At 40.6% G+C, this 105398-nt stretch overlaps 2 protein-coding genes across 2 annotated transcripts; both read right to left on the bottom strand.

Annotated features, from left to right (window-relative positions):
- Positions 1-36850: 36850 nt before the first annotated feature.
- On the bottom strand, positions 36851-56121 carry LOC147905616 (uncharacterized). The gene is made up of 4 exons (XM_087373623.1): positions 56088-56121; positions 55655-56045; positions 55474-55532; positions 36851-37494 (listed from the first exon to the last, which is right to left on the bottom strand). Exons 2-4 carry the CDS (start codon positions 55980-55982, stop codon positions 37330-37332), a joined length of 552 nt encoding a protein of 183 aa, XP_087229749.1. The 5' UTR covers positions 55983-56045; positions 56088-56121; the 3' UTR covers positions 36851-37329.
- A 17159-nt stretch (positions 56122-73280) lies between these two features.
- LOC147905615 (uncharacterized) lies at positions 73281-76781 on the bottom strand. Its single transcript, XM_087373594.1, has 7 exons — positions 76649-76781; positions 75386-75511; positions 74759-74798; positions 74478-74573; positions 74010-74197; positions 73824-73919; positions 73281-73750 (listed from the first exon to the last, which is right to left on the bottom strand). The coding sequence occupies exons 2-7, from the start codon at positions 75490-75492 to the stop codon at positions 73486-73488; spliced, it is 792 nt and encodes a 263-aa protein (XP_087229720.1). The 5' UTR covers positions 75493-75511; positions 76649-76781; the 3' UTR covers positions 73281-73485.
- Between the last annotated feature and the right edge of the window lie 28617 nt (positions 76782-105398).

The following is a 105398-nucleotide window of genomic DNA, read 5'->3' as shown; positions in this document are numbered from 1 at the left end:
GAATTACTGAGGTCCTCTGAGATAGCAGAGAGAAGAATCTCACTGCCTCCTCATCGGTCATCTACGCTACAAACTCATCGGAACTCCCGACAAAGCCATGGCCTGCTAGCAAAGGAGTTCCCCAAGGGGTAGTCGTAGTGCTACGTCCGAGAGGAGTCGGACCAGGGGTAGTCACAATGCTAGGTCCGAGAGGAGTTGGACCAGGGATAGTCTCCTCAGGTGTCGCCTGAGAGGAATCAAAGTCCTCTGGAGCATAGAGATCGTGATGTCTTCTCCTACGAGGATGTCCATACTCATCCGACGTGCAACGTGATCCCATGTCTAACATAGACACAAACAGGGAAACAAAAAACAAAAAACAAACATAAGCATAGGCATAGGCAAAGGAAAAGAGGAAGAAGAGGGAAAGGAAAAGAGATTGGAAGAGGGGAAAGAGAGGGGAAAGAGAGAGGGAAAGAAGAGGGAAAGAAGAGGAAGAAGAGGGAAAAGAGGAAGAAGAGAGAAGAGGGGAAAGAAGAGGAAGAAGAGGAAAAGAGGAAGAAGAGGGAAAGGAAAAGAGATTAGAAGAGGGGAAAGAGAGAAGAAGAGGGAAAGGGAAGAGGGAAAGAAGAGGGAAAGAAGAGGAAGAAGAGGGAAAAGAGGAAGAAGAGGGAAAGGAAAAGAGGAAGAAGAGGGAAAGGAAAAGAGATTGGAAGAGGGGAAAGAGAGAAGAAGAGGGAAAGGGAAGAGGGAAAGAAGAGGAAGAAGAGGGAAAAGAGAAAGAAGAGGAAAAGAGGAAGAAGAGGGAAAGGAAAAGAGATTGGAAGAGCGGAAAGAGAGAAGAAGAGGGAAAGTAGAGAGAAGAAGAGGGAAAGAAGAGGAAGAAGAGGGAAAGGAAAAGAGATTGGAAGAGGGAAAGGAAAGAGGGAAAGAAGAGGGAAAGAAGAGGAAGAAGAGAGAAGAAGAGGAAAAGAGGAAGAAGAGGGAAAGGAAAAGAGATTGGAAGAAGGGAAAGAGAGAAAAAGAGGGAAAGTAAAGAGGGAAAGAAGAGAGAAGAAGAGGGAAAGAAGAGGAAGAAGAGAGAAAAGAGGAAGAAGAGGAAAAGAGGAGGGAAAGGAAAGAGAGAAAAGAGACATATGCTCATGCATAAGCATAAGCATAAGCATGAGAGAAGGAGACATAAGCATAAGCATGAGCATATGTCTCCTTCTCTTATGCTTATGCTTATGCATAAGAGGAGACATATGCATGAGCTCATGCATAAGCATAAGCATAAGAGAAGGAGACATATGCTCATGCTTATGCTTATACATGAGCATAAGAGAAAGAGACATATGCTCATGCTTATGCTTATGAATGAGCATAAAAGCATGAGCATGAAAGAGGGGAAAGAGGGGGGAAAAGATGGAGGAAAAGACGAAGAAGAGGGAAAGGAAAAGAGATTGGAAGAGGGGAAAGAGAGAAGAAGAGGGAAAGGAAAGAGGGAAAGAAGAGAGAAGAAGAGGGAAAGAAGAGGAAGAAGAGAGAAGAAGAGGAAAAGAGGAAGAAGAGGGAAAGGAAAAGAGATTGGAAGAGGGGAAAGAGAGAAGAAGAGGGAAAGAAAAGAGGGAAAGAAGAGAGAAGAAGAGGGAAAGAAGAGGAAGAAGAGAGAAGAAGAGGAAAAGAGGAAGAAGAGGGAAAGGAAAAGAGATTGAAAGAGTAGAAAGAGAGAAGAAGAGGGAAAGGAAAGAGGGAAAGAAGAGAGAAGAAGAGGGAAAGAAGAGGAAGAAGAGAGAAAAGAGGAAGAAGAGGAAAAGAGGAGGGAAAGGAAAGAGAGAAAAAGAGACATATGCTCATGCATAAGCATAAGCATGAGCATATGTCTCCTTTTCTTATGCTTATACTTATGCATGAGCTCATGCATATGTCTCCTCTTATGCATAAGCATAAGCATAAGCATAAGAGAAGGAGACATATGCTCATGCTTATGCTTATGAGTGAGCATAAGAGAAAGAGACATATGCTCATGCTTATGCTTATGCTTATGCATGAGCATAAGAGCATGAGCATGAAAGAGGGGAAAGAGGGGGGAAAAGATAGAGGAAAAGAGGAAGAAGAGGGAAAGGAAAAGAGATTGGTAGAGGGGAAAGAGAGAAGAAGAGGGAAAGGAAAGAGGGAAAGAAGAGAGAAGAAGAGGGAAAGAAGAGGAAGAAGAGACAAAAGAGGAAGAAGAGGAAAAGAGGAAGAAGAGGAAAAGGGGAGGGAAAGGAAAGAGAGAAAAAGAGACAAATGCTCATGCATAAGCATAAGCATAAGCATGAGCATATGTCGCCTTCTCTTATGCTTATGCTTATGCATGAGCTCATGCATATGTCTCCTCTTATGCATAAGCATAAGCATAAGAGAAGGAGACATATGCTCATGCTTATGCTTATACATGAACATAAGAGAAAGAGACATATGCTCATGCTTATGCTTATGCTTATGCATGAGCATAAGAGCATGAGCATGAAAGAGGGGAAAGAGGGGGGAAAAGAGGGAGGAAAAGAGGAAGAAGAGGGAAAGGAAAAGAGATTGGAAGAGGGGAAAGAGAGAAGAAGAAGGAAAGGAAAGAGAGAAAAAGAGACATATGCTCATGCATAAGCGTAAGCATAAGCATGAGCATATGTCTCCTTCTCTTATGCTTAAGCATAAGCATAAGCATAAGAGAAGGAGACATATTCTCATGCTTATGCTTATGCATGAGCATAAGAGAAGGAGACATAAGCGAGGGGAAAGACGGGGGAAAAGAGATTGAAAGATGAAAAAAAGAAGAGAAGAGAAGGAGGGAAAAAGAGATTGAAAGAGGGGAAAAAAGAAGAGGGGAAAAGAGATTGAAAGAGGGGAAAAAGAAGAGACGGAAGAGGAGAGAAGAGGGAAAGAAGAGGGGAAGAGAGGATTCCTATGCCCATCACGGCAGCTAGCGCTACCTACAAGCCAATGCAAATAACAAAAATAACAAATGGAAAAAAGAGAAAGCACTTACTTGGAATAGTACGTCCGGCTCAGTGTTTTGTGGACTGGCCCTACAAAAGAGAGGAAACATATTATTTTTCAAATAACTAGTTAGAGGAAGGAGGAGATTACAGAAGCAACTTCTCAAAGAGATTAGATTGAGGAGACAAAGAGAAAGAGAAGGAAGAGAAATACAAAAAAGACTAGAAGAGGTGAGTCTTCTTTCTTTCTTTCTTGAAATCTCATTTTTTGTCTTCAATCCTTTGAAATCAAGCATGAAAACTAGTACACAGCTTTAGCAATACAAGGATTTTAGCAATACAAGGAGAAACATGCTTCAACACTCACAAAACAAAATCTCACAAAAAATGAATCTACATTGTTCAAAGAGACTCACCTTCTTGAAAAACTTCATTTCAAGAAACCAAAGAGAGAGAAGGGTGGAGAGGGAGCATAAGTGTTAGGAGAGGGGTGAGTAGTGGTGAGGAGTGGAGAATAGAGTGGGAGGTCATCGGAAATAAGTGGGATGAGAGATTGCTTTGCTTACAATAGAAATTAGAGAGATTGCTAAAGAAAGTGCCGCATGTCACGAGGTTCGGGTTTTAACCCACAGCGTCGCTATATAGTGACGCTGATAGCGATGCTTTTAATTAAAAGTGTCACTATATAGCGACGGAATAGAGCAAATAGTCGCTACATAGTGACGAAACAGGTCAAAACGTCACTATATAGTGACGCTTTGGGACACTTTATGTTTAAAGTTAAAAAAGAAGCTCGTAGATGCTATTTTATAACTGTTGATATATTTCCTTGCAACTTATGTTGTGATTTTATAAGTGTAGATGGAAGGGACGAGTGGAAGCTCGCGTCCGATGATGCGCCAATGCCCGGGAGGACAAAGTGGCTTACGGCGAGGTTATATTGTCATTGCACTCATTGCAAGCGAGAAGTACGACATCAACGTCATATTATCATGCGCCACTTGCGGATGTATGGGGAGGAGCCCGAACCAGTACCCACCATTGGTGTTGCACGTGTTGATGGACTATCGGTAAGTCAAAGCTATTTAAGTTCACGGTTAATATTGGATACTATTATGGTATGAAACCTTGAGACAAGATCTTATATTTACACAAAATCTTAAAACAGGATGAGGAGGCTGATGAGGGTACGCATATACCTTCACACTTTGAGCAAGACTATAGTCTCCCGAATGATGACGAGGGTATGGTCGACATGATGGATTCTATTTTTAGGGGCACTACATCCCATGTACACATGATGTTAGAGTATAAGGTCAAAATGCGAGAGTTGCAATCAACACAATTGTACAAGGGTGCTAGGATGTCTAAACTACCGTAACGTGCTTGTCTCTCAATCTGGAATTAGCAAGTAAAGTATGGGTGGTCGGATACAAGTGTCTCGGTCTTAATGAGGTTAGCTCTTGCATTAATTTGACTCATTATTTGGATATTGTTTGTTTTGAGAATCATCATGTATGGATTAGTATACCGAATCATCATTGTTCGAAGCCTATGTATGTTTGAATTGTGATAGGTTGCTCCAGAAGATGTTGCTTGCTCCAAATACCATGCCACTACCAATGCCGAATCCAATTGATCCCGATGAATCTAGCAAAGAAGATGAAGATCACAATATGAGCCAAGAGGAAGATGTGCATAATGATATTGCACGGGAGGAAGATGGAGATCACGATATTGAGGAAGAAGACAATGATCATCAAGAATCACCACACTTTATTGAAGAAGATGATGACGAACTTTTAGGTGAACGTATGATGCTAGAGTACGATGATGATATAGGAGATCAACTTGGTATAGAGTTAGAGATATACTTGTTTGGCACCTTAGACTTGGCTTAAGATGAAACAGTTGATGTAAATGCTCTTCATTGAATTTTTTTCATCTCAAACTTCGACATGAATATATGAGCTTCAAAGGCTTGATGTACATGCTCTCATACTTTAATTCTCTCAAAAGATCAAACATGTATGAAAATTTTAAAAATTTTGTCATTGGAAAAAACTAACTTTTAAGGCCTATATGAGTAAAAAAACCTCTCTGAAAAACGTCGCTATAAAATAGTATCTCAATGGCGCTATATAGTGACACTTAAAAGTCACCATATAGCGACTTTTGTAATCATCACTATATGGCGACGTTTGCCTAAAGTCGCTATATAGCGACGCTTTACGAGATGCGCTTTCCATACCAATAATTAGCACCCCATGCACGCTAAATGTCGGTGCTTAAACATCGCAATAGGATTCGTGTGTAGTAGTGCAAGTTAAGGTTTAAAGTGTTTGAACTTGTCAAGGGAAAGCATCTCGATGAAGATATCTACAATCGATTCTTGTAGGATTCTTCTGTCAAAAAATTCATGAAGTTGATCTTTCATAAACTAAGTGATAATGCAATTAAATGTGTGCTATTATGGTGTGGAACACACGATTCGTTGCTAGTTGCTATTGATATTATTCGAATAAGGCACTATAGGTTCCACATAAAGTATCTCTACTATAAAGAAGTTGTCTAAACTAAGCAACATTTGGTGGATCCTCTATACTTTGCTCTAGTCAAAGGCAAGGACAATGTTGGTTACTTCTTGCTTTTTTGTGACAAAGCTGTAGAGCCAAGATTGAAGCTATATCAACTAATGGATCTTCTCTCATTTACAATTTCTCCCCATTGGGATCTATATATCCATGGAAGTGAAAATCAGATGAATTGGCATAATGTAAAACATAATTCTATGTATTGTGGATACATGTATATACTCTCTTTGTTGCAAGGAGGTGAGCTTGCTTGGGATTTTGCATGAAATCATTGAGCACACCAATTGAACAAGAAACATTGAGCCTGATGATAGTCAAATAGATCAATTGACCAATGAGTTATTTATACTAGAGAGGATCCAAAGCTTGGAGAATTATCAAGTGCTGAAAAATTGATGTTACATTCCATAGGACTAGGGAGTGGCTTCCAGTGGTATAGATGAAACTGTTGGATTATTCTTTGAGTTTACTTGCTTAGAGAGAGTATGATTCTAGTTTCATCTCTCCATATTACTATTCCAAGTAAATCATCGAGCTCCCCCATATCCTTCATGTCAAACTCCAAGGTGAGTTGAATTCATGTCAGAATCTAAGGTGAGTTGACTCTTAGATTTTGAGATGAGATGTTGAATGATGATCAAGTTATCAACATAAATAACTACCACAATAATGTGTTTTTTGTATTTTTTAATGTATGGATTGGAATCAAATGGTTGAAACAAGATGCCACAATGTATTGATGAGTCATTGAATTTCATGCAAGAGCTTAGACCTATAGAGTGACCTCTAGCATACCCTTTTTTCCATCCCATTGACATCATATTGTAGAGGCTATGTCATGTAGGCTTCCTCACCATTGAGGAAGGCATCACATCCTAGAGGTTGTGTCACGTAGACTTGACTTTGATTTGCCCATCTGAAGGATGGGTGATTCAAAGCGAGTGACAAGATCTATGGCCATCCAAAATGCACTCATCTTTATAGCTTATGCAAAGATCTACTTAATATAATCTATACCATACTAATGGGAATATGCCTTGGCTACTAACCTAGGATCATATTTGTGAACCCCTCATCATTTCCATCCTATGGGCTTCTTCTTTAAAGCAAGATCTATTAAACTCCACTCCTGGTTCTTGCCAAGAAGAGAACTATACTCTACCCATTGCATGTTTCCACTCGAAGACTTGGAATACTTTTTTGAAAAGAGATTAGCTCATTAAAGTCCATTACTTTGGCCCATGGATGTGTAGTTTCTCTTGTAAGTTCACTTTTCAAGTGCCTTTTGTTTGTGAGTAGATCTTTTGAGGTTGGAGGTGAAGCTTTTAGGTATGTCGGTGATATGGCTATATTCACTATGTCAAAGATCTTCTCTTTGCCTATGAGTGCTCAATGTGGAATGTACACTATGAGATGTTGTAAGAAAAGAAATTCAATGTATCATTGACACTACTGGCTGAGATAAATTGATAGTGTAGTTGGACTATCAAAGTACAATGAAGTCTTATTAATGATAACATGCCTTCGATTTTGCAAGATACCTTAGAAAGATGCACTTGATTGACTTGACATCAAGTTTATTCTTAAGTCATCAAGAACATGAGCATGAGAGAGAGGTCCAAATACTCTTAAGTGGTTGACAAAGGGCTTAGTTATTGTGACTTCCTTTGCGGGCATCATGTTTTTAATAGCATGGTGTAGCTTATGTTCATTAAGTACATATCTATGTCATATGTTTTGGCCTAATACTATCTTGGAATATTATTCTCATAAAGCATTTACATGCTTGAATCAAGTATGATCATATGCTTAGACACCTAGGGTGTGCACTATTAAGAAACGACATGCATTCAAGGGGTATTTTAAAAACTCCTTGTGAATTTTGCTTTGATAAAAATACCTGTTTTTCTATACAAACTTACAAAATTTTCTCAAAGTTCAATTAAATTATATGTAAATAAATTGTTGTAAATTTACCTAATTAAAAAACCCTCCATTTGAACCCACATTGTTTACTTGCACATTTCTTGGTGAACCCCCTGGCCTCAGATAATCCATTCTACTCTTGGATTTTATCTACATGTGAATTGATGTTTCATATCATAATGCCTAGAAATCTTTAAAGATGTTGAGTAAATCAAACTTCTCTTTTAAAAATTAGATCGAACTCTTTGGATTTGGTCATCTATGAGGGTGATAAATTACAATGTCTTGCCAAGAGACTATGTGGATGTCGAACTGAACCCTATAGGTCAAAATGCACAATTTTAAGGATATCTTTGATTAAGGATAAAGATTTAAAAAGGGTTTTTTGTGTCTCATACAAAAAGGATCATATACATCTTTTTGAAAGTACATTCGTACAGGATTTGTACAATCCACTATACCATGTTTAACTTCTTGAGGGATACAAGACTTTTAAAATTTTTATGACCATACCTCTTGTGCCATAATGTACTCAAATAAGCATCTTAACTATGATGGTGAGCCAATTACTACTCTTTGGGTTAGAAAAATGGAAGAAATCTTGTGAATTATTTCAATCTTGATACTCTAAGCAAGAATGGATTCCGATTTCTTGAGCTCCCTCACAATCTTAATACCCTAAAAATAAGGATTTAAAAAGTATATTTTTTAAAATACAATACGTAATTTTTTATTAAAACATGTATCTTGATGCCCTACATGTAAAAAAATGTATTTTTTTCCATCAGTCAAGGCTAACATGTCGATCGGGAATATACCATGCAATTTGATCGGTTACCGTACAGTATATCCCTTCTTATACTGTATGGTGTAGCATCACACTGTGTGGTATGGAGCACACTGCATAGTACCTCACCCATACCATGCACTGATTTTTAGGGTGCCACACATGGCATTAAGGACCGTCCAAATTTTTAGGGTTTCCAATCATGGTCATTGAGACATTGTGCAATGCTGTACCCATACATACGCATATGCATTCCTCTCTTTTCCCCTGTCTCTTTTTCCCTCTCTTCCTCTCTTTCAATCGTGCCCTTCTCTTCTTTTCCCCTCTCTTTCATCTATTTTTCACTCTTTTCATGCGCATATGCATTACCTCTCTTTTCCCCTCTCTCTTTTTCCCTCTCTTTTCTTATTTCCCCCTCTCATTTCTCTCTTTTCTCCTTAGCCCTATTCGGTTCTTTTTTCTTTTGCTCCTTAGCTGTATTTCATTCTTTTATTTTTCAAACAAATTCTAAATGGAACAACCACGCCCTCACCCACGACTGTCCTCCCAAAACCCCAACCTGGTTCCCCATGTTGCATGGATTATAAACATAGTAGCTCATGTAAAAGAGAATATTGCGCAAGATATCGACTGGGTGAAGTACAACATCCAAGTGCATGCATGCGGGTGGGGTTCAAGCTGAAGGGTAGTGGAGAAAAGGTGACTGAGGAATGCACTACATAACCTACGGGATCTCCGTAGGTTTTGGAGAGACTGCACGACCACTAGAGCACCAAAGATGATTGTATAAAGGACATAATGGGTTGTGTGGAGGCCTTCGTGGATTGCCTATACATAATCCCTAAAGAGCATGACTGCATATTAGAAGAAGTGGAGGATGAGGTCCCCAGTGACTCGCCTAGCGGCTCGGAGGAGGAAAGTACCTCGAACAGTAATGCAGAGCAGTAGACCTCCTCCACTATTTTGGCATTTTTGGAGAATGTCTCTTTGGAGACAAATTTTGCTTAAGCATACTTTTGGAGACATATTTTGCGCTCTCTTTTTGTACATGAGAACTCTTGTTTAACAATAGTATTTTTGGCGATATTTTTTATATATGAAAACCTTCTTGGATTCCACTTGTCTTTCATAAATATTTTAAAACTGGCTTTTCATAATTGTCTTAAGTAAATAATTGTCCTTTCATAATTGATGTCATTTCATAATTGATGTCATTTCATAATTTTCACAAGTGATTAATTATCTTTTCATAATTTCTTGAGTTTGAATTTCATAATTGTCTTAAGTAATTAATTGTCTTTTCGCTTCTTACACACTCTTGTATTTGTTTTTGTTTTTGTGTTTGTGTCTACGTTTGTCCAATCCCCCCAAATTAGACATTGGATCACGTCGCACGTCCGATGAGTACAAAAACCCTCTACTCTCCAGAGGACTTTAATTCCACTCAGATGACTCCTCAAGGGCCTACCCCTGCAATTGGCCTGACTCCTCAGGGGCCTAGCACTACGACTACCCCTCAGGGAACTCCTTTGCTAGTAGCCCATGGCTTCACCAGGGGTCCTGACGAGTTTGTCGCATAGATGACAGATGCGGAGGCAGCAAGATTCTTCTCTCTACTACCCCAAAGGACCTCAACTCTTCCCTCTCCTACACCAACGGCTAGACTGCCATCCCCTCTAGCCCCTTCGACCAAGGGGTCATCACCTAGGCATACCCATCGAAAGGGAAGGAAGAGTAGGAAGGGTCGAGGCTGTTGTGCTGACTCGGGAGATGTAGATGAGTCAGCACACTCACATCCCTACACATCTCCACTTGGTCATGAGACCCACAAGTCCCTTGCCCTCTCCCACTCCCTCTGCTACTCCTCGCTCCATAAGTGCTCAGTAACACCCCTCACTCTAGCTCTACCACTCCCATGACTCCTCCTTTCTTGCCGAGGACCTGTACTATGAAATCACTTGGGCTGGAGAGATAATAGAAAATAAAAAGGGCTCAGATGATGCGGTTGATGAGCCACCACTTCAAGAGCAACATAGCTGACTGGCGGTACTAGGATGATAAAAAGAAGAAGGCAGTCATCGATGAATTGAAAATACAATACCCTAATCCCCCAAATTGGGAGTTCAATGAGGATTACATGCGAGAACGCATGTGTTCTGTCTTGAAGCATCATAGGTCAACCTTGCATACTTCCATCGCAAAGGGGAAGGCGGCTGGGCAAACAAAGCTGACTAGAAGTTTTTAAAGGAGTACAGGGACCATCCCAAAAAGTTTGAGAGTCAGAGGAGGGTTGCAAACAAATGGCTGGACTCCATAGGTACTTCGCACTTTGGTGCAGGCAGACGATTGGTGTTCGTGGCATGGGTGGTAAGTCCACTTCTTCTCATTTAATTTATTGTTCTATTTGTTTTATTACATATTTCATGGACTTCATTTAACTCTCGTAAATTGGGCCCACAACAAGCTACAATGGGTCGCCTTCCCATAGACAAAGAGGTGAGACGCACGTTTTACATAGGAGCAAAGCCATGGTTTATTGAGATGGAGGCCATGGGAGCGACATTCGATTGGGCCCAGGTGGCTGCTTGCACGATATAAGTCTACTCCTACTTGTAATCTCACTTTTTAAATTGTTTTATTCTTTAAGTCCCAATCGAATTTCCAATTAATATGGTTTCACTCTTAGGGTACAAGCTCGAACGTCCCATCAGCGAAGGTGAGCGGTGATGACGAGGGATTTGGCTTACACAACTTTGACGAGGGCTAGGGATCAGGCATAGCACACGAGGGCTAGGGATCACGCCAACGCAACCACGATGATGACAAGGACCGCGATGATGATTCAGATGAGCAGTAGTAGTAGTAGCATTAGTAGTAGTTTGTATATATTTTGACATGTATATGCTTTTGTATGTCAGCTCGTTTGAGCGATTTTGTATCATCCTTTTTGAAAGGGAAATTTTGTAATAAAAAATGTTGTATATCTTCGGCATGTATCTGCTTCTGTCTCTCGGCTCGTTTGAGTGATTTTGTATCACTCCTTTCACAAGGGAAATTTTGTAACAAACAAGGTTTGAGAGTTTGATCTCGCTCGTGTGCTTGTAAACATTTATTTGTAATTACTATAAAAAAAACATTAGTGGCCCAAAAATAGGACTTGCTATGGCCCTATTTAGCCCCACTAATGTTTTTTTTAAGTTTCTATTAAGCGTCGCTATATAGCGATGCTTTACCAGTGTCACTATATAGTGACATTTACTAGAGTCTCTATATAGCGACGCTTATATAGCGACATTTCTTTTTCGATGCTAATAGCAACATAAATACCGACCTTTGTACCTGTCAAAAAAAACTTTTGTGTAAAAAAGGTCGCTATTTTCGTTGGAAAATGGCCTATGCCTTGTAGTGTTTGAAGAAAGACAAGAAGCTTTTCATACCTCTATCCAAGGTAATTCTCTTGTCAGTTGGTCTTCTCTCTCAATCTATGATGCTTCTTGTACACTTTGAAAGTTGTTGTCTTCAGATTCGTCCTTGTCGCATGCAAAAAGAATGTTTTTGGGTACTTTTGTTCTTTTTGTGGTCGGGTGTCTATCACTGTCAGCTTTTTGTTTAGATTTGTCTGTCGAAGTGCATCTAACAGTGCGTCAAAAGTTTTGATAAACTATGTAGCCACGTCTACAAGTCACATGCTCCGACAGTATAGTTCTGCATGCAGCACCAACCTTTGCTTCTACTTCTACTTCTGCTTCTCCTTCTCCTTCCCCTTCTCCTTCTCCTTCCCCTTCCCCTTCCCCTTCCCATCTCCCTTCTCCTTAATCCATTCTTCCTTCTCCTTATCCCCCTTCTCCTTCCATTCTTCCTTCTCTTTCTCTTCTCTTTATTAATCTCTCCTTTCTCCTTTCCCTTGCATGCATGTTTAAGTCGTATTTTCGATGCCTTAAGCATTCATGAGGAAATAAGGGATTGCATGAATGATGGAAATAAGGGATTGCATGATGGAAATTGGACTGCAGCATGAGGGAGGGATAAAGAAAGAGGGCATGCATGATGGAAATCATGGGATTGCATGAGGGAAATTGGGAAATTGGCATAACTCTTTTATATATGCATATGGAAAGAGGGCATGCATGATAAAAATTGGAAAATTGGCATAATTCTTTTAATATATGCATATGGAAAGAGGGCATGTATGATGGAAATCTTCTTCTCTTCTTTTTTGCAGTTCATCATGTGGCCAAGAAGTTCTTCAGGAGCCTTGCTTGATCCTCGGGATGCCTTACCACAGTAATTACATAACATTTTGGGGACCCTCCCAGTCCACAGGATCCATACACATACATGACAAGCACTCCCCATGAGTTGGCAATACAAACTCCAAAAACCACCCCACACCCACACCAGTTGAGATTACTCCTGTGGAGTCGAGACAGCCCAACAAGTGGCAGAGCCACCATCCTTCTCCCTGATCATCAAGAGTCCCTTCTCCCCTATGGTTTAGAGTCCCTTCTCCCCTATGGTCAGGAGGCCCTTCTACCTCACAGAGCCACCAATGTACTCTCGTGCAATAAGAAGTCCCTTCTCCAGAGGTGAGTGCCCATCCTACTAGCTTGTCATGATAGGGCAGTAGTCGTAGTGGCAGGGAGAGCTTTGTGGGATGCATGGCACAGTGCTTTGGGGGTGTGGGGGTGAGGAGGATTCAGATGATGCAGACGTGAGAGGGTGATGGTAATCTTTTATGACATCACTGTGACGGGCGGCATCTTGATGGATGCATGGGGGAAGGACATCATGGCCTTCATGCGCTCTGTAGTTGCTAACAACTACAAAGATTGCTTTATTCCATTCAAACAGTAGAAAAAAAGTTTAGCTAATGATACCATCAATTCTATACACTCTAGGTATCCCAATCCCTCCAATGTTGAGTTCATAGAGAAATGGGCAAAGTCAAAGATTATCATTATCCTTGCCCCAATAAGAGATCTTTGCTTAAGAGGCAGGCACTAGCTGAGATTTCCAGGAGAGAGGGAGTTCAACCACCAAGGGACTAGCCCCACACCGCTCATAAGCATGAGTGGAAGAAAGTGATGAAGGCAATAAAGGTGGACCCCAATCTGCAGCATGTGGAGGCACGAAGGATCCAGATGGAGCAATATGGGAACATGCATTTTCGAGTAGGGAGTATTACATCATGGGAGGCCCAATTTATAAGTATTGATCTCAAATTATATTATCTTTATGTGGTTTATTAGGAGGTTGTCTCTTTGTGCCGACCCCTCCACATATTGTGCCATCTTGTAGCTTGATATCATGGGCAGATACCCTACTCCTGTCGAGACAGCCTACTATCGTGGACATTGCAGACGACATACATGGAGGCACTTCTATGATGAGGGGTTGATTACTAAGGAGTAGTATATCCGAGCTACTGGAGCACCCCCCCCAGGTATTTAAAAGTACTTAAATAATGTCAATATAATTGTAAATAAAAATTTGGTCCCTCATTTACAGGCCCCTGGGGATATTTAGGAGGAAGAAGGTGAGGATAATGAGGAGGAAGAAGGTGATGAAGAAGGGAGTGAGGATGCAGATGACTTAGATTAGTCATAGAAGTAGTGCTAGAATTAGTACTAGCTACTCTTTTTTGTACTTGAAGCCATTGGCTTGGCTTCGTGCCTCTCTGGTATATACACTCCTCTTATTTTTTATACTTGAAGCCATAGGTGGCTTGGCTTCGTGCTATATGTATATATACAAGCACTTTTTGGACTATGAATTAATATACACTCCTCTCACTTTTTTGGCATTTAATTTCTTGTGCAATGTTCTATCAATGAATGCCTTGTGAACTTAATGTTTTGGAGTTGTAATGTTTTATTCAGAATTGTAATCATCGGCTATAGACAAGCATGGAATCGTGCAAATTAAAATGCGGCTGCATGTAAGAATTGAATTGCACACTATAGAAATGGGATTCCTGCAACCACATAGCATACACATCATTTTGTTCAACCACACAAAATTTTTTTTTTTTTAAAGTCTGCAGCGTGTTTGTCTTTTTTTTTTTCCTACAAAGCGTCAAATAGCGTATCTATAGGCTCATCTATCTATTATATAGATGCACCTATAGACACGGGTCTGTAGATGTATCAATAGATGCGCCCATTACCTTTTTTTTTAATTCAAGAAACACGTTTGTATGCACGTCTATTGATGGATTGTGTTGTTTGTGATAGAGAGAGAAAGGCTTGTGATATATATCATCTAAGACAATTAAGATAAACCTCACTCTTACACTCCAAGTCACAATCCTCGGGATCAAATCAGGGTGTACAATTAAAAAGGTTTAAATATAGACTTTACCTTACTTTATAGCCTAATTAGATCCTTGGGATCAATTGGAAGTATAGTTTTGAGGTGGCCTAACCCAAATCATGAAAAAGTAGCACCTTTATAATCTTATGCCAGCTCTAGTTTTGAGGTACCATGAGGTGCCTTTGTAGGTCTTGGATAAGCTGTAGAGTCACCAATAAACCTACATTGGGTAGCAAGATAAACTCCATAAGAGAAGAGCTTAAATTTTCAAGTACATCTCAATTTGGCACTCCAATTTGATCCCAAGATTGGATTATCTCCCATCCTAATCTAATCTTTGAGATAGGATTGGAAAGATTGAGGTTTTCACCTCCAAAAGGAAATGAGCAGTGATATACTTTGCCAAGGAACCTTCAATTGGAATAAGTTAACAATATGTCAAACCATATTTTACCAAGATTTTAGGCATTTTTACAATGTTGACAAACTACTCAACCTTTCAATTTATGTAAATAGCTTTTGGAGTGTCTTGTTAATGATTTTTCTAAATATTTTCACCATGGCATGTTAGACAACACAAATTAATGATACATCAAGACTCAAAATCGATGAAAGAAGGGCTCAATTTACAAAATCAAAAAGGGTTTGGAAAATGATAATTGTAGGTATGGCATTTAGATCATAAGAGAGAAGGATGGCCATGCTTTCGCTACCAAATATTGTAAGAACTATTGCATTGTGCTGAAGGTTTGTTTATCATATCTTGGTAGAGTATATCACATTTTTCTCTTATCCTTGGACCAAAGTCTCCTTGGGAGTTATATCATCATAGGACAAATACACCTTTAGCAAAGTATATTCTGGCTCACATTAGAGCTAGCCTATTGTTGTAGGATGTATTGTGGATGGGCCTGCCATCATGTAAGCTATTTTATTGTCATTCAAAATGGCCTCATCTTTTGTCACCTTCAAGAAATCATTTTTTGTAGGATAAAGACATTAGACTTTCTTGCTTTAACTAGTGGTGGCATGAAATTCTAACATACAACTTGTCTCCCTTTGATTCTTGGCTTAAGATTGATTCCTAGAGGATTCATGAGCCTTATTTAGTTCTTTAATCAGCACCACTCAAACTTTTTAAAGGTGAAGTGCATGATGCTTTTGAAAATGTTAGAATCTACAAGGTTTCTTTGGCTCTAATTAGTCATTTGGGACAATTTTTTAAGGTGAGGGGATTACACATGGTGGGACATTGAGGTACTTCAGTTGCAAACTTCCCTTCAACAAATTTTTTGAAGACCCAAGTGATGACAAAGCTCTCATGGTGACCATAAGATTTTGACACTTGCTAATTATTATGCTTTGAATCTCAAAGAGTTGGAGTTGTAGTAGGTTAGGGTGAGAGGGCTATATACGGCCTAAGTAAATGTTGAGATGATAGGAGGCAGATTCTAGGTCTGAATGGAGAAAGTAATATATGTAGAATGGTGAGTAGAGACGATGTAGTTCTTAAATTAAATTCATATTTGTCACACACAAGCAATAAACTAAGATAACTCAAAAGCTATGATAGTTTAGCAAAGAACTAGCTTTTCATCTTTAAGTGTCCAAGTTGAAATAATATTTAAAAGATCAAGCAAGTAGGTATACATCAATATGGAAAGCCGAGAGATGAGATTCGTTTTGTGTTCGTATTATATTTTTGGCTTGGATGCTATGAGAGTTCTTCTTAGCATCCACCTTCAAGTTCCGTGAGTACCATTTTCTAGCTAGGTGGAAAGGAGAAGAATGATAAAAGTCATTGAAAATAATTTTAATTTAAAAAATGACATTTTTTATACTATATATTTTAGCTTTCCAAGAGTAGATATTCAAATTCATTTAAAAACTTTCTTTTATATATATATTTAAACAATGGTCATCCTCTATGACCATCTTTTTGAAATCAACACAAAAAGTTCCAATTTTTTATATTTAAAAATTAATATTCTAATTTGTAGCAATGTTATTCACATTACATGCAATAGTAATTGGGTTTCTTTTGCTAATTTTTGAAAGATCACAGAAGTACTTTGTTTTGAAAGTTAAAGCTCTAGCTAAAAGCTCTGGCTAGCAAGATGTCCATTTTAATCTATCATCAAGAGAACTAGGTTTCAAGAGTGCACCTCATATGTCAATGGGTGTAAACAAAAGAGAATTGTCAATAATATATTAACATCAAAGAAAAATGCTTCAACCTAAGGTTAGTGTGAAGGATGCCACACCTTCTTTTTTACCCCTCTTCTTTTCCCCACAACCAATTGATAGAAATTTTCATTTTTTCAACATCGTGCCAGTGTGCCATGGTGTCAATATGTATACTTCAAATTTCTAGGAATAAGAGATAATGCAAATGAGGGAAATAATGCACCACTCATGGAGCTGGCTCGAATTTCGACGCAAGGATGGAGTGCCAATAATGCTCGAATTGGCACCGAGGTAGCAAATTGGAACAATTGTGCTCCATTTCGTATCCAACCAATAGGAGATTGCCATTTGGCTCTGACCATTGTCTTCAATGCTTCTCCAACAACCAAAGCCTGTGCCAAGCCAACAAAATTTGCTTTGCAATAATGCAGGTCATCAACTGGTCCACAGGATGCATTAATGACTCTCCCCGGTTCTAGTGGGTTGGTTCAACCAAACCCGCATTTCTGGCATCGTAGGCAGGTTTTGGCCATTAAACTAGTTCTAGAACAATGGGTTGTAATTTAGGAATGAGTTCTAATTTTAGACTTTTTAGTTGTCACAATAAAGCTTGGTAGCCAAAGTGGAGCGACGATTCAAGAATCATGAACAAGGTGCAGAGACGTCTTTGTAATCCCGTGGTTGCGTACTGCAGCTAGGACGCTGAAAGTTGAAACCAATCAAGAAGTACTTCAGACAGACAAGAGTATAACCATGCACAGACGTGACATCCAGCAAGCTTTCCCAGTGAAATTCCCCAAACCAAAGTGAAATTTTAGTCTGGATTGTGGACGCTAGACGTACGCAGCTCGGCGGAGGTGGCGCACTTTTTGTGAAATCTGTCTCTCACAGCCGGAGACTTCAAAGCCATTCGGTCGTGATGCAAACCTCAGCCCTGTCCATCGGGTTGCATAAATAATTGCTCACCTGCACGTTAACTAAAAAGCCACTTCTACTACGATACCCATGCTCGCCAGCAACGCAATATCAGCTACTCGAATTTTGGTTGCATGCCTTTCAACCACTCCCAGACGCATAGTCGCATACGGGTCTCGTCGGAATGTCACATTCCGTTCCTATCAGTGCCACGCCACGAAAAGCCGTGGAACGAGCGACCTCTTGATCTTCTACTCACACAGGTGACAGACTTTGCAAGCTTGCGGCCACCGACTCTCGACATACAAAAAAAGTGAACGGAACCGCAATTCGCGAACATGGTGGCTGGAGTACGACAAAAAGAGACGCAAGGGGGGCATGTGCATATCTTGATCACACAGCTTGATTGTCACGTCCCCCGGTCCCTTGTATCTAGCACCCTTGTATCTCTTCGTCATCATCCTACTTTTGGTCCTTTTCTAGGAAAGTGAGTCTTAGAAAATTCACCTTTCACTTCAATTAGCTGTTTTGGCCTTAAAGACATGCCATGCATGGCTTCAAATAGTTAACTCTAAAGATATGAGTGTTTTATCTTACAAATACATAAGCGAGAGAAGTTATGCTATCAACTCTTGGAATTAGGTTAAATTCTCATTGGAAGTATTCATTGTCTACGTCATACATGCAAACCATCATTTTACGTGATTTTTTTTAGAAGGCTAAAGTGGGAATAGGGAGTCTTTAAGGCCCCTTACATAGACATGATATGCCTCCCCTCTTATCCACCAAAGCTATGACAACCATGAGGTAGGATGACATGATCTCATACAAAAGTTATGGTACGACGAATATAGTCACATATATAAGAAAGGAACATGTCACTTATGAGGAAAGTGGAAGTAATGATATAATCCACAACAATCATTACGTAAGCACTCCAGTGGCTATGCTATGACGACAAGAACTAACCATACATATAAAAGAAAAAGTGAAAACAATTATCTAATCCAAACAATAATCATTATGTAAGCACTTGAATTGCAATGCTACAATGATAACGAGAACTAAATTTTACATACAGTGCTTTTTAGGGCACCATGCATGGCATCAAGGATCGTCCAATTTGCTAGGATTTGCCATCATGGCTGATGAGACACTGCACGGTTGGTCGAGGTACCGTTTGGTGTCGCTAGTGATAGGTTATAAAAGGGTCTTGCCCTCACTCCCACCGCCCTGTTTAGCTATCGATTCCATCTATCCACTTATTGGTGAGTTTCCTTCATTTGGTATCACTCATTCGGACTAGATGATTGCCTTGCCCCCCTTGGCTGGTCAAAATCTCCTCGCCCTAGCTGACTATAGGATGTTAGAGAGGGAAAGAGAGAGAGAGAGAAAGGAAATAGAGAGAGGGAAAGAGAGATAAAGAGAGGAAAAGAGGCACTACAAGACACCCGTCACTTTTCGACGTCAATATCAACGCAAAATACAAAGATTTTTTTTAAAAAACAAGTGAAAAGTGTCAGAATATCGGTCGGTGTGTGCATCACAAAGAAAGCATCGGTATCATCGTCAAGATGGGCATCAACAAGTATATACCGACACTGCAGTGTTGGTATAGGCATTGGTATATACCGACGCTTTGATAGATTTTAAAAGAAAATTTGTGGGGATGGATGAGGGTTGTCTCAACCCCATCCTGCCCCACAATTTTTTTTTGGATTAGAATCATGATAGAATGTTACAAAAGAGGCCTACAAAATCATGTTACAATGTAACAAAAAAGGTCTACAAAATGATATGCACTACAAAATGGCAAAAGTACTAAAGTTCAAAATGGCAAATCTGCCAAAGTATTGCACTCATTAGCTTGTATGTTGGGTCTTGACAGTGGATGGTTGGCCCCGACTTTGGAATTATTAGGTGGCCCCTAAGGAGTCGCCCGAGTGGTAGTCCCGTGAGGAGTCGACTGAGTGGAATCGAAGTCCTCTAGAGATTACAGTCCATGAGCTCTCCTCCTACAAGGAGTCTCACGGAAGTATGCTCTTCGGGAGTCGTGGCAACATGTCTAATGTAATGGGATTGGAGAAACACAAACAAAAAATAATAAAACAAACACAAACACAAAATCGAATAAGAAGTGAACAAAACATTAAATACTTACATGTGGAAGAAAAATAAAATGAATAAATAAATACTTTAGAGAGGATGGCATAATTTTGGAATGAGAGGAACAAGGAATAGAAAGTGAGGATGGGTCTAATGAGAGAAAAGATGGAAACAAAAAAAGATGAAAAAATGAAAATACGGAAAAGCAGAAAGATAGATGCGCAAAAAATACGAAAAAAGGAAAGATGAAAATATAGAAAGGCAAAAAAAATGCAATGAGAGGAATGAAATAAAGTAGAAGGGAATAAGTAGAAGAAGAAGACAGAAAGAAAGAAAAGGAAGAAGGAAGAAAGAAGGAGAAAGCAAGAGAGAAGAGAAAAAGAAGAGGAAAGTGAGAAAGAGAGAGAGAGAGAGAGGAGTGAATGAGAGGAAAGATAGGAGTGAAAGAGAAGAAAGAGAGAGCTAAAAGAAAGAAGAAAAGTGATAGAAGGGTAGGAAAGAAAGAGTAATAAGAAGATAATTAGAAGGAAATAAGAGTAGGAAGAGAGGAGAGAAAGAAGAAGAGAATAAGAAGGGAATAAGTAGAAGTAGAAGGGAGAAAGAAAGAAAAGGAAGAAGGAAGAAGGAAGGAGAAGAGAATAAGAAGAGGAGAGAAAGAGAGAAAGAAAGAGAGGAAAAGACTGTTTAGAATGAGAGAAAGAGAGGAAAGAGAGAACAAGGGAAAGAAAGAGAGAAAAGAGAAGAGGAAGGAAAAGAGAGTAAAAGAGAAGAGGGAGGAGAAGAGAAAGAAAAGGAAGGAGGAGCAAAAGAGAAGAGGGCAGAAAGAGAGCAAAATAAATAAGGAGAGTAGGAGAGAATTGAATGAGAGAAAGAGAGAAAGAGAGGAAAGAAGAAAGGAGGGAAAGAAAGATGGAGAGAAAAAGGGAAAGAAAGAGAGAAAGCGAGAAAGAAAGAGAGGAAAAGAGTAGAGAGAAAGAGATAAAGAGAGCAAAGAAGAGAGAAGGAAAAGAAAGAAAGAGAGAAAGACATAAATAATGAGAGAGAATGAAAGAAGAGAGCCGAAAAAAAAGGAGGTAAAGAAAGAAGGAGAAGAGCCAAAAAAATGGGGTACGGGTTCCTATGTCCATCATTGCAGCTAGTGCTTAAGGCACTAGCTACATGCCAATGTATGCATGAAATGAAAAACAAGAGGGAGAGAAAGCACATTCTTACCTAGAGAGTATGTATCTTAGGCATGACCACCACGGATGATTCCACATAGATTTAGAGTATTTTACCCTATAAAAGAGAGGAAACATGTGATTCCATGCCGGATTTGCATGTTAGTGAAAGGAAGAGTTTGGTGAAGCACCATAGCAAAGGAATGGAGAGGAGACAAAGGAAAGCCTACAAACAAAAGCAAAATACAAAAACAAGAGGTAAGCTTTCCTACTCCTCTCTTTCATGATTTTTTTTTCATACATTGTTCTTTCCGTTCATAGTTTTGAGGGAAAGAAAGGAAAGGAGGAGAGAAACATAAGAGAAAGGGAGGGAAACTATATGAGATGGAGAAGGAAACATAAAGGAAAGACGAAGAAACAAAAAGAACTTGAAATAGAAGTAGATGAGAGAAATAGAAGTAGATGAGAGAAAGTCTTACCTTGAGGTGGAGAGGGAACTCTTGCAAGTCTTGGAGATGGAGAGGGAGAATGTAGAAGAGGTGGGAGGGGGAGGAAGGAGGGTCGAGTGAGGAGGCAAGGATGGAGGGCAATCGCGAGCTAAAAGGAAGGAGGGAGGATGCAAGAAAGCAAAACATGAATGACATTGTGGGAAGGGTGGGTGCGGGATTTGTCTCTGCTACATCAGTATGATTGACAGTATCATCATTGGTATATATAGCAAAGGTGTTGGTATGGGCGTCGGTATATACCAACACCCATATTGGCAAAACAGGGGTTTGGGGGTTTAATAGGGTTTAGAGGGCTTGGGGGATTTTGATGAGGCTTAAGGGTATTTGAGGGGATTTAGGGGGGATTTAAGAGGGCTTTCGGGGGTGTTCGAGGTTTAAGGGGATTTAGGGTTTAGGGGGTTTGGGGGGAGTTTAGGAAATTTGGATGGGTTTAAGGGGTTTGCAAGGTTTGATTAGATTGAGGGGGTTTAGGGGGTGCTAGGGGTTTAAGGGGGTTTAGGGTTTTAGAGGGATTGGGTTTCTAGGGGATTTGGGTGTTTGACTTGACTTGGGGGGGATAGTTTTGGATGTGTTCAAGTGGAGAGGATGAGTAATGACCTCGTAGTGACAACTCATCAGATGGGAGACCACCTCTCAGGAGGAGTGTGGAGTGGCTTCGTGAGAGATTGCCTTCTCCTTGCACACATTGCATGCAAGAGGTTTGTCATCAGCGCCATATTGTCATGTGCAACTTACAAATGTATGGAGAGGCATGACGAGAAGAGGATATCGGTTGTCTTTCTAGTGCATCATCGGTAAACTAATGATATTTGAGTAATTCATGAATATTTATATTACGAGTGTATTGCACACACTAACCTTGCATCATGTAGCAAGGGAGCACCACACTTCGAGCTAGATGATTCTCTAGAGGAGGACGAGAGTATGTGAGACATGATGGATTCTATTTTTAGAGGCACAACGAGAGATGGGAACAAGATGTTTGAGTATGAGATCATGATGCAAGATTTGGCATCAATACGCTTGTATGATGATGCAAGGATAACAAAACTACAAGCTTGCCTCTGGATCTTGAATTTGCATGCAAAGTATGGCTGGTCACACACAAGTGTCTCAGCCTTGATGAGGTTCTAAGTGAAATCATGTTTGGATCCTTATTCCTAATTGTTTTGATTAGTATCTCATTCTTAAGTTTTCTTGGATATGAAAATTGCAATAGGTTGCTCCAGAGGATGTGTCCTACCCCAAATACCATGTCCAATTCTAGAGATGAAGCAAAGAATATGTTGACAATGGTTGAGATGGATTATGACACCATGCACGCTTGCTCTAATGAATTTGTTTTGTTTTGTCATTAGTATGGAGATTCAGTTAATTATTTGGAGTGTGAGACATAGTACTATAGACAAAACTTGCTGGGTGAGACGATCTTGTGAAGGTCTTGAGACATTTAACCATCATCCCTAGAATACAACACATGTTCAGATGCAAGTCCATTATGCAACTAATGATGTGGCATGCTACACATCGGTCCACCAATGACACTTTGAGGATCCCAGCAAATTGTGTTGCTTGGAAGCACATAGACAACATGTGGCCAAACTTGGTGAGGGAGCCACACAATTTATATCTCGGTCTTGCAATGGATGGCGTGAACCCTTTTGAGTTACACTCGACATCTTGGTCAACATGGCCCATAGTCTTGGTGAGCTACAATATCCCACCATGGCTCTAACAATAACAAAGGGACACCTAATCCTTGCCCTACTTGTGCCCAGGGAGGTAGAAGACAAAAAATATGGACGTGTACATGGTGCCCTTGATTGAGTAGCTACAGACCCTATGGAGGCGTATACATGTCTTTGATGTTTCTAGAGCTCTAAGGCAGGCCACATACATTTTCATCATGGGAATTTTGATGTGGACCATGCATGACTATCTAGGATATGGGGAGTGCAAGTACGTGCTTGTGCATGCATATTGATGCCTTTATTCTTTAATATGGTGTGATCTATGCATGTCTAATGACCTATTTGTGCATTCATATATGTAGGACTTAAAACACAAGGTTATCATGCTTGTTCTATTCGTGGTCCTAGTTTGAATGCATGACACTCCAAACATATGAGAAATATGGTTTATGAAGGCCATGCTCAATACCTTTCCCTTGATCATCCTGCACGTGAAGGTCAACTTGATCCACCATCGATCCATAGGAAGGCAAGTGACTGGATTTGAGATCGGAGAGCTAATAATGAGGAGCCTCCTCCTGGTATGGAACAGCTGTTGATCTTTCACGAGCTTCCATATTGGGGTGAGTTACAAATCAATCATCTCTTGGATCCCATGCATATCTTCAAGAATTTGGGGGCTTGTATTTGGGTAAACTTGGTTAGTGACAAAGACACAAGGGGAGTGTAAAAAGACTTGCATGAGATGGGTAGGATGCCTCACTTGTGGCCCCAAGTGCATGCGTGTAAAACCCAAGAGCATGGTTCTACAACGAAGGAAGGTGGTTTAGGAACCCAAGAGCGTCCTCTAGAATTGTTCTCCCAAAGGCACCATGGAACGTTTCCAAGGTAGAGGAGGCAAGGGTCAAGGTGGACATTGCACTCAGGGGGGTCACTATGTATAAACCCTCTATATCACGTGCGTCCAAGGCCTATTTGTAAAGTCCCTTATCTATAACAAATTTGTTAATTAAAAGTACCCTTTTTCTATACAAATCTGTAATTTTTTTCCAAATTTACTTAAAAAATTCCCTTATGTAGATTAATTTTTATAAATTTTAGTAATTAAAAATAACCTTCTATTGAACTCACGTGATAGGGTTACATATGATGAGTTACCCCCCTGAGACATTGCATCTTTTTGGACACCCATGAGATAGATGCATTGCTTGAGGGGAGTATTTACAAAGGACAATAAGCTTAGTGGCCTCAAGTCCCATGATTAGCACAAGGTCTTATAGGTATTCTACATGTTAGCTTGAATGCTTAGTAGTGCTAAGATTGTGATGCTTTCGTGTAACTTATATGATTGAGATACATTGCTATAACTCCTTTGTTGCTTTGGTAGTTTATCCTCCCAGTTATGGTGAGAGGATGCTTATCAAAAGATGTTAGAAAAGCTATAGACCTACAAGATCAGTGGCATTTCCAGGTATGCTTACTATCACATCACCTTGATTATATTTCATACAATTTTGAATAATAAGTAGAGAATATTGAATCTTACATGTGCATGTGGAATAGGTGGATCTCACAAAAAGAGATATTTGTATTGAGCATCGAGAGGGATAAGGTGGACTCTGTCAATTCTATGTTCTTGCTTGAGAAGAACTTTCCCTCAAACATTATGGCAACTCAGTTGCAGTTGCTTGTATACATAGTTAATGAGGTTGCCATTAGAGGAACCGTTCATAGTCATTGGATGTTTTTCCTTGAATGGTTTATGAAAACTTTAAAGGGATTTATAAGGCAAAGAGCTAGACTCGAAGCAAGCCTGGCAGAGGGATGGCTTGTGTAAGATTCATTAGTATACATCACAAAGTTTCTTGCATCCACAGATCCTGATATGCCACATGCTTGGAACATCAAGGATGATCATGTCATTGCTGGGGTTTCCTAAGGTAAAGGGATTGAAAGAATGATGAGAGAAGAGCAAAGAGAGAAATTCAATAAGTTTTGTGCATGGGTTGAGAGATATGAAGAGGCCAAAGCAAAAAGAATAAATGGGAGGATAAGATTTATAGTTATGCACAGGCAAAGGGTACCATATCCACTGGGACCTTGCTCTTCTCCCCAGACACATGTCATGTGATTGGCTACTGAGAAGCTCTTCATGACATTGAAGATGATGGAGAGGACGTAGCTGATCGAGAGTGAGAGATTGCAATTGGATGTATGCCACATGTAGGTTCCTTAACTTTTCTACTTAATTTGGGTATTTATGGTCACAATCACTACAAAATGCATCCTCAATGTTTTAATCATGTTCTTCTATAGTACAAAAAGTACAGTGCATTATGGTCACATGGACGACACTTTCCTATGGAATGTGTCGATTCAAGGAGAGTCAGCTATGATTGTGGAGGACTTCATGGCTAACTTTGTACAAGATAGCTGAGCAAGTGCTTTTGATACCAATCTTCTCTCCTCATAGTTATATTATCGTGGGATCATATGTGACATCTATGAAGGTGATTTTAGACAATTTAGTATTTTCATTCTTAATGTCAAATGGTTTAGAACTATCTACAATGGTTTAGACAATGGTTTTTTTGCCATTGACTCCACCAGACTCTAGACTGATGAAAGTGATACTTTTTTTCCTCGAAATCATTGTGAATAGGTACATACTAATGAATTGATTAAAAGATAATATCTTCATTTTCAAACAATTATTGGTAAATGTTCATATATATATATATATATATACATACATATACATATACATATATTTATATACTTAACCATAAATTAATATAATTATTGGCATTTAATTTGCAACTTCAATGTAGGTCCAAGATGTACGTGGTCCAAGTTGCTCCTTAAAGCAAACATATTTTTGAAGATAGGAATGTGGATACGAAGATGTCATCAATAGATCCAAATAATGATGATATGGGCCACAAAGAAGGTGACAAGAATGACATTGTAATGGAGCAAGGTGGAGATCAAGACATTGGGAAAGAAGAGGGCAAATTAGAGGATGATCTAGAGGATCAACTCTTAGGTAGACACACAATAGAGGATGATGATATAGGTGATCAATTGTATGTAGACCTTGAGATAGACTTATTTGGCCTGCAAGACTTGGCTCAAGAAGCCATTAATGTAAATTCTATTGATTGATTGTTTTGACATCAATGAGGCTTCCTATCTTTGGCCCTCTCATTTTTATAGTGGCATTTTGTACATTTGTATGTTAAGTTCACCATCAATATATGAGTGTTTTGATCTCAATTTTGGTATACACACTTTATATTTTTTATATTTCAAATGACCAAACTTGTGGTCAAAAGTTATTTTGAGTCCCCTTGAAAAAAATGTTCTATAAAAATGTCAGTATGGAAAATTTAGCCCAAAGTCGGTATTAGCGAACGATGCTAGAGTCGATGCAAGCATCAACAGTCTCGTCAGTATGCCTGTCGATATAAGCATCGGTATATATTGATGCCTATACTGATGAGGATATCGACTAGCATTTTGTCATCTATACAAACATGTTCCTTGAGGGGGCCACTCATCATATGTAACCCTATCATGTGAGGTCAACAGAAGGATACTTTTAAATTTTAAATTTTACAGAAGTTAATTTACATAAGGGAGCAACCATCCCCACAAAAGAGAGAGAGAGAGAGAGAACCTAAAACTCGAGATGCAAAATCTTGTTCATAATGTGTGCATCTGATATGTTGTTGGATTAAGTAAGTAGAAAATTAGAAACCAAAAGGAGAGAGTGGCTGTAGACCAAGCATCTAATATTGCCTTGCAACATTATAGCCAAACTGCTAGTGGGTCTTTGGAAAAGATTAACCTGAAAAGCCTCGACAACAAGGCACAAATAAATCTATGCACTAAGTTTGCCAACATGTGCTTTACCACGATACACTTTTGACTAGTTGCATTGACACATCTTGAAGAATTGAATTGGGCAAAGGAGCGGAAGGAATAGTGTATCGGATCAAGATACAGAATGTGCCAAGTTTCAAGCCAACCTTATTTTATGCTGGCAAGAAATTGACACAATACTGCACATGTTGATGCATCATTAAAGATAGAGCTTCCTATGACTATCATGCATAGAGTCGTTTTTCAAGCCATTGGTTATATGCACAACAGCGACCTCTAGTTGATCAACCCTTTCTTCAATGGTGAAGGTAGTAGTCATGATATGTTCATGATCCTACCTTTCAAGTTTCATGTATCACAATTATCCAATTGGGCATGTCGAGGCAACCCTGTGAAAAAACTTGCCATGATTGGAAAATAGATGCGAGCACACACGTTTTGTGAGAATGCTTTGGTGATTTGTGCCACTATTGCTATTGCAATGAAAGCGGTGCACGAGCGGGGGTCCAAACACACCAATTTAAATGTCTACAAGTACATGTTGGATTTCATACTAGATGAAAATTTTATAGGGGTGATCATTATTGATTGGAGAAGGTGTCTACATGGGACTAAGAGCAAGCACGAGTAGGTTGAGGTGCTTGCTCCCCGCGGCAAGATTATCATAGTTTGCACCAGAGCTATATGCAAGAAACGATGCGTACCCACAAACAAATAACGCATGGTCAGACAGTTCAGATTGATATGTTGTCCATTGGTTGTTTGACGAAATAACAAACTTTCTTATGGGCTGATGACGGATGGTCCATTGTCATCCTTTTCTTAGCTTTGTTCTTGCATAGAGGCATGTTGCAATTCCACAATAGCTTGATTACATAAGCTAAATACATTTGGTTATCCAACAAAGCAAATCCACAGCCCACAAGAAAGTTTGCTTTTTTGCCAAACAACCAAATGATAGCATAGTAATCCAAATTGTCCAAACATGCATTATTTCATTTAAGGAGCACGTCGTTCCTTGCATATAGCTCTGGTGAAACCAAAGAAATTTTTCCTGAAAAGCAAGCGCCTTAACTTGCTCATGCTTACTCTCAATTATGTGCAAACGTCTTCCGCAGTCAATAATGCCCACTCATGTAGATTTTTCATTTGATGTGAAATCCAACATGTAGTTACAAGCATTCAAATCTGTAATCTCCACTCGTGCACTTCTTTTATTACACTAGCAATAGCAACACAAATTGCTAATGCATTCTCACATAACAAGCACGCTCATATTTGGCTCCACCCATCATGCTAGTCTTGACGGGATTACCTCGTTGCACCCAATTGGGATAATTATGATACATGAAAGATAGACTCGTGAACATGTCATGAGTACTACCTCCATTAAAGAAATGGTTGATCAACTAGAGGTCATCGTTATGTATATAATCAAGCAAAAAACTTACCAAAAAGGAGGTGAAGGCGTCGAGATAGCAAAACTTGCCCTGTACGTACACCATGTGATAATTTTCAATTACATCACATAGTGTTCTTTTTTACCGCACAGTATATGTAAAGTTTATAAACGATTAGGTGCAAAAACTATGTAAAATAAGAGTATGCCTATCGGCTTTGAATGCATATCTAATCTAAGATGTTTACATATTAAATTGTTTTCAACCATAAATATCAATTAATTTAACATCATAATTGGAGACAAAAACATTTATACAAACAATACACAAGGATGAAGCTGTTAGCTTATAAAAGTAAGTTCATTCATATGTAAAAGATGTAGAACTTAAAACTTATTTTGGGCTCAAGCACATGAGATTTTGTGGGTCCCCAAGAGGTACTAAGGATATATATCTCCCGTCAATAATGACAAGGTTTTAGCTATTGATAGCTATACACATGGCACCCACCAAGGTGGCCATTGCAATAGAAGTTGCTTTGAGAAGTGCTTGACATCTCTCTATCTAATTAAAAAATGAATTTATTTGCATTGTATAGGATATCAGCATCATGTATTGTCCTTGAATTTAAACAATGTTCTGTGCTTAAAAACTGTTACCTTTACATAAGAGCACTTTTATCACACCAATGGGCAACACCAAAGTGTTAGAATGTCACTTTCCCCACCTGTGCACCATGGATTTGAGGGGACAAAGGGACAGAGGACAATAGGGGGATGGAGGAAGACATACTTGGCTTTATGGAGGCAGCACCCTGCCTGGAATTGCACCAGCAAACATGGGGCAGTTGGGGCAGCATATGAAGGACACTTGGGCATGGCATCAGCAGCCCAAAAGCCCACAAAGGGGGCCTATTTATAGGCCAGACTAGCCTGGTCTAGTCGGCCATATGTAGCCCCAAATAACCAACCCAAACAGGTCGATTAGGGCACCCAAATCTGGTCATTCTTTTAATAGGGAGGCGACTCCCTAGTTAGCCAGTTTGAGGGCTCTAGGCCCTCCTATGTAAAGCCCCCCCACTCCCCCTCATTCCTCATCAACAACATTGACTGCCTTGCATCCAATAAGCATGCTAGGAAGAGAGGAGAGTGCTCAGCCATTTTTTACAGCATCCCTTTGCTCGTTTCACTGCTCACCTTTGAGCTTTTGTCAGCCCATACATTGTGGAAGAATATATCTGAGTTTTGCTCTCTCTCTCTCTCTCTCTCTCTCTCTCTCTCTCTCTCTCTCTCTCTCTCTCTCTCTCTCTCTCTCTCTCTCTCTCTCTCTCTCTCTCTCTCTCTTCTCTCTCTCTCTCTCTCTTTTAGTGTTATTTGATCTGCGATCGGCGAGACTGTGAGGAGTGAGTGATTCTATCCTCTACATACATGATGTTGTGCTCAATACTTTACTAGCTATGGATCATGTGGTTTCCTGGAATCATAGATTCTTTATGTTGAATCTTGATTTCGAAAGGCTTATGATAGAGTTAGCTAGTAGTTTGTACTTTTGACAATGCAAAGGCTTGGCTTTGGGGAAGGTTACTATAGGATAACCTAGATTATTTTATTTAATGCCTCTGCTAAAATTTATCTGAATGGTTACCACTATCAAGAGTTTTCTCTACAAAGATCAGTTATTCTGGTATATTTGATCGATTTGCAATGGTCTCTAACTCAAAAATTAATACTTTGAAAACCACAGCCATATGGCTCTATTGGATAATCCTCATGATTAGTGTAGCAACTTTGGATTTTAATGGGTTAAAGTTGGAAATATTTTGAGATATGTAGGTTGTCTCTTTGAATTGGTATCCCTCTTAAATCAAAATTTGAATGGTGTGTTCATATTTGGAAAGGGAAAACCAAGGAATGCAGATGGATTGGTCAGAGGTCGCTATATGGTGATAGTTCATTAGGAAAATCTTTATGGCTATCTAACTGGGCTTTTTTTGGCAGTTTTGGCCTTTGTGTTTTCTATTCAAGAGTTGTTACACAAATTTGGGACCCAAGAACAAGGGGATGGCTATCTATTCCACAACCTAAGACTTCTTTTTAGTTAATTGCTAGAGAATCTAGTGTGATGACTTTACTCCTAAAAGGAATTAACATGGATTAGCCCACTAGCAGTGTATTTAAATTGGAGGATGCCTTTAAGTATTGAGTTACTGTGTCAGGGAAACCATTTCATTATCGTACAATGAAGGTGTTTAGAGTAGAAGCTTCTCAGTGGGTTACGATTCAAACTAAAGAGCTTTGGAAGCAACATGCCCCATTTGACAATCTTACAGTCTAAAAGCTTGGGATCATAAGAGTTTAGTGAAGCGAACGGCATCAAGTAAACTCATATTCTTATGATGGAGGATAATTGGCTACAAATTGCCTGTGAGATCTAGGCTTGTCAAATGGAACCCGAGAATATCCCCCCTTTTCCTTTATGTAAGCTCAAGAATAAACTACTTTGCATTTGTTTTGGGAATGCCCTCTGGTGAACATTGTTTAGGGTAAAATCAGCAAATGGTTGGAATCCTTTTCCATTTTCATTCGGCCTACTTGGAAAATACCATAAGGTGATAGAGGTAGTGTAAATGAAGCCCTTTTTTGTGTTTGGCAATTTGTTAGAGCAGTGACTATCATGTATGTCTAGGATATTAGAAATGCTATGGTGTTTAAGAGAGGGAAAAGGCTAGAATTGATGCATGAGCAAGTCATGGAAGACCTTTTAAGAGCTTGCAAACACTTGGGGATGCAGAATGACCTATTACGCTAGCTAGAAGTTATTGTGAAGAAACAAGGCTCTTTAGTGGTAGTCTTCCAAGTTTTCACGAGACTGTTGTTCTTTTTCATTTATATCCTTTTTTTTGCTTTTATAATCCAAATTAGGACTTTTAATGAAAAAAGAACAAACAAAATGTTTAGGTCAAATTAATCTAAGTTGAGTATGAAAAGGCTAAAATACTTCAACCTCTTCACACTTGCCCATTCATACCCATGGGTGTGCCAAGATGTAAATATATGGACTTAATGTTTTTGAACGTCTAGGAATAAAAAAATGGTGAGCTATGGGAGCCGCGAGCTGAGTGTTTTTGTAGAAATTTGGACTGTAGTCATTTCCAAGACATTGAGTCGTAGTGGGAGGCTCATCCTCCAATGTCCATACGTGAGCATTATGTGCATCTTCTTCCATCATGGACAATGACCTTGGGGATTTTTCCATCTCGCGGATAGTGACATTACGCAATGTTGTTGACCTATGGGAGTACCTATGCAAAGTTCTTTTAAAAAAGAGGCCTTTATCTAATGATCTAGGTTTATTTCCTGCCAACCATCAACCTTGACAATTTAGGAATGAAATCCAATTTTAGAATCTTCAGTTATCAGGTTAAATTTCTTGATAAAATGAATTTCGAATTGGAGCCATGATTCAATGACAAGAATCATGAGAGCGAGGACACATTCTTAGGCTGGAGAGCCATTACGTAGTGTGACAAGAGTGCACCCTATCATATATGCTTGAAAGTTGAAGCAAACCAAAAGTACTTCAAACAGACACAGCATACACATGCTGCACAACTAAGTACCAAATCGAAATTTGAGTCTAAACTTTGAAGTGGAGGCTTGACATATATAGCTCGGCACTAATTTGGCAGTGTGGTGGCATGTTTTTTGTGAAATCTATGTTTGATAGCCAAAGACTTCAAATCCGTCAAGGGCCGTGGTCGACGGAAGTTAAATCTCCACTATCCAAGGATCAACCCTTCTAAAATGAAATTGCATTAAAGTCCCACCAGAAACAAAATCGCTTTAAAATGGAATTTAAAAGTCACTACAAATGGACATGCCAGCCATTCTGCACTATGAAAAAAAAATGAGACAAACTGACAAGTGTACAAATTTACAAAGTATATCCAGGTAGCTCATATTTATATCAAAAAGCTACATCTCAACAAAAATCAGATAACCGGCTCGTTACAAGTTCCATCCACAACAACCAAACTACATTTCATGAAACTACCTCCGTCCATCTACAAAAGAACAAGCACAACTAATATTTGGATAAACAATTAATGATCATAACAAAAACTTCTTTTCAAAAGAACTAGACGAAGCCACAGAGCCCACAGAATCCCGACCACTAAAGAAATTAAAAATACAGCTTGAAACCTAGTATGTTCAATACTCTACCAACTTCATGACAATTAGAAAGTTGACACCTCTTCAAACCATTCTTTGAGACACACTCTGCCAATGATTTCAAAAACACTTCATCCTCTTAAAGAATAGCTCCAAAATTAGTAGCGTACTTCAAACTCCCAACAGCATGAATAGTAGGAACAGAACCAACAGTGACAATAGAAGCCAAAGCTCCAAGAATAGAAGACGAAAGCTGAAAAACAACACCACTGAACACCACCAAAATAGCCACCCTGACAACAAAACCTCCGTTAGGACCAATTCTTGAACTTTCGACCATATCTAGACCATAAAAGCCATTTCCACGACGTCTATACATCGGACGAGCCAAAGGAAATCCAACAGTGTAGCCTAAATCTCCACCACCAATAGAACTATAACCAAGAAATCCCACATTAACACATACAACAAAACTTGTTTGGTGAAAAGAACCTGCTCCACCTAACAAACCTGCAACATCACAACCCACAACAAACAAAACAAGGTGGGGATCTCACTAAGGCCCTACCTTTTGGAATGTCATTACATGTGTAAGTGTAAAGTAGCTTGGGGGTGTTGAGCAATGTGGTTCCATAGAATACTAAGAGAAATTATGTGAATGGTAGAGTAGATTGCGTCAATGGATCATTGACATGTGTACTAGGAAAAGATGATGTTGATCTTCTACTTGCCTATTTAAGAAAACACCCTCTAATGGAATAGTATCACCTCGGTATCGCTTGTCTTTCACCTTCTATCTTATCATGTTGTTTCCTTTTGAGCCTCCCTAGGATTTTTATCTCGGTAGATGAGTGAAAGAGACTAGAGAAAAGAGGTGAAAGAGGTGTGTGTGTGTGTGTGTGTGTGTGTGTGTGTGCGTGTGTGTGTGTGTGGTGGATGGACCATTAAATAAAAGTGGGGACATGGCTGTTTTGGCAAGAGTGGTGTCATACAAGAGACAAAGAGAGCCTCCATCTCTAGAGAGAAATACCTAACAAAAGACAAAAGCATTTAAAATCTCCACAAGAGGACATAAACTTGACCCTAACAACACATTAGGAGTAGATTAGAAAGCCTTAAACAACCACTAAACCCAAACTTAAACTGGTCAAGTTTGACCAAATGAACTGAAAGAAGCAAGATGGACCTAATTAGCAAAAAACTAATATGTCCATCCCTTAGACCCTTGCAAGGCAGGGCCAACAAAAACAAAAAATAAACAAATACAACGTACAATAATATAACAAATAAAAAAATCAACTTGAAAATACACACACAAACCTTTAACTCAACTTGAATCACCAACACCACCAACACAAAACTACTTTTACACCTCAACACCCAATGAAGAGAACCACAAATCTCTGAATTTATAGCACCTACTGCACCACTACCAAAAATTTCTCCATGACTAACAGCACCATTAGGAATCCCAACTTTCACACCAGTAGCACCGATACCTTATTAACCCAAATTAGCCTAAGATATGTTTGCAAAATTTAACCTAAGCTAATCGCATTCAACCTTGCCTATGCTCCCTGTCTCTCCCTATGTTCACCCTCCCTCCCTACCTCTCCTCCACACCTCTCTCACTTAGTCTCTTCCGCTCCCTCTCCTTTCCCTCCACTTATCCTGCCCCTTCCTCCTCTCCCTCCCCTTCCTCCCTCTCCTCTCCCTCCACTCAACACCCCCCCTTTTGCTCCCTCAACTCACCTCCCCCTTCCTCCCTCTCCTGCCCCCCCCTTCCACCCCCTCTCAATCGCCTTAACTGAGCCCCCCCCCCCCCCCTTTCCTCCTTGTCCATCCATCAACTCCCCCTTCCTCCCTCTCCTAGCCTCTCCCTCTCCCTTCCTTCTCTTCCTGCAAGTTAGCCCCCCCCCCCTCTCCACTCTCTCTCAACTATGGAGCTTGATGCCAAAAGGCATTAATGTGAAGGAAAAGGGAAGCAAGGGCTACAAAGCAAAGACTTGCCTCTGTCTCCCCACCACTTGGCCTCTCCTGCCCCTAAGTCTCTACCTACTCACCACGCCTACAACACAACAATGAAGGGGAAATACTTGTTAAGCCTAAATGAGCACCAAAATGGCATCATGAATGGATTGAGATCTATACATTGGATAAACCAAAAGAAAAAAAGCAAAGGCTAAACTCATTGGTTTGTAACACTAGAGAAGGTCATTATCATAGACAAGTAACGTTTAGTCTCAAAAAATTTGAGGAATATAGTAAGATCTGAGACTATAAATTCTTGAGGTAATCTATGGTTTGTAGACAATAGGAATACCTATGATAGAGGTGTAACATATTCATGAAGCTACATGTGAAAAGCGTGATATAGGAAGGGCATCAACAACTTAGTTTCAGTTCATTGAAAGAGGACACTCTCTCACAAATGAGTAGCCTTATGAGATGAGAGTTAGTTTTGACTCATTGAAAGAGGACATTGACAAAAAGCCTAGAAAGCTAGCTTTCCTCAAAGGAGTAACCTTGTGTGAGACTAGCATTTATGTAATATTGAAGTTTCCCAAAGAATTGCTAAACATTTGATGTATAGCCTTGGATCTCTATAGAGATTAGCCCCTATTATGGGCCTATTCACTCTCTCCTATTGGTGACTATTGTATGGCTATTGTATTCGGCTTCATTTATTGTATAGCACATCATTTTTCACTACAGAGATGTTGGCTTTGTAGTAAAAAAGAGGCCTTCCCTCCTAAAGGATTTATACAATGCAATAGCCCTGAGCTATATTGGTTTATAGACCTAACTTATTATACTCATTAAGGGTGTGGTAGCCTATCATAACTATACCTTACCAAATCACATATAGGTTTTCTTTGATTAGCAATACCCTGCGAAATTCTTTTTTAAACCCATACATTAGCACAATGACTTTCTTATTCACACATACCAACGTAAACAAATGAGATGGCTTGTAATTGAAACTATGCTCTAAGGTGGTGAGGCCCCTTCCAAAACCACTACGAGACGCTACAAAAAGCTAGGCTTAAGAGAGCGAGCTACTCCCACACCAAGAAAGCTAAAAAATCTAATCCAATGTCCACTATCCTTAAAGATTTAGTGCAACCAGAGGTACTCACAAAGCTAAAGGAGGAGCACAAAAAGTTCACCAAAAAGCCCAACTCTGCTTTCGAATCCCAAGAAGGCAACCTTGGCTCAAACCACTTACTGTCCAAAGCATCCAGGCTGAGCGAGCCAGTCTGCCAAGAGATCACGCAGCACGTGCCAACTACCAGGGGTTCACGAGGCCAAAAGCATGCCAAAACATGCCAAAGAAAGGGCGCGACCAGGGCTACAGGTGCACACAAAGGCCAAGGATCTCTGCAAAAGGTCTCACTGAAGAGGCAACCTCTGGCGAAGCTCTACCGCCTAGCTGACCCACAGGGCTATCCAAAGGCACAAAGCAAACCAGGACAAAACCAGAGGAGAGTCGTGACCAAGTTATGGAGGATCACTTAGAGCTCTGCGCTGCTCGAATCTTAGCCAAGGGCTTGTGGGATCTGCTATAACTGTTCACATGTCCACGAATTGAAACTGGAAAGGTCGCTGCAAGAGCTCCAAATGATGGCAATAACACTTGAGCTTGGGGGGGCCTAAATGAAAAGGCGTGACAAAGAGGAAGAAGGGGCAAACACAATGGCGGGGAAAGAAAGAAAGATCAGAGGCGAAGATACAGGGAGGGAGAGACGGCGGGGGGAAAAGCTGTAGCAAGGGGGAGGGGCAAGCAAGCAGCCAACCATCCCTATCAAAATGTTGACTATGGGAGTAGGATGGCATTCTCTTTAGAATCCAAGATTTATATACCACTCATCTTCATTCTTGGCATTAGTCTCCCAGAAGTCAAGCCTCTTCTTGTTGTAAATATGTGCAAGGAATGGTGAAATATATGCCCTCCCTATAAAAAGTCTTGTCATACTTCGATGTCTGTGACGGAAAATGGCACAGTGCATTATTTACATCCATGGTTGCGGCCTCTTGAATCAAATTCACATGTGTCGACCCTACACATCAATGCCTACGAAAAATGACCTGTGACTAGACATTTGAACGAGATAGAACTACTGCCCCCAATATTTGTCCACACCTCATTTAATCTATGTCAAAGCCTCCTGGCCTTTGGTCTATCTCATCTTTACAAGTTGCACCAGGTTTGCACATAAAGACATGCGCACACAATTTATCTTTTGATTACAATGAGTATACAAACCTTTTTCATTCAACAAAATTCAGCTTCAATAGAAAATTGCAGGGAAAACCCTGGCCAACCATTATCCATTTAGCTTAGCCTTAGGACCTCACTGTCCTGTAATTAATTGCACAAAGAAGCAAAGTTATGATATCAGTTGACTCCGTAGGACTAAGGTAGTCAAGGAACCTAGATATGTATCCACTTAGAACTACCACCCAGAAGATGTCTATCTGAAGACGTCTCTATCATTTATACAGATTTTGTTCCACTGCTTTCTTGTCTTCATACTTAATCTGTTTCTCATAAATGATGCTTTTTATTGTCACCAATCTCTTAGCTCCAGCATATGGCACTTTTGTTTTGTTTTTGAATGATTATCATGCAATGGACCAAGAGTTAAAGAGTCCATATTAGTGTGCATACCATATAATCCTGTGGACATGAAATCGTATTTCAATTATATATTTATCCCTGCTGCTAATCATCACAAAAATATTTCTCCATCACATCCTTTTCTTTGCCTTTGAATGTGCTTGCCACAGACCACGTTTGAAGGTCAGTACGTGGAAAGTCAAAACCACAGGAATCAGGAAGTATGGAATGTATATCATCATCAAGTTAACCTTGCTGGCCACACTGGAATAAAGAAGATCTACCAATATTGGAACCTGCCAATAACAAACTGGTTCAATTGATGATTCTTTCCAATTCAACTAATTAGCAGCTCGCTCTCTCTCTCTCTCTCTCTCTCTGTGCGTGCGTGCGTGCGTGTGCGTGTGCGTGTGTGTGTGTGCTGCTGCTGCTCGGCCACCGTCTGCTGCTGCTCACATTCTGATGGTCAACTTAAGTGAGAAATCAACATCTAGGAGATAATGCTTCCAAACGCATAGTGTTGAATCATTGCAAGCAACTCCATTTTATGCACATCATAGTTAAGTTGCACATCTTTCAATCTCCTACTTGCGTATGTCACTGCATGACCATCTTGTACAAGATTTGCTCCAAATTCCAATACAACTCCGCTAATACAAGAGCTGAAGTAACGAACTCTCAGCTGCTCTCAATCGGAACAAGCGCGAGCTCAGCATGTCACAGAAAGCTGCAATAGTGCTCTTCATAAGATCTGAATCTGGTACAATACCAAGAGATGAGGCTAGCTCTCAGGAGCATGCATCCATACAGCTTCAAATAGAAACAATGCTAGCTTATTGTAACAGTAGGAAACTCTAGGGTTAGCAATCTAATGGGACTCAGATCAAATCTCCAGCTGCTCAGAATTGAATGATTTTGACATCAATGTGTTCAGCATGATCTCCTGATCATTAGCCCTCAAGAATCCCAAAAAAATTCCCACTTTAGGGCCAGAAATTGCCTGGGTATCAGTGCACCACCAGCTCCCTTTATCTGCTGCGATCTGGGCAACTACTGCTTCAATTTCTTGATGGCATTCACAGAGTTGCCTCAGCTGGGGGAGCATCTGTACCAGGTTTGGCCTTGATTGGATTCCATTTGCCCTCTCATCTACCTCGGAATCTGCTCTAGCAGGTGCAATTTGGAGTTTTTATCTACCAAAAGACCCTAGAAATTGGGACTTTTCAGATTTATGTGCTATATTGTGCTATATTCTATCCTGCTTATGCCTAAATTGCAACAATTAGTCGTAATTGAGCCCTCAAAAACTCGGAATTAGGGTAAACTGCTGTGCATCTGCCACGTGGCAGTCATTTCTTCTCAGTGATAATTACTGATCATTTTCTATACAGTGCCATGGCAGAGCATTGAGCATCTGAGTCTTAACAGTCCCTCTGCATAGTATTCAAAAAAAGAGGTCCAAACAGTGTTTCAAACAGGGAGTTTCTGTTCAAAACAGTGCACTAAACAAGCCCTAAACAGTGCTCTAAACAGCTACAGACAGTTTTCATTCCCGGTTGATTTGAGGCCTGGAAATTGAGGTAATCTATTCCTAAATTGTAATGGGCCCAAGGAGAGCTGGCTCTAACTCTAGGAAGGGCAAGTCTACAAGGGACTGCAGACATGAAGAGCAGTATGAGGAGGCCCAGCTGATGAGCCAGGCTGAAGTGTTGGTGTCATGTGCACGGATTGGTATCCGATGTGTACTAGGTACACAAGACTAGCTCAGGTAGCCAAGGGGTGAGTTGTGGGGTGCGCCATGGGTGGGAGCAGGTCGCAGGCAAGGCTGTGCTAATTCGGGGGGGATCTAGATGCTAAAAAAAGCACCACCCCTCCAACTTAGGAGGGTGGGTTTTTTTTTACAGCTGAACTCTCTAAGAGTTGCGCCCACCTCTTCTAGAGCATAGCGCAGCAGCAGCTCCTCCCCTTATCATGACCCGTGCGCAAGTCTCTACCCCTCTACGCCCCTCTTGACGATTCCACTCTCATGTACCGCCTGCTGCAGATTTCCGTGCAGGCCAGCAAGGAGCTCGGCTCCTGGATTGCCAGCCTCCGCCAGCCCCTTCTTCTTTCGACCAGCCAGCCTCTTTCTCTCATCCCCCTCTGTTTCGTCAGATTTTCTCTCTGTTCCAGTCTCCTAGTTTCGAGCCCACCTGTCCCTTCTCTTCTCTCAGCCTTTTTTCTTCATCAGATTCGATTCAGTTATGGCTGATTCTATAGACCCTGAGCTTGCGATGGGAGACCAGGATATCAACTACCATGCGGAGGATGACCAGGGTCTCTACGATGATCTGATTACGAAAAAAGCCTTCAGTGAATTCACCACTGGTCTAGATGGAAAGTTTGAGCAGGTTAACACGAATCAAACGGGGTTGACACAACAACTCCAAGGGATTCAGACTACACTCACACTTTTGACTAGCACTGTTCAGGCGCTCACGCATGTGGATGCCATGGCTTCAGTGTTAGGTCCGAACATCACTCCAGATCCTTTTCTCGGAGACCAGAAGTCTCATACCAAGGAGGTTGTTGACACTTGGTTGCACAAGTGGCAAGTACACTTCCACTTTCACCCTTACCCAGATGACAAGAAAATACAGCTTGCAGCCGGGTTTATGTCAGGAAAGGCTTTATTGTGGTGGAAGGAACTCCAACCCAAGCCTGCAACATGGATAGAATTCGAAGGGGTCTTTAGGAAAGAGTTTCTAAAGAAGAAGGAAGATTATAATATCGTAGGCAAGCTCAAAGCCCTCGATATGTCCAAGTTGAATTTGACTTGCGAGGTTTATCTTCAGAGGTTTCGGGATCTGCAGACCAGAGCTATCAAGTGACCTTGTTAGGTTTCTTTGTGAATGGTTTGCCTGACTCGTACGAGTTACAGATCAAGAACAACAAGTGTACCACATTGTAAGAGGCCATGAATTACGCTCGCATTTATGATGATACCATGGCCACCGCAAAGGGAACCACAGTTGCTGACACGGGTGGGAAGAACAAGAGGAATTTCTTCTAGTCTACCACTGGTATCGGGGAGTCGAAGTCTATAGACAACGCCTCCAAGAAACATTTGACTCAGGCGAAGAATGGTTGTGCACGTTTCCTTCGTACCTTGAAGCTAAAGAAAGAGGGACGTTGCTTCATCTGCGAGGAATGGAGCCACACTAGGAATGATTATCCTAAGCGCAAGAACCAGAAGCAAGCGCCGGGATCGAAGCTCTATGCGGGTCCAGGTACCAAAGTTAAGGGAGCTAATCAAGTTTCGATGACAGGTATTTCTGTAAATGTCATTACCTGCCCACTTTCTTGCAATTGCACTTTTAATACTTCGTTATTTGGTTCCCATGATCTTTTCCGAGTTTATGGAGAAGTTAAGGACCAAAGAGTTCACATTCTCTTTGACCCGGGCAGCTCTCACAACTTTGTTAATTACAAACTTATGCAAAAGATGGGGCTGTCCACGAAACCTAGCGATCACACCTATGAGGTGCAGCTTCCAACTGGGAAGCAATTTTGGGATCGCAAGATTGAAGCGCTTTCTATCCGGATTCAAGATTACACAGCGGCTCTTATATGCTATGTCATGCACTTAGAGCATGTGGACTTGTTAATCGGAATAGAGTGGTTTAAAACCCACGATATTCGGATTGGATGGAAGGACCATACTCTTTCTTTTTTGGATAAGGACACCCAATTTTGTATTCAGTGTGATAACATTCCCTCTTCTCAGGGACCTATTGTATCTGCGATGCAACTTCTGAATATATTAAACACTTCTCATTATGATGTCTATCAGTGTGTTTTGATTCCGCTTTCTTCATTTGTTGTCTCTGTTAATGACAAGAATGATTTAAGTGTGTGTGAACACCGTGAATTGAGAACATTGTTAGATGATTTCATGGATGCATTCCTTGTTCAACTGCCGGAAGGTTTACCTCCAGAGCGCGCAGTAGATCATCGCATAGACTTACTACCTGGGGCTCAACCTATTAGTGTTCCACCTTATAGGATGAGCCAGCTTGAGGAGAATGAGTTAGCTTCATAGCTACACGATTATTTGAATATGGGCTATATTCACCCAAGTAAATCACCTTGGGGAGCACCTGTCCTCTTGAGAAAGAAGAAAGATACTAAATGGAGAATGTGTATAGATTATAAACGATTGAATAAAGTGACAATTAAGAATCGATACTCTCTACCTCGTTTCGATGATCTAATAGACCGTTTGGAAGGAGCGAAGTATTTCACTAAGATTGATTTGTGTACGTGATATCACCAAATTCGTATCTATGCTAAACACATAGATAGAACCACATTCCGAACTAGGTATGGCCACTACGAGTTTCTTGTATTACCTTTTGGTTTGACCAATGCTCCTGCCACCTTCCAGCAAATGATGAACGATTTGTTCCGAGATTTTCTGGGCAAATTTGTTGTAGTGTTCTTAGATGACATCTTGGTATATAGCCGAACGCTAGAGGATCACATAGGACACCTCCGGATTGTCTTAGTTATTCTAAGGCAGCATAAGCTCTATGCCAAGATGAGTAAATGGAACTTCTTTATGAAGGAGATCATTTACTTAGGACACAAGATTTCTTCTGAAGGTATTAGCATTGATCTGGATCGTATCCAGAAGGTTTTAGAGTGGCCTACTCCTCAGACTGTGAAACAACTTCATTCTTTCTAGGATTTACGGTATTTCTACGAAAGTCTGTGCGTGATTATTCACACATCACGGCACCCCTGACAAACATATTGAAAGGTCGTGGACGCAGGTCTACCCAACCAATCTCTTGGAATGATGCATTGAACAAGGCTTTTGAAACCTTGAAGTTTTCTATCAAGGAAGCACCCGTTCTTGCATTACCTGATCCTACCCGGCCTTATGTTTTAGAGGCCGATGCGAGTGATTTTGCGATTGGGGCAGCCTTATTCCAAGAGGGCAGACCTGTGGCTTTTGAGAGTAAGAAGCTGGACGACACCCAATATCGTTGGCCCACACTAGAAAAAGAACTATGCAGTAGTGTATGCCCTAAAGTTTTGGAGACACTACTTGTATGGTTCGAAGTTTCTTGTATTGACTGATCATCAGTCAATCAAGTATGTGTGTGATGGGTCTGAATTGAGGGGACGGAAAGCTAGATGGACAGAATTAATGCAAGATTTTGATTTTGAAATACGTTATCGCAAGGGTTCGTTGAATAGTGTGGCGGATGCCTTAAGTCGAGTCAAGTTTGTAAATGCTATGTCATTTACAGAAATATCCTCAGACCTATTTCAATCCTTGAGAGGGCTTTGCACAACTGATAGTCATTTCAGTTCTTATTGGCAGAAAGTCCAGGATGGGAGCTCCATGGTTGACCAAGACTCAGGGATTGTGCCCCCTACGGTACAGGCGGCGGGAGGTCAGTGGATGATTAGGAACGGCTTGCTGTTCCGGAATGGAAAGATTTGTGTGCCAGATGTTCTGGAACTTCGATCCAAGATTCTCTGGGAGTGTCATGATGCTCCTAGTGCTAGACATCCGGGTATACGTCGCACTCTGTCTCTTGTGAAGCATACCTTTTATTGGCCTAAGATGCGTGCATTTATTGAAAACTATGTGGTAGGTTGCCGGGTTTGTCAGGTTACTAAGGCAAAACACCTTAGAAGCGCGGGTTTATTACAGCCATTGCAAATTCCAGGTAATAAATGAGAAAGTATTTCCATGGATTTTATTACTGGTTTGCCTCGAACGCGCGAGGGTCATGACTCCATTTGGGTCATAGTCGACCGTTTGACAAAAATGGCTCGATTCTTACCTACTAGAACAACTATTTCAGTTGTTCAGCTAACTCACGAGTTTGTGGACCACTTGTTTAAGATGTATGGTTTGCCCTCTGACATAGTCAGTGACAAGGACTCGAAGTTTACAAGTAACTTTTGGACACTTGTTTTTGAGAAGTTAGAAAGTACTCTTAAGTATAAGTTCCTCAGATCATGCACAATCCAACGGCAGTACAGAGAAGGTCAACCAATTGGTTGAAGATATGCTTCGGACATATGTTTCTAAGAGACAGTCTTCATGGGAAGATTATCTACCTATGATGGAATTTGCTTATAAGAGTGCAAAGCATTCGAGTACTGGTTACAGTTCTTTTATGCTTATGTACGGGTTTCCACATAAGTCACCAATTATGGTTGGGTTAAAGGGAATCCAAAATGATGCTGCAAAGACCTTCTTGCAAGACATGCAAGAAATGTTGCAGTTTGCCAAGGAGTCTGTTATGCTCTAGCCGAGATAGCATGACCTCAAAAAGATCAGTGGGCATTTTCTCTTAGATGACCGACTTCTGTAATATTTTATGTGCGTAAATAAAATGGTCAAGGGAAGTAACTGCCAAGGTCCTAGGTGAGGGTGTATTGGCATCGACTAGGTGGTTCTGAATGCTAAGGCCTAGGTGCACCTAAATGTGTAATAATGCCAAGGGGCAAACGTTTTAATTGTGCCCCAAGAGAGGGGTAAATGGTGTACCAAGCTAAAGGTCTAAGAGATGACAGGTGGCATGAGGGAACCATCTAGGGAGTTGTGGGCTTGTGGATATGCATGAGGAAAGATAATTACGTATCTTATGTATGCATGGGATTCACAAGAGAGGCTGGGAGGAAATTTATGATGCCATCGCCTGTAATTCGACGGAACAGTAAGGATAGAAAAATTGAGCTTAACAGTTGGTATCATAGCTTCAGGCTAGACGAGGGGATTGCGTATGGAGGGAGGCCAACTTTTGGATGTGCTCGCTCCAAGCTTCATGGCAATGGATTCGTGCGACTAGTATCACTTGCTTTGTGATCTTGCCCATAGCTACGGGATTTGGGGCATTGGAACGCCCTGTAGCAGAGAAAAGTCGTGATCATTCGCATCGGAGCGCAGGGCGTGTGACGACGAAATGAAAGAGAGAAGCGAATGTCTTAGCCGCTCCATCAACGGAAGCAGCTCTCTGCGCTCACCTTTTACCTAACTGTTTACACAGCTTGATCCTGCACTGAGACCTTGAGATGATTATGAGGAAAAAGCCGTTGTGACGATTTGGGGCAAACGTAGAAAGCGGCGCACCGTGGGCAGATCATGGCGTAGCTAAGCTTTGGATTGCCGCTGACGAAAAGCACATCAATGTCACGGAGTGAATGAAGACGACGAATGAGGATTTCAATTATGCCAGAGCCACAAAATTGCGATGAATAGTGTCTGTTGCTTAAGAACACCGTAAAAGCAAGGGGCAACGAACGTATTCCTTGCCTGGCTATAGCTTATTACTTCTCTCGGAAGCTGGGCCAAAAGATGCTTGTAAAACTCAGATCTTGCGAAGGCTCAGGTAGGCGGTAGCGATGCAAGGATGCAGAAGATTTTCAGATTTGACGATTTTGAAATGAAAAAAGCTCTGATAGCTCAACAACGTGGGAATTTCGTCATCAAACAGGCCAAGACTAATACATCGCACAGATTAGGTAGTTTGGCAGTGGTTCGACAATTTTATTGAAAATCTGAATACCAGGGATAGGAGTATCCATTCAAGACTTCGCGGAGCTTCCAGGGGGCATCTTTTTTTTTCCTTCTATATAAAATTTTAGTTTCCAGTTTGCAGTCGATTTGTTCCTGTACAGCAGAGTTTGCAGTTTATTATTCCTGTACAGCAAAGGGGAATCTGAAGTGGAAAAAAAAAAAAACTATTTTTCCTTTTGAAACAATGGAGGCAGAGGGACAAGATTCCAAGGTAAATCTTGGTGAATCTAGAGCGCGGTCTACGCAAGAAATGTCTCATCACACAACACCTACTCTGGTGGGTAGAATTTCTATATTAGAAGATGCTTTACAGCAGATCATGAACCAGCAGCTTCAAGTGAACACTGGTCAAAATGAAATTAGAGAGATGGTGCAAGCCTTGTCGGCTAGACCATCTAGAAATAAAGGGTAAAGCTCCAGCAGAGCCAGAGCCCAGTATACACTCATCAGAACGTGCGAAGGTCAAGGTACCTAATATTGCCAACTATAGACCGGAGAAGTACGCTGGTCGGCGGATGACCGCCGAGCGCAGTTCTGATGTGATCGAGGTTTGGTTACACAAGTGGGAAGAAGCCTTCGCCATTTGTGAAATCTGATCTGATCTAAAGAAAATCCACGAGACCACTCACCTGTTTATTAAGGCAGCGGATAGGTGGTGGATAAAGCAACAGAAAGATCAAGTTGCCCCTACCACTTGGGAAGGGTTTAAGGCTGAATTTAAGAAACACTTCCTTCCACCTGACGAAGAGTCCCGAGCTTGGGATGCTTATAGAAACCTTCGCCAAAGGAATTTGTCGGTGGCAGAGTACACTGATAAGTTCAGGGAATGTGTTATGAAAATAACAGACCTATCCCTATGTCGGTTCAGTTGAAAGACTATATCTATGGACTGAACGACAAGATAAAAATGGAAGTTCGAGCTAAATATGTGACTACATTAGATGAATCTATTGCAGTAGCCCTAAACTATGAGGATGCCAGAGGCAGACCTAGTGGGTTTGTGCAGGCAAGGACTCAACATGAGTACCCGAGAAAAGGGGGATTTCAGAGGAAATGGACTTCAAAGACAAGTGTCTCGCAGCCAAGTGGCCAAACCAAGCAGGTGAAGCCGGTTGAGGGACAAGCAAAGACAAGTACCACCGTTGAGGTGAAAAGAAAAGTAACTCCAATGGCAGCCCGGGCTTGGTCAAAGTCCTCGTTGACCCCTGAGCAAAAAGAAAAAGCTAGAAAAGAAGGATTGTGCTTCGGCTACCTTCAGCAACATCAGTGGAAAGATTGTCCACTAAACAAAGACTGTCGCATGGCCAATATGATAATATCTGAATGCGACGCAGAAATGCAGGAGAGTCCCAATGCGGAATACATGCAGATGCAATTGGTGGGACCTTCTCAGAGGTTAGTACCTGTGTTGTTAAGTGTGTCTGTTACTAAGTTAGTAAGCGGTGCACCTAATAACATCCTTTCAAAGCCCGCAGCAACAGGGTATACGTTTTCGATGAGCCCGAGTTGATTAAAATGAAAGGACAAGTAGCCAATCATGATGTGATTGTGTTGTTTGACTCAGCGTCAACGCACAATGTAATTAACTCGAAGCTTATTAAGAGGCTCAAGTTGAAAACTAGTCCGTCTGACTATGCTTATACGGTCAGGATGGCGGACATAAGTTCAACTGAAGTATGGGACCAAAGTATTACCCAGTTGGAACTTCGAATTCAGGACTATGTTGAGAAGCTGGACTTTGAGTTGACCAGGCTTGCTCACATAGATATAACCCTAGGCATGGCTTGGCATTTTTGGAAAAATCCAGCCATTGATTGGAAAAAGCATATTTACCAGTTCAAGATGAATGGGGTAGAATATGTTTTGCGAGGTGAAAAGGATTTATCTCGAGGACCATTGATTTCAGCCATGGAAATTCGGAAGACTCTGAAAGAGTTTCTGTGTCTGTGTATAGCATCGGTAGAGTCGATTGATGATGCATCGGCTAGCACTGAGGCTACCCAAGATGGGAAAATGGCCGAGTTGGCTAAAGAGATATCGGAGAAGTTCTCTAATTGTTTTAGTGTTCAGTACTTTGAGTAAAGCCAGTCTTTATGTAAATAAGAAGAAAATTATACTGTGAATGGTTAGACTTGAATATTTAGGATTCATAATTACTCCAGAAGGGGTAGAAATGGATCCAAAGAAAGTGGCTGCGATACTGACTTGGCCAATGTCTGACCGCGATCATTCTTGGGATCTGTCCAATTTTATCGAAGGCATATCAAAGGATATTCCGAAATAGTATCGCCATTGACTGATCTGATCTCAGATAAAGTACCTTTTATATGGGGACAGAATCAACAGGAAAGTTCTAACACCTTAAAACAAGCTGTGGTCACAGGACCAGTGTTAAAAATAGTTGATCCCCAGAAACCGTTGTTCCTGGAAACCGATGCAAGTGGCATCGCAGTAGGAGCAGTTCTCCTCCAAGAGGGAAGGCTAGTAGCCTTTGAAAGCAAGAAGCTTTCTCCCTCTCAACGAAATTGGCCAACTCATGAATTAGAGTTGTATGCTGTTGTCCATGCTTTAAAACCATGGAGACATTATTTGTATGGATCAGAGTTCTATGTGGATGTTGATCATGATACTCTGAAACATTTTTGTAAACAACCTGACTTGACAGGCCGCCAAGCTAGGTGGGCAGAACTCATGCAGGAGTTTAATTTGACGATTCGGTACCGAAGAGGAAAGGATAATAAAGTTGTTGATGCGTTGTCACACATTATGCATAACATGAGTTTCACGGTGTTAGAGAGTACTCTAATGGCCGAGATTAGAGAAACTCAAAAGGTGGACGAGTTTGTCCAGAGTCTATGGCCTAAGGCTCATATGTTAAAACCCGGGAAAACCGAAAAGGATGACCTGGCATCCAGAAAAGGCCAAACTTATGCAAGATATGCCATAAGGGATGGTATGCTGAAAAGAAATGGCAAGGTAGTAGTACCTAATCAGAATGATCTCAGGCAGAGAGTCATTCGACAATGCCATGATAGCCCATGTGTGGGACATCCAGGAGTCGAGAAGACATATGATCTCGTGAAGCGAGATTTCTTTTGGCCAAAGATGAAAAAGCATATTCATGAATATGTGACACGTTGTTTTTCGTGTCAGGGAAGTAAGGCCGAGCGGGTGAAGCCACCCAGACTTTTATAGCCCTTGGAGATACCACTAAGTAAGTGGGAGAGCATTTCCATGGACTTTATAGTAGGGCTGCCTATGACACAAGGTGGATATGATTCTATCCTTGTGGTGGTTGATCGTCTTACCAAGATGGCTCACTTCATTCCAACTAGAGAGTCTGTTAGTGCCCCGCAAGTGGCGGATTTGTTTATTAGACATATATTTCGTCTGCATGGATTACCCAGATCCATAGTGTCATACAAAGATGTCAAATTTACCGATCATTTTTGGCCTGCGGTATTTGAGACACTAAGGACTGAGTTGGGAATGAGTAGTGGGGATCATCCAGAAACGGATGGTCAGACGGAAAGAATGAACCAAATTTTAGAGTGTATGCTTAGAGCATATGTGTCATTGAGGCAACATACATGGCACAAGTGGTTGCCATTGTTGGAGTTTGCCTACAATGATAGAAAACATTCCTCTACAGGGTTCAATCCGTTTGAACTGAACTATGGTTATAGGCCAGCGAATCCAACTATAGTTGGAGTACCTCAGAAAGTGCCTAATGCCGCGAACTTTGTGGTTCAGATGCGGGAGATGCTAGCACTTGCGAGAGCTAACATCCGCCAAGCTATGGATAGAGCTAAGGCGTATGCGGATGAAAACCGATCCAATAGAGAATTTAAGGAAGGAGAAAAAGTTTTTCTCATAGTTCCTTCGCACTATAAGTCTTTGATTGCAGGAGAGTGTGCTAAGTTATCACCTCGATATTGTGGGCCATGGTTAATTCTAAAGAGAATAGGCAAGGTAGCCTATAAATTAGAATTACCACAGGGGTGTAAGGTGCACCCAGTGTTTCATGTTTCTCGTTTAAAGAAATTTTTGCATACAGGTGACTCACTAATCGAAGGCGTTGTTTTGTTTCAGAACATAAAGGATAATGCAAGACGCAAACCAACAAGAATCCTGGACCGACGAATAATGCAAGTGCGCAATCGGAAGATACCCACGGTGTTGGTTGCATGGCATGGTCCACCTCTATCGGAAGCTACCTGGAAATCCGTATACCAATTACGGAGAGTGTTCCCAGATTTCATCATCGAGGACACTGATGCTTAAAGAGGGAAGGAATGTTATGCTCTAGCCGAGATAGCATGACCTCGAAAAGATCGGTGGGCATTTTCTCTTAGATGACCAACTTATGTAATATTTTATGTGCGTAAATAAAATGGTCAAGGGAAGTAACTGCCAAGGTCCTAGGTGAGGGTGTATTGGCATCGACTAGGTGGTTCTGAGTGCTAAGGCCTAGGTGCACCTAAATGTGTAATAATGCCAAGGGGCAAATGTTTTAATTGTGCCCCAAGAGAGGGGTAAATGGTGTACCAAGCTAAAGGTCTAAGAGATGACAGGTGGCATGACGGAACCATCTAGGGAGTTGTGGGCTTGTGGATATGCATGAGGAAAGATAATTACGTATCTTATGTATGCATGGGATTCACAAGAGAGGCTGGGAGGAAATTTATGATGCCATCGCCTGTAATTCAACGGAACAGTAAGGATAGAAAAATTGAGCTTAACAAAGTCTATTACAAGTGCCCAAGATCGAGACAGATGTTATGCTAATAGACATCGTTCACCTAGAGAGTTCTCTGAAGGAACAATGGTATATTTGCGAATCCCCCAGGAACCCAAGAGCCTAAGTACTGGTTTGGTTCCGAAGTTATCCCCCAGATATTGTGGTCCGTTCAAGGTCATTAGAAGAATTGGACCAGTTGCATATCGACTAGAATTGCCCCCTGATGTTAAAGTACATCCAATACTTCATGTGAGTAGACTGAAAGAAGTATTGGGTGCAGATGATCAACTTGTTTCTCCTCAAGAAATAATAGAAGTTACAGATTTGACTTTTATTCCCCACGAACCTGAGTGTATTCTTGAATTTCGTGAAAGACAGATTCGTAATAGAACTGTCACGGAATACAAGATCAAGTGGAAGGATCGTGTTGAGGAGGATGCAACATGGGAGACATTACAGAACCTCCAGAGGACATTCCCGGGTTTTTTAGCGAACTCAGGAGTGAGTTCTTAGAGGAGGGGAAGTATGTCATGTGCACGGATTGGTATCCGATGTGTACTCGGTACACAAGACTAGCTTAGGTAGCCTGGGGAGGCTTAGAGCTAGGCAAGCTTGATTCTCGGGTTGAGTGGCAAGGGTACGAACCAGTTAGAGGTCTTCGCTATTTTTGGCGCTTGGGGCCCGAGTCTATATAAGGGGCCCAGAGGTTCAGTTCTCAGAGAACCGATGGGAGCAAGTCTCGTTCCCAGGTGCTAGGTCTGATCCTGGTTTGAGTCGCGGACGCGCGCCTGCATCATAGCGTAGCCCAAGGCCCAGCAGCAAATCCCAAGCTTCACAGCGCCACCAGGTGGTATGGGACACCAGGCTGGTTAGGATCTAGTTGGGAGTTCGTGCCAATAGCTCAACTCGTGGCTCGAACGGGACATCTTTTGATTCGGGATCACATCTCGTAGATGTCATGGTTGGGTGGTGAGCAGCCTGCTCAGTTTCCTCACGTGGGTGTGTTCTTGTGTTTGCTTGCAGATCAGAGGTTTCAGGAGTGCTGGATTGTGTCAGTTGGCCCTTAGGGATGATGACATGGACAGTGATCATGAGCCTATGGGAAAATCTCAGAATCCTTCCCCAAGTTCCCATGTCCACTCACCAACGAAGTCCCCTCCCCACAAGGACAAGCTGGATTTTGAAGGCTTCATGGCAATCATGTTGGAGCAGCAAGAGCAAATGATGGACAAACAGAGCAAACTGATGCAGCAGCCTCTGGACCAGCAGCAAAAGCTATTTAGCCAATTAGGGCAACTCACTTTAGTGCTAGAACAAAGGGTTGAACGTGTGGAAAGACTCCAAGGCTAAGTTTGACAATGCTTTCACTCAGTTAAGGACCATGAGAAGTGATGTGAACTTCGTTAGGAGTAGGGTTGAGCCAAGGGGTAAGGACACTCCAAAGCTAAGTTTGACAATGCTTTCACTCAGTTAAGGACCATGAGAAGTGATGTGAACTTAGTCAGGAGTCAAAGGGTAAGGAAAATGCCATGGATGATCCACCTAAGAAGCCTATGGATCTCGGACTGGCTCAATTGAACCCAAGTAGGAATGAATTTATGGCTGAAGCTAGAAGGTCACATCCACAACAATCTCCCAAATCTGTCCCCTCATGGAATACAACTCAGTCAGGAGGTTCGAATTTAGTCCAGCCCATGAGACAGGTCTTGATGGTGTGCCCAGCTCATCCAAAGTGTACCAAGCCTCCCTTAGGAGAGGTGAATTCTTGACTAAGCAATTGTTCACCTACAACCAGTTAGACCCTGATGTGAGAGACACCATGACCTTTACTCAGTTTGTGAAGGCTACTCAAGGTAAAATACAGGAGTTAGTACAAGCTTGGGCAAGGATTATAAGGATATGATCATTTTACAAATTCACCTAATGAGTTGCAGGAATGGATAAGTAAGCTGGAAGACTACTTTAAATTAAGCCCAATAAGTGATGCTGCCAAAATCAGTGTGCAGTTCTTCATTTGGAGGATTATGCCCACTCATGGTGGAGGCGTTACCTTCAGGAAATGAGCAGTGGACTTAGACCAGATATGGCCACATGGTAAGAGTTTAAACATGAAATGGTTGTTACGTTTCTCTCCCCTTTGATTGTTTATATACATGTATATATGTATATATATATATATATAGGATCAGTATGTATGTCAGTGGTATGACTTGGTGCAAAATGGATCGGTTAGAAATTACATCAAACAATTTTGGAAGTTCTCCCTGTTGTGAAAGGAGTAGATGAGAAGCAGAGAATCATCAGATTTATACATGGGCTGCAATCATCAATTGCCTCAGATGTAATGGCATATGGACCCAAGTCATTGGATGAAGCCATGCAGTTGCCAGAATTATATGAGCCTAAGTACAACTCTAGGGAGAAATCTATTGGAATTGGGACCTTCCAGAAGCTATCTACTTTGGATCATAGTGGGAGGAAGACCATGGGTGAGCAGAAACTTCATTTGGGTTCTAAGTCTTCTCCACCAACTTATGGGACAGGTAGAATAGTTCCTAAATATCCTACTGTCAAGATCTCAAAGACTAATACTTTCGGCCAGGATTCTAAATCTGATGATAAGCACTTGGATGAAGATAAGGGAAAGAAGGAGGTTCACAAGAAGCTATCTCAGTCCCTAATGGATGAGAGAAGGAAGAAAGGACTTCGTTTTAAATGTGGTGCGAAATGGGGTGTGGATCACAACAAGGTATGCAAAGCTAAATCAGTCCCAGGTAAATTGAGTATGCTTATAGAGGTTTCAGAATCTGAGGATGAGTCTGAGGGTGCAGAGGAGTTTCAGGATTGTGGGCACGAAGTTCTCAGAGATGATGAGGTGGCGGATGAGAACTATGTGTTCAACCCCGGGGGCTTCAATTATGGTGAACTGAGAGCCATGAATGGCTCAAAGGACCTGGAATCTTGAGAATACCACACGTTGCTATGAACCCTGCAGAGAAGCTGAGGGCAAGGGCAATGGGGCTGTTACTGATGAAGAGCTTTCTGGGACACTCAGTCAGAAGCATACACCATATCCACCCATGCTCTCGACTGTATAAAAAGTCCCACACCTTCAGGGCAGGTCATGGGCAGAGATGCTTATGTGTTCGTGGATAGTGGAAGCACTCATAGTTTTGCAAATGCCAAGTCTATCCACTCATTGAAGCTGCCTGTGGATGATCTACCACGTAGCTTGGGGGTTGAAGTAGCTGATGGCACCTTTACCACTAGTCAGAGAATCTGTCCTGAAATTGCAATTAATCTCTCCTCAGAGTATTCATGTACTATCGATCTCTTTGCCTTCAATCTGGGACCCATTGACATTATACTTGGCTGTGATTGGCTCAAGACTCTAGGTAAGTTTACTGACTTACCTAGACATGGGCAAGGAGGTTTGTCTGTCTAAAATTCACTCTCAGAAATTTCAGATGGTGACAGCTAAGCAAGTAAAGAGGCTCCTCAAGAAGGTCAGCCTATACCTAGATGAATCCAGGAACATTCCCAAACTCATCCTCTTAAAACACAACATAGTGCAGTTTCAATCTCACAAGAGTCACTCATAAGATTGAAAACCATAAACTCCATCACACATAGTAGGGACTAGCTTCTATGACATCCCCACTGACGTCATCAGCACCCAACAGTGGGTGTAGACCATAGTATAAAAGTATGCTCTCACACATACAAATCCACACACCCACATATACTTGAGCATCCATTTATAGAAAGTCTTTGTACTGAGTTTCCGTCGACACTCCGGAGGTGAAGGGCAAACTCAGTCATGACAAAGGCTAGCACTAAAGGAGAAGGCTAATCAAAAAGTAGTCCAAATCTCTTCATTCAAGCTACAACTGCTTGTGAAGTCTAAACGATTTCATTTTAGTCTCTCCCAAACGAGCATCTAAATCTAAATCTAGTTGATAGGGCAACGCACCATTTAAGAATTATCGCAATACCAATAGGCCGCAACTTGGACGAAAACTTCACAAGGTGAAATTTGCATGTCCGCTAATACGGCAGAAGCATGTACCTAGATGAATCCAGGAACATTCCCAAACTCATCCTCTAAAAACACAACATAGTGCAGTTTCAATTCTTATTAAAATTGAAAACCATAAACTCCATCACGCATAGTAGGGACTAGCTACTATGACATCCCCACTGACGTCATCAACGCCAACAGTGGGTGTAGACCATAGTATAAAAGTATGCTCTCACACATACAAATCCACACACCCACACATACTTGAGCATCCATTTATACAAAGTCTTCGTATTGAGTTTCTGTCGACACTCTGGAGGTGAAGGGCAAACTCAGCCATGACGAAGGCTAGCACTAAAGGAGAAAGCTAATCAAAAAGTAGTCCAAATCTCTTCATTCAAGCTACAACTGCTTGTGAAGTCTAAACGATTTCATTTTAGTCTCTCCCAAACGAGCATTTAAATCTAAATCTAGCTGATAGGGCAACGCACCATTTAAGATAGAAAGAATTATCGCAATACCAGCAGGCCGCAACTTGGACAAAAACTTCACAAGGTCAGCCTATTTGCTTTTAAAACTAGAAGCTGGAGGCATTCAGAAACCTGGTAAGGACTTCAAAGTTAATGATGTGGACCTGTCGCAATTGTTACAGCAATATAAAGATATATTCAAAGAACCCCCTCCTGGTCTACCCCCTAAAAGAGAAATGGATCATGCCATTTATTTAGATGAAGGAGCCAGACCTATCAAGAAGGCACCTTACAGGCTGTCTAAAGCTGAAAAAGAGGAAGTGGCCAAGAGTTGATGGACAAGGGTTTCATCACCCCTAGTCAGTCTCCATTTGCATCCCCCATCTTACTATTGAAGAAAAAGATGGTACCTTCAGAATGTATGTTGATTACAGAGAGCTCAATAAAGAAACTATCAAAAACAAGTTTGGATGACTTATTGGATGAGCTTAAGGGTTCTAAATACTACTCTAAGATTGACCTAAGGTCAGGTTACCATCAGATAAGGATTAAAGAGGGTGATGAATACAAAACAGCTTTCAAGACAGCAAGAGGACACTATGAGTTCAAGGTGAGGTTCTCAGGATGCACCACCTTTATGCTAAGCCCTCCAAGTGCTCTTTCATGGTACAAAAAGTGGAGTATCTAGGCCATATTATCTCTCCTGAAGGTATTTCAGTGGACCCATCAAAGGTTGAAGTGATCAAACAGTGGCCAATTCCTTCCCCACTCACCCAGCTAAGAGGCTTTCTAGGCTTGACATCATTCTACAGAAGATTCATCAAGCATTATGCTAAAAGAGCAGCTGCCCTTACTGATTTGCTCAAAAAGGGAGCTTTTGCATGGAACCATGCTGGTCAGTCAGCCTTTAATGACCTCAAGCAAGCACTTATGTCAGCCCCAATCTTGATATGCCCTGATTTTTCAAAGCCATTCCTGGTTTCCTTGGGGATTGTCGGAGAATTTAGATAACTTTTGTAATTAAAGCCTTGCATCATTGGAATAAAGAAATATACCCAGGTAGGGGTGTACCTCTTTCACACCTCATTGGGTGCCGGTGTCTTTTCTTTTCTCTACCTATCTCCTGTGTGAATTTTTGAATGATATGTGTGTTATGGTTAATTCTTCTTTAATTGCTATTTGAAATTCTAATTCGCTTCTTAGACAGTTTCGTTTTCTCCTAAGTCATCTATGAGCATTTGCAGAACTAAAACTAAAAGCATTCCTGGCCACAATTTCTATGTTAACTTCTGCTACTTCCAATGTAGCTTTCTTCCGTTCAGCATTCGTGAAGTAGGCGTTCCTATTTTGGTTCTTGATCTGTGTCACAAGATGTTGGGCACTAACTCTGACCCAGAGCCGTGAAATGGTTCCTAGCCACATAAAACATGCATTATGGATAACTTCAAACTGGGTGCTTACCAGAGTGGTGGCCGCATGTATCCCATAAATAAGCCCCGTTGTTCTGGCCCATTTTGAACCTGTACCCAAGATCAGTAGGCAGCGCATACTTTCATAACAGTGAATCGGGGCGGTATCTAGTGACTGATTGCTGATCTGAAGACAACGGCAAAATATCCGGCAAGCAGTTACGAGCATATACCTTTGTAAAAACCGTAAGCATTAAGGATTAAAAGGGGGAGCTGGAAGAAGATTTCTGCGAAGACCAGGCCCTTGAAGAAGTGCGGCTTATCCCTGACCAAGTAATCTCCCGATGCGACAACATACCACTTCAGCAAGTTCTGCAAAGCCCGAGGGTAAAATCGAGCAGGAAAAATTACTTGTGAATCAATGAACACTGTGACGAACACATGGATGACAAAGAAAGCAGTGAATATCAGATCAAGACAGCGCCTGGTGCTGGGCATATTGCCTTTAAATGTGTCTGGACTGAACTGATTCTTTGAGTTCAGAGTATTTTTTTCCCCCATACACTTGAACTCCTTTTTGGCCTTCCACGTGTTGTGTTACGTGGAAGCCTAAGTAATGATGGCCTTCCACGTGTTGTGTTACGTGGAAGCCTAAGTAATGATGGCCTTCCTTGGAGAAGCGAAATTAGTTTGTTGCTTTGGAAGGCCTAAGTTAAGGCAACGACTGTGGAGAAGCGAAATTATGGTATTTTTAAAATAATGCATGTTTGTTAACGTGTTTATTTCTGATTTGGGTAGATTGTTCCATGCGTGGTTCACGGTTCGTTGGTGTTGCGGCCAATGGTTGTGTTCCACCTGGCGATTTGCATGGCGTCTCCTCTCTCCTTTGTTCGTTCACAGCGTTCATGTTCGCTCTCTCCTCATCTTATTCTATAAATTGCGCACTCAAACAACTCCTCACTCAGCCATGCAGTTGGGGTTCAAGATGCCTCCCAACAGGTCGAGGAAAACGAAACTGAACGTGACGAGGACGCAGGCGATGAAACTACCGCATTTTGTAGGGATTCTCTCTGCCCTTTCTCTTTTCATGCTTTGGTCTGTAAGGTGAAATTGAACGTCTCAAACGGGATAAGAATGTTTTGAGCGCAGAATTAGTGAGGCTAAGGTAGCAGGAGCAATCCACGGAGCGAGACTTGCAAGCCTGCATGGGACGCCTCCAATGAACGGAGCAGAGGCAGAAGCAAATGACGAGTGTCTCTCCAAGATTGTTGATTTGAGATCAAAGCCTTGTGCTCTCACAGCAGGATCACCCTTTGAACAATCCTCATCAAGGAGCTGTTCGAAAAACAACAGATGATTTATTCTGGGATCGCGGGAGACATTGTCAGCACTCTTGTGTAAAATTTGTGTCGGAGTTTTGTTGATTCCACGATAGAGCACAGGAGAAGTGACAATCGAGAGGTAAGAACCCATGTGTAGCAAGAGTATGCCTATCTCCGGTAATTCCCCCACACAGTTCTATCGTGCATGCTCTCGGGGTGGCAACACACAGTTCTATCGTGGATGCTCTCGGGGTGGCAACACTCATGCTGATGATCATCCTTTGCCTAGCCCGCGTGTCTTGTGTTTCTTACGTCCTCTACTTTGCCTTTCCGGTTCTAGACACTATGATGCCTTGGGTTTGTGCAGCCTTGTTTCTTTCTGACAGCTCTGTTCCAATTTTCATCGTGCACGGCTTTTTCGTTGTAATCAACCTCAGGCTTGCACCTTCTGATACGTACACGGATGAACATAGAATACTTGGCCTCTCGGCATATTTCACGAGCTCGACTAATGTAGTGGATCGTGGGGGGAACGAACTGCAGGCAAATTGTTGGCTCGACAATTCGATCACTCGATCCTACACATTTCATTTTCTAGCTTTCATGACGAAGATCACAAGGAAATTGCATTTTCTGGACTCTTCCTAGGCCATTGTGAAATCCACAATGTTTGATTATTGAGCTTTTGGATCTTTTTATTGTGAAGGTAATTCATTAAACGTGCATGGATCCATGGAAACTACCTCACGTGCCGTGTTCTGTGTCTGAACTGTTTCTAGGTGCTTCTGTGTGTAGGATCTTCGATAAGTACGTAGACGGAGGATAGCAAACACTAGACCGAGGATAGTATGTCCTGCATTGCTCTTCCTAAATCGAGGCAGTGCTTCTCCGTTTATAAAACCACCTCTGGGTCTCGCTTCTCTTCTGTTCATCATTTTTCGCTTTGCAAATCATCGGTTTTATATGGCAAACATACCTCCTCTCTGTGCTCGAGACGAAGCACAACTATCCGGGGATTCTGTGGACACTAGTAGTGGCATTTTCCAGAAAGGTTGAGTTGTTTTCTTACTGTTCGCGAATTTCGATCCTCATTTTCAAATTTCCTAAGTTCCTCCTCCGTTTCAAACCACTGACACTGTGTTTCGTTTTAGGCCTTATGAGCATGGCAGAGAACAAGAATGTCTACGCTGACGATGCTCATTCTGGTCTGGGCGACGAAGCAGAGAAACAACAACGTCGCAAACATAATCTACGACAACATCTAAAAATTGTCGATGTCGAAACTGTTGCAGGTTTTGATGCATTTCTGCTCTACGACTCTCTCTGCCTTCACTCGAGCTGTGCCTATCCCCTGCTCAGCCATCCCGTTCTCCATTCTACTTAGAGGCTGTCTCTCTGTTTCTATATTCCTCTTGCACGACTCCCTCTCGTTGCACTCGTCCTCCCGGTATAGCCCGCTGAGCCCTTCTTTTCTTTATTCCCCTTGGCGAACTTCGCGAATCTAGACGCTCCACGTCCTCTCACTCGCCCTCTCCGTATCGCCCGCTGAGCCCTCCTTTTCTTTATTCCCGTTGGTGAACTTCGTGAATGCAGACCCTCCACGTCCTAAATTCGTATAGCGTATGCTTATGAAAACATTGTCTCCCTGTCTTGCTGCCAGTTTTATTCGTATGCTACCGATTCATTTCCTGGCTCGTGCTCTAGTCTGTAGCTTCGATCTTTCGCAACCACCTTTGATAATCAGAGCTTTTATACAAGAAATTGTGCTGAGAAAGGACCGTGATAACTTTGTTACTGCCTTGACTACGTAGAAAAAGAACACGGAGCTGAAGAAAATCTAAAACCGAAGCGTCACAACGACAAGAGCAAGTGCATTGAGGGTATCGGAATACTATTGTCTTGCTTTCTCATAGTGTTGTGTTGCTTTAGCGTACAATTTGTTCGATAGTGTTCTCCTTTTTTGGCTGCGGGATTCTTGAACAAGACCTATGTGTTCTTCTAGATCTAGGTCCTCCGATGACAAACGCAGTTCGAGCACTTGCAAGGCAAGGGTTCGTGTTCGCGCGCGTCAGGGACATGCATGATTAAAACACGCTCGCCCACTCTTGCGTCAACTCTAAGTTTGCCTTTGGTACTAGCACCAACCAAGGAGCGGCCAATCCGGCCACAAACAAGTGAGCGAAGAAGACTTTGAAATGGCTTGCGTTCCACGCGAAAATGTCGTCCATATGATCATAATGCACTGTACTTTTTGTACTGTAAAAGAGCATCATTAAAACAATGAAGATGCACCTATTTTATAGCATATATTGCCACAAATAATTACTTAATTACGTCAAGAGATAAGAAACTTACATGCACCATACATCCAGATGATAACTCCCGCTCGCGCGCTCGTTTATTGTCTCTCCATCATGTTCGGCTTTACGTAGAGCCAGTTGTAGCCAATCAAGTGACATGTGAGTAGGGAGAAGAGCCAAATCTCGTGGATATGGTTGTGATCGCCTGCACATTACTCTGAATCTCGTCCTTGCATTTATTCTTTCTGCTTTAGCTACTTCATATCTCTCAATCCACTTCTACATCTCAGGGCTATTGAGGATACAAAACTTATTGAATTTCTCCATTTGCTCTTCGCTCATCTTTCTTTCAATCCCTTTTCCTTGGGGAACCTCGCCAATGATGCGATCATCATCCTTGTTGTGCCAAGCTTGCGGCATATCAGGATCTGTGGATGCAAGAAACTCTGTGATATATACTAATGACTCTTGCACAAGCCATCCCTCTGCCATGCTTGCTTCCGGTCTTGCTCTTTGTCTTACAAACCCCTTTAAAGTTTTCATAAACCGCTCGAGAAAAAAACATCCATCGATTATGAACGGTACCTGCTATAGCTACCTCATCAACTATGTGCACAAGCAAGTGGACTTGAGTTGTCATAATGCTTGAGGGAAAGTGCTTCTCAAGCAAGCATATGACTTCGATGGATTCCACCCTAGCCTTCTCCATGCTCGATATAGAGATCTCTTTTTGAGATATCCACCTATTTCACATGTCCATGCATCTGTAAGATATTTGAGATATCCATCTATTTCACATGTCCATTAAGAAAATACATAATGCGATTTGATAGTAAGCATACCTCACAATACCACAGATCTTGAATATAACATTTCTAACATCTTCTTGTAAGCACCCTTTTATTGTAATTGGGAGAATGAACTATCAAAGCAACAATGAAGTCATGTCAACAATATAACATAATAATAATTACGCTAACGCATCACTATTATCGGTACACTAATTCTACTTAGAATACCTGTAAGACCTTGTGCCAATCATGGGACTTGAGGCCACTAAGCTTATTGTCCTTTGAAAATGCTTCTTTCAAGCAACGCATGTACCCTGTCAGTGTTTGAAAAGAGGCAATGTCTGCCTTGACCGCTGCCTCCTCCCTCGTAGAGAGGATCCACGTTGCTTTCGGGAGGATAACTTTTCCCGAAGCATGCACTTGGGGCCACAAACAAGACATCATATTCATAGCATGCAAGTCTTCTCGCACTCCTCTCGAGTCCTTGGAACCAACCAAGTGTGCTCAAATAGTAGCCCCCACATTCTTGAAGATATGCATGGGATCCAAGAGATGATTGATTTGTAACTGACCCCAATAAGGAAGCTCGTGAAAGATCTATAGCCTCTTCATACCAGGAGGAGGTTCCTCTCCATTCGTCCTCCAAGCTTGAATCCAATCACTTGCCTTCAAATATGATGGTGGTGGATCAAGCTGACCTCCATGTGCGAGATGGTCGAGCGGAAGGTATCGAGCATGACCTTCATAAATATTTTTCCTCATATGTTTGGAGTAGCGTGCAAGCGATTTTAGAGCCGGTCCACAAACAGGACAAGCATGGTACCCACTTGTAACAAGTCCTGCACGTGTGCATGAATGTGTTAGTACAAGACATGTGTGCAAAAGAGAGTAAAAAAAGCATAATCCCTCATTGTACATGTAAAGACACAACCACGTACCTGCGCACTCTCCATATCCTGGGTAGTCATGCATGGTCCACATCAAGATACCCCTGACCAAAATATCATTGGTATGTCTAGGAGCTCTGGAAATATCAAACAACATAATCATAACATTTCCATGTTTATAGAAGACTAGAGTGGATGCCAAAAAACCATTGTAAAGGAAGCACAAACGAGGCACAAACATGAGAAAACAAAATAAGCAATAACATAATCACACAAAAATATAGTGTTCCTCTAAATGGGTTTTTGAGTAGCATAATGCCCCGAGAAACAGTCACAAATTAAATCCTCTTCCCTTGTTTATCCTTGGCATTTATTCATTCATTGAGATCGCTCCCTATATTTCATAGTCCTTGGGATTCAATCATTCATTCATTCATCATAGAGCACATAACTCCACTTTATTAAGTTTTTAAAAGGGGAAAAAATTTGAGTGAAAATATGGACATGGGAGACAAGATGTAGGACTCATTAGGACTCAAACCTCCCTGCAAATGTGAGGGGTGGTGTTTTATTACCACCAAATACATCAATAAATCTATGTTCACAAGAGCTCATAATTTCCTTATTATTACAATCTATAATTTTATGATGTGGACTACAAACATACAAACATCCTTTGATCTTGCAACACACTTGGCTATTCCGAATGGTCCCTCACATAAAGAACATGCATCAAAAGAGAGGAATGCTGTAAGGATTTAGATTCAAGTAAGTACGGAAAGGAAAAATGAGTAAGCAATTAAAAATATTTTTATAATAATATCTAATATAATTGTTATAACCACACGTAGTGTGGGCAGGGAGGCATCATGCTTCCTACCCCAAAGAGTTATAATCTAAGGAAACGGGCCGTTTCCTGGGCATCAAGATTGAGAACATCGAGAATATTAGCTTCAAGTAGCATCGCAATTAATTCTCATGAACATATAAGAGATTGACATAGTACCTAAATGTCAATAGTCGTACTCGTATTGCAAACACCTTGAAATTACCATAGGCTTTAATGAGCTTGATAGATTCCTATAACATCAAAAGAGGCAAAGCATCATATCAAGTCAATTGCAATACTAGAGTAAGTAAGACTTAAACAAAAAATTCATGTCCAGATTAACCTTACATACTATGATGCCTCACTCAATCATACTCTAAATCCTTTGCAATATCAAAGGTAACCCTTAATTTAATACTCAAAACACCACATGCTCTAGGCTCCTCTTTCCTCCTTCCTCTATAAGGATTAGAATGCTTTTTGGAGCTGTTTCACGTGCAAACGAGCTACTCCTCCCCCACATACTCTCTCAATAACCTCCTTGCCTCCCTGATGATTCAAGTGCCAGTGTTTGGACTGAAAGGATAGACTTCCAATAGCAGATCATAGTTAACCAGGATTGTCTTCTGGCAGCTTTGAGTTAACCAAGATGATCTTCGAGCTGCAGCACCTCTACCTTTTCATGCGCACATTTTCTCCCAGTAGCAATTAGCATAGTGTGTGAATTGGAAGCAAGGATAAAGCACAGAAGCCTTGATTTGAACACGAGACAGTGCAATGCAAAAGGTGAATAGTATGATGATTTGAGAGTACATGACGTGCCCCTCCATACCACCAAACAATCTCCCTTCTCGCATCTCTAGAGGTCATCATCGAGGAATAGCAATTGGGCAGCAACAAGAGTACCCTTCCTAGTAAAATCTCATTGAGGAAGGGTCCCTATGTGTCAAAGGTATCCCTAAGATATCCAAGAAGGTGATACCAGAGTCAATGGCATGGTGAATGAGCTCAATCATGTCCCGCTCAGGCTTTGGGGGCCTTGCCCATGCATCAAGGGCCTTTCTTAGAGACCTCGAGGACTTGGGATTCAAACTTGGTGCGAGGGACAATGGATGCAGCCTCTCAAACTCTTTCTTGTTATTAGTGGTGACTGCAACATAGCCAATCCAGTTAAGATCCCTGTGCCAGTAGACTTTCCTTATAGGATTTTGAAAGAACTAAGGTCAAGGGCCCTTCTTAGAGACCTCTAGGACTTGGGATTCAAACTTGGTGCGAGGGACAATGGATGCAGCCTCTCAAACTCTTTCTTATTATTAGTGGTGACTACAACGTAGCCGATCTAGTTAAGATCCCTGCGCCAATAGACTTTCCTTATCAGGATTTTAAAAGAACTAAGATCGAGGTCGTGTTGAGATATTTCATCATTTCGTAGCCACAGGTGCCCTTGTCCATCTTTCCCAGAAGCTTTTTCTTGTTATACTTGCAATTGCCATAATAGATTGAATGCATGTCAAAGACGAATGAGTTGTAGCATATTTATATGTGTTTCCTATACCTTATCAGCTCCAATCTGACAATCAAATTTATTGGGTGGTCTAAGAGTCCTCCCAATTGTCTTCCCCTTTGACCTTTCTCCATACTTTCCCTCATCATTGTCTAGCTTGCTATGGCTCCTCAACGTTTGAAGCCCTCACCTTCTCTACAAGCTCCTTCACTATGACTTTCGATGTTCCTTCAACGTGCCTTGCTTTAGGTAAATTGGGCTCTTGGAGAGAGCACAAGGTGATTGATCGTATCGTTCCATACTCACATGCACAGCTTGATGAATGACAAAGTGACATTGTCGGATTGCTAAACGCTACAACATTATTATGGCTACTACCATTATGGTGGCAAAGCAAACGCAGCAAACATTGTGCCACAACTACATAACATATGATCAAAACAAGTGTTATGAATTAGGAAAGAGCATTGTTTTGCGGGTGTTGTGAATACCAAAAACTAGTTGATAGAAGGCCAGCTTTGGACTTTGTAGCTTAATCCTGTGATTGATCTGGAGTGACAATATAGATAGTATACTCATTCAACATGTCTACCTGTACATAAGTCCAATACGTTGCAATCTCTTGCAGGGATAAGCACCTTCATAGAGCAATTTGGCTACTACGATAGACTAGCTATTTTTCAAAGCTTTTTGCTTTTAACCCCGTTAGAATTACTCCATGTCTCCTTTTAAATCTCATGAACTTCACCATGTAATAAAAGGAAAATATTCAAAAAGAAAACACAACCTAAATCATAAGATTTTTTTCAAGATCCACGCATGATATTGTGAAATGTGGTTCAAGTAGGGCTCTCAAAACAAAAACATGCCTCTAGGTTGCCTACTGTAACCGGGTTTAATGTGAGGTGAATGGCATAGTTTGGAAATCACACCATCAAATTCAAGATAGAAGGCTTTGCTACTCGGCTTGACCAATGTAACACAAGGAGTCATCAAATACCTAGCCTCAAAAAGTTGACAAGATGTCATTGCAATGTATGGGAGGGAAGTCCTATTTTTCAATCACTGTGCCACCTTGAGCAACAATTTGACATTTTATGTGAACTTTCTTGAGAAACATTGCTTGCATTTTTATTTGTTTGTGGAATCTTAAATTTGGGGCGATTTCCTCTTTGAAGATGCACATTAGTCTAGCCAATACACAAACTAGCCAATGCATCTCCCATTGGAGTGAACAATGTATCTCGATCCTTGACTTGATTTGGAGCTATGGCATGTGTCACATTTGAAAAGGTTGTCCCACATGCACACATGCATCAAAGTGCCTAATATCAATATTTATGTCCATATCCATCATGGGAGGGTCTAAAATGTATTTACATCATACCCCTTGCAAGTAGATGTAGCAATCATGCATGAGATATTGACCACCCTAATCACAGGAGGATCCATTGATGTGGTACTTTGTAGGATGGAAACCCATGAAGGAGAATCTGGGATACCAAATTGTGTAAGATGTAAAAGACCTACCTCATGTGTGGTGGCTTTTCCCTCTACTATGGTGTGAACTACCACTTCTACAACTTCGATGATTGTGGTGATGGCCCCTAGAGAGAATGATAGGGGAGGAATGTAACCTATGGAAAGGGACAATGGAGGGATAGTGGTGATAGAGGTGAGCATGGAAGTGTGCCATCCTAGTTGTGACTCATGTGACATGGGGAAGATCACCAATACACCAAAGGGTGCTCCCTCCTCAATTGCCATGATGAGGAGGAATGCAAAGCTTGTCGTCCACTTGTGTCATGCAAGCAACTTCCAGATTGTTGCAGTGTGACTCTAGGAGAGGAAGAAGGGGAGGGAAGAGAGAGAATAGAGGGGGAGGTGGAAGGCAAGAGGGGAGTGAATAAGGGAAGAAGGGGAAGAGGGAGTGGAAATCACAAAGGCACTATGATAGGAAACAAGAGAACTTGAGACAATTCATGGAAGAGAGAAAGGGAGCTTGTATTCCAAATTTGTGAATACAACAATGAAGACCAAAGTCAAACCTTTGGTTTTTAAATCATTCCTCCTTTTGAAAGTAGGGCCAATCCTATTCTTTTGAAGGGAGGGCCAATCCTATTCTTTCTTACCTCTTTCTTTCTTGTTTTTACAAGGCACTTGGGCCCATATAGCTCCACGCATATTTCTATTTTCTTTCTTTCATCCTCTTCCTATTCTCACAATTACCTTTTCTCTTCAAAGGGAAAGTGCTAGGACATCCCAATTGATTAGAGGAGAATATGATGGGAAATGAAAAGTAAATAAAAATAAATAAATAATTCACAGGAGAACCTTCTATTCTTTCTCGATCACCATTACTCATGAAGACTCAATCAACATTCGTGTCCTCCTATGAAGCCAGAGAGCTTTTTTCGTTCTCCACAACAGTTCACAATTCTGGTCAGTTTTAGAGGATGCAAAATTGTAGACTAAAGTCCCTTGCTTGTCTACATGTTGTAAATAAGGAACTCAAGATGGCCGAGTATCAACCCATGTTTCTCCCTCCCAATGAGCAAAGGGGCAAGACATGATACAATTATAAAAAGGTTTTCTAAGTGGAAAAAAGGGAAAAAATATTAGGAAAGAAGATAAGATTGGATCAAGCTTTGTGAGAATTTGAGAAGCTTGATCCAATCATTAAGGGAAAGCATTTTAAGAGCAAAGAAGTGTTTTTGCAAGAGCCTCAAGAACGTGCGATCTAATGAATGAGAAAAACTTAGCTTTTTGGAAACATGAGAGTACCACTTGAGTCGCGAGAGAGGGAGTTGGGAGACGAGTGTTGAGTGACTTGGACTGAAGTGTAGTATCCCAAGAGTATTTCTACAAAGATAAGAAAAGGAATTAGTAACAAGATTTTTTTGTAAAATGTAGAAAAATACAATTTAATGAAAGAAGTCAAGAGGCTAAAAAGCCTTGATGACTAAAGTGGACTGTGTGCAACCATCTGGAGTTGCAGGGGAAAAGACATGCATTTGGTAGACAAGACAACAATCACTTTTGCATAGTTAAAACACAAAAGAGTCAAGGAAAAGAGTAGAAAGAGAACATTATAGAATTAAGGAAGTGTTTGAGTATGTAGGTAAAGCACCTACAAAATTGTATAAAAAGTATGTAAGAGTTTTTTATGAGAAGTGTGAATAATGTTTTAGCAAAAAAAAAAAATTTACAAAAAGTTAAAGCTGGTGAAGTCTTGACAAGCATCTCTTTTATAAAAGAGGAGAATCTGCATACATGCCACCATCCAAGAGGAAAACATGACAAGAACCAGCTTAAGTTGGGAAGATAGGTGTCATAAACAATCCTCCCTTGTTATCGGGGTCACAATAAATTAGAAGCTTAGCCATAAACCTAACCAGTAAGATGTAAACTATTAAGGTTAGGTAGAGTGTTTAGGTAGAGTGTTTAGGTAAAGGTTAGGTTGCATGGTTATGTAAAAGGTTAGGTGTGGAAAAGTATGGGGAAATTTTGGTTACAAACAACGAGAATATGGAAGGTGGGCAACCAAAAAAAAAAGGGGGGGGGGGAACAGTAAAGGGAAGAATGAAAGGGGTTTTATATAAAGATGATCCCTGGGAACTATGATAAAGGGATAATAAGGTAGATGAGAGGGAAGGGAAAAAAGGGAAAGGGAGAATAAAGGACAGAAGAGACAGGAAAACACAAACAAGAGAAAGGAAAAAGATACTTACAGATAGAGTATAACAGGATAATGTAATAAGGAGAAAAATACAAGAAAATTTGAGGGATTTTTATAAAGAGAGAAGGGGGACAAAAAACAGGAAGGAATGTAAAAGAAAATATGTTCATAGCGTAGGGAGAGGGGGAAAGAAAATGAGGAAAATAGAGAAGGGGGAGGGAGGATAAGTATATAGAGAAGGAGGAAGAAAGCAAAAAGTATATATATAGAGAAGGGGAAGGGTATATATGTAAAGAGGGGGGGGAAAGTTATATGTGTATGAAAAAGAAGGGGAGGGGGGTGGTGGCTTGGGTTTAATAAATAGACAAGGGAAATAATAATATACATAGAGAAGGGGCCATATATATAGGGGGGGGGGGAACATAGAGAAGGGACGAAATGTAGATAGAGAGGGGAGGAAAAGTTCATAGAGAAGGGGAGATATACATATATAGATAGAGAAGGGGGGCGGGGGGGGGCACCATAGAGACAAGAGGATATAGATAAAGAGGGGAGGGAGGATAAATGCATAGAGAAGGGGGGATATATAGATAAAGAGGGGAGAGGATAAATAAATAGAGAAGGGGAGGAATACATACATAGAGAGGGGGGGCGGGGGGGGGGGTAGGTAACTACAAAGAGAGGAGAGGGGGCGGGGGCAAATACATAGAGAGAGGGGTAAAAAGATGCAAGCAAAAAGGTTGGGGAGGGGGGTAAATGATGAGAACCTGAGAGTCCATGACGTGTTGATGGGCTAGCACCAGGAAGGAGAGGCGTAAGGAGTTTACGCACAGTCTATAGAAAAGAGGTGCACGGGGGCGCTTGGAGTCGATCGCACGAGCTGGAGAGTTGCCGAAACCGGACACTGGCACAAGAAAATCGCACGGGAGTAGAGGGATGTGATGGCTTGGGCAACGAGCAGCGAAAAATGAGGGGCGGGACAGTGTAGCAAACCGAAGGGGAGTAGAGCTAGAGAGATTGCAGTGGGCAGAGCTGGTCGGTAGTGGGCTTTATATAGTTAGGGGAGATGATAGTCGGGAAGGTGGGGAGTTGGGAAGGTGAGAATAACGAGGGAGCTAGAAAGTCATGCGCAGCTCATAATGTGGGTGTACCAGGAGTCAGTGACAACAAAAAATGTAGCAGAGGAATCGAGAAGCACGTGTGGGTGTGCGAAGAGGAGGGGCGGTTGTTAGGACTATACTAAGTTTTGGTTTGAATTAATAAAGGGACCTTTTACAGAAAAATAAAATGTCTCAAGAGTATTTTAGGAAAATTAAGGTAAGAGGAAAGTAATAAAATTAAAACCTAAAATTTATAAAAAGGAAAAAAATATGAGGAAAGAAAATAAGATTAAGAGAAAGGAAAAAACAAGAAACTTTAGCGGGAGAGTAAGGGAATTTTTAGGCAATTAAAAAAAACAGATATTTGGAAAACAAGGGGAAGATTAATAAAGGAAAGTAAATTTAGGAAATTAAGGAATAAATTATGGAAAATTAGAAAAAGTTAAGGAGAATAATAAAAATTAAGAAGTAAAATTTTGAAAAAGAAAACTAAGGAGAGACATTAAGGAAAAGAAGAAAGCTATTTAAAAAAGGAAGAAAGAGGGGGGAAATAAGAGAAAAGTAAATTAAAAAAGAAAAAAAGGGGGGGCTTTAAAGGAAACTGAGAGAGAAGGGGGGGAAATAAGGTAAAAATGGATTATATATAAATCGAATGAAAAAATGAATGTTGGAAAAAGGTAGATTAGGAAAACTAAGTAAAGAAATGGGGGGGGGGGGGGGGGCGTGAATGAGCAAGTGAATAAACAAAAGGAGGAATGGGGTAGGAAGTGTGTGCGTGCATGTGTGTGTGTGTGTGTGTTTTCTACTATCCTAGTATTCTAATACTACTCAAGTCATGGTCAGGTGTTCCAAGGACATGTAATCAAAGAAATCATTTACCCAAGATATGGACAAAGAATTTAAAATGCAAAGCATCCATTACTCAAAGAAGAAGAAAACCAACGAATTTAAAAATTCTTTAGTTAAGGGATCCCATTTCAAAGTAGCACCTACTAGTCAGCCATTACGTCAGTACAAATATGTACAACAAAAAATTTTAGGTCTTTGCATTGTAATCACGAGACTGGTGGAAAAAGCACTCTGGTCACATGTGGCATCATCCATGTTCAGAAGGTAAGTTGAGTCACTTAGCACCATCACAACAATAAAAATGTTAGAACATTCCATACATGTTGTGGGAGCCGAGCTACAATGCCAACTTACGATTGTTGTTCATGTCATCAATGAAAGGAAGGATACAAATGAGACTTAAAAGGATCAACTTTGCTATTAGTGTATCAGTTAAATGAGACTTAATACCACTTTGAAACTAGGCTAAGTACAAGTTTAAATTTAACTTTATTAATTTCTTTCTCTTTCAACGGGAAAAGCTCAATATAATTTTCAATTAATAAAACTTGCAACACGAATTGAACCCATTCATGTGCCATCCAACATGTCTAGATAGATGCGACCATGCTATCATGAAATGACCTGACTTGCAATCCACTATAGCTCTACACTTGTTTTAGTCTTGTATGAATGCAATGATTAGGTCTGCAAAAATTAGAGCGTTAAGCATAGGTTTGATCCCATAATTCAACAAATACTTGACATGCTTAAAATCCACATCTTATTTATCAAGCATGTATGCCTTTTAGAAAGATTGTTTCTAAGCTATGTAGGTGTGTTTGGGCCTGAAAAAACAGAGCTAAACCTTGGCATTCCCTGTACTAAGACATGACATACAATCAACAACACATCTATTCATCATAGATTTTTGAAAGGGGCATTCAAGTGTACGAAAAATTTCTAGAATTGAATCTAATCTCTCCTTTTATTTGTCTTTCATTTTCTCATAAATGAAAGATTACTTGTAAACTATTCAAAGGGAGATATCCTACTGAGGGTTGTGGTATTTAGAATATGCTAAGTTCATAGCGAGATGCGTGGCTCACAAAAATCCAATCCAAACCTGTGTTGTTCAAGATACTCATCAATAGTCCAAAGTAGATACGTTTTTAATCAATTCAACCCACATTCAATAAAATAACAATTTAAAACATGCTAAGGGCATGGCAAGATGCGTAGCTCACAAAAATCCAACCAAACATGTGCCTTTCATGAGTACTCGGCAATAGCTCGCAATATCCTATTTTATCAACATCCAATTCAGACTGAGAAGCGATAGCCACACACAAATTGTGCTTAGTCTATGCACACACCCCTTGCTTCAAAGGCAACCCCTCTTAAACAAAGATCGATCAAGATAAAAAGAGTGAAGAGTCCCACTATCAACGAGTCTAACCTTTTACTGAGCAAAGATCATTCAAGAATGAAAGAATTGGCACCTCTTTTACTTCAAGGATACATGACCAATTCGGATTTGCAAAAAGTCTACACAGTCGGGCATCGAAAAGCATTAATCATACAATGGAGAGCACTACAATTGAAAATTGTAGAGTGAGAAACCTCAAATGTAACTTTGAAGGTACCTTTGGTGGATGCAGTGGTAAGCAAGCTGCTCACAAGTAAGACAGTCACAGAGGACAACCATGCCATAGACCACCACCAGAGAAACCAACTATGCAAGCATGGCAAGGCCATCGACAGAGTCGCCATTGTGACAGATAGAGCCTCTCTTTAAATTTCACATCAAGGAGCATCAAAAACATTATTCACGAGCATTTTCCTCCCCAGCCATCCCAAGGGTTGGAATGATGCAAAGGCATAAACCAAGCAAGTACGAGTGGGAAGGACCCAAAAACTCAAGTCTATGAAAGGATGAGGGTTTGCTTACCTTGGAAAGTCTCAACAAAAAGCACCTCTAATGTATCTTGTTTGAACCGCTTTCAAGTCTTTTAGTTGCATCTAAAACTAACTACCAACACATGTTAAGTCAAGCACGGCATTTTCAACTATCACAAGTCAACAACAAACCCATAGTGACCAAGCAATGGGAACAAGCTCGATGCCTTGTATAAAAGGCTTTTGGCCCCTTTGTTCTACTTCGAAGAATGCATAAACATATGCATCCTCGTCCCTCTACAAACCTTTCCTCTTTATACCCTATCAACCCAAAAGCTTGTGCATGTGTGTGTATGTTTCACCAAAAAGTTTGTAGGATCTCACGAGTGTTGCCACTCAATGTGTTCAAGGGTCAACAGTTGTGTGGCACTATGTATGTTAAGGTCTAGGGGGTTAGGAATCAGGCTAAGGATTATATAAGTAACCATTGGATGTGCATGCTTTTGTTTTGTGCTCTTCTCCTTATTTGTAAAGATCCAACATTGTCTCTTAGTGGTCCCTTATTGGATTAGCTCTCTCAAGAGGTGTAGGACCCAAAATATATTTCTTACGATAATCTCCAAGTTTTGAATTTACTTTTCTTTGAGAAATATGAGGCGGTTTCTTTAAATGGTAGCTCTTAGAAATCAACTAGAGGTTTTCGACATGCATATTCTACAATCATACAACTGCAATCCAACTTTTGGAAAGGGTCCAGACAAAGAAAAACATGTGCACAAAGATGCTAGGAAGAAAGTAGAGCGCAAACTCAGAGAGATTCGAGAGTGCATCAAGAGGAAAACCAAGGGTAGCGATCTTATAAAGATGCTTTACAACGCTACCTAGAAGTCCACGCTCTGGTAACATTTTTGAAATCAACAATTGCCAAGGGGAGCGCTTTTCTAAAGATGCTTTTGGCACTGCTTGCGAGATGACTGACTACTACATTTATACCAAAAAAGTGTCCCAATCAAATCTCTCTCTCTCTCTCTCTCTCTCTCTCTCTCTTTGTATTTTTTGTATTCTCACATGCATTGCCCCCACCCCCCCAAACAACTGAACAATGGCCAAGGGAAGCCCTTTTCTATACCTACAACAGACATTTTTGCCCAAAAAGTGCCCCAACCAAATCTGATACTTCATTGACCCCCCTCTCTCTCTCTCTCTCTCTCTCTCTCTCTTCCCCCCCCTCTCCCCACACCCCACAAACAACTAAACAATAGCCAAGGGGATCGATTTTCTAAAGATATTTTTTAGCACTACTTGCAAACAATCATTTTTGCCAAAAAAGTGCCACAACCAAATTTTAGAGACTCATCCCCTTCATTGACTTCTGAGCTCGCTCTCTTTCTCGTGCACACACCCCCCCCCCCCCCCCCCTCAATCTAGAAAGGCAACTCTGTCTCGTACATCATGTGCTCCCTTCAAGAGATTACTAGCATTATTTCAAGAAGTCCCATGCACATATGAAAGGGAACATCCATTTATCAATAGTACAAAATTCAACATTCAACATCAAAGAGAAATCAATGTTTTCAATTCAACTTCCTATACATTCTTGCTTTGCCTTCAAGCATCTTGATGCTTTAGAATTGAAAATCATAGCTTTCCAATTGAAAATATAGACAGTGTCCTGGTGTATTGGATAAGTATATGCAAGTGCATGTATTTGGCACAACGGCCACAAGCAACCAAACCCTCATTAGGATTTAGTGAACATATCCATGCCTAAGACACAAAATCATTTCTCCGTGCAACCATGGACATCACCATCAAAGCAAAGATCAAGTTACAATGCCACAATGCACACAAGCAAAGACTATCACAAGGCAACACACAAATCCTCTTAAAATCATGCACATACAGAATGATGATTCATAGATAGGTCATCATTGCAAAAAGTAATACTACAAAACAAGGTAATAGAAGAAGCATTTGTGCCGAGACTGCATTTGTGCCAAGACTGACAACTCTAAAAAACTTTAACTTACAATAAAATTTGCCATCAAACAGTTCCCATGTTTGATTCATAACACTGCTGAAAGGTCTTCATATCTTAAGAAAATATTAACTGCAGAAAATGAATTTAAAACAAATTATTTTCTTGCAGCACTCCATATTGAACCAAATTTGTTTAAAAGAGGCTACTCCTCTCCCAATCCCCTTCACACTAGCCCAAATGAATGTTCAAGTCTTCTCAAAACCTGATTTCACATTCAAAATTTTCTGACATGTTCAAATTTAAGAAAACCCAAGGCAACATGGCCCTACGAGAGCTCCCCCACATTCAATCTTCCATGTATGAGTCTCCTTCAGCCGAAATGCCATCTGCTGCAACAATTAGCACCACATGCAAACAGAGGAGCGTGTATTACCTGAACACAAACCAAATGAAACATGCTAACAGAGCTGGCTTTGATCCAAACAAGAAACCACCGGCGTACATCGTTAAAAAAAATTAGGCGACGTATATATCACAAATCTTACATGAAGCTCATGTTGACCACACAACACATAGGATTATCTGAAAGGTTGATCAAGTAAAGCTATGCTGGTCACCAACAGTACCACAACCCAATTTTAAAGTATGATAGGAAAATTCCACTAGAGCAAGGTGCAAACCATCTTTAGCAATAGCTTGACTGGGATCAAAACTTTACAAATGTTGGGATTCATTGCAATTCAGCAGGAAAAATACTTCTACAGGAATTTATAGAGCATCATGATCTGCACATTGATGTGCAAACCATAGTTTCAACCTTCAAGGACAACCAAAATATTCATTATGGGATAAAAGCAAACTACTAAAGCCTTTAGTTTCAAAAGGTTTAAGACGACTTGTGCCAAAATACCAATGCACTCAGAAACAGGCCTGCGATTGTACGCTCAATCACCCGATTGGCTAGGACTGTGCTCATCTCTAGCAGGAGATCTATGCTCCTTGTGATTATTAACATCACGGATTGGACTACCGCTCTCACTCCGTCCGGCATCCTGACGTGGACTGCCATTGGGACTCTGCCCATTTACCGCAGGGCTACGGGAACGGCTTAGCACTTCCCGTCGAGGGGGGGTATGAGACAGGCTACGGCTTCCACTCCTGGCTCGACGCTCCGGTGCGGGACTGCGACCTTCATTTCTTGGAGATTGGCTGCAAGAAACAGTAATAATAAGACTTGACTTCCAGAGCCATCCTGCAACACAAACAAGTCAAGCTGGCAAACCTGACACTGCGGCTTCGGCTATAACTACGACTCCGGCTCCTTCGCTGTCCTGCCGATGGAGAGCGGGAGCGAGATCGTGAACGACTTCCATTGGACCTACACCAAATAAACCCATGAGTATGGATCAGTATATAGCAGAGAGGTAAGCTTTCCACGAATTGAAGCTGAACCCGCCTCGAGGATAACCTTGGGCTGCTGCGGCAATTTCGCTCAATGTGCCCTCGCTGTCCACAGCGGTAACATTTGTTTTTCCAGTCTCCTGCTTTGCAATCTCTCGCCCAATGACCATCATGACCACAATTATAGCATCGCCCTGTCCCTGGAGGAGGACCTCTTCCTAGATATTCCCTTGAACCACCAGCACCCCGAGGCCCCTGTCAAACAGCATAACCCGTGATAAAGACTTTCTACAAAAAACAACAGAAATCCTGGAACAAATATTGTGTACAAGTTCCAAAAAACACCATGAACCCAAAACTGTTTTAAATTGCAACACCCAAAACTAAACTTTGTCATTGGCTCAGGAAACAGAAGGTCTTGTATAATCTTTAAAGGCTACCATTTGGGAGTACCGAAAACTTTAGATTCTAAAACCCAAGCACAAAAATATAGCTGGTCTAATGAATCAAAGATTCAAAGCTCCAAGGAACATACCCGTCTAGCAAACTCCACCACAATACGACTACCATCAAAGCTTCGTCCATTCAAATAGTGTCGCGCTTCATCAGCATCCCGGGGATCACTAAAGTCCTGCATGACCAAGGTAGTCAACTAACATCCAAGCTGTTATCTCTTGTCAATCATGCCAGAACAAAGATAAATCTTGCAGTAGGGTTTCCTGAATCCTTGGTCACAACTCTGCTTTGAAATACTCCTGAATGATTAGCAACATAATAGATAATACCGAAATATAAATAGAGTTGAGTTTTACGCACAATGAAGGCGAAGTCGTGCTTCAGATCCACATCTCGAACTCTGCGTCAAGGCGTGCCAGAAAAAAAGAGCAGCGCACCATGTCAAGCAGGTCACCATACACCGCGCATCAGATGAACCAAACACCATTTTCCACCCTCGCCAATCCATCAATGTACGAACGGATATACATAAAGAAGCACGCCTAGATGCGCCAAGGTGTCCCCATTAACCCTTGCAAGTATGGCCACCAATGCCACCATGGCCAATCTCAACATTAACCTCCAGGCCGGGCGAAAACCCACCAAACCTTCAACAACATCACTAAAGTTAACAATTGGACCTACTGCCACAAATCGTTTTTCCTTGACATGTTGACATTGTTGTAAACTGTCTTCCCTCCCCATTAGGCGTGACACTGGTCTGGCCAGGAACATTGAGGACTGGAAAATACAAATATATAACAAAAGGGCCCTGGGCTCCCTGAAAGTGCATACCAAGATCCTATAAAAAAGCCTAAAACGCATCTAGCATCATGCAACTAACTCTTCATATCTGCCCCGACAAAGAAGGATTCATTTCAAGCACTTTGCAGCCACCAATTACATATAAAGCAGCTAGAGGATGGCTGCCTTTGGCCCTTTCCTTACCTGCCATACTTGCTGAAAAGATCTTCAAGATCACGGCTGCGAGTTCGGGTAGAAAGACGTCCCACATACAGCCGCGTGGGACCAGATCGCTCGTCATATCTTGGCATGTTAAAACTTGTCAAAATCCTATGGCAGAAAAATAAAGTTTGCAACGTCAGTATGTGAACCTCACAGAAGAGCAAATAGACTACTCAATACAAGAGGCAGAACTTTTGCATTAACGTCGTGCCTAACTAGAATTCCAGCCTTGAAATGCATCTTCAAGAACTTAAACTTTGTAGTAATGTGCAAATCCTATCCGAACTTGCATGTCAGCTGTGTCAATGAATACATAAAGCGTGAGCCTGGCGCTACTCAAATTCAGCTTGTCCTTTTCGAGTCTAAACATTTAACAAGCCCCAAACTTGAGATATTGGATACCTCTTCAGAGAGAGAGGCAAGGGACAGAACGCGGGTGCAAACCCCTTACAGAGGCATAAGCAAGCCCGTAGTTATTCTGATACACAACGATCTACGAAGGTGTCTACGCCATTCATATCAAATGACAATCTCTGAAGGCTATGAAGGCAATAAAAAATCTTCTACCCATATGTGTCTTGCAAGGACACGTGGCTTGCCAGGGTCAAAATACCAAAATTCGGTCAAACCCTTGAAAGCGGTCCCTGTTTTCATTTAGCTCCGTGAGACACTACTTAACTATAATCATCACGTCTTCTTTGACAAAGACTTTGCTGGACGTCATTTAAAGAGTGAAACAAATCGCACCTAATTCGTTCGGCCAAGGAAGTATCAATGATAAGACCGCTTCCTAAAAACGCAAATCATAGAGCTCAAACGTCTGACGAAATACTTAAGGCATGACGGAAGCTATGCTGTCGAGATAAGACGGTGCGCGACACAGCCATCTGGAAATCTCCACAATCACAGCCACCCCTAGAAACCACAGGGGCAGCGACAGTGCGCAACATAGCATCTAGAAATCTCCGGAATCACAAACAACCCTAGAAAACAGGGGCAGCCTGCAGAATTTCGCATTTCGCAACGGATTGCGCTACGTAGCCTTATCAGATAAGAGGAAAAACGTTCGGGTGCCACCGAATGAGACCTTCGACGAATTATTGAGGGAAAATGTGACACAACGGTATCCAACCGCAGCAGTGAGATATTCTCCGACAACCTCCGGAATCGACCGAGGGATTACAGGTGGAAGATGCAAAAATTAAGTTCAAACGAAAGGGAGGAGAGGCAAGGGTAGGCAAGTACCGGATGAAAGCGGCAATTGAAGCAGAACCAAAGAGCGTCGGATTAAGCAACGAGGATCATCGGCAAAAACGCTTTGGAATGGACTCGCAAAAAGATGATGTTCAGTAAAGGGATACGGAAGAAAAAGTAGATAGGGCGTCGGCGTATATGAGAGCCCTTCCTAACCGTCCGCTCCCTGCATCCGACGGCCACAATCTCTTAGGGTTTACCCTTCCCTTTTATATACTTGCAACAAGGACAATGGTCGTCTAGAAAACAATATAATAAAAACTTGTGGGTAATTTTTCTTTATGTTAGTTGTTAGTTGGGGTGTTTAGCGTTAGTGCGAGATTGGTGTCGTGCTTTATTGTTACTTGCGCTGCTTAAGGTTAGTTTAGGGCTAGTTGCCCCTAACGTTTAAGGCCACGCTTTCCTCGTTTCCTCCTACGCCTCGTTCTGCGACTCTCAAGCTTGGCTCTGCTTCGTCTATGGATCATTTCGTGGCTGGCTCGTTGTGTAGCTAGTTCGGGGAAGGTCTTCCAACTGATGTGCCGATCCTTCATGGTGGTTCTCTGGTGGAAAGCTCTTGGAAGCACTGTGGATCGATCCTTCGTGATGGTGCTCGATGTTTAATGGTATGCGTATAGGAGTTTTCAATTATGATTCTTATATTAGCCAATCTGAGTTTGGAAACTGTGTTGTGTAGGTGGTGGAAGGTCCTTGAGACGAACATGCAATTCTAAAGGAAACAAGAGATTCCACATGCAAGCTCGATTTAGTGTGACTGTGGTTTATAGATCCTGGAAGGTCATCAAAGTAGGCATGCAACTGAAGAGTGAAAAAAGGTTTCCAGATGGTCCAAGCGGCTTTTGTGTCTTATTGGAAAGAAAATGTTCCAAAGGATGCCAGGAGCTTTGTTAGGTTGTGGTTTTCATTATGAGTTTCATTTTGTTGCTGCGTTGTCGAAGGGCCTCTCATCTTCTTCCTCATCCTCTTGCATCTCCAAGCCTTCCTTAGTGTCAACTTAATGATAGTTTAGGTATAGTACAAACCCCAAACATTCCTCCAACAGTTTGCACTTTTTATTGTGCATGTTGCACTCTGCCTTAACATGCTCAAAGGGTCATATCTCTTATGAATAAAAGTCCCGAACTTATATAATTAGAGGGCTTTGGGGTTTTAGTTACCATATCAGTGCGATTGTTGTATATGTATACATATGTATATGTATATACGTTTATGTGTGTGTGTGTATATGCTAGGGAGGGTGCCTACTACAAGGATTTCTAGGATTGTGCCACTTCTAAGCTTCGCCCTAAGCATTCAAACTACATTAAGTAAATTGTTGCAACTGCCCCTAGGGTTCTTTTTCGTGCACCAACTGGCTTTTGACCCTTTGCAGGATTTTGTTGGTCTGAGTGCAACTAATTCGTGGGGCTCTCTTTGGTTGTGAGCTTTTCCTAATCTGCTTATCTTTTTGCATCCCTTTGAACTCTCTCCACACTGCTCTTCTACCTTTTTGTTGCCTTCTTTCATTGATTTTTCTTTCCTGTCCACTCAAGGTATGTGTGTTGGTGCCTGTCCTTGTACTTTTTTTTTAATCTTTCCCTATAGAAACTTTTCCTACTCATTTTTGCCTACCAACGACCCCTCTTTATCCTCCCTTCCAGTCTGGTTTTCTTGTTGTTTGCTACTCTCTATGTGTTGCTCATCTGGTGCGTTGTTAATACTTCCTCTTATATTGGAGTTCTCAAGTGGCATTTATATTGCCTTGTGTATAGCAATGTTTCGTCACAAGATGGTTGGATCTCTGATGGACAAGACTTATAGCATAGAAAGAGATTTATATGAAAAAAAGCAAAAGCATATAACGGGTCAAGATGGCCCTATTCGTGCCTTGCCATTATTATGTAGCCATGCCTCTTAAGTTTGAATCTTTGTTTTTTCCTACTATTCATTGGGCAAATCATGTATTAGGGCTACTAATATTAGCTTTTTTAGGTCTATGAGTTCTCAAGATTGTGGTCGTTGAACAGAAAAGGTATTTTGTTGATGCTTGGGATGGATGTTCACATAAGATTTATGTGATTGCTAAGATTCTGATTTTATTAGTTTTCAGTAAGAAGATATGGTGTATGAAAGTTGGACCTTCCAATATTATATGATGCATTCGTTAAATTTAAGCTTTGTACGCTTACACCTCAGTCTTGGCAAGCAGGGGGTTTGGAAAATTTACACCAGAACATTGATGTAGTTATAATGTAGTGGTTTAAGTGTTTTACAGAAGATTCCTTGGGCAGATTTTCCCTATAGTGATTGGAGAAATCTATTAAGGTATCCAACTGTCATATGAGATGGCATTATGTGGAAGCCTCTTTTGAGCATAAAGCCTTTTTACAATGCGGTTACCTTGCAATTCCTTTTAAACTTTTGATAGACTAAGATTTGATCAAAAACAAGGCCACAATGGTTCACCACCTTGTTTTTCTACCGTGATTTCAGAGCTAGAAAAGAAAACATCCTTTTTTCTTCTTACATGCTATAGTAACATTATCGGATTGGTAGCTCTCTAATTTTTTTAACTATTTGTCAGTTGACCACAAACATTTTAAACCATATTAGCTCTCAATTTTTTAAAATTAAAAATGGATATGATTTTGCAGATTCAATTTTTTATATTTCCTCTTGCATTTATTGGTCCTCTTCGGGGACTAAGTGATCTTTGACTATAATCATCAAACTTGGACTTGTTCCTATGTAGATTCATTGTTAATAGAAGTTCAATAAGGATTTATTTTGGGATAATATAAGGGTTATTTCATGTAACAGTCCCCTTTTCTTGCTTGCCTACATTTTCCAATTCTTTCTCCCATCTGTATCACAAAAGTTCTCGAATTCATAGATCCATTTCATATTTTATGTGAACGAGACATGCTAAATTCCTTCCCAACCTTGCAAAGCATTTCAAGAAATCGGGCCCCATCTCAAGCCCTTCTTAAAACCTATTTCTCAATGCAACTCAAGGATTGGGGCATGTCAACTCTCCTAAAAGGGAGGAATTAGTTTCTCTTGCCCAATATTTGTTAGTGTAGAGGTTCAACCAATAACGTTGTATTGCAACACCTCAAAGTCTAGCAATGCTCCCAAACTATGTTGGAAAAAGAGGTAAGAGAGAGAGGAGTGCAACACATACACACACATACTAATTTGAAAAGTGGGCTATTCCCTTTAGTCCACTAACTTTTTCCCTTTAAACATATGTGCAATTGAGACAATTCATTTTATGTGGCTTGCACCCCCTCTTAAATTGCGCTTAATAAGTAGATTTTGGATTTTCTATTATGAAAGATTAGGAAAAAAATTAAAGAAATCAAAGATATGCCTAAGCACAATGACTATGTAACAGAAGTATATACATAAATTATAAAATAACTGTCACTCCCTGTCTTGAGTTGTAGTTAGCTTTTCTTCTATTTACTTATCTTCTATTCTCTATCTCATTTTATCCTTTTCTAGTTTCTCTTTTGTAAGAAACATGGATATGGTCAAATATTTGGCTAGTGAGTGTGTTAGGAGTTGGTGTAATAGCATATCTACTCTCTCAATTGGTATAATAACCATGATTAGTTGAAGGATTGCATGAGCAAGGTTTAGCAAAAATCCTCCCTATGCTTATGCTAAGTGGTGAACTAATCAATATGGGAGACTCACAATTCAAACGTTTTGAGTATTAAAGAATTCAATTGCTCAACTTTCATTTATGGAAGATGACCATGCAAGTGCACCTCATAGAACAATCTTGCTAGACAGTAGTAGTTAATGGTGACAAGCATCCAACTAGAGCACAGTCAATGGTGACAAATACCAAATTATTTAACTATTGAGAGGATAGCATAGTGGGAGGAAAAACAAGAAGAGTCTAGGAGTTATGGCTTGAGGTCTTGGAGGTTACATGCATTAGGCAAATTCTGCTTAGATGGCAACAAAGGTATGGACTAACCTTGATGTTCTTTTTAGAAGCAAGGTGAAACATTCTAAGACAGGGTGAATGAAGAATTATGAGTGTCTAGGAATGCATAGTAGCAAGGTTACAACAAATGGGTGTAAAAGTTGATGATAATGGTGCGAATGCAATTTTAATTTCTAGTTTATCTAAAATTTTGTAAATATTTCCAAGGTAATTTGGTTCAAGTTGAAAGATAATATGAGCTTCAATGAGATAGTAGTAGTGCTACTAGATAAAGAGCACAAATCTAATAATATGTCTAATGAGATTTGTCAATAAGGAAAGCCTATGCAATAGGAAAGCACTAGAAGATGAAGTTATTTGAAAGTGCAATTGCTATTTATCTAGTGCTACTAGTTAAAGAGCACAAATCTAATAATATGTCTAATGAGGTTTGTGAATAAGAAAAGCCTATGCAATAGTATCAAAACAAATCTTCTTAAGGCGTTGTCTAGGATCTATCATGACAAGAAATAGGAAGATGTTGGCAAAGGTATTGATCTTTAACTTGCTCTCAAATTTGCCACTTGGACTGGATGTGGCTCTCTGATTTCCAAAGTTTATCATCGAGTAGCAAGGGTTAAGAGGGGGCCTATCACATTTCTTCACTTGTAGCTCCAAAGTCCAAATGTCAACAACGAGTTTGTGAAGCCACATATCTTCTTGTAAGATGTTTTGCTAGGTCTCCACCATCCCGAAGATGAGGGACAAAGTGACTGCATCAACCTATTTGTCCTTGTCCTCATCGATGGTGTCCAAAAGTGCTACCTAGACCTTCTTTGTAATTAGCTTACTCTTCATTCTTGACCCTTCTAAACTTGGAGGGAATCCTCTTCTTTTGCTTCTCTTAACATAAATGGATCTAACACTTCCAACTACTTTGGGAACATGTAAGAAGCAAGGTAAGGTAAAATATTGGAGTTATTTCTTATGGCCTCCTAAAATTGCTATCTAAGATTGATTAATGATAACTCATAAGTCCTCTTGCTACCCACCACCTTTTTTGGAGATCAGATGACATTGCTCAAGAAAATGATGGAAATTTGGGAGCTATCGTCCTCGTTGTATTGCAGCTCCCCCATAGTGCCACAACATTTAAAGTTCCTCTCATCCTTTTTCTCCATTGCACCCCTACCCCATAAAAGATATAAGTTTTTTGGAGTCACTAAATTCCATGTACCATATGTGGGTGAGGTACTCATGACTCAAAGGAGTGAGTTGGTCTGTTAAAAAAAAAATCGCTCTATTGGAAAGATGGAAACGAATCGTTGATCAACCTATGCTTCTAGCCATGAGAGGCAAAGAGCTTGGACTTCACTATCAAAGACCTTGGCTTGGTCCTCACTTTAATAAGATGACAAGCCTCTAGAAAAGACAAGGGAGCACAACGGTGGGTCGGATGCTGTCAGAAGGGTTCTTCTGACCCTTCTTATTAAAACAAGGAAAAATTAGGGTACCATGAAGTTTATACGTGAAAAGGTCCTTCTTCGTAACAAGGAAAACTTACGGTAGCATGAAATTTTTTGTTGGAATTATCAAGTTTTTCAGTGCAAAACTAAACGCTATAAATTCATTGAAAATCTAATCCTAGGGGTTGAGTTTTTCCCATAGTTGCAAGCAAATTCGATCCCAAGGATTGGAATTGCTTGCAAAAGTGGGAAAGACAAATCCCAGGGATGGGATTAGCATGCTAATGTATCCTCAAGATAGGATTAATATTCTTATGTAGTCGAATCCACATGCTACTCCATGCAAAGTTGACCCTTAAGATCGCATGCAAATGCTTACAAAGCTGATCCTTATATTAGATGTGCATGCACCTACATGCTAATTTTCTTCCTGGCAATGCAAGCTAATCCGATCCTTGAGACTAGATAACCCATACTTTGCATGCTTATCCAATCCTAAGGATCATATTAGAACACATGCACATGCTAATTCAATGATGGAGACTAGCAGTAATGTGATTCCAATGACCAGATTCACTGATGACTGCACATAAAGCCAATCCCTATGATTGGATTTGCCCATAGCTATAGGCACATTTAATCGTAGGGGTGAAATTACTCTTGCTATCATGGGTACATTTTATCAATACTTGAGAATTGATAAATATTTGAATCAAACAATTGTAGATAAGGCAACTTTTAATCCCATTTGGAGAGGTTTGAGGCTATTTTTGGGGTTGCATGGAAAGATAACATTTTATCGATACTTGAGAATTGATAAATATTTGAATCAAACAATTGTAGATAAGGAATCTTTTAATCTTGCTGTCATGGATACATTTTATCGATACTTGAGAATTGATAAATATTTGAATCAAACAATTGTAGATAAGGAATCTTTTAATCCCACTTGGAGAGATTTGAGGCCGTTTTTGGGTTGCATGGAATGCTAGTAGGGTGTCAATGGTGGGAACAAGAGAAGGCTATCAAACATGGGAACAATGAACAAAGGTAGATTGGGTCAAGGATATGGATTTACATAGACTAAGATCATCAGATCAACATAATTGCTTGAAGTCTCAGGTTTACTCTATTAAAATGAAGTAATTTCATTCATACTTTATTTAAACAAAATCAAGAACCCTTTTCTAGATGTAATCTCGTACATTTTTTGGGTTCCATATGTAGGGCGGGTGCATACACAATTTTTTCATCCTTGTTAGTTATGTATCTATAAATCCCATGCCATGTCCATTTCTCCATTTCATTGTGGTGGAGCTTTGGGGTGGAACTAGTTCCCAGGTAGTTATTTTCTGTCTTTGCAATGACTTGGGTTTGGGGTAGTTCTACTCAAGCATTATGATTACTCAAGTATTATGACTCAGTCTCTGTCCACAATCCTATAAGCTCAAATTGTGTATGTCCCCAATGTCATTCATGGATTAAGCTTCATCACCCTTGGAGAGCCTTGAATGTCTTCATGGTTGTGGGGAAGTCTCTATCTCTTAATGCAAGCTTGCTAGCATGCCTAGGGATGTCTTTGTATCTTCATATGAATATAAATCTTATGTTGGATTTTACTCAGAGGGCACCCAATGTCCTTCTCCAATCGATGATCTCAAGTTGCATATGCTTCTTTTAGAAAGAAATCTGGCATATAGTTATAGCCATTCGAATCAACATGCATAAAGCTAAACAAGTGCACCTCTTGCAATGCATTGGCAATTGTCACTACGGTAATCTATAATACTCATTGATAGAACAATCTTATGTGTAACTTTGAGACTACAAACCTCCATTCATTTCACTCATTTCAAGTCTCCTATTTTGGTGATAAATTTTTTATAAACTAGGGTAAGTATGGAAAGAGGTAGACACAAGCATGTCATGGATGCTACCTTTGTTGAAGTATCAGAATATGAGTAGAAGTTCATTGTCCTGAGCATACCCATTAGCCTAACAAATAGCAAGCTTCACCTACAAACAGACAGAGAGAGAGAGAGAGAGAGAGAGAATTCTCACAAACACTTATTATATATTGCAAATTGTGTCTATGAATTACCATCAAAAGCTTCACCTTCTATGCTAGACGGGTGCCATGATTAGAGGAGCATACGTAACACATGCAACGGATATGATGTACAAATTTAACATATCTAGAAATGTAGTGTATGTGGTAAGTACAAAAAACGCATGTTCTAATCTAAAAATTTTGAAGTTTCTATGAGAAGATCCAAGTTTGGAAATTCAAACTTCATGAAACAGAATCCAATTGAATTTTAGTTAGACATGCAAAAGCTTAAAAGTATTAAACCAAACCACATGATCCATTAAAAAGCTAATATATGCTCAATATATGGTGTCATCCTCTCTCTCTCTCTCTCTCTCTCTCTCTCTCTCTCTCTCTCTCTCTCTCTCTCTCTCTCTCCCTCCCTTCCTCCCTTCCTCCCTCCCTCCCTCCCCCTCTCTCTCCCTCTCCCTCTATCTCTCCCTCTCCCTCTCCCTCTCTCTCTCTCTCTCTCTCTCTCTCTCTCTCTCTCTCTCTCTCTCTCTCTTCTCTCTCTCACACACACACACATGCACGCACACACCTAAAAGAAATGGGTAAAAAAGTTTGTTACATTCTATTTTCAAACAGTTTGTTACATTTTGTTTTCAAACAGTTATCAAGATGTATAGAGGAAGCAAAACTCACACATAGAAAATGCTAGGACACATCCACTTTTATCTTACTTAGTGAGGCTTGGAGAGGTTGTGACAAAATGGCTTAGAGAGATAAGGATATTGAAATCTCTTGTTGGGTGGGAAGGAGCCAATCCCAAATGTCTAAAGAAAAGATATGAATGACTTAAGAGCACAAGAGCATCCACAAGCTACTAAGAGGTTAAGATAGATCATTATAGAGATGTTCAAAGACATCTTCCAGATGTTCATGGTGGGCAACAAAGAGGACTAAGGCTCTGGCTACAAAAAATCAAAATCCAAATTGGCTCTTTTGTTAGAATTACTATATTTTAAAGTATAACCAATGTTCCATAATGTTGCAAAAGTTCTTAAAGCATAATCAATGTTACATAAGGTTGCAAAAGCCATAGAGTGGCTCTTGAAGTGAGAGAGAAGCTCCAACAGCTGTTTCATAAAGCATATCATAAATTAGGCATTACAAGCTAGCTTGCAATCTATCCAATAGATCGATAGCTTCGAAAATAGTAACATGGGTTCATTTTACCCTTAAGGTGTAAAAGCATCAACTAGAGAGCCAAAGCTCTCAAAAGTACAAAAATAGAACTTTGGCGCAAGCTTCAAGGCAATGACCTATCTTCATAGAGTCTCTTTACTTCTATTAGAAATTCCACCAATGTACTTATTTGGATCAGCATAACCAATTATACCAGTGTTGTTTTCCAATCTCTCAAGTATCTATGTAAGTTTGTGGAGTTGTTAGAGTTTGAACTAGCACATTGGTGGTCATTTTTTGTGTTTGCCTCAACATAATCACTTCAAAGAATTCGCCATATTTTGAAGTAAGGGGATAGGTCAAATTCAAATCTTAACGGTCTCAACTCACATGAAACATAGTAATGTGAGAAATATATCCTGAAGACACAATGTATTCACATGTGGTAGATAAAAGAGGCATTTAAAGGAGAATTTTTCCTTCCTAAGGTATAAGCAACCACTTTTAAATTGATACATGTTTAGTTTCCACTAAAGTTCCAAAAAGGCTCATAGCAACCAACCCAAACACATGGTTGATTTGGTCATCCATCTTGAAGGAGAGCTTTATGGATTGGAAGACAAAGGCAATTTGAACCACGTATTTCAAGAATATCTATGTGAAACCCATTCAATATCAAAGGGGTTTCATTGACATCCCTCAAATCAAACACACCATGGATTTGAGCTATCTCCACTAGAAGGCTAAGCAAACAAATCCCTTGGGTCTTCATTCCTAAATCAAACACTAGTCAATGTGGCCATTCTTGTAACACCTAGTACCTAGAGTTGCAGGTGTCTAGGTAATCTTCTAGGAGCAGATCCAACACCTAGTCGATGGCCAAGAGCACTTCTAGATTGAGGTTGTGCATTGTTCAAGCAAATAAAACATATATGCAAACATCAAAGAGAGATTAGGAAGCTTATCTATCTGATGTACAACCAAGAATGGATATGAGCATTTCGCAGACAATACCTTTGATGGTCAATTATAGAAAAGCAAAGTAAAGAAGTAGAGGATACTTGTCACAAAAGTTTGCAAGGTTTACTAGAGCAAGAGCATTTTGAGGAAGACTCCTACTATGAAAAGCTAAAACAAAATAGTGTTATAGCAAGAAAGAACGTGGTCGTTTGTGAAAGTTCCCAATGAATGTTGTAGGGCAAACCCAAGAGGCAGAAATGCATGTTCATTGGTGCATGTTCATTGGATGAGAAAAAGGCATACAAGTTGTTGTTTTGCTGATCATGGTAATAAAACCTTTGGTGGTCAAATTCATGATACCATGTGGTATCCTTTGTGTGGCTAATCAAGGTATGGTGACAGCCTTGATTTTCACAATTGCTTTGGATTGTCTTATGATCTAGAACCATGTATTTCAAGAATGTCAATGTGAAACATCCCTTTGGTGCATTTTCATGAAAAAATGGCCTACATTTAACAAGCCTCTTGGCCTTCTAGGATCATCTTGAGCTAAGTTTCATCTCTCTCTCTCTCTCTCTCTCTCTCTCTCTCTCTCTCAATGATAGTTTTCACCAAATCACATGTGGGACCAAACAAGACTATCCCTTGATCCGCATCTTTTAAAAGTTATGCATAAACAAATAGAAAATCTAGTGCTATAATATGCATAACAAAGGGAAAATCTAAGCTATCAAAAAATCATAGTGGACCTACTGTATGCGGATGATGTGTTCTTTTTTGCAAATTCATAACACGAAACCCAAAAGCTAATTCATGCCTTGAAAGATTTCTATCCTTAGGGTTGCCTAAATATTAATGTAGACAAAACATATGCTATGTTGCTCATGTCATATAGACCACAAGCTTGTCATCTCCTACACAAGAGATTAAGATGTGCAAAATAATAGTTTGAAACATTACAAGTTACATGCAAAATGGAATTCAGGGAAAGTGAACATTACTATGCTTTTTAGAACACCTGCAAACTGACATATGATATTACCATATGAAGATAATTCTCTTTGATACTTCTCTTAGGACTAGGTTGAGGTTGGGGCAGTAAGGATTTTCTAGTGTTTCTTGACTAGCTTTCTAAGAGTCAACGACACCATGCACTAATACACTCTTCTTCTGGGAGTCCCGAATCCAACCGCAGAACTATTGGGAGTGCATAAGGATTGTCAACTATATCCATAAAATGCAAGACGAGTTGCCTAATAGATGCCCCTAGAAAGCCGAGGAACCTAGTTCATGAATACGGAGAGATAGAACCTTACACTCATGATGGATGGATCATGCCATGGTTGCATAGAAGGGAGAGCCAAACCTCTTCTAGTGGAATCCTTCCAAGCTGTTGCAATGGAGTTGCATTACATACAGGCCCAAATTTTAGACTTTCAAGAGAAGACCACCCTTTAAACTAACATCAATACATTAACTTAGCATATAAGGCTAGTCTCCTAGTAGTAGCTAGAGCTTTCATGGCATCCCTACCTGCCACAATCAAGTCTTTGGCAGACAGTTTCCTTCAATGTAGGTGAGGCACGATGCTTTCCATTGGTGTAAGGCCACCCACCAATCCAATCTCCTCCAACAATTAAGCATTCTTGACCACACCATTGTGGCTAAACCTAAATCAATTCAATGACTCTTTCTTTGGGCATGCACCAGCAAGGCTTACTTTTCCCTTTACTTTCTCTTAATAGAAATGCGGCCTTCTCATCATTTCGATCAAGCATCTTTGTCATCATTGCTTCTTGCAATAGAGCTGCTCCATGTCAAACCGAAATAGCATGTTTCATTAGAACTTCATGATGCTCTTCACAAGGCTACAAACTTTGTAGGAGGATTACCAAAAAGCGAGCGGAGAAAAGTGAGCGGCCCCAAATAAGCGAGCAAGATTAAAGAGGTTTCAAGCAAGCAAGCCCCTCATCCAGTATCTTATTCCTCTCAATATCATTGGAACAATTGATGTGATCATAAGCAAATCAAACATATTCCAACAATGAAGGCATGCCTGAAAGTCACAATTAACTTCTCTTTCATCCTCATACTATCACACTTGAGTCATTGTGGAGAGGTAGAGACACAACAATATATAAGATTTGGAGAAGATTTGTGATAAAAAAAGCAAACACTACTCAAATTGAACATCCACACATCAAGATAATGATAGATCACAAGGTAGAATATATGATTGAAAATATGTAAACATGATCATGTGCTACATATACATATCATGTCTTCCATGCTCGTAGAAGATCATCTATACATTTGATCAAAAAACATGGAAGCAAAACCAACTATGTCACAAGAAAAAAAACACATTTTGATCATAAGGATTAATTTTGCTTAGTGAAAATACCTATGTAATCTGAACAATACCATGCTTTGAAAAACTTAAGGAGCCAAAAAAGGATTTTATCCTTCCATACTTCTATTATGACCAATGTCTGAATGATAGTTCTATTAGAACTAGAAATGAATGCATCTGAACCACTATGTTGATTGCTCATCCAATATCCTATAGACTATTATGTTAAACTCAATATGTGACCACAAACTCAAGCATAAGAGGAGCATGATTCAAGTGAAATAATTGGCAAAGACACTCTGTAACTAGTATCCTGCTGCATCTAACAGAAAATATGCACCAGGTGTTAACAAGCTTCTATTTCCACCCCTATAAGCAAACTTGTATCCTGTAGTATGAAAAACTTTAAGGAAACATTGCACTTAATGCATCAATTAAGGCATTGACCACACATCAGGCACAATCAAACAATCATCAAGGAAAGTCTAGTCAAGCAAGTTGAAGCAAAAAACCAAATATCTATTCAGATCTATGCCGTGGTGTATCTGCCAGCCATGAGTAGCAAAAGAACCTATGAAAAAAGCAAAATAGGGATTATGCCACTCTACCATGATCACTTCCATGCTACAAATAAGGAAATACATAGTCATTTTAGGGTACCCTTAGGGTTCATTCCCTAACCACTGAAAAGGGATCCAATGCTACTATTTGTATTCATAAAATCTTTATGGACATTAAGGATAGGAGCCAGCTCAATGGATAGTCTTAAACAAATATAAATACTATTTGAAAATAAACCTTATGCGAAAGCTTTTTTTTTAACACATAGTAAAACTTGAATATACATATAGATGGGAATCAGGTCACATTCAAAGTATGTATTTATTTAGTAATTAAGTTGAAAAGATTCCCTTAGAAAAGGGTCATAGCTCAATCAACATAGTACCCATATTATATATCTAAAATGATCTCATTCATACCATTAGAATGTTTTCATCACCACCACTTTTCATAATTACTAACCTCAATTGGTGTTATGTATTTGGGTTAGAATAGTTTTTAGTATAGGATATAATGGAGCAATATATTTATGTAATATCTAGTGATCACAGTGTCTAATATAGGATAAAATGGAGCATAGAGTAACGTTGTCATTCAAAAATGATAATATACCTTCTTTGACCAAATACAAGTATCAAGCATTCGTAAAAAAGTTAGTCATAAAATGCAATATAATGTGCCCATAATGCATGTACATTAAATCTTCACATGTTAGAATGTGAGAAAGGGAATAATTTAACTATGAAATCAAGGATCAATGTAGGAAATGGTCTTATATGCACACATGTATGCTAAGGGTCCATCTAATACAATATTGGAAATTGATGTGAGTATGAGTGTATGCGTCCATCGGTGATGTATATGAGTGTATGCATCCATTTGTGATGTGTATTATTGTATTTATCCATGGTGCTTATGGCTTGAGTTGTTTGTAGTGCAATTAATCACAACAAGAATGGCTCTTGCCTCCTTGCCTCCTTGCTTCCTCACCTCCTCACCTCCTTGCTTCTTTGCCTTCTCACCTCCTTGCATCCTACTCGCATCCTACTTGTTGCTAGCGATCCGTCCCTCCCCTCATTGGCCAGATCCTCTACTCCTCGCCCTTCCCCTCATTGGTAGGCTCCTTCAACAATGCATTCTCCCTCATCGACAAGTTTGAGGGCCATGTACATCTGCAAGATTCCAATCTTCCCTCATTTTGGTGTCTCTAATGAAAAGCTTGGGGATCTTGTTTTTGGAGGAGGGAAGCATGAAAATGGTAGCACATTAATGCGCTGCCATTTTCATGCTTCTGCCACCCAAAAACAAGACCTACAAAGCCCTTGCTTAAGCTTGAATGAGCCTCCTGATTTTGGGGGTGTAATGGTCGAAAATGGCTTAGCGCTGCTATTTTCGACCATTACACCCCCAAAATCAAGAGGCTCATTCAAGCTTAAGCAAGGGCTTTGCAGGCATTGCAAGTCCAGTAAATGAAATCAATCAGATTAGGAATTGGCAAACTCGATTTGGGAATGGTCAAAAATACTTTGTCTTTGAATAATGCCTTGGATCATGGGATGGGGTCCCATGAACCTGCTACCTATGATGACGAATGGTTCTGCCCTCGACTAAAGGTGACATGTGTATAGCAGTAAAAGGAAAAAAATGTGGATATGATAACCCTCATGGAATCTCTAAGGGGTCTTGATTTTGGCCATGATTTGCACATTCTAGCACTTGAGGCATACATCAATTTCTAGCACTTGAGGCATATAGTGGCTTCACCCATGCAACGCTACCAGCAGCTGCAATCCAAGCATCAAGCAATCTCACATCATGAGGGGTAGAGCTTGTTTTTGGTAGCCTCACTGGCAATATGTATTGAAAAAAAAAATGTATTCAATCATTATATTCTTCCTTGGTATATGAATGCTCTTAATGCATCCAATTTGTAAAACTACTTCAATACTACTGCTTAGTTATATTGTATAATAACCTCCATATGTATGCTCGTGAGACAATAAAAAAGAGGCCTGATGGCCCAAAAATGACAACGCATTGATACGCTACCATTTTTGGGATACCAAGCCTCTTTTTTGTTGTCTCATGAGCATAAGAACAAGCACTTGTGTTCCTTACCTTTCTTTGCAATGGGGGTCTTGATTTTGGGGGGTGTATGCCAAAAATTGATAAACAACATTATTCGATGCATATAGTTTTATTAAATGCAAATGATAGGCATGAAAACCATCGCCGTTCGATTTGATATATGACATGACCCCATTTGGATATGCAAGTCCAAAAATATGGGGTCCTACTTTTAGGGCCTGAATCCTGAAATAGGCAGTGCATTGCAATGGGGTCCTACTTTTGAGGCCTAAATGCTTGAAATAGGCATTGCAACGTGCTGCCTATTTCAGGCATTTAGGCCCTAAAAGTAGGACCCTGTATCTTTAGACTTACAAATCCAAATGGGGTCATATCATATATCAAATCGAATGGCAAGAGCCAATTTAGATGGTTTTCATTTCCATTTTTTCCATATATCAAATTTGTATGCATCAATATATACATATATGCATTAACATATGCATACATACATACATATATTTATTTATTTATTTATTTATTTATTTATGTATGTAAATACTTACATACATCAAAAGTAAGACCCCATTGGTTGCCTATTTCATGCATTTTATTGTCTTATGAGCATAAGAACAACAAGCACTTGTGTTCCTTACCTTTCCTTGCAATGGGGGTCTTGATTTTGGGGAGGGTATGCCAAAAATTGATCAATAATGTTATTTGATGCATATAGTTTTAGTAGTTTTAGTACATATACATACATACATACATACATACATACATACACACACACACACACACACATATATATATATACACACATTATATACATACATACATATTTGATGCATACAGTTTTACTAGATGGGGAAAATAGGCCCCACTCCAATTTTCTTGGAGAGACCCAACTAGACAAATAGAGCAAGTCCACGGGGTCGCTAGGGGCACCCCCCGGAAAATGGAGATGCCCAGTCTTCAATTTTAGCACTAATTTTGGGATGTAAACTGCATGGTCAAGTCCAAAAAAAGTTGTCAATTCTTGTATTAAATGTAGGGTGGTGAATATATCCTATTCTATCATGGGGCCTAGAGAAGACGGAGGGAAAAAATTGAACCTCCAAAAAGACTTCTTTTACCGGTCTATGGGAACTGGCTCTTACTAGCATTGAGAGTGGACAAGACAGCTACCATTGGTGTGATATGGGAATCTCCAAGTCTTAAGTTTCGGGGCCCATGAAATTAGATCATGCTGACGGTAACTCTAAGAGGGTGCAAAGCCAGGGAACGTTCTTCATCATAGCTGTCTCAAATGCAAGGCAGTGAAAATGCCAGGAGAGTGGCCAGATAGCAATGATTTCGGGAAGGGATATGATGATACTTTGTTGTATTGTGTAGGATATTAATTTCCATCAAATGTTTGACATGTTAGATATAACTTTGTAAAATCCTAAGTCATGAACTTAATACATTAAATATTCAAGCATAAATAATAGTCATGAATTTAATACATTGAATATTCAAGCCTAAAGAAGCATTAATCAAGACCTCATGCACCGTACCAAACTTTGGCCTTACCCTTGTTCCATAGACTTGCCAATGTAAGGCCAAAATTTTCATTCTTAAGAATATGTGGAAAGACTTTATGTTTGGCCATAACATATGGTGAAAATTTTTCATTCTAAAGAATAGGTGGAGTGAAATTGTGTTTGAGAAATACAAATCAATGCTCAAGTTTGGACATAAATAAAGGTATCCTTTTGAAGATATTGGAACACATGAGAGAAATAATATTGAAGATACATGAATTTTTAGACATACTATTAAAGACAAATGAACATATAATGGATGAAATCCTATAAATGATACATGAATTTTCAATAGAACTGTCATTCAAAAGATTTGATGGATTGAATGTAGCTTTAATACATTATCCCTTTTACAAGGGTGTTTGAGTTTGAGGCTTGAAACATAAGAATGAATCTGTGTTAAAGCCTAGTGGTTTGTTAAGGATATGTGAAACTTATAGTAAAGTTACTTATTACAATGGAAGGGATTATAATGAAGATCCCATTAAGGACATGTGAATATATAGTCTACATAAAAATCAATGGATCAAACTTAATGGCTCAAAAGCAAAAAAGGATGATCATGCAACCTAGGGGCTACTCTACGACACTATGGCAGCAACCTTTGTAGTTACTATCAAACGGTAGTGTAGCTTTTTTATCAAGGAAAGAGACACAAACCACTGCACATGACCTAGATCTATATAACCTAGGTTGCACCAACTTGTTTCTTTCATAAATAAAAAGTGACCCTTAGGTGATGCTATAGCACTCCCTTTTTTGGTCCCTTATTATAGCACAATTGGGGCCTTTTGATCTAATACTACTAGCTACCTATCAAATATTTTTTGTAGATGTTAGGGGTAATTACCAAACTACTAGTGGTAGTTTTGTCACTACCATTAGCAATTTTATTGGAGTGTTCCTTAATGGTAGTTCTCCTACTACTACATACAAAATTACCAATATTAGTCCTAATCCCAATGATAGTGCACACACTATTATTACGACCGTCCAACTTAAATCATCAATTAGATCTATGATTGCATATATATAGGTCTATCTAGATCTATACCTATTTAATATAGTAAATCACCTCATCTAATGCATTTGCATTTATTTTTGGTGCTTTGCTTGCTTTGAAAGTACGGACAATGTGATTTCATTATCGTTTACATTCTTGTCAAACATGAGGAGCTAGAATGCATAAGAGTTGGGAGGCACATTGTAATTTGTGTGCAGATTTGAGCCATTGAATAGCCTATTGATTCTTATTGTTTTCATTCTTAAATCCTTAATTTGGTTATTTCACACCAAACATCACCATATCAATTCAGATTGTTTTTGTTCTAGTAATGTCCTATCAATTCTTATCGTTTTTGTTCTTATTAAATCCTCGCAGTAGTTCACTGTGAACTATAGCCACAGCAGCAGAGTTCAGGGTTGATCATACAAGATAAATGGGTGCTCACATTTAATATATTTTTGAGAGTCAGAGGATAGTGGCTGTAGACTACAAAATCATCGCTTTGAATAAATTTGGCAAGATTCTTTTGATAGAAGGAATAATTGCTATTGCACTAACGATGAAAGAAAATTATCGAAAGGCTAACACAAGGCTCAAAAATTACGCTGGTGCTACTAGGCTTAATAGTCGTAGGCTAGTAGTAGTACTAGTGTATTTACTAATTAGTGTGCATGCCTCTCCTCATTAAAATTCATACTCTTCAAAAAGATATAATACATAAATCAAAACATTCTAATTAGTTTTATCATCCTAATGTTGAAACTAACTTAAATTCATTCAAAAAGGTATAATACATAAGTCAAAATATTCCAACTAGTTTTATTGTCCTCATGTTGAAACTGACTTTCTCTTCCTTTGTCTCCTATGAGCCTCAAACCTTTAATCCATTAATTTCTCAAATAGTAAGAATGGTCTTGTATTAAGAGGTGATGATATCTAAAGTGTTCTACAAATACTAAGAATGGTCTTGTATTAAGAGGTGATGATATCTCAAGTGTTCTACAAATAGTAAGAATGGTTTTGTATTAAGAGGTGATGATATCTCAAGTGTTCTACAAATAGTAAGAATGGTTCAAGTGTTCCACAAAAGTATTAGGTACCTCTTAGTGGTTGAAGGGAAGGAGTGATGATATCTCAAGTGTTCTACAAATAGTAAGAATGGTCTTGTATTAAGAGGTGATGATATCTCAAGTGTTCTACAAATAGTAATAATGGTTTTATATTAGGAGGTGACGATATCTCAAGTGTTCTACAAAACTATTAGGTACCTCTTAGTGGTTGAAAGGAAGGGGTTAGAAGTACGGGCAAAATCTCTAGGGACTACACGATGGTTGCAAGAACAATTTTGAATGTCATAAATGACACTTGGGTTTTTCAACAAACGGGTGAACTATTTTTAAACATTCACCTCTTTCATGGTTGATAACACTTTTAATAAGAAGAACATCTTGAATGTCATAAGTGTTGATGCAATCCCATGCCATGAAGTCTACAGACAGTTTGTTCTTCCCGCATATGGGTGAAGTGATGTTTATGTTACTAAGTTCAACATATCAAGCAATGCATTTGTTTTGATTATTGAAGGAGTTGTGATAATAAAACCCATTTCAAATGCGAAATAATTGTTGTATCAGTAATGGACTCCTATGCTTTGGAGTGGAAATTTGGTTTCTTTCAAACCCACATACTATTGTTGCATAATGTGAGTATGGCTCCAATTGGAAGTTAAGGTAGACTATAATTCGCAATGTTGGTATAGTATACACATAGTAAGATAAGTTTTATTTTCAAGAATCTTCCCAAATACTAGTTTCCATAAAGCTATGTTGACTACCTCGATAAGGAAATTATGGAAAAGCTTGCTCTCTTTTTTAGGCCCGCTCACTTTTCCTTGCTCGCTCTATCGACTGCCTCCCTTTGTGGAAGCATGTTTTGTAGAATCATGGTAAGTGCATTGGTACCCACATTTTAAACAATCCCCAACAATGAGCCTTGAACATCCAGATTTAATGTGGAATGCCCCCTGGGAGTTGGAGCCCTAGAAATATGCTTGACCACTGACCGGACTTGATCCTACAAACACAATATTGTCTTTTTCTCATGTGCCTGGCTACCATGTGGTAGCATTATACCTAATCCTAACTATTGCATCTTTGTAGCTTGCATCGACTTGCAGATCACATCATGTTCTTGCGTATGTTTGCAAACCTACATGTCGCTTGCCACCCTCTAACATGGCCCTGAAATCAAAAGGAAGAGAGTCCAAGGGAGGACAAAGGAAAAGTGAAGATCAAGGAGATCAATGCAGTCACACATGATAGTGACAATGATGTTCTCTTCATGTCTAGTTTATCTGCAGAGTTGCTTACCACTTCAGATGATGCATATTCCCAGGATTGGATTTTGGATTCTGGTGCTTCATTCCATGTTACTCCCCATAGGGAATGGTTCTCCACTTATGATAGTGGAAAAACAGGTTGTGTGCATCATGGAAATGACTATGCATGTGACATAGTGGGAGCAGGTGACATAAAGTTTTCTTTTGCAAATGGGTCTGCATTTGTTTTGAAACATGTGAGACATGTGCCTAAGCTGACCAAGAGTCTTATTTCAGTGGGTCAGCTAGATGATGCTGGTTTTCACACCACTTTTGGCTTTCAGAGTTGGAAAATTCAGAAGGGCTCTATGCTTTTGGCCAGGGGTGCCAAGTGTGGGACTTTGTATCCCTTACATGTATCAGGGGTATTTGATCATGTTGTTGCAATAACCGAGCAGCCAAGCACTTCTTTGTGGCATTGCAGGTTGGGGCACATGAGCCAGAATGGAATGAAACTCTCATGCCGTTTGGGTTATGTACCGCATTTGAGTTTCTCTGATTTTGAATTTTGTGAGCATTGTCTCTATGGGAAGCAGACTAAATCAGCCCATAAAAGAAGGGGAAAGAAAGAGTTTGAAATGCTTGATTTGGTGCATTCAGATGTATGTGGTCCCATGCCTACACGGTCATTAGGCGGGGCTGAATACTATGTGACGTTCATTGATGATGCAACTAGGAAAGTGTGGGCTTATGCTATAGCTCAGAAGAGTGATGTGTTCCAGGTATTTCAGAAATGGCTGGCCTTGGTTGAGAATCAGTCAGGTAGAATGCTTAAATGCCTTACGAACTGACAATGGTGGAGAGTATCTCTCTCATGACTTTCAGCATTTCTGTGATACACGTGGGATTAAGAGGGAGCTCACATCCCCTCGTACTCCAGAGCAAAATCCAGTTGCAGAAAAGATGAACCGTACCATTCAAGAAAGGTTGCAATGCATGCTTTCCAATGCAAGTCTTTCTAGTGGTTTTTGGGCTGAGGCAATGAAGACTGCAGTGCATGTGATCAATAGATCACCTAGTAAGAGTTTGGATGGTGGTATTCCTGAAGAGGCATGGAGTGGCAAGAAGCCCTCTTACTTTCATTTGCGTATATTTGGGTGTGAGGCATATGCACATGTGCCAAAAGAGCTTCGAAAGAAGCTAGATCCTAAGTCTACGAAATGCATCTTTCTAGGTTATGGTGAAAGTGGAGAGATGGGCTATTGTCTCTGGGATCCAGAAGCAAAGAAGATCATACGCAGCCATGATGTGGTCTTCAATGAGAAGAAGATGCATAAGGCACCCATGAGGGATGTGGAAATGAGGAGAATCACTTTCCAGGATGTGAATCCACCTGCATATTTTGATAGACAGCAAGCTGTCCATGCACCAAATGTGCAAGAAATGGTACAACCAAGTACTCCCACATGTATACAATCAAGGGTAGATGATGGATCATCTATTGGTGGAAATGATGAGCCAAATGTGGCTGATATGCAAGTGGGACAGCAAGCTGAAATGCCCTTGAGAAGATTATCTAGAGTGTCTAGACCGCCTGGTAGGTTTGTTCCAGGGGTAGACTATGTGATGCTTACTGATTGCGGGGAGCCTTCTTGCTACAAAGAGGCTACGATGCGTGAGGATCAACGCAAGTGGGAGTATGCTATGCAATCAGAGATGAGTTCACTTATGAAGAATAAGACTTGGGACTTGGTTTCTTTGCCACATGGAAAGAAAGCATTGCCATATAAATGGGTCTACAAAATGAAGGTCACAAGTGATGATGTGCCTAGGTACAAGGCCCATTTGGTTGCTAAAGGGTTCAAGCAAGAGAAGGGTGTGGACTTTGATGAGATATTCTCTCCGGTTGTGAAAATGACCACACTTAGATGCATGCTTGGACTAGTGGCAACAGAGGATATGGAGCTTATGCAGATGGATGTCAAGACAGCTTTCTTGCATGGGGATTTGCATGAGGAAATTTACATGGTGCAACTGGAAGGCTTTGAAGAAAAGGGCAAAGAGCATTTAGTTTGCAAGCTGAAGAAGAGTCTCTATGGTCTTAAGCAAGCGCCTAGAGAATGGTATCAGAAGTTTGATGCTTTCATTCAGTCCCAGGGTTTTAGAAGGAGTGAAATTGATCACTGCCTCTACACTAAAAGGGCTAAGGATAATAGCCTGATAATCCTGGCACTATATGTGGATGATATGCTATTGGCTAGCAAGAATACTTATGAGCTAGATGCATTAAAGGCCAAGTTGCATGAGGCCTTTGATATGAAGGATTTGGGATTTGCAGGTCATATTCTTGGTATGCGCATCATGCGTGATTGGAGTAGGAAACTCCTTTGGCTTTCACAAAAAGAGTATGTTACAAAAGTATTGCAGCGTTTCAATATGGAGGGGGGGAAGGCAGTGAGTACTCCATTGCCTCCATATGTGAAACTGAGTCATATAGATAGTCCCAAATCAGATGAGGAGAGGGCCATGATGGCCAAGGTTCCTTATGCATCAGCAGTTGGGAGTCTTATGTATGCTATGATAGCTACTAGACCAGACATTGCATTTGCAATGGGAGTTGTTAGCAGGTATATGGCTAATCCAAGAAAGAGGCATTGGGAGGCAGTTAAGTGCATCATGAGGTACATGAAGGGTACCAAGGAGATGTGCATTTGCTTTGGTAGAGGAGACATGCGTGTACTTGGGTACACAGATTCAGACTATGCAGGGCATGTGGATAGTAGGAGATCCACTTCTGGTTATGTGTTCACCTTTGCAGGTGGTGCAGTGTCGTGGATGTCTCGTGCACAGAAGTGCGTTGCTTTGTCTACCACAGAGGCTGAGTATTTTGCAGCCACAGAGGGTTGCAAGGAGGCTATATGGCTTGATCGGCTAGTGGGAGATTTGGGGATTCATACAGGTGTACCGACATTGCATAGTGATTCCATGAGTGCTATTCAGCTAGCACGGAATCTGGTCTTTCATGCAAAGACCAAACACATTGAGGTCAGGTACCATTTCATCAGGGAGGTACTTGAGGACAAGCGCAAAGAGCTTGTCAAGGTTCATACAGATGATAACCCTGCAGATATGCTGACGAAGAGTCTACCTAGTCAGCGGTTTGAGAATTGTCGTGTATTGATGGGCATTGGATAGTATGCTCACTAGTTGTTCTCCCTTAAAGGCACATTGTCCTTTAAGTGGGAGGTTGTGGGGGTTAAAGGTCACTGTGCCTTTACCCCAGTTATGTACAATACTCAAACACATATATAAATGAATGAAAAAGAAGATTAGGGTCGTTCTTGCTTCCGTTGAGAGCACTCTCAGTAGTGATATGAAAAGTGAGGCATTTTTGTAGACAGAAGAGCAATTTAAGTTTTATGAACAAAATATTAGATATGAGAAAGAAAATGTTAGTAGAAATCCTTTAGATAAAAATAAGGGGAGGGATAGTGAAATGGAGGGGTTAGGTGAAAGTGTGATAGGTGGGAAAGATCGGGGGGTTTTTTGTAAGGAGTGAAAAAAGCAACGAAAGGGGAAGAAATTGAAAAGAGATAATTCAAAGCATAAAGAAATAGTGTGCGAGTTGGGTGAAGGGAAATAGAAAGATAAGGAGAAAATTGGGGGATGGGTATAGGTATTATAGATAAATTAGAGGGGAAGTTTAGCTGAAAAATTAAGGGAAAGAAAATGGGGTAAGGATGCTTGTTGAAAAAAAAAATGGGGAGGGGGACATTAGAATAAAGAAAGATAAGTTAGGATTAAAACAATTAAAGTGGGGAAATGCCAAAAAAGAAAAAATTTAAGGGTAAGGAGGGAAGGAAAAAATTAGAGAAAAAAAAGGGCTAAGAGTACTTTGGAACTAGGGGATTTGAGGAAAAAAGCTAAGAGTACTTTGGAACTAGGGGGGGGAGGGGGGTTGTAATTAAATACAATACAAGAGAATTATGACAAACCAGAGTGAAAAAATGGGGGGAATTTTTGAAACCTAGGAATCCGTAGGGAATAGATTGTCGTGGGAATTAGTACGCAATGTACGTCGATAGTCCAGACACAGCAGTGAGCATCGAGCAAGGTGGGAGGGGTTAGCAAGGGCATCGCAGCTAGCCTAGTACTAGAGAGCATAGGCTACGGTGTTGCAGTAAGGGTTGGGACTTCGGGAGGCTTAGAGGCGAGGAGCTACGGGATTAGGAGCAGTCTGTGAACAGTAGAGGCGAGTAGTCAGCAATACGATAAGCGATTGGATAGGCAGGCCGTACAACGAGCAGGTGGAGGGGTTACGAGACTCCGTGGGCACAGGATAGTGTAGATAGTAGATTGCGGGCAGAAGGGGTACGGGTAGGGGAGTAAATAGGGAGTGTGTGAGGGGTTTAAGTAAGAGGAGACAAGGGGTAGTCGAGAGGATTAGGTCAGGGAGAGGCACGTAGTTTTAAAAAAGACTAGGAAAAGATAATTTTTAGAAAAAACTAATCAGTCTACTATTAGAAAAAGGTAGTTTAGATAGAATTAACCACTTAATAAGAGGAACCGATAGTTTAGAAAAAATTAGGGGAATAATTAGAAGTTTTAGAAAATTTTAAAAAATGATTAGAAAAAAAGAAAATAAATAAATAAAAATAAGAAAACATAAGTAGGAAATAAATAAAAAATAAATAAGCAAGATTTAAGCAAAATTAGGAAGAAATAAAGGAGAAAAATAGGGAAAAATAAAGAGGGGGGAAGGGAGTTTAGGAAAATTAGAAAAAATTTATATGAAAAATTTAAGAAAAATTTTAGCAAATTTAGAGGAAAATAAAGAAGAAAACTAGGGAGAATTCAGAGGGGATGGAGAGAAGGAAGGGAGGGGGGGAAATTAAACATGGAAATAAATAGGATGAAGGAATAAAAAGTAAATTAACTGTAAAGTGGGAAAGGGATAGTGTGTGTGTGGAAGATTTTACAACACCCCTTTGCATGGTGAAAAGACAAAAGAGCGAAGCTAGATAATGAAATAGGACTAATTGCATTAACGAAAAAGTTTGTACAAGTTGGTGAATCCCTATTTATAAAGGAAACTAGCAATGGGTACTTTTGTAGAAATGACTGTGTGAAAACTGTATGGAAGTTGAGCTTGGATAAGTCCTGGCAAGCATCACTTTTATTGAAGAGGGGAGTCTGCCTACCTACCACCATCCAACAAGCAAAATAGTGAGAACCAGTTTTGACTTTAGTTGGGAAGACAGGTGTCATAAACACCTCTCCCTTGTTATTAAAGTCACAATAAAAATCAATACTTTGCCATACACTTATCAAGCTTAAATGTAAAAACAAGATTTGTTTGGGTGATACGATCAGTCTAGAGAGAAATTATGAACCTTTGTAGAAAGGGGATTGTGGGAAGGAGGGAGAATTTTAATATAATTTAATAGAAAAGAAAGGGGAAGGTTATAATGAATGAAGTAGTGGGAGGGGGGAACGAGCAAAATATAAAAGTAATTTCATTATAACTAGAGAGGGGTGTTTGGATTTTATTTTTTAAGGAGAGCCCCAATTGACTTTAATGAATGAAGCAGGAAAGAGGGGTAGGGGGCAGAGAGAGAGAGAGAGAGAGAGAGAGAGAGAGAGAGAGGGAGGGAGGTGTGGGGGGGAGAGAGTTTTGGAGAGAGGGAGTGATAGAGAGAAAGGGATTTTTTAGGCAGAGAGGAAAAGGGAAGAGAGAGTGAGAGAGAGAGAGAGTTTGGAAGAGGCTAAGAGGGAATAAATAGAAAGGGGGAGAGAGAGAGAGAGAGAGAGAGAGAGAGAGAGAGAGAGAGAGAGAGTGAAAAGTTTGAAAGGAAGAAAAGGAGTTAGGAGTAGGTTTGTAAGGAGGAAAGGAAAAATAAAGGAAGAGAACGAGGGAAAATTAAATAAGAGATTTTGAAAAAGTTTTAGAGAAGGGTGGGAGAGGGTAGCACGAGAGTTTAAAAGACAAATGCATAAGTTCAAAGGGAGAGGAAAGGACCTATGCGTGTCACGTCCATTCGTGCGAGGCGTGGATGGAAGATCACATAGTTCCAATGTCAAGAGGATGGGAGGCATGAGTAAGTGGTAGGCCATGAGGAAAGATGGCAAAAGGTATTGTCAATAAAGGAGGTCGTGTGAGGGAGTACATTTTCTGGCAAGCAACACAAGGGTTTAGATAGCTGGGTATTGGGTGTAGTCTGGGGTCGAAAAAGAGTCGAAGTGCATGCATGAGTTGAGGGAGATAGCGAGTAGGTGGGAATATGGAGTCAGAGAATTAATGTGAGCGGAGGCCAATTAATACTGCAATTTGCAGCAACGCAATCGAGGAAAACGGAGTATGATGTGATCTAGCAATCATGTGGCATGGAGATCGAGAGTTTGGAAGCCCAAGGGACCAAGGAGAGCACTGCGACAGTGGGATTGAATGAATGATCGAGGAGAGGGATATATAAGTAAGGGCTTAGGATAAACGTGGGAAGCGAGAAGAAAAACGAGGGAAGGGGAGGGGAGTAACAAAAAAGGTGTGAGAGAGTTTCAAATTTAAGAAAAAAGTAGAAAGGGGGAAATAACGGAATAGTTGGGGTGGGGCTGGGGGGGAACAGGGGAAGGTTGGTGGTTTAGAAAATCAAAAAAGAGAACATAGGACAAAGCTAGAGTAATAATAGAAAAAATAAGAAAAAATTAGGAAGTGTTAAAGAGAAAAAAAGGAGGTTAGAGACAAGATAGGGAGATATTTAGGGAAAAAAATATTAGAAAAGTTAGAGGAAAAATAGGAGATCAAGGATAAAAAGTTAAGGGGGAAATTAAATTTTAAGGGGGTTAGGTTGACGGAATAGGAATTAGTTTAGGGTAGTTAGGGAAAGGTTAGAGTGTGAGTTGGTTAGGGAGAGAAGGGGGGTTTAGTTAGTGAGAAAACATTAAAGAAAAATGAAAAAATAAAAATTAAGGGAGTATTAGTAAGACAGATAATGAGGTTTGGGAGGGAAATGAAGAGATATGAGGTTTGGGAGAGAAATGAAGTGAGAGAGAGAGAAATGAGGTTAGGGAGAGAAATGAAGAGACGCGCGCGCGAGAGAGAGAAAGAGAGAGAGAGAGAGAGAGAGAGAGAGAGAGAGATGGTAGAGAGAGAGACTCGGAGAGGGTAGAGAGAGAGAGAGATTAGGAAAAACAAGGGAGATTGAGAAAAAAATACGGAGAAAATTAGAGACAAATTAAGGGGAGAACAAGGGAGTTTGAGGGAAAAGAAATTAGGGAAATTAAGGGGGGGTTGTCGAGGGGAGATCTAATGAGCAAGTAGCCAACCAATGGAGGAAGGGATAGTGTGTGTGTGTGTGTGTGTGTGTGAGAAAGAGAGAGAGAGAGAGAGAGAGAGATGCAAATAGTAATTGGACAATGCTCAAGAGAGACTAGAGACAATAATATGTGTTACCCAAAGATGGACCAAAACCATACACAAAACATATGCACAGTACTCTAGCAACAGGGTGCTGCCCAGATATGTACCCCTGTGACTCTAAGCCTGTTCTCCTACCTCCTCATGGCACCTTCAAAACACTCTTCAGCCGCATGCCCTCCTAGAGCTTCAGTCGGTGATGCCCTGCAAACACACCTTGCTGCTGCTCCGATGGACACCCAAACGTAAAGGCAGTGTTTGCTGCACGACCCTTCACCTCCTTGCTGCTTCCGTCTACAGCCAATCGTGAGACAAAAGTCTCTTGTGATTCCTGTCCTTGCTGCTGCTTAGGCAGCCCAATCTGACGACCTCTTACTGTTGTTCTGGACCTTCCTGCTACTGTGTTGGCAGCCAAAAGTAGGTCACCAGAGACGCTGCACAATGGAATGTGGAACGCACCCCCTGGGGCCCTTTATATAGGGCTGGAGCCCTGGAAATCTGCTCAACTTCTGTAGACTAACCCGACCTGACCCTACAGCCACAAACTCTTCTTTTTGTCCTGAGCCTGGCTGGCGTGTGGCAGTGCTGTACCTGTGCCTGTCTACTGCATGTTAGCTGCCTGCCCTGACCTGCAGATCACCTCCAACCAGCTCATGCATGCCTCCAAACTCACCAAAGAGTCCTGGGAGGGGATGACTCTGGAGGATCTCATCAGTTCTTATATCGGAGGAGCTTTCCATCACCTATTTGCATATTGGACTATGCCCCCAATACCAGTGCCATGTGTCGATGTGCACACAAGGAGCCTTTTTGCTCTTGAAGTTCTCAGTCATACATATTTACTAGGTCTCAGGAGGGGGGTTAGGACCACACAAAAGACACCACATTCCAAAACCCCCCCATGGGCCTGACACCAAGAGTACAGAACTGACCAGCCAAGCACCAACTGATCACCCACACAGAGCCAAATCAGCCAGCCAAACTCTGACCACCCACACAGGGCCGGGTAAGACAAACGATGGCGACCACCACAAAGGACCGGGTCAGCCAATCAAATACAACTGGACAGCTAACGAACATTATCAACTCACGCAGGTTATCAATTCCTGCACCAGCTGCCTTCAAACATTCTTGCCATAGACTGCTCCGAACACCTCTGCGCAACAGAATTCAGTCAACAAGCATGCACAGCTATCTCTTTGCTTTGCCCACACAGCAACAGCTGCCCCTGACTGATCAATCACACTACTGCAGCTGAAGCACACGTGGCTTGCCACTTCTCACGTGTGCACAGTAACAGTTCAGTACAGTAGCAGCCGCCGTTGTCAGAGGCAGTTCAACTGGCAGTCCACACAGGCTTTCATGCCAAAGAAACACGTGGCCAAATCACGTCCACAGGCAGGAAACCTGCTCTGATACCATTGTAGGAAATCGTGGCAGATAGCACGATTGGGTGCGGTGGTCCCAAACCCTGCCCAATAGCGATGCAGGCCTCCAGAGTCCCGGAAGGGGATGACTCCGGAAGGTCTCCTATCCAAGGATCCTTTTACCCCCTATTTGCATATGGGGCTAAGTCCCCAATACTATAGACCACATGTCAACGCACATGCCAAGGAGTCTTTTCACCCCTCCAATTCCATTAGTCATGCATATTTCACAAGGCCCCACATTCCAACAAGTCTGCAGACCTGCTTGCTGCCTTCTGACATGGCCCTGATAGCCCCGCCTTGCTTCCTTGCAATGTTTCCTCACTGGTGCTGACTCAGTTGCAGTCATCTGACAGCTCTCCCTGCTGTCCATGCTGCCCATGTGGCCTATCTGAAGCCCTGCTGGTAAACCTCCCCCATGTCCTTTCACCTCATTTGGGGGCTCACA

The sequence above is a fragment of the Dipteris shenzhenensis genome, chromosome 1, assembly GCF_047967505.1.
Source record: "Dipteris shenzhenensis isolate YYH24624 ecotype China chromosome 1, Dip_SZ_1.0, whole genome shotgun sequence".
Lineage (NCBI taxonomy): Eukaryota > Viridiplantae > Streptophyta > Polypodiopsida > Gleicheniales > Dipteridaceae > Dipteris > Dipteris shenzhenensis.
This window is presented reverse-complemented; position numbering and strand designations above follow the sequence as displayed.

What these genes read in the sequence shown, in the direction of transcription:
- LOC147905616 (XM_087373623.1), bottom strand. Translation starts at nt 55,982, where the DNA reads ATGGGGGAAAAAAATACTCTGAACTCAAAGAATCAGTTCAGTCCAGAC. An exon ending in TGCTTACGGTTTTTACAAAG is followed by an intron (nt 55,533 to 55,654) that starts GTATATGCTCGT and finishes TCTTGGGTACAG; the next exon opens with GTTCAAAATGGGCCAGAACA. An exon ending in TACATGCGGCCACCACTCTG is followed by an intron (nt 37,495 to 55,473) that starts GTAAGCACCCAG and finishes TGTTATTGGCAG; the next exon opens with GTTCCAATATTGGTAGATCT.
- LOC147905615 (XM_087373594.1), bottom strand. Translation starts at nt 75,492, where the DNA reads ATGCCAAGATATGACGAGCGATCTGGTCCCACGCGGCTGTATGTGGGA. An exon ending in AGCACGACTTCGCCTTCATT is followed by an intron (nt 74,574 to 74,758) that starts GTGCGTAAAACT and finishes TTGGTCATGCAG; the next exon opens with GACTTTAGTGATCCCCGGGA. An exon ending in AGCCGAAGCCGCAGTGTCAG is followed by an intron (nt 73,751 to 73,823) that starts GTTTGCCAGCTT and finishes TGTTTCTTGCAG; the next exon opens with CCAATCTCCAAGAAATGAAG.